The 144179-nt window shown below is 41.7% G+C and overlaps 1 protein-coding gene across 1 annotated transcript; it reads right to left on the minus strand.

Moving 5' to 3' along the window:
• Positions 1-3030: 3030 nt before the first annotated feature.
• On the minus strand, positions 3031-3813 carry LOC150092014 (uncharacterized). Its single transcript, XM_090371009.1, has one exon. It carries the CDS (start codon positions 3811-3813, stop codon positions 3031-3033), a length of 783 nt encoding a protein of 260 aa, XP_090227135.1.
• Positions 3814-144179: the final 140366 nt, after the last annotated feature.

The following is a 144179-nucleotide window of genomic DNA, read 5'->3' on the forward strand; positions in this document are numbered from 1 at the left end:
AGAAGGAGCACTTATCAGTGCAGGATTCTTGGTGGCCAGTTGGGGGGGATAGCAGTAGAGCTGGCTGACAGGGAAGAGCACAGTGGATCATCAGGGTCCTAGTCAGAAGCCATAGACAGTGGACGGCCCTCATCTTGGGAAGGGTATTTGGTGTGGGAGATGCCAGCCCTTAGTTCTTTGGGTTCCTTGATCTTTCTGGCATTTTTTTTCTTCAGTGTAAGGGAGCTACTCTTTAATGGAGTCTTATGTGGAATACTGTGTTGATGTGAGCTACCCAGGTTAGGCCCCTCTTTAGTAGCAAAACTGGAGCCATTACATGTATTCATGATAAAAAATTTCAATCCATAGTTCAGGATGAAAAGTATGCACGGAAGTTTTAGTTTAGAGATGCAGAGACCAGGCATCCTGCACACCTGTAATATTAGCTCTGACTGAAATTTTGCCCCATTATCCGTTAGCATGTGTTTACTGCACCCATATCTGCACACTGCCCCCTTCAGGTATGCCTCAGCTATTGCTTGTGCTGTTGGATCCTTTAAGGGAAAAGCCTCAGGGTATCTGGTGAACATGTCTATTATTGTTAGAATATACCTGTTCCCCTTTTGAGTTACTGGTAAGGTCCCTATAGTATCCAATGCAATCACTTCAAATGGTCTCCCTGGGTCCAAGTATTGTTGAATTGGAGCTTTGCCAAGGTGTCTGGCCCTCATTTGGAATTTGTGGCAGGTTTTTCAGAACTGCTCTATATCTTTATCCATCCCCCGCCAAGTGTACCGCTCCCTGATTCTCTGCAATGTCTTCCTTTAACCCATGTGCCCGGCCATTTTGTTAGAATGGAGTGCCTTTAGGATCTCGGGGAGCATTATTCTCGGTAGGACTTTTTTTTTTTTTCCTAGCCTTGCCCATACTATTAACCCCACTCTCCCACACTAATATTCCCTTGTCATCTAGGGCGTACCCCCTTCCTTCGGTCTGGCTGGCTCTGGTCACCTGCCTTAGATTTCTCCTGATGCCACAGGACTCGGTCTGTCTCCTGGGCCCCTTTTTAATTCTTCCTCCTCCCTTTCCAGCCCGTGCTCCTATCAGTTGCTACGCATGCCTCCAATACTGTATTGTCACCTCTCTTATCGCTCTCTCCCCCACTTGTTTCGTACTTGGCTCTACTAAAAATTCTACCACAGTGTTTTCCTTCCTATCGTACTTCTATATCAAACTCCTGCACATGCAAGCTCCACCTAATTAACCTGCTATTCCGATCCTTAATGCTCCTCAGTATCTGCAAAGTTTGATGGTCTGACAGTACCACTGTCTTCCTGCCATAAACTCGATACCTGATTTGATCTAAGGCGAAGACTATGGCTAATGCCTCACACTCTATAGTAGAGTAATTTTTTTCCTGAGGGTTCAGTGGTCTGCTGCAGTACCCAATGGTCCCTCTTTCTGCATCTTCCCCCTGCTCTAAAACCGCTGCTATAGTTTCCGCCGATGCATCACAAGTTAAAAGAAAAGGCTGCCCCCCATCCGGGTGTCTCAACAGGGGTTTGCCTGTCATTACTTGCTTCAGGGATTTGAAAGAGTTGTCTGCCTCCTCGGTCCACTGGAATTTTCTACCCTTCTTGGTTAAATCCGTCAGAGGCTTCATCAACTGGGCCCTATCCCTTTGACCTTTTTATAGTGCTTAGCCATCACTAGTAGACGGCGCACTTCCCTTACTTTAGCAGGGTGTTTGAGTTTGCCAATAGCTACTGTATTATTTTCGTTTGGCGTTATCCCCTTTTCGGATATTATGTGGCCCAAATAGTCCACTTCCGGTACAAGGAAACTGCATATTGGCCCTTTCAACTTCAGGTTTGCTTCGGTTAACCTTTGGAATATATCTTCTAATAGCTCCAAATGTTCCTCTAACGTCCGCGAATATACCAAAATGTCATCTAAGAAACACAACACCCCCTTTTCCAATAAGTCTGCCAGGATGGTGTTCATCAGGCACTGGAAAGAAGTGGCAGAGTTCCTCGCTGCTTCTGGCATCCTAGTCATATTATACTTGCCAAAGGGTGTTGAAAAAGCAAAATACTTCCTGTCCAACTTCCTCAAAGGTATGTGCAAGTCCAGCTTAGATAAATACCTGGCTCCCTTCAGACTGCAGAGTAGTTCAGTTATATTGGGCATGGGAAAGTCAATTGGATGAGTGATAGCATTTACCTCACAATGATAATTTTTACTATTATTCTGTGTGACCAGAAAAGCATGCTTACTGTCCAGAAACTTACCAATCTGATTGCTGTGCTATCCCTAGTTCCGGCGTGCTCTATCTTCATTTACATAAAATGACTTATTTCTAACCTGTCTATAATATATAGAGTTGACACGTAAGTGTTGTCTTTGATTTTCGGCCTCCTTCGTTCTCCTGTCCAACCGTATCTGGCACCCCCGAATTATTCGTGCAATGTGGTCTGAAATGCCTGGATAGTAGGGAATGTATGCAGTGCTCACAGGGGCGAACGGCTCAGTACGGGTGGACTCCGCTCCGCTAATAATTCTGTCCAACACCCTCTGGGGGTAGCCGCATTTCTTGAGGTCTGCTGTAACACGAATAATTTTGTTGTCTCTGTTCTCGGAGGTGCTACAGTGGGACCACACCCTATCTACTAAAGCCTTGCCAACACTATCCTTGTGTTGGCTGGCTTGTGCCGAGTTATAATGAGTATATTGACCTCAGCACATGGGCTTTCTAAACACCTTGGTCTTGAGCCTACACCCATCCCTAATAACCAACACATCAAGGAATGGTAGGGTTCCCTCTGCTTCCACCCCCAAAGTAAATTTAATAAAAGGGGAGAAGCTATTAAGTACATCAAGTATCTGATCCTCCCTCCACTTTGTATAATGGTGAATGTCATCAACAGATCTTTTCCCTTTATGCATGCGAAATTCCAAACCCTCCAAAATTCTAACTTCCAACTCTTCCATAGCTAAGTTAGCCACTATGGCACTAATGGGGGAACCCATGCCTGTGCCATGGACCTGCTTTTACATGACATCTTGGAAAACCATGGTGGTACTGAATAAACAGAACTCCACATCCTCACAAATATCATTAACACTGAGAGGAGACCTAGTACTTAACAAAACATCCTTTTCTAATGCCATTCTAACACACTGGACTCCCAATTTAATAGGGATACAAGTGAACAATGATGTAACATCGAAAGAAATCATAATCAAGTCTTCTCGTATAGTCTGTCCTTTTATAAAATCCACAAACTCTTTGCTGTTCTTGATAACCAAGTTGGAAAGTCGTACTATGGGTGCGATCAACTTGGCTAAGTACCTTGATAGAGCATACGTGGGACTATTTACAAATGATACAATTGGCCTGAGTGGTACACCCACTTCATGTATCTTGGGGAGCCCGTAGAATCTGGGTACGCAGGATCCAGCAGCATGTAATGACCAATATACCTCCTTGGATATCCATCTTGAATTGTGCCGACGCTGTATAAGGTTATTCACTTGTCGCTCCACACTAACCAACGGATTTCTACGGACGACTTTATATGTAGTGGTATCTTGCAATAATTCCAAAGATTTATTAAAATATTGCTCCTTGTCTAAAATAACTGTGGCTCTACCCTTGTCTGCTGGTAAGACTATGATTTCATCATCTTGTTTAAGTTCCCTCAAAGCCCTTTTTTGACTAGAACTAAGGTTGGTGGGGGCCGACTTGGCCTGGCTCAGGATAACCGCAGTTCTAATGCGTACTTGGTCAGCCTGGATCGCTGGTAACCTGTAAACGGCTCTCTCGATGCCCATGGCTATTTCCGCGATGGGAGGTTTGTGGGCATCAGAACAAACTTAGTACCCCAGGTAAAACCCCTTCCTGTTTCTTTGGTAGCCGCTTTCTACTGAGATTATAAATAAAATGAGTATTAACATGGCCATGTATTAACATGGATTATTAGAGGAGACAGTGATTACACATGACCATTAACATGGTAATGTGTAATCACTGTCTCCTCTAATAATCTATTAAATTTGCTGATTTGCCTCTGTTTATACACATCTGAAACCTTAGTTGTTTTCTCCAAGACTAATTTCATTACCAATGATCTATGTACAGGAGATATATTATGAACACATTCTAGAGCCAAACAATTTTGTCTTCTGGTAATCCTTAGATCATCATGTAGTTTGTGGATCCAGATACACAAAATCCTTTTTTGGAACCAATTGGTAGCCCTAACTAAACGATCATCATCAAAAGGCATCTTTATGCAGAACCCATATGGAATTAGGCCATGTGCTTTACATATGTATGCAAATCTTAAATGCTGTTTCTGTTTGGCCTCCGTCATGCTGTTTCTCTCAATATAAGTCGAGTGATTAGGACTCAAGACTTGAATGCAAATGGCATGCTGTGATGTTAAACAGGACAAGAGTAAAACGTCAACATTTTTATTAAATATTACGATGGCTACCTTAGGATCTGTATGAGTTGGCTGTAAAATCTGAGAAGAGCAAGGATATCTGACAATTCGTCCTTTACTATGATATGGTTCTTGAAGAATGAGAATGTCAATGAGTTCCTCCTCAGATACACAACGTAGCTCACCTGCCACGGTGCGTGAATGGTGAGTATTGGCTTGCTGAAATTTGAAGTTGACAGTCGAGATATTTGGCTGGGAAGCGCTTGAACTCGATAAGACTGTGATATTAGAAGGGAAATTGTTCGTTGCCTTACTGTGTCTTGAGCCTTTATGTATTCAGGACAGTTTATATCGCTGACCGAATGATTAGTATCATGTTTGTGCCTCCTGCCATTAATGCAGACAGACGGTTGATCCTTGCTGGGGTACTCAGAAAAGATATGGCCTAGTTTAAGGCAGCTCGTACATGAAAGCCTGCTGCAATGGAGCAGCTTATATCTGTTTGGTTCATCTCTAACCACGTTTCAGCGAGGCACAAGATGTCTAAGGAATTTGAGAGTAGAATCTCTTCCAGTGTATTAAGGTTTGTTTCTTAAGGACCTGATGTTCTGGATATTATGCGGATGGTAGGAGAGGTTGTTATACTTATACTCACGGGACGGAGCCTTGCTTCCCAGCTGCGAACAAGTAGAGGCTCTCGAAGCAGAGAGATCAAGACAGGGATGAGGCGAAGTTGGGTTCCCTCGCATTGGAGGACGGTATTAGCAACCTTGGGCGGAGTTTGTTCCAGTATGTTAGTGTGGGAAGGTTCTGGTACTGGCATATTTTCTGGCAAGCAATTATAATCGCCAAGTCAGCTGTGACTGCGGTGGGAATACATCTTTCGGGTCTGAGTAGTCTCTTTACGTTTCGAGGTTGATTGGTAGTGAACAAACGGCCTGATCCTCGTTCCGACAGGCCAAATGGCGACGCTTCCTATCAGGCCTACTTGGTGTTGGCTACAGTCAATTTTAAATGCAGCGTATTGTTGACTCCTAGCTTGTAGTTTTCTTACAGTTAGCTGTAGATTCAGCTCTTCATATGACCTGTTTGACTAGTTCAGGGGTTGTACATGGTTCCAGTTGAGATATGAAAAGCCTGGTTGTAATGTTTCTAAAGGGTCTTGAGTCCTGAAAGCTCGTAGCTTGGAGTTTATTGCTGTGCCGTACTTTACAGCTTTTCTCTGAGTGCGGGTTTCTTGTTTGGTATTGCCATTTAGTGAAGCTGCTACAGATTGAGTTTGAATTGTTTCGACTGAGCTCGCTTGGGCGTCGACGTGGTTGATGAGGTTTTCAATATATTTTCTTGACTGCGTTGGGAAGTGAACGATGGGTTTAGGTCACTTTCAGGGATTGAAGTTCGAAGGGAACTGTGCGATTTTGTCGCGGTGCGTATTAGAGCTTGACCTTTGATGGTTTTGCCACTATTTCTCACCTCGATGCCCAGGGATTTCCGCATATGACTTATCGCGGGCGATTCTGCAAATTGAGCATCATGTGTGTTTGTTGGGGCTGTGGAGCCATGTTGGGATGATGCTGTTGTATCAGCAGACTTGCACATCCTGCGTTTCAGTGTGTGAGTTGACTTGCAGGCTGGCATTGATTTGGTGACTTGTTAGGCAACCAGTTATTTTCTCTGAGATCTTCCACTATTTCGTTAATTTTGCTGTCAATGATTGGCTTTAGGTATTGAATGGTAATTTCTGCTCAGGTATGGTACCCTTCGGACCTCCGCGCAGGTGCGATTTGACTGTTTTCAGCTATTGGCATTATATAAGCTGTCTGAGGGGTTGCTGAAGATGCATCTATACTTGCATCTGATGCGGACTGGTTCAGTTGGTCTGTAGGAGGCGTCGGTATGAGGCATTATATCTGTAACGGTGGTATCAGTCTCGCAGGTATTATTGTTCATATTTTCTTACTGACCGGCATGACTTCCGTAAATTCTGCCTTGTTGGGCGTTATCTGCTTTGCGCTGTGCGTGGTGAGTTCTGTGAATTGCTGGAAAATTTCCGGTTGCCCTTGTGGCCTAATGAGCATAGCTTCTTGCAGCACGATCCCTTCAATTTCAGAATGGCTGCCATGGAAAGTTTCTTCCAGCTGGATGGGGATAGGCCCGAACATCCAGGACACCTGGGGTTATCACAGGATGACGTCGTAAGTCAAATGATAGCAGAGGGCACACTTGTGTCGAGTTCAGAGGGTTTCCGTTTCTACTCATATTTGGGAGGAAAGCAGTGGGGATATTCAATAGATGGGTGTTTGCGTAGTCTACGTGGATGTCTTGCTCTGAGTTGGGTATAGCTAGTGAACAAAGGCAGAATACAACGTGCTACAGCATTTCGTATTCATTTGCAGTGATAAGAATATGGGAAAACAATAAATGCTATTTACCTGATTCAGGTGGTAGGATGAAAGCTTCGTCAGTGGATCAGTCGCTCGATAAGAATAAAGATGATGTGTATTTCATCCACAGTTTAAACATTAAAACCACTGTAATTAGCATTAAGCTGCGGAGCACACAAACTAGTGATTGACTCACACAGGCCCACGCGCGCTTAAGTCCTGGTTTCTCAATCTGTACATTACACTGTGCTGCCACTTTATTAGATACACTTACCCAGAAGCGTGTTGAGCCTCCTTTAGCCTTCAAAACAGCCTGAATTCGTCTAGGTATGGATTGAACAAGATGCAGAAAACGTTGTGCAGGAATGGAGTACCATGCAGACATGAGTGTGTCACGCAGTTCCTTGAGATTCGAGGGAGGTGTAGGCCTGCAGCGAACAGCCCTTTCCAGCTCATCCCAAAGATGTTTAATAGGATTGAGATCTGTGGACTGAGCGGGCCACTGCAGCAAAGAAAAGTCACTGTCATGTTCCTGGAACCATTCCATAGTGATTCGGCCTTTGTGCGCCGGCGCATTATCCTGCTGGAAGCAACGTCTGACTGAGGATAAACTGTAAAAATGAACGGATGCACTTGGTCAGCAACGATGTTTAGGTATGATGTGGCATTCAGACATGAATCTATGGATATCAATGGACCCAACGTGTGCCAAGAAAACATTCCCCACACCATAACACTGCCTCCATCACTTTGCACAGTAGTCGTCAGACATGACGGGTCCATGGATTCATGTTGTTTTCGCAGCTTAAATAAATAACAAACTGCTGCAGATAAAAGAGCCAAAACTGTGGATATCTAGTATCAGGAAAAGCAGGCAACAAGAAGTAATTCTAGCAAGGCTCCGCATCGGTCATTCACATTCAACTGATTTGCATTTGCCAGTCGTAGCTAACAATAAATCGTATTCTCATTGAATGTCCCCAACTTTCAACTACCAGAAAATCGAGCTTTCTCTCCTTATCCCACTTGCAGGAACCGATAACCTTATTATAGATTCTTGGCAATGACGCAAATTTGGACATCCATTATTAGGTACATCCCTACTGTGCACGCAAATGAGTTATGAGACAACCCATTTGCGTGCACAGCAGGGATGTACCCAATAAAGTGGCAGTACAATGTATATCAATAAGACTGCTTCACAGGTCCAATATTTGAATTCTTTACTCAGTGCGTTTGTTCAAAATCATCATTGCTGGAATCCCATTGCTAAGAATTGGGTCAAGAAATAGCAATAGGTTTAAAGTATATAGATCTGCTAGAACTTAGAAAGGAAGGCTCTTAAATCGTGAGCTTAATTACTTGCCAAATTGACTCTTGTTGTGCACTCGAAGAGTACAGTCCTCTGCAGATTGGCATGTAGACATGTATAGTATCTTATGCAGGACGACACCTGAACGAAAGTTCAACTCCACCTTTTTACACTGTGATGAATACAGAGCCCTGTACATTAGCAATAGTAAGGGCACATGATGCATGAAAGCAAGTTTATATAGCATCAGCCAAAAAAAAAAAAAAAAAACACACCCCCTTCTCATTTCACTCATCCACCCGCTCCAAATATGGACATGTGTATATGTAAAGGCGGCACTCACTTGGAACATTCGTTCAACTCTGCCTCTTGTCTCTGTGAAGAACAGTCAGTATCACTAAAAATGGGCCAGCTTTTTGTGTCACGTAGGTTTGTGTGTGTTCTGTTCTGGCCTCTTGGCTACCCAGAAGCATCAGTCACCTGAGCAGATGATTCTGGGTACTCTTCCACACTATGGGAATGTGGGCCAGTCGCAGTATATCATGTAACGTCTCAAAAGAGACTCTGACCCACCTAGTGTTGTCAGCAGGTGTGCCAGGATCCTCTGGAGGGCCCTTTCCAGAGGGACTTCAACAAAAAAAAAAAAAAAAACCAAAATATTCACCCATAGTGCAGGTTTTGAGAGAAGAAAAAAAATAAATGAAATAAAAAAAGGGGAAAAAAAAAAAAAAGAAAAAGGAGTGGGGAAAAAAGGGGGAAAAACGAAGAAAAAGAGGCGAGGAAAGGAAAATTAAAAATAAAATAGAATAATAATACATTCCTGAAAAGGTCAATATGTTGATCTTTGATTGGTGCTTGAGGTTATGGGGCTACCGCATTAGTTGTAAGCATACCTTTTGCCTTCTGGCAAAGACAAGTTGGTCAATTTGATTTATGCTGAAGGATGGGACTTCCTTTCGCAGCTCATGTCTTCATATCAGGTACATTCGTGGAGAAGATGTTGCCAGTTTTCTTTTGCTCCACGGAAACAGAGGTCAGTGTTTAACAGGCCTAGGTGGAGTTGTTCGTTAAGGGACTCATGCCCAGTATTAAGATACGATGTTTCCAGACAAATTGTAAACCATGAGCTAACCTTCTTCGACATCCCAAAGGAGATATCCGGTAGGAAATTTCTGGTTACAGTGCCAACAGTTGAATTTCCCCACCTTGTTTGCCAGACATTTATTAGCTCTTTAAAGCATCAAACTTTTTCCCTTTTATTTTCCTCATTCAGCGATTGGTCTATATCCATGATGGAGGTAGGTATTCCTTTCTTGAGCCTGAAGCATAATCCTCTAAATATCACCTAAAGGTCTAATGGCAAAGTCCCAGCAATAATCTGGATTGCCGCAGTCGACACCGTTCGGCAGATGCGATGTGTTGCTAATAGCATAGCCCTCTGGATTGAGTTGAGTTTTAGCTGCATTTTGACGATTATCACTCTGCGGAACCAAGCTCCGCATTAGCAAGGGCGAATGAGACTATGGGAAGGAACACCACTTTATAGTAGAGAAGCAGGATCCTCCTGGAAAAATCCCGCTCATTTCTTGAAATTGTAACGATGGAGGCTGTAAACTTCCTGGTTTTTTCACGAAGGTGTTGTAGGTCATGTAAGAATGATAGCCTGTGGTCTATGATCACGCCCATGACCTGGCCTGCACAACCAGGGGTAACTGGATACCATTAATTTTGACTTGAGGGGGCCTTATGTCAAGTTTGGTTTTGAAAATCATCATCTTTGTTTTGGTGGGATTAACCTGAAGTTTGTTGGTTGCCACCCAGGAGGTGAGTCTATCAAGGACTTTCTGCGCTCTCAGTTCAAGGACCAATCTTGAATGACCTGAGATGATGACAGTCAAATCAATGGCAAATGCACTGACTTAGTATGTTCAAATCATTTGTGTAGCCAGTTTTGAAGCACCATAGTCCAAACCAGGAGTCCCAGAACCGACCCCTGTGGATACCCTAGGTAAATATGTTTGTCTAGTTCTGCCTTGAATCTGTTTAAGCTATCAACTTCTATAACAACAGATGGAAGTTTCTTCCAGCAATCAACAACACGCTGCCTAAAGGAAAACTTCCGCACATCTATCTTACAACTATCTTTCCTGTGGAAAGACACGTGTGTGTGTGTGTGTGTGTGTGTGTGTTTTACCTGTATCAAGGGTGGCTCCTAGGCCTTAGCCCATCTCCACCTTGCAGGTCTGTGTTGGTGCAGAAACTCTGCAAAGCTTTTTATCGCTTGTGTACGTCCACCTTGCCACCAGGGAGCAGCCAACACCTAAGCAGCCGCTGCCTGCCCCCAGCACAAGCAGCCTGCCTGGGTCTACTTTTACCTTTAGTGCCTTGGGCACAAATCCCGCACCCACCGGAGATAGTGCAATACCGGTGGGTGCCAGCAATCCCGTCTCCAGGTTGCCCAAACCTGGAAACCAGCAAAAAAAAAAAAAAAAATCCAAGCCTCAGCAGATACAAGCCAGTTTGGAAACTCCAATAAACTTAGCGAAGTAAATATTTACATTTGTACAAAAGATAATAGAATTTTAACTCTAAATCCTAGTAATACAATTCAATTTACATATCTTACAAGTCATCCTATTTATGTTTAATGGGATACGAACATTTATATTAACTTCTCAGCTGTCAGATTTATATTCGATTTTGGATTTGAGTTCTTAGTTGAAGTCTTTTCTTAAAGACCGATTCTGCAAAGGTCTGGAAAGTCTCAAAGTTTGTTTTGTTCTCAACTAGTATTTTCACATTTTCCTCAGCTAGACCTGGAACCTGATTAAGTAGCAATACTCGATGGTCTGTATATTGCGGACAAAACAGTAAGACATGGATCCAGTCTTCCATTTGACCACAGGTGCAAAAAGGATCCGGCTCCAAACCTCTGTCGAATAGTTTGGCCCTCAGAGATCCATGGCCTGTTAATAAGTACGTTGTAAACATGCTTGGTGCAAACCACGAAACAGAAGGTTAAGTAGAAGCAAACTCAACATTTTCAATATACTTCTTTGTGACTTCACCGTGCACAGACTCATTCCATCTACTTTGCCAAATACTAACCATTTCACTCCATAATCTTTTCCGTTCTGTCTTTAAGTTACTAACTGGGTCGGTTGTAATTCTCATAATAGATACCTGCAGTCCTTTCTTATGTTTATAAATCATGCCACGGTATAAGATAAATAAATCTAAAGGCAGTTCTCCAAGGATTTGGAGGGCATTGTTTGATACTGTACAAGGGGCATTGTTTAGTGCCAGAAGCATTGTTCTTTGAATAATTGTTACACAACTGTCCTGTGGAAAGACAATTGTGTGTGTTGTTTAGTTGTTTCTGGCCGTTCTGTCACCAGGCAGGTGATCACCTGGAAAGCTTGCCCAATGTTAGTCTACGCCACAGGGATGTAGGTCACGATTACGGATGCACCCTGGCAACCTCAACAGTCACGCCCTAAATGTCCAAAGTGAGTTTGAAACCATCCAAGAGAACCCCGTGCCAGCAAGCCGGCTACAGTGCACGCACTCACAATCATACCCAGGAGAGAGGACGGCAGAAGTGAAGAATTAAAGAACAAAATAGCATAAAAAAAAAAAAAAGTCTCTTTTTTTCCAGGTGAAACAAAATCAGCAAGGCAGGGACAAGTTCTTCTAGATATGAATAGGTTATGTTCCGTTAGATTACGTGTGGTATCTATTTGGCAAATAATTAAGTGGAGAGGTATCATTTGACACTTGCCAAATTGACACACCTAACATAACTTAAACTAATATTATGACATTTTCTCTTGATCTTACTGATTTTTCCTTCACCGAAGGTGCTTCACGGGCAACATCTGCATTTTGTCTCACAGCCTCTGCATGTGATCTCACAGGCAACCTGAAACTGTTCCCTCATACACTGCTCTATTTGTTTCAGCAGTTTGTTTAGCTGATGCCTGGTCCATTTTTTATGATCCATTTTTTTTCCCCTTGAATTCCCACATTTTACGGCAATGGTCACCTTACAATTGCAAAGTGGGAGCTCGACACCATGATCTGGCATCGAAATTCAGGTCATGCACTGGTTGATCCTCCAGCATGAGTGAGTCCCCTGCAGGGCCCGGACCCCAAGAATTTTGAGGTCCGCGTACGAGATGCCAATGCTACTCAAGAAGGTGGCTGACTGGGGGTTCCAAATCCCACGAAAGAACACTGTGATGGAGGAGACATGGGAGGAGTCCCATGTTCCTCTTGGACCTGGCGGATGAGATCTGGATTGTTCCTGTAATAAGCAGATTTGTTGCGATGTGCTTCATATAGCCTTAGCCATGCTCTACAACCCGATCATCCAGGATAAGTGTCTGCCCTTCCCTGTGGCAGACCAGGTCAGGCTTCTAGAGACACTGGGAAGTGCGGTAATGGGGCTTCTACTGCACTGACCTCCCTCGATGACCTAGGCGGTTTGCCACGAGGCATAGCAGGCCATCATGCGTTTTTACCCTTGCCCCATTGGTCCGGTGGCACCACTGAGTCACGTGGGCCAATGACTCAGTGACCTTACAGCCACCCCGGTAATCCCTATGGGAGGCGTGACAGCGGGCGGTACGGGCGCGTGTAGGAAGACTGTTTATTCTTGTCTGTACTAGATTCACGAACTCGTGGCCCAAGAGAAGGCGGGTACCGTCCCCGACCCAACGATGTTGTGACTGCACTTTCCTGGAGTCGGCGAAGACAGCCTTCGATGAAGGAGTGCAGTAGAGTACAGTGGACCACTACTCATTGATCTGGCGATTTGATGAGTAGGCTTGGTTGTTTTCCCCTAGAACTGTTTAGTTTTATGCAGTTCCTGGTTGATGGCTGGGACTTGATGGAGAAGCTGGATTTTGGGTGACATCGAGTTCTGGAGCCTTTGGATTCTTTGAAGTTTTAGGATGGGGATGAACCACCTCAATGAGGGGATACCAAGGCCACCGTTGATGATATCTGCGTGGTAGTAGGCTATCGGGACGTCGTGGGGTAGACTCAACCATGCTCGGATTGCGGAACGAACTTGCACATCGAGACGATTGAGGGCACCCTCTCTCACTCGCCCCAGTAAAAGTTTGTGATACAGCCAGGGGAGGATGAAGACTCAAAATGAACAGTCTCTGTTGGGGCTTCATAGGGGCCTGACGAAGACGAGCTAGAGCTTCGTGCAAGTCTCTGGCAGCAGTGCAACGGCCTCCGGAGGAGAAATCAATCCCCAGGTACTTCCACGCAGAGTCAATTCCTTTGGGTTGAAGAGGCAGTCATCAACATTGAAGCGGGAGTCGATGACGATCTTAAGTTTAGTGTGAGAGAGAGAGAGATTTATGAATAAACCACGGTGGCAGAAATGCAAGTTGGTGATTGTCAGGAGTTTTCTGAGACCTATGGAGGTGGATGCAACCATTCCATTTCAGCCTCCATAGGAACCACTTCCCGAGCCGTAGCTCATCCGTGGATGTATTCCTCATGGGTTTTTTGTACTTTTAATTTAGAATTCATTTTTAGTATAAACGCAATAAATAACACAAAAATTAAATAAACTCACACGATTTTAACGGCCACTTAGCCTCCCGCCAGAAGAATTGACTTTGCATTTTATCCGCCAATCCTAATGACGAGAGTTTCCATCCCTTCCTCGTGGAGGCAGGCCACTACTATCCAACAGTCTATATCTGCTTTTAAAGACCGCATTAACATATTTATTAAAATATGTGAACAATCGCTTATCTCCAAACAGGACCCATAGATCATCTCTCCGGAATACACCAACTGAATTTTCTAATTCATTTCTAAAGTCACTATAATTTGGACATTCAAACATAACATGTTCAGATGTCTCAAAGGTTCCACACACACATAAACCACTATCTCGAAGTCCCAACTGGTGCAATCTTAATGCCAATCCATGTCCAGTAATTAAATATGTGGCATTCAACCCAAATTGTAACCAATTCTTGTTATTCCTATGAATTGAATCCACTCTTGGAAAAAACATATAGGTTGGTCTACCTTTCACACTACTTTGCCATTGTTCTTGCCACTGAAGATAAATCATTTCTAAAATTCCCTTTTCATTTTTTATGTCAACTCTCTGATATATCCTTTCTTCAGGACATGACTGAATTTCGAACAACGTTCTCCTAATGTTTCTCTTCGTGTAGTAGACCAACCCATACAACAATACCATATAATGGACTGGGATCTTTCCAGAAAGCACCTGTAAGGCCTCAGAGGAGACCGTTCGACATGCTCTTGTTATACTTAACAATACAAATCTTTGTGCTTGTGTTAAGTACTTTATCATAACTTTATTTTGAACCTTATGTACCCAAGCTCCCGAGGCATAGGTAACTATAGGGACAAATACACAATCATACAATAAATTAATAGAGCGTCCTTTGATTCCCCAATCGTTCCTAATAACCCTCTTGAGCTTGGCATACAGAGTTATGATTTTTTGCTTTATATACTTTACATGTTCAACAAAACCTATTCCTTCTTGTATTCTTATACCCAAATTTTTGTTTGTCTTATATATCGAACAGTCCATCCCTGAAGCCTCACTGTGGGAGATCGATTCATGCTTAGTTTTCCCTTCAAGACCATCTGAACAGTTTTTTACTCTTAGAAATTTCTAGCTTATTTTTATTGGCCCAAATTGTTAATCGCTCCAAAGCGTCTTTAGCCCGATTTTCTAATACTGATCTGGCATTTCCCTGGACAACCAGGACAAGATCATCCGCATACGCTATCTTTTCTATTTTTTCTTCATTTAAGTCTAAATATTCATCCAATACCATATTCCACGCAAAGGGACCGATCAGTGGATGCAACCAGAAAGAGGTCATCCGCGAATGCCAATCCGTTCACGGATGCCCCATGGAGTGGGAAACCGATGTGATTAGGAAGAGATTGGAGAAAGCCATCTATGACGGCGTTGAAGAGAAGGGGGAAAGTGAGTCACCTTGCCTCACTCCTTGGGTGGGGTTGATGCAGGCACTGTACCCTTGGAACCGGAGATTGGTGAAGGCGTTTTGCTGAAGGAATAGAATATAATTTCTGAAACAGGGGGAAATCCCTTAGCGCGGAGACCAGCTAACATCGCGCTGAAGGACATCTGGTCAAAAACTCTACTAAGGTCCAAGGAGGTTAGGTACCGAGGCTTGAGGTTTCGCTATGATTCAGAAAGGTGATAGGAGGTATATATTCTCTGCGCACCCATCGGCCAGTTGGAAGCCCTTTTGACGAAAGTCGAAGGGCAGAACTGAGCAAATTCTTTTGGCTAGGATCTTATGAAATGCCCGGAAAACCACCGGGGCCATTGTGATGGGCCGGTAATCGCCAAGAGAAACTGGGCTATCTGTCTTGGGGATCAGGATGGAGTGAGCCTCCAGTAACACTTGTCGGCCCAGAGGAGGTCTGTCAGAATGGCAGCTGGAATGTTGCGGATCTGTCGTGCACTGAGCCCATCGGGACCAGTGCTGGTGTTAGGGTTGGGCAGCGAGGCTTGTAGCTCGGAGGTGGAGATGGGTGGTATAGGCTGGTGTAGAGCTTTTCTTTCCATCTGTCCAGGGTGCTGTGGCAGGATGGGAATATACTTTCTCGGACAGGAGCCGTAAAGGCGTCAGTCCAGAATTGTTGTATGTCGCTGAAGGAGGTCTAGGATTCGGAGGAGTGGTCCCCGTAAAGAACGGCGAGGGCACACCGTCTCCGGTTTTTGAAGTACAGTTCTTGGGTTCTTGCATATTGTTGTTTTCGTCGTAGGCGTCTGGATCTAGTTTTGGACAGGTTGGATGGAGGAGGTTGTGGCGGAGGGTTCCTTGGCTGGTCAGGATGCTGGTGTTCAGTGGCAGGTAGCAGGTATGTTCTGACATACCGGTCCAGAGCACAGGGGTTTAAGTGGTTCTGTAAGGCGGTGGTGATAAGCTGCTTCAGGTGGATGTGCCCATGACTGGGCAGAGGAAGTTCGGCCATTGATTGGTCCAGGGCGGCACGGAGAGCCCCTTAATATCTGCGGGAGTAGCACATTGCTGAGATGATGGGATTTCCTGGGCTGGCGATTCAGCTATCGGAGTATTGGATTGGGGAGTGGTCACTCGGAGCCTGACTAGGCAGAGGGGTTACAAGACCAGAAGATGGGGTATTAGGATGGATTGGGGAGTGGTTTCTCCCAGTGCCTGGTTCGGCAGGGCTACCACAGGACCTGAGGACGCAGTCAAGTGGAGCCAGTTCATCGCGGACGGGGAGTACTGGGTTCTTGTTTGGTAGTGGGCCGATAAATCCGGCGAATAGAGTATCCGGAAGCAAGGGCTACCTGGGTCGGAGGCAAGACTGCTGGATGTGTTGGAAGCTGAGTCAGGGCACATATCTGCTCAGATGGAGGTGTTGATTGGGTCCGGCTGGGCGGTGGACGGATCGTTGTTGATGTATGGAGGAAGAGACAGTTTGTGGAGGAGACTCGAGAGGGAGCAAGAGGTTTCCCTGAGACTGCTTGGTTGAGTAGGTTTTGACTGGAGGAAACCCCTAAGAGGAAAAGGGGAAGAATCAGGTGGGTAGAGTTGTGGAGCAACTGGATGAGTTTTGGGGGTCGATGCCAGGACTGGCTTCTTTTTCTTGTGGTTCTTTGTGTTTGACTGTTTAGGTGGAACTGTTGTTGCTGCTGGTCTGGATGAAGGGTCCTACTCCAGAAGAGATGCTATCAGGTCCGAGTATACCTTCTGCTTTCGTCGGCTGTTTATGGCCTCCAGCGTCCTGTGGGGGAACAGGCTCTGGAGCCTGATATTCAGGTTGCCTGGGTGTGACTCTCTGAGTTCCAGCTCGGTGTGCGCCAGGCAGTGGACTTCTTCCTCCGCCCACCTGCCCCTCGAGCGCGCAACGTCTACCCTGGCATTGGCTATTGATGGGTGGAACCTGCGCATGTATAGGCCCCTCCCGTCGGCGGTTGTGAAAGCTCGTCCATAAACCTCGCACACGTAGTGTCGGGCGGCACTGCTGGGACCACTCATGGAAGGACCATCATCCAGGACAGGAAGCCGAGGCCCTCTGTTGGGCTCAGGATTGTCCCTGTCATTCAGACGTGGAGCATCCTTTTTCCTTGTTTAATTTCATACCGTGATCCTGAAGACACTGCGGGGCTGGTAGCGCCGTTTGACGTGTACTCATTTGCCAGCTGGCGAGGGAAGTGTCCGATTAAGGTCCCACCTCTTCAGCGACACTTGATCGCCAGCATTTCCGAGACTAGTTCGTAGGGACAGCCGGACGCCTTACACCGATAGGCTTATTGGGCGACCAGCTGTGTCTTTGCGGCCCGATGTGTCGCCGTTCTCTCCGACTTTTTCCCTACTGAAAAAGTTTGTACAATCTTATCTAGTAAATTGGTCCGATTTCGATTTCTTTATTAATAGCGCTTAATCTCTCATTTTCAATTAAGAGAGCTATAATTGGTCTTAAGATTTGACCATTTTTCTGTAATTTTATCTCTAGCTTTTTTAGGAACTCTCTTGGTCTCCTCCATGTGGAAGTTAATTCCATCTTTTCTCGTGTTGGATATCTTTTCACACATGATAGAAGGATCCTGTGATTTATCTACATTTTCTGTCGTGTCATTTTCTCCAGGGCTTAAAGAAGTTCCAACTTCTTGAATTGAAATGAAACCTTCTCTATTAAGGTTTTCTTGAGTTAACTGTGATAAATGTCTCCCCAATCGGCTATGGAGAACTGTTAACTCTACCTTTTGAGCCAGTTGCAAGTTTCCTTACTGAATTAGTCTTCCATTCCATGTTAAATCTCATAATTCTCAATGAGAAATATTACTAATCATGTTATTCTTAAAAAACAGCAGTTAAAAAAAAAAACTGTTAAATGTAAGATGTGGTAGTGACACAGCTGTTTAGAGCAAATTGTAATTATTTAGAGTCCCGGGGGACTCTAAGATCAGGGGACCCCGCTTTCCCGTAGCCGAGGGCATTGAGTTCCGAGAAAACAGCGCACAGTCCAGTACTTCCTGAAGACAAGTTTATTCAATTAACGACCAATGGCAGCAAACGTCTTTAACTCCGAACAAAGACACTTTTGTCGCCATGATGTTCATATCAAAATTACAAAATTCTAAAATATCTATGCAGATGAATCCATCGAAGTCGCCAGCATAGGCAGGTAGAACATCACATTTGCAGCTTTAATTATCCAGAAAAGACAAAAATTCGGGAGAATGCAAAAAGACACCAGCACACAGTAAACGTCACTTAAGAGAGCAGCCAACACTCTGGCAACAGCTACCCAGCGCCAGACCCCAGGCACGCCGAGCGGGGACCCGGGTTCACTAATATCTGTGTGCTAGCCGCACAAAAATCCCACACCCTCTGGCAGAAGTGTTCGATCACAGGATGCCAGCAATCCCATGGGAGCCAGCAAAATAAAAAAAATAAAAGAACATCATTCAACTACTATCCATGTGGCAAATTTTAACCTTTTTATGGAAAACTAGCGTGGCAAAATCTTGCACTGCTGCATAAAAATGATAAGTATTTGGACAGAGTTTCATTAGCAGGATTTAAATCAGGTATCACCTCAATCAATTGTTGCCTGTAAGGCAAATATACAGGACAATTGTATAATATGTGACTCCAAATTTCCTTAGATCTACACACACAAAACGGATCGAACTGTAATATTTCTTTACTTCTTAAAGGGCCGTGCCCAGTTAGTAGATAAGATAGTTCTCTACTAGGATAGAACCATCTATTCTTCTCGTAACTAATTAAAAGCAAACCGAACAGCCGGAATAAATAATCTAGTAACAGAACCAGTTATACTCGCCTCCCACCTCTCCTGCCAAAGATCCAACATTTTCTCTAATGTTAGCTTCCTCTCCTTTTTGGGATCTCCTGTAGCGTTATTGCTAATACTCATAAATGTGAATTGCTCGCCTCTTCTTATGTAATAACTGAAAGCTCAGTATAGAATATACAAATGAAGAGGCATATGGTCAGAATAACCTGTAAGGCATGTGTTGACACTGATCTACACACTCTGTGCTTAGCGAGCAACATCACTCTCTGTAAGGAATAAAATTTTGCCCTAAATTTAATCTTATTGACACAGTTTACCCAAATTGATGCAGAATAAACCATAAGTTGCAGAAAAACTGTCTTGTAGTAAATATTTAACACTCTTCTTTGCTATCCCCACTCTGATCGAGACACCCTAATAATTGCCATACTAAAATTCCGAACCGTATTCATCAAATGATTTATGTGTGGCAAAAAAGTGATCCAATATAACTCCCAGATACCACTGGTCTGAGGAACCACTGGAATGTGGGTGGCCTATTATAATCAAGATTTCCCTTTAATAACATCACCGTTTTTTTTTTTTTTTTCTCAGAAATCTAACTTTTTACTTGTTATCCACTTACATAATTCCTGTATGATCTTCCCCACTTTGTCTTCTAACATTCTCTTTGACTACTCAGATATGCAAATGACCAAATCAGCAAAGCTATCTTAAAGCAACTCCGCACATAATCAAGTGATCGTGATAACCATTGGTTTATCACTAAATTCCAAAACAGAGGTCCTAAAGCGGACCCCTGTGGACATCACCTAGTAACCTTCTTATTAACTTATAATTGCTCCGATCTAACAGTAATTTGCAGGTTGGTCAAATAACTACTTATAATTTTATACGAATTAAAAGGACAGTTAACTTACTACTTTGATGCCAAACAGCATCAAATGTCCTCTCAAAATCTATAAATAGGGTTAATTCATAATTAAATCTTGAATTATGTACATGATTCAGCAATGCATTCATTACATCTTAAGTTGGCCCCGGGTGCCAAGCGATTGTGACTGAGCGAATTCTTTGTGCTTAAAGAGTGATTTTCAAAAAGTGATATTATAGTTCTTTTACGTTCCTGTCCTTAAAACAATTTATTTATTCAGTAACAGCTCTTGTTAAAAAAGTACTTTAGAGAGCAGGAAAGGAAAGTCACCTTTCTTTATTTCTTATATATTTATTACTAACACCTACTACTTCTCGCTTGGTCACACCAGGCACTGCTCCTGCCTCCCCGTGGCGGGGCCGGAAATCTTGGCAGAACAGTTAATCTGCCAAGGGCCAAAAGGAGAAATTATGGAACACAATATGTTTCCTCCACTAGAGCCGACAAGCTCTCGGCCAGACACAGAAAGTGAACATGATATGTGTCAACCGAAGAGGTTTAAGACCAACTCTTCAAACATATATTTTCCTGAATTTCTCATAATGCATTCACTTACGGATCACCCTCTCACCAAATTGTCTCCGTTTCTTATTCAGAAACACCTCGAAAGTCTTGCAGGATCTCCTAAAACAGTCAAGCGACTGCAATCAGGAGACCTACTAATAGAAACAATCAGCAGGAAACATTCGGAGCATCTACTAAAAATTACAAATTTTGTTGGAATTTCAGTAAAAGTTTCTCCCCACGGTACCCTAAACACTTCTAAGGGTGTTATATCCAGCTGGGACCTACTGAATGTGTCGGAGGAGGAGATATGTCAAGAACTTCAGGAGCAAAATGTAATTGCAGTTACATTGAGATGCTATAAGTGCCAAGAGATTATAAAGAGGAGGTGTAAGCTGAATGTCGTGTTTTCACATACGTTACTTCCACAGTTATCCCATGTTCACCCTCACACATGGCTTTAATATTTGTGGGCTGTGTTGTGGTCCCTGTGGCCTTAATACAAAAATTTGTTCTGTGGTTGCAGTAGAGGTAATGTTATAGGTTTTAGAAATCCGACTGTTTCAGGAATCTATGGAACTCTCAATGCCTTCACTGAACTGGCTTACATCTACGGCCATCATCGCCGAGAGCAAAAAATCCTGGGATGGGCAGGTTTTTTAACCTCAGAAGTGTTATTTCTTAGGTAGCTTGGCGATGTACGCATAGGTTAGTGGGTTTGCAAGGGGGAGCCTGATCTGAGATGAAAGACGTAACTCTGGAACTTATACAATCGGGACACATGCATGCTTCAATGATTGCGGTGGATTCCCGATGTAGTAATAATTCTGAGCCCTTCTTATTTTCCTTTCCAGATTTCCCAGTGGAATCTTGTGCTTTCTCTAAAGTTTCACTGGGTTTAGTGCTACTGCTTGTCGTGACTTGCTGCAAACTGCCAGTTCCCGGCTGGGCTTGTGGTTCACTTATTATTTGGCTGTCTTGTAGACTACTTATTCTTTGTTATATTTTTCCCTAGTTTCCATTCATTTCTTGTCTTCTGCTTGCGATTTTCATTACTCCCTACCTCATATGCAATTTATGCATCTCACTTCTACCTTTCCTAGAGTAGTTCTGTCTTGTATAGCACGATTCGTCGATTGATAGGGGTGGTGAAGCACATTGTACAGTGAGGACGGATTCAAAGTAACCCAAATTTTCCTCCAAATGTTTAAGGGTGTGAAGTGTTTTATTATTTTGTTACTTGAGAAGAAAATTCCTTTCCTGTAGTTCCTGTAGCATTTTTCGTACAGGGATGAAATTGCTTGCGTGATTTTCAACGTATTCTGGAGCCTGCATGGGAAGGGAATGATGCAATCTGCGAGGATGTCCTTTAATTCCACACGTGACACATTGTTTAAGGTTCTCTTTCTGCTTTTCATTAGCGCTATGATTGTTCCTTTGTCTAGCGGAACACTCTTCAGAGTGCTCGCAGTCTTTCAGGAAAATATCGCATCACAAGGTTTCAAGAATTGACCCTTCAAGACGGCCAAAGATGCCATTTTCTAGGTCGGTCTGCGAGAGGGTTACTCTTGTTTCTTGTTCAAAATCGTTGATCTGTTCTTCGTAAGAATCTTCACAAGTGCCAACATTCGGTAATACCTTATTATTTTTTTCTGTTTGTTGCATACGAGCGTCACATTCAAACTTCCGTTTTGTTCAATCTGTTAATATCGATGGAAGTACAATTAGGTTTATTGCAATAATTTTGGTGACAAGTAACGCATTTAATTATGATGTCACCATTCATAAGGCATATGCAGTAAGGAAGGTAATGCGCTAAATTCTGTCATTCTGACTCGAGTAAAGAGATTCTGTGATAATTTGGGTTGTCCTCCGTAGCCTAGTGGTCAGGAGCGGGAGTGGAATAGCACACGCTCTTTGAGTAGACCGTGGTTCAAGCCCCTGTCTGCTAAATATGGTCAATCTGCCAACCCACACTGGACCAGCGTGGCAGATTATGGTTCATTTCCCTCACCATGAATTGTTGAAGAGGCTTCCATCCTGTAGTGGGTTGATAATGGCTACCTTTATGATAATTTGATCAGTTGGTACAGTATACCATGAGGAATCGGTAGTGACAAAATCACTTAATAACAGATTGTCATAACATATCATTAAACGATATGGACATAACCGTTGAAGAAAGTAATCACACAGCGATTCATAGTACACAGTGTGATAAAACAGAGGATTACGGTACGTAAGGTAACGGACAAAATTTTTTTGGACTGCTTCAATTTTGTTAGAGGTTTCGTGTGATGATTCCAGATGGGTGAGATGAATTCCAGGATTGGGAGAACAATAGTTTTATAAAGGATGATAGCATATCTGTAGTTTTTGAACTTGTAGATGTTTCGTTTGATAAATCCCAGTGTTTTGAATGCTTTGCTGGTGAATTAGTAGTAGTAGTAGTAGTGGCACATGATGCAAGAAAGCAAGTGCAGGAGCTTATGCAGCATCAGCCAAAAAAAAAAAAAAAAAAAATCGCACCATTCCCTCCAAATGCCTGTCCAGTTCCTCCTTAAATTTATTTAACCTATCAACTTCTACAACGACAGATGGAAGTTTTGTTCCAGCAATTAACCACCCGCTGGCTAAAGGCAAATTTCCGCACATCTATTCTACATCTGTCCTTTCTTAATTTGAACTTATGTCCCCGTAGGTTGGTAATCTGAACAAGTGGAAGGATCCCATCAGAATTCAGCGTGCTCAACCCATTCAAGGCCTTATAGACCTCAATCAGATCACCGCGCAGGTGCCTAGTCTCCAGCCACTGCAATTTGCAGAACTTAAGCCTCTCTTGGTAAGAGAATCCCTTCATTCCCCTCACCAATCGTGTTGCTCTTCTCTGTACACGCTCAAGCAAATCTACATCCTTCCTAAAATGAGGCCTCCAGACCTGTACGCAGTACTCAAGGCGTGGCCTGACCATTGCCTTATACAGAGGGACAATCACCTCCTTTTCCCTGCTAGCAAAATTCCTATATATCATTGACAAAACCCCATGACCCGCCCTAGCAGCCTGTCTGCACTGCTCAGAAAACTTCATATCTGACTGCACAATTACTCCCAGGTCTTTTTCATTTTCTACCACCTTAAGTGTAGTACCACACAGTTGGTACATTTCTCTGGGGTTATTTCTACCCATATGCAGTACTTTGCATTTGTCAAGGTTGAACTTCAGTTGCCACTTCTTAGCCCATCTGCCCAAATTATCTAGATCCTGTTGCAGTAGCACACTGCCATTACTGTCATTAACAACCCTGCCAACCTTTGTGTCATCTGCAAACTTCGACATTAAGCCTGATATACCTTCATCAATATCATTGATAAATACACAAAACAACAGTGGACCCAACACCGAACCCTGTGGGACTCCAATAATAACATTAGTCCACGAAGAGCAGCACCCATTGATTACCACCCTCTGTCTTCTCCCACTTAACCATCCTTTTATCCATTGTAGCAACTTACCCTTAATACCATTCTGCTCCAATTTGTACAGTAGTCTTCCATGCGCAACAGTGTCAAAAGCTTTCCTGAAATCCAAGTATATGATATCAAAATTATTTTTTGCATCCAGTTCCTTTGTGACCACATCATAATAACCAATCAAATTTGTCAGACAAGACTTTCCCTTAACAAACCCATGCTGTGTTTGAGTTATCGCTGCAGTCTTGTCTAGATGATCCTGCAATGCATCTTTAACCAGCGACTCCATTATTTTACCCGGAACAGAAGTTAAACTAACTGGTCTGTAATTACTCGTGTCACCCTTCGATCCACCTTTGTGAATTGGGGACACATTTGCACATCTCCAGTCCGTGGGAACCTCCCCTGAGTCCAAGGATGCTCTCATAATTATGGCTAAGGGTTTGCTTAGTTGCTTTGCCGCCTCCTTTAAAATAACTGGATAGATCCCATCCACCCCAGGTGCCTTTCTTATGTTTAACTTCAACAATTTCTCCTCCACTTTGCTCTCAGTTATTACAAAATCATTAAGCACACTGCTACAATTTGATAACCTTCTTCCATTTTCAAATTGTAATAATTCCTCACGTGTGAATGTAGATGCAAAATACTCATTCAGTTTGTTTGCTATCTGAGCAGGATCATCAACAGTCGAACCATCGATGTCAAGTGGTCCAATCATATTCATCCCCTTCCTTTTAGAGTTTATATAAGTAAAGAAATCCTTGCTGTTTTTCTTAGCATCTTTTGCCAAAGATTTCTCGTAATCCGCCTTCGCCTGCCGAACCTCCTTTGTGACCTGATTACAGACTAGCTTATATCTGCCACAGGCTTCTGCGTCACCTGATAATTTATATGCATCCCATGCATTTTTCTTCTCTGTCACGAGTCTCATTAGTTCATTTGATAACCATTTAGGCCTAAACCTTGAACGATATTTCTTAATCGGTATATAAAGTCTAGTAGCTTCCACGATTAATTCTTTGAATGCTTCCCACTTAGAATTTACTGTTTGTAACATCGTCAGTTGATCCCACTGTACAGAATTTAAAAACTGTCTGAGACCACTGTACTCCCCTTTACGGAAGCAAAAACCCTTTCCTTTACCCCTGACGGTAGTTACCTCTTTGAGTAAATCCCACTTCAGCACACTGTGATCACTGCCACCTAGTGGTTCCTTTATCTGCAAATTCTTAATACACGAATGATCACTGCTGATAACCAGATCAAGAGTATTACTTTCTCTGGTTGCCTCTCGAACATTCTGCTGCAGAAAACAATCATCCAATAAATCCACAAAAGTCTGACTAGTGTGTGAGTGCCCAACCCACAAGTTCCAGTCAATATCTGGGAAGTTAAAATCCCCCATTATAAGACATTCTGATTTACTGGCCCACTCTATTTCTCTGTACAATTGTTCATTGTACTCATTCAAGTCATTAGGCCTATAACACACTCCTACTCTTATTTTTCCTTTCGCAGTGCTTATCTCACACCAAACTGACTCAACAGAGCACTGTTCATCTATATTAACTGGGTGCACTTCCTTTGATTTTATGTTTTTCTTAATTAACAGCATAACACCCCCTCCCTTTCTGTCCTGTCTATCCTTTCTGTATACATTGTACTCCCCAAATTCCAGTTCTGCATTCCTTATATCTTTGTGACACCACGTCTCTGCTATCCCAACAATATCCGCCTTTGATGTCTTGACCAACACTTCAAATTCATCAAATTTATTTACTATACTTCTAGCATTGGTATACATGCAAGCATACATGCTCCTATGCCTATTCCCTGTTACCCTAACACATCCCATATACCCAACTATTCCATGATGACTGCCATCCGTCCCTGAAACCCCCAACACCCCTCGCTCCAGGTCGCTTCTTATTCTAATAGAAGTTGTGCAAGAATCACCTTCACCTCTGCCTGCGGTTACTGTTAAACTATTAGTCTTTGTATCCCCCCAAACTAGCAGTTTTCCGACCCACCTAACACTGCCTCGATAGCATCAGCAAATATTCTTGCACCCTTTCTATTTAAGTGTATCCCATCTCTGTAGAAGCAATCTCTCCTGTTAACAAGTACAGTCCAGGCTGAAAAAAATTCTACCCCTTGAGCCTTGCACAATCTTTCCAGGGCCGAATTGATCGACAAGGCTCTCATCATGTACTCCCTCCTATCGTGTCTGGGCAGAATTGCAGACACTTTTAAATTCAACCCTATTTCACGGCTTTTTTTCAACAGTGACCTGTACTTGTTGAGTAATTCTTCCGGTCTCCTACTCTTAATATCATTAGTACCAACGTGTACAACTATATCACCCTTTGTGCCCTTGAAAGATGATATCCGCTCTACAACGTCATCAACCTTTGCCCCTGGCAGACATACCCTGGTCCTGTTCCACCTATCCTTTTTACAAAATATATTCCCCGTCTCCCTGACAATAGAGTCACCAACAATAACTAGTTCCTTTGGGACCAGCGCATTCTGCTTTGGAGATTGCCGCCGTGTTGCCCGATGCCCAGGAGTGAGCTCTGGCGTTGAGGTGGGCAGCTGAGAGCCTGATGGGCCGCTCAATTTAGGTCTTTCGAGGGCATCCACCCTGTCCTTCAAACTCTCATATAGGCCCATAACAACGCTGAGTTGTCGCCTGATTTCCTTACACTCCTTACATCGCGCACACACAAAGACATCCCCCATGGCAATATCATGTTCCGTTCCAGAGAGTTCGGCAAACATTTCACAAGTTGCACATTTTTTTAGGCTGTGATGCGTTGGAGAATTGCCCCCCTCAGTTCTCCCCCGATTCACAGCACTCCTGCCACTTTGTGCCCGTTGCTTTGCTGCTTTAGGCATGGTAGTTTAAATTAATAAAATCAATAAATTAAATATCAATAGTATTTGAATAGAAACTATTAAATAGAAACAGTGAAGCGTATTACTATATAATTATGCGTTAGAGCTACCTAGCTACCTCAATTAAAAAATTTGAATTCCCTACCACTATATCCAAAAACAATGGCTACAAAATGGAACGAAATAACGGTTTTACCTATCGTAAGTAAAATCCACAAAAACTCTTTATCTAAATTAAAAATAAAAAATAACCAGCGTAACTATCACTATATGACTACGTATTAAGTACAATATAAAATAACAATCATGTAAATAAAAGGCAAACACTTATCGTTTTTGCGGAGCCTGTAACTGTCAGCTGTAACTTTTAAAGAGATTCAGCGCCCTCGAATTTAAGGACATGGGCATCAAATTTAGTACTGCTGGTGAAGAGAATCCCCAAGTCGTTAACTTGGTCACACCTTTCGATGATCACAGAGTTAATATGTACTCCGTGTTTATTAGTTGTGGAGATCTGCAGGATGAGAAAGAGATTACTTTGCACTTCGAGGGGTTAGCAGACAATCCATTCAGAGATAGCCAAAGAGAGAATTTATTGAGGGCGCATTGAAGCTGTTGAGAATCTGTTATCTCCTTCACAGGCTCAGGTGGGAGGTATATGATGCATAACTGCATTTTCACGTGCTCTTTTGAAAAGGTAACGCAAATCGTTTCAAAATTATTTGAATTGGTTTTTCGTTCTCTTATAGGCTGGTATTTATTTTGATAGCAAATTATAACTCCCCCTCCTTGCCTATCTGTTCTTCCGGTTCCCACACATTTGTAGTTTGCTGCCGCAGTTAGCCGATCTAACTGTTGTTTCATTTCCAAACCAGGTTTCGATTAGGCAAATGAAATCCAGGTCCTCGTACATCATCATCGTTTGTAAGGCGTGGAGCTTATTTGAGATGCTCCTCACGTTTTGTGCAAACAAGTGGATATGATGTTCTGCATCCCCAGCTGGGGGTAGTTTTTTTTATTGCTATTGAGCCTGATTCTTTGCATCATTTTTAACCAGTGGTCTGGCCCATCTGTCTCTGTAGGGCTTGACTAAGTACCTACTGGCCAGGCGCTCGCCAGGTCTTGTAGGCGAGTTGCTTTATCTGGTGGACAAGAGATTATAATGATCACATCTGTGTTGTTCTTGGGGGGGGGGGGATGGAGAGTTATCCCACGCCGGTCCGGTTTAGTTCTTGGACTCTGAGTTCTGCAATCTTAGCTCGCCTGAGTGCAAATGTTTCCTGCGCGTAGGTGGTTAATGCCTTACAGTTATCTTCCTCGAGTAGCAGAGTGAATTCTTGATTGTGAGGGTCCTCTGTATTGTGGTGAGGAATTTAAGCCTAATGTTGTCGTAGCTGGGGCACTCATACGTGAGGTGCGCCTAGGGTTCCTCTTCGCCGCAGTGGCAACGTGGATCATTTTCGATTCCCATGGCGGTCAATTTTTGTTGGACTGATCCATGGCCGGTGTTGATAAAGGTCACATGGAGGCCAGGCAAAAACCAGGGTGGAGGTTCTGGGTGAGTTGAACTTACAGATGGAAGGAATCGTTTTGTGATAGCCCCTTTTGTTGTAGTGTCCCAGTCATGTTACCATATATTTTGTAGATGTTGGGTTATCCATTGTCTTTCCTGCCTGGTGTCAAGTTGAAAATGAAGCAGTTGGGTTGGAATTCCCTTCTTTAAGTAATTATTTATTATTATCTTTGGTGGCCCCTAGAAATTTGTCCAAATCCACCTAATATACTTGATTTTATTATCCTTATACAGGATACCTAGCAACCAGAGAGCAGTCATCACTTAGGATAACTGCTACCTGATGCTCGTCCTTGGAAACGTGCAGAAGGCAACTTCAAAAAGCGAACTGTACTATCTGTGCTGACCGCACAAAATTCCCGCACCCTCTAGTCGAAGTGCTAGACCAGAGGGTCTAGCACTTCGACTAGAGGGTGCGGGAAAAAAAACCCTACCCCACCCAAATCTCACCCTGGAAATTTATCCCGCACTATGTTAATTTCCACAGTGCCAGCGAACAAAAATAAAAAAATAATAAGCTAAACAGGATAATAGGATGCGGGAGAGAGCGGAAAAAATCTATACAGTAAACATCGATTAGCTTACAAATATACAGGCTAATAACTGTCTTCTGTTTTAGAAATACAGAAACCTCTGAAAAGCAAACTTTTTATAATCTGACAAGTAATTATTTTCATTTCCATATCTCAAATCACATTCTTCAATTGAGCTCTGAAATTCTCATACAACCTACAATCATACAATTCATTGCACGAAGTTTCTTCAACACCACATACACAGTAACGGTTTGATTTTAATCCAAAATAATATAATTTACTATTCAAAGAACCATGGCCTGTTAACAAAAAAGAAGTCTCCATACTAGAAAAACACCACTTGCTTAGTTTAAAACATGAAAAAGAAACATTTGGAATAAAATGTCTGGTGACCGCACCAGTAATACTGTCTGTCCATCTGGCTTGCCAGATTTCCATTAACTTCGCATATATTCTTTTCTTTTCATCCATAGCATCAGTGTTAAGGTCACACACAATGTTTAAACACGTCAAATTATTACGCTTCCTAATATGGTAACAGAAAGCTCTATACATTATAAAAAGATCTAACGGCATGTGGCCCGCTAATACCTGCAGGGCATTTGTTGACACAGTTCTGCAAACCCTCTGAATTGCCAACATCATTGTTCTTTGCACAGAATTTAACTTGGCTTTAAACTTAACCTTATTCACACAAGTTACCAACACTGATGATACCTAAGTCACTATTGGCAGAAAAACTGCCGTATAATAAAGATTTAAAACCGATCTACGTAACCCCCACTCTGATCTAGAAATCCGTATTACTGCTGCACTAAAACGCTTAATTTTGTTCATCAAATAATTCAGATGTGGAACTAAGGAACCTAGCATCTAATAAACCACCAATAATGGATACTTAGTTTGGGTAACAAATTTAATTTGCCTACAATTTAACAAAACTTTCGGTGGTCGATTGATATCAAGGTGCCCTTTAACTAACATCATGACTGTTTGTTCTTCTGAAACTGTTAATTTATTTACAGTAGCCCATGATGTTATATTCTGAAGAACCATTGCAGCCTTCTCTTCAATATCCCTTCTTGAGTTACCAGGCACACACATAAAGAGATCATCCGCAAATGCTATTTTATGAGGCGCCTCTGTAGCCAGGTGGGAAGGAGCAGCAGTGCGTAGCACACGCTTCTTGATTAGACCGGGGTTCGAGCCCGTCACCACGAAATACGGAGGATGCGGAAAGGTCAGGGAATGACCACCGCATATCCCGGAGCAATATGGCCTTAGTTACTAATGCTCCTAAAAACCAAAATAACAACAACAGCTATTTTATGGCAAGCTGTTTGTCTCAATTTAAGCCATCGGTTCAGAACCAAATTTTAAATTAGGGGACCCAACACACATCCTTGTGGGCATAGACACTAATTTCCTATAAGTTAAATGCTGTGCCCTTACAATTATCTGCCTTGAAGTTACCTGGACAATGGAGCTGTCTTAACGAGTAAAAAATACTTTCGTGCCAGACTGAATAAAAACCTCCTGCAAAGTCAATGAACACAGAAAGAACATATTTATTATCTGCATTTTTTAACGTAAAGCACTAAATCCTTAATCGCGTCCTCAGTAGATTTGGATTTTCTAAAACCATACTGAAATGGCAACTCAATGTGGTGTTAAATTCACGAATTCACTTAATCGCTGGAAAATTAATCTCTCAAACAACTTGTCTAGGTTAGGTAACAGCGATATTGGTCGAAAGCTCCTGGGGCTTGTTTTTATTTTACCTGGTTTGGCAACAATTTCAGAAGAGCACATTTCCAGAAAACAGGAAATGTGCCTTCCAATAGACATTTGTTATACATATTAAACAGAACTGGAGGGTGTATCGCTAATAACTTACTGATACTGTTGTTCTCAATTAAATCAATCCCCGGAGTCTTATCAACATTTATCTGTTTACTGATTACAAGTAACTCCTTTGCTGTAAAAAAAAAAAAAAAAAAAAAGAGAGATATTCTCATCGTTGACATAATCTCTATTACTGTGTGAAATACATCCTGCTCTATCTTTTTAGTGATGGTCAACTTATACAATAGTCCCCGAGGGTTGCTGTTTCCTGCAGTTCTTACCAAATTCTGCCATGATCTTAACTTATGCTGATAAATAGCCCTATGATATTCCCTCCTTTTATACCTATATATTTCTTTATAATAGTTAGCCTCTTCTATATCACGAGACCTATATCTTTGAAATTGCTTCCTGGCCGAAAAAACATCTCGCCTTAAAATTTTCAGTTGTTCAGACCACCCTGGTACTTGCTTATCTGTGGCTTTCCTATGCCTAGCTGCATATTTCAAAGCTTCGTAAAAGTACACTTTGAATATAAAATGCATATTCTGTGGCATTCATAGTGTTCAGAGCCAGATATTTATCATTACCAAAAATCAATTGCAAGGAATCATTAAATTTTTCTCTTTATATGCAAACCTCATCTGCTCATTGATTTTAATATAATAAGTACTATATACCCCCACATTTACATGAAATAATATAGCCCGATGGTCGCTGTTGCATTCTCATCAACAACGCAGTGACACACCCTCTTTACAAAATCTGGTGAAGCCAGTGTCAAATCAATGTTCGATTGTCCATGTACATTGCTGAAAGTATACGGTTGTTGTGATTCATTTAAGTGCAACTAAATTATTTGATATTATAAAATCCTCCAAACACATTCCCCTGTTATCAGTCATACCAATGAACCACGTACTGGATTTAGCATTTATGTCAAAAGCTAATAATACATTGCCATACCCTATTTGTGCCAATGTACCTTCCATACATGAAATGAAATATTCAATATTATCTTTTGGAGAACAATACAGTGACAATAAATAAAATGAAATGTCGGGCATAACAACATGAATGCAAACAATGTCTTGATTGCACAACCCTGACACTACAGTTATGTTTAAATTCCTATTAAAAATAACTATTGCTACTCTTGGCCTCACTCTAGTAACATAAACTGACTTAGCAGTTACAGGAAAATCTACCAATCTATAACTCTGCTCATGCTGTAATGCATATGGCTCCTGCAAACAAAGTACAGTCAGTCCTCGTATAGCACGATAGTTGTGTTCCTAGAAACCCTCGTGCAATATAAACAAGAGGCCCTATGGGAAAAATAGGGTTAGGTACCGACCACCCAAGATTCAACACACAAACCAAACACAATAAATAATCGTAATAAAATACTTACGTATTTTATTACGACTATTACGTAATAAAATATTGCTAATGCTTTTGCTTCTATCGTAAGCAAACTTGTTTTTTGTTTGATTTTCTATCCAAACAGTTGACAGCCGTTCTATCTCTTCCAATTCTTTGTGTGAGGCATATGTTTAAACAAAACATGGTTTAATGCAATATACTATAGAAGTGGTACATATATAATAACTACCGCCCTAGTGGCAGTGATAATCAAATCCTAAATCATTTGGTTACAATAATATAAATCGACTTTATGGAAGTATTTAAGAGTTCTTAGCATTATTGATATTTTGGTAATTCATGGGCTCTTCACATAGGTGTTCTTCGTGTGGATAACTCATCTCAGGCAAGAACTGGCATGTGACATAATACTTATACAAACATGATGGGTGGCAATACTAAACTATCGCGCATAAGCTGTGTTTGAACTTATTGTACGCTGTTTTATCTATCGTTAATTGTGATAGACGACCATCTAAGTGATGCGCTATTCAATATAGCAGCATTAGACTATTCTACACTTAATCATACAAATATAATTAATCATATTCTTGAGGAGTTAAGGTTCATGTCTAGTTGTAGGAAGATATTAGAACTTACCGAAGCGAAGACGCCTCCCTTTGCCGAGTACGGGGATCGAGGTTGATGCTTTCATGATTCTCCGACTCTCTTCGTTCTTCTTACTCTTATTCACTTTATTCAACCAAACTCGTTAGAACCGCAACTGTTCTCTGCTTCCACTGATTTTCTCTCTCCACAATGATCTCGATCCCTCTCGTTCTTCTCGTATATCCCCCCTTATTGCATGGACTTTCGCCTCCCCCAGAACTTGGTCGAGGGTGGGGCACTTTATTCTCGCGCCGTCACATCAGATGGACTGAACAGTATTTGCAAGAGAGAGCGAAAGCCCGTATTTTTCTGAACTAGTGAAGTTAGCTCGTACATAGCGACTCTTATCTAGAGTAAAGACACTAGTGGACAGGGGAGTTGATACTATATTCGGATGATATCCAAACATGTGAAATTTCGACCCTACCGAATTTTGGACTCTTATCGTTGTCACGGTAGTCAAGTTTGTCCTGTGAGTTTATTAGTTATGTTCTCACTGGGATAACCAAGAAAACAAAAACAACTCTCTTAGCACATGGGACACAGCAAAAAGAAAGGGGGGGGGTTTGCCAAAATGAAATGTAAAATAGATGCATTTTACACCCCTCCTTACTGCCACTAAGAATCTCAGTCGGAGTATACAACTAAGACTGAGATTCTCGAATTTCCTACGGGGTTTTGACCCTTTTGTCAGGGGGGGGGGGTAAACATGTACGTTTCTCTTCTTACAAGATATAAAAGAACTTAAACACTAACATATTCTATGTATATACTAATATGAAACACAAGACATACAGAACAAAGCGTACAACAGTTAGTTCACTGTGTGGATGTAATGTGTTTACATTTCTCACGTTATTCACTCTCCACTCGGAGGCCATTGTCTGCACTCATCCGTTGAGAAAATTTTTTTTTTTTTTTACACCACTAAAGTTTGTACTACTTCTGGTTGGCATTCCATAGTTAGAATACAAGTGAGCACTTTGAAGCACCACAGGAAACAGATCTGGACTCCCAGACTGAGGTTGTCAGGCGGTAAAAGAAGAAATGTCCTTTCGCAGTCCATAAATAACTCGGCGAAGTTATCCTTCGGCAGGCTAGGGAGACACAGGGAGCTTATCCTTCCAAGGGATGTTTTGGGCACTACCTCCGTTCATAGTCCTTACTTGGCTCGCAGGCACGACATAAAACATAAATAATCATTAAATTAGTAACTGTCCTGAAGACATGGATACAAAGCATCTGAAGTTAATCAGCAAGTATATTATAATCGTATACATGTAGCTAAATATCACAATAACATGAACTAACAACTAAAATGGATCATTGCAACACACGTAAAAGAAATACCATACATGTAAAGTTGACAAGAATACTTAAGTTAGGTCCTTTCATACTTTTTTTTTTTTACATATATATATTATTTTAAACATCCCACCATTCAGACTCGGATGGGCTACACCTGGTCTTCACAACTCCTTTTCTTTCCAGCCAGTGAGAGAATAGGGCGGCTGAGATCACAGCGCAGTGCTGTGCTGGGTGATCCCAGCGGCATCTGGGTCGGTTGTTCGCCTCAATTGCCATCAATGCCTCTCTGCTGGGGCACGAGAAGTCTTGTATATCTATGACGGGTTTCGCTGGAAAAATCTCCAGGAGGAAGTGCGCTAGCTCCTCCCCCTCGTTGAGAATGGTGTGGTACTTCCTCGCGAAGAGCCTGATCCACTGCCCGAAGAAAGCCGGAGGGAGCTCTCCCCGCCCGTATGGGAGGCCAAGCCATTGGTCGCACAACCATAAGTTGAGGAGTCTCAGGTGGTGTGAGAGCGCGGAAAACTTAACTGCTCCCTTTAAAACAGTGTCTCTGCATAACTGGTCGCACCCCACAACAGCGACCTCCTTTGGCGCAAGGACGCCCTCCTCATTTTTGCAGAATTGGAAATCCACGAAAGCCCAGCTGGTGATTGGTACAGGAGACTTCTTAAGGGGTTTTTCCTGTTGATGATAACTGCTTCAAGGAGGAACGGATGAGAGTGGGTCAGAAGGGGCGTTCGACGACTCCGATGCGAGCAGGGGCGACCCAAAACTCAAACCGCTCGTTGAGGAATTCCCTGGTGTTGTCGCGAGGCCCGTTACCTGGGACTGGTTGGATTCTGACGGACTGCTGTGTGGGGGTGTCCTGGGAAACAGCCCTGCGTTTACGTGACAGAGTAATGACGGGTACTGCGTCATCTGAGCACATTGTGGAAAAGCGGTCGGGCATCCTGGGAAGGTGTGCTGCCCCTGCGTCGTCGGCACCTTTGGCACAGATACTTGGGTTGCTTCCCTACTTGCTTGTTACTGTTCTGGGCGGGTAATGCTGAGAAGGAGGCTGATGGACGTAAGGGATCGTCTGCACACTTTGTTTCCAGCCCTGGCTCGGTCACCGCAGCATCTTTGGGGTTCTTTGTAAGGGCTTCTGGCCATACCTGCCCTAATGATTTTCTCGTCGATTTCCCCTCCATGCTGCAGTGTAGGAGAAAATAATATCCGAAGTAATCGCATATAATGTAGGCAAGAAGATCGATTCTATTAACTTATCAACTTTAGCAATAAACACTAACTACAAACCAGTCGTCAGTAACTTGATACTGTGTTATTGCTTTTTTTTTCACTGTAATTAGATTGCACTTTCATCAGGTTAAGGAAATAACTATTTGATTAGTAAATAACTCTGACTAAATATTAATATAACTTTGAAAACACAATTGAACACAAAATAAACGATGACGATGGGATTAAACTCACTAAATTAACACAGCAAACAACAGCCTGCAGAGCTAAGGCAAACACGTCCGACCAGCCTTCTTTAAGTAATAAAAAAGCCCTCTTTTAACCACTTCTAAGTATAGTGGCTGACATCCAGTTAATACCTGCAGAGCAGGGGTGCTGACGATGCGGCACGCCCTGTAGATTGAAAGGAGCGTGAACCTCTGGATTGAATCCAGCTTACGTTTATTTCTTGCTAGGATATGGCTTTTCAGTACCAGATGGAGGCACCATAACACACGATTGGCACGTATACCGCTTGGTATATGAGAGTAAGGAGCTTTGTGCTTCAGCCCCCAGTCTGCCCTGCTGACCCGCCTTATCGTAGCACTGTACCTTTGATTTTGTTGGCTAGATACTTTAGGTGGTGGTGGAAGGTAAGCCCCGAGTCTAAGAAGATACCTAGGAGGTTGACTTCATTGTGCTGCCGTATGGGTGTAAAGTTTAATTTTATTGTAGGTGGTCTTGTGATTTGTAGCCTGCCTTTAAAGAGTACGGATTTTGTTTTCTCTCCTGAAATAGTAAAGTTATGCAGGGCTGCCCAGTTCTGAAGTTTTACCAGTGCTCCATTTGCCATTTTCTCCAGGTTCGTCATAGTGTTAGCACATACCAAAAGGACAAGATCATCCGCGAAGGCCAAGGGCTCAACACTTCCTAGGTCCATGCCCAGGAACTCATCCAGGACAATAGACCAGAGGAAAAGGCCAAGCACAGAGCCATGCGGACAGCCTCGATCGGTGTACCTAGTCACTGTCTGGAATCTGTTGGTAACTCGGACTTTTCTACCAGTTAAATATGACCTTAAACTGTTGTATAGGTTGTTGGAAACATTTGATTGCCGAAGCCTCCGAAGAACACTGGGCCACCATACTCGATCAAAGGCCCCAGCGAATGGTCCGACCATATAGTGTGTGCATAGTGTTAGGGTCGGGCGCCACCTGTGGTTTCCCACATCTGCGCCATATGTACACTGAAGAAATACAGAACACTGTAAATGCCAGAAAAAGTGTAGTGTGTTGAGTACTGTATACAGGTCTGGAGGCCTCATTTCAAGAAGGATGTAGAGCTGCTGGAACGAGTACAGAGAAGGGCAACAAGATTAGTGAATGGAACAAAGGGGTGCTCTTACGAAGAAAGGCTTAAGTTTTGCAAATTACAGAGCCTGGACTCTAGGCATCAGCGAGGTGATCTGATAGAGGTGTATAAAGCATTGAATGGTTTGAGCATGCTCAATGCCGATGGGATTCTTCCTCTTGCTCAGAATAATCACCTGAGAGGGCATAAATTCAAATTGAGGAAGGATGGATGTCGGATAGATGTGCGGAAATTTGCCTTTAGCCAGCGGGTGGTTGGTTGGTGGAACAGACTTCCATCCCTTGTTGTGGAAGCTGATAGCCTAAACAAATTTAACGCTCAGCTGGACAGGTATTTCGAACGAACGGAGGGGTGAAATGGGAGTAGTGGTTGTTTTTTTTTTTTTTTTTGGCTGATGCTGAATAAGCTTGCTTTCTGGCATCAAATGCCTCTACTAATGCTAATGTGTAGTTTTGTGTTGGGTTCTGTTGTGTGTCCTGGCATTTGGCCGCAGGGCCCCTGGTGGAACCCAACGTTGCCCGCACACACCACTAGGCGGTAACCAGGCTGCCCATAGTTCTCTGGCTAGTCTCCATCAGGGTCGCCTCAGCTTCCTGAGCGGAGACCAAGTTAAAATAAATAAATAAAATTAAAATAAATAAATAAAATAAAATAAATAAAATAATAAAAATAAAATAATAAAAAAATAATAATAAAATTAATTAATTAAAAAAAAGCAGCGATTAGATAGAGTGAGGTAGTACAGGATGTACAGAAGAAGAGGGGGAATGAAAGTAAGAGTAAGGGGATATAGGCGAAGGCATCCCCAACCAGTCAATGTACACTCAGTCAATCAGGGGAAGGAATGGGGTCGAAAGTGACTGTACAATTGAGCACAGATTGAATCGCCATTTGGCGCCTCTGACATCGGCTGGTGTCCAATCCAAGGATTTAATTCGATTCAATGGTAGCTTTCAAACTCCAAGTGTCGGATAGTTGTCCGTTTGATGGTGTGGTGGTCAAGTTCATGACTGTCTAGTTTGTATGAAAGTCCATCATGGTCTCAGACCCTCTGTTGTCTTCCTTGGGACCGTTGTGGCGCAGGTACAGGAACTGTAGATAAGGTTTTCCTTCGGCTGAAGAGCTCTTGTGCGAAACGCGTGAAAGCTATATATTCCTCCCTACTATCAAGCAGGTGTGTTTCTTGGTCTTTGGGTATGTAGGTCAAGGAAGTGATAAAGGTGCAGCGAAGATCCTCATATAGGGGGCAGTCATACATAAGGTGTGACCAACTCTCAGTCCCAATTGGGATCATCGATGATTCCCAGGGCCGTCAGTTTGCCTTTTAATGATCCATGGCCAGTTAACAGGTATGTAGCATAAAGACCAGGTGAAAACCAGGGGGGAAGCCTGGGGAATACCATGTTAATGTAAGGGAAGAACTTTCTAGTGATTTCGCCTTTGTTGGAAGTAGTCCATCTCGCTTGCCACGCCTGCTGCAGATGCGTGAGGAGACGCTTCTTTTCTGCTGTTCTGTCGTTTGCGGGGTCTGTTGTGAATTCGAGGATGGTCTTGGAATTTGCTTTGGAGAGGTGGAAGAGTAGTCCACAGTGGACCACCTCCAGGTCCAGTGGCATGGCGCCTGCCAGGATTTGCAGAGCATGGGTGCTGACAGTGCAGCAGGCACGGGTAGTAGCGAGCAGGATGTTTCTTTGCAGGGAGTCTAGGATTCTTCTACCACTAACAGTGATTGCTTTCGGGTACCAGATGCCTGCTGCGTACGTTATAATCGGGGTAAATATCACTTTATAGAATAAGGACAGAGTGTGCCATCAATGAGAGGTGTTGCTGATGGTCACGTGGCCAAAACAACGGAAACAATGCCCTTTGATTTTAGTGGTTGGGGAAAAAGTTATGGCCGCCGCCGATGTACATATTTATTTCAACGAAATCTTCATGAGTACCTATTTCATTAATGACAAATTCAATCGTTCTAAAAATAAAATATAACTAAATCGTAATGAAGCAGCTTCAATCCTGCATAATGTGAAACATCTAAATAAAGTTACAAACTCCTTAATAAAAAAAAAAAAAAAATCTACGTTGAATAACGGCCGGACCTATATAGCGTCACCATGCTGTGTGCCGTTGTACATAGTAATCACACGCTACAAGTCAAAATGTTGAAATAGTCATAACTTCTCATTACCTTTGCTGATCTTGACCCTGAAGCCATCTACTGATAGATCTTGATGAATAGTATTTTTTGAACACAAAATAAGTCCACTTTATCACTTTGAATAACTAATTAACACGGTAATCCGAGGAGCATAAAAACTATGCGTTTTGGCAATTGTGTGCATGAAACGCCACCCAGACTTTTTGGCAAAGGTAGTCCAGGTTTCTCTCTTCCCCTGGCAATAGCTGTTGTATAGGTATTCTTTTTGTGGATGCGGTCATTGTAGAATTGGGTCACATCTTCAGTAGGCCAATATATGTGTGTTTGATAGTGTCTTCTAGCCAAATGCACTTGTCTTCTAAAATTGGCAAATCCCTTTTTCAACAAGAGCATGGTTTGTTGTGCAGTTGTTTTTTTTTTTTTTTTTTTTCTTTACTAGTTGAGTGATAGGCTGCTTTCTCAGGGAGTTCTGTAAGTTCAGTGAGTTGAGTTGCCGTTAGACATTCCAGTTTTCGAGGTTCGGTTCTGGAAGTCTAGCTGGATGGTCTCGTCAAAGGCTTTACAATCAATGGATTCGATAGAGAATTTTACAAACTCCCTCGATCCAGTAGGAAAATGGTTAGTCGTCATGTTAGGTGGAAGAGTGTGACTGTATGGTCACTCATGGTCCAGTCTTGGATGGTGACCCAGGTCTAGAGAATTTCTTCGTTTTGTTGTGGACATGCTGGAGGAAGAGTCGATGGTCCAATATTACACAGAGAACTCTGGTTTGCTCGAAGAGGGGAATTTGCATTCCGTTAATTTTGATCTGAAGGGGCCTTCTCAGATCTAAACACCATCATGCTGGATTTTTTGGGCTGATCTTGAGTTTATTCAGTGTGTTCCATGATATTAGACTAGTGAGGACCGTTTGGGCTGCTTGTTCTATTGCCGTGCGCGATTTTCAGAGACAACGAGGGTCAGATCGTCGGCGAAGGTACTATCCAGATAACCTTTGAATTTCCCCAAACTGTCAGCCTCTACCACCCATGTAGGCAACTTATTCCAGTAATTTATAACTCTCTGGCTAAAATAAAACTTCCTGCAGTCCAATCTAAACATTTCTCCCCTTAACTTGAATTTATGTCCCCTGGTTCTAGCATCATTTATAATCTTGAAAATTTCGTCCTCATTCATTTTACTGATACCTCTCAGAGCCTTAAACACCTAAATCAAATCTCCTCTAAGGTAGCACGATGTCTTTCTTCAGGTGCGGTCTCCATACTTGAACACAGTATTCCAAGTGTGGTCTAACATAAGCCTTTATATAATGGGATTATCATTCCTATCTCTACTTGCAAAAGTTCGATAGATCATCGATAGGACACCATGGGCCTTCCTTGCAACCTGTTTACAATGCTCAGAGAATTTCATGTCTGACCGTATCGTAACACCCAAGTCCCTTTCCTCCAGTACTGGGTTTAGTTGAACTCCACCAAGTGAATAAGTTATTTTGGGATTACTGTTCCCCAGGTGTAATACACCTTCGTTGGATTAAAGCAGGCCTGGGCAAACTTTTTGGCTGAAGGGCTACATTAGGAATTCAAAAAGAAGGCGGGCCGCACGGAAAATACTATTTTTAGATATATATTATTTGTTATGAAGAAGAAAGGCATAGTGTTGGGGGAAAGGCGCCTCCGGTGGTTTCCCACATCTGCGCCATATATACTCTGTGGAGACAAACAGTATCACTGTAAAAGCCAGAAAAAATTTTTGTGTTGTAAATGAAGTATTGTGCTGGGTTCTGTTGGGTGTCCTGGCTTTTGGCCGCAGGGCCCCTGATGAGACCCCACGTTTCCCGCCCACACCAATAGGAGGTAGCCAGGCTGCCCATAATTCTCTGGCTAGTCTCCTCCAGGTCACCTGAGCTTCCTGGAAAGAGACCAAGTAAAAAAAAAAAAAAAAAAAAAAAATATATATATATATATATATATATATATATATATAATAGGGTTCAGGGAGTACAGAATGTACTGGAGAGGGTAAAGGAAAGGAGGTACAGAAAGAGCGAATGAGGATATAAGGGAAGGCATCCTCCACAGGTTGGGTGGGAATTCTCTCACCTAAGTGGAAGAAGAGGCCCCTCGAGAGGGTGAGAAGACAATCACGTATCAAGAGAGACACGGATGAAACAATTGAAGCGACATGTGTCAAGTCCAGTAGCTACAACTGGTCACAATCTAGGTGAAGATGTTCAGTATATGAGAAAATGGTGTTGATCAGGATGTTGTACCAGTGATCTTCTGGTGAAGAGATCATGGGCGAAGGCAGAGAAAGCGTGGTACTGGTCTTCCTCATTGATCAGAAAATGTTCATTTCCTCGAGGCAAGGCATGTATTTTTGATATGAGCAACGTTCGCAGGTCCTCGTAGAGCGGTCACATAGAATAGGCGATCCCAGTCTTCGTTTTCACCACAAAGACAGCGAGGGTCATCCACGATGTTCATAGAGGCAAGTTTGTGATTTATGGATCCATGGCCTGTAATCAGGAAAGTGGTATATAACCCTGGGCTGTACCATGCTGGAGCTTTCGGGTAGATCTGGGCTATTTCAGGTAAATATTTTTTAGTGATGGAACCTTTGGGAGAGTGGTATTCCCTCTGTTTTGCCAAGCGTTAAGAAGGTAGACTGCAAGGCGCTTTTTTTCTTCTTTGATGGTGTTTGCTGGGTTTGTAGTGAAATCCAGGATGGTGGTAGGAGTCCCTTTGCGAGCCGGTAAGAAGAAATACTGTGCAACATATATAAAAAAATTATTCTCTAACAACCAAGAATTTAATGAGATGAATGGAACTGTTTTACATCTCTTAACATTTTTTTTTTAACTTTCGGATGTTTATTTTGTAGTTGAGATTCTTAAAATTGCTTGTAAATGTTCATCGGTGATGTTTGATCGTAAAGAATTTTTATTTAGATTCATGATGGAAAATGTTGGTTCACGTATATAGGTTGATCCAAAAATAACCAACATTTTTCCGGCAAAATCTTTTTAAGTTCGTCGAATTTGTCCGAATTAAGAGTATTGTAAAATTTACCGATTTCCTCACGACGGTGCAATTCCCTTTTAATCGGTATTACACTGCAGATCTATAGTCTGAAGTTGTGGTTCACTCGGTGCACTATCAATTTCTATTGAAAATGGGTCGCGCACTATTGCCAAACTTGTCTCAATTTTTCGGAAGTCGCCAAATCTTCGTGAAAAGTCTTCATTCAGAGCTTTGATAATTTCACAATATTTTTCAAATTTATTTTCTGGAATCTTCAGCAACTTCACGGTTGTAAAGGGGTCTACCTTGTTAATCAATAAATGTCGAAGGAACAACTGGAGTTTTGGCGCCTCCGTAGCCAGGTGGGCAGGAGCAGCAATGCGTAGCACACGCTTCTTGAATCGACCGGAGTTCGAGCCCGTGACCACCAAATACGGAGGTTGCGGAAATGTCAGGGAATGACCACCGCATATCCCCGGAGCAATATGGCCTTAGTTGCAAAACCAAATGACAAACAAACAACTGGAGTTTTAATTGAAATCCATTCAAACTTTTCACCATATCATGGGCGTATAAATTTTTCCCTTGTTGAAAGTGTGTCCAGGGTAAACGCAAAATGACAAATCTAGTTATCAGTTAATTTCGGAAAGTCCATAATATTTTTCAGTTTTAAAAATAGAATGATGTCATCTTTAAGATCCCAAGTTAAGCCATCGAATATGGCCATGATAAGGAATATCTGTGTACTCAGATTCAATATCTTGAAGAAAATTAACGAATTGTCTGTGTTTCAGGCCCCTCGATCGTATTAAATTTACTAGTTTAATAATACAAGGTGTGACATGTTCAACTTTTACACATTTTTACATAATACTTGTTGATGTATAATACAATGAATTGAAATTAAATTATAATCGGGATAATTTTCACAAATTTTATCCCGAATTTTCTTTAACGCTCCAACATTTTTACTTCTCAAACTTGTTGCTCCATCAGTCGTTACGCTTACCATTTTTTTCCATTGTAAATTATATTTTAAGCATTTTTCAACTTTTTCAAATATATCAGCTCGTCGAGAGCTATCGAGTACCATGTTATGGATTTTACAGATAATAATTGCTCATTCAAATTTGTATCAATACATTCAATTCTTCTTACTACGGTTCGCCGAGATAAACTTATATTCTCAAATTTGTGTTTAATGTCAGGACATATAATTCCACAAGCTTCAGTCATACATTCTTTAATATAGACTCCATCAAAAAAAGGATTGTTGCTTTTTGCAATTATATAAGAAATAACAGAACTTGCTTCTAGAGTAGCTTCTTTTTCCTTAGTTAGCCGCCTAAACACATTTTGTTGTCTAGATAAATTTTGAATCAATCCAAAGTCCACAAATTCTATAATGTATTACATATAGAAATTTATTTTTCGAAAAGGCGTCGCAAAAGGCATAAAATAAGTACACTTTTTTTCGAAAATACAATTAAAGCTCGCGAGTCGCATGCGGCCCGCGGGGCATAGTTTGCCCGGGCCTGGATTAAAGCATAGCTGCCATTTTCCTGAAGTCTATCTAGGTCTCTCTGAAGTTCTTGCAGTGAGAAGGGATCGGCTTGAGAGTCTGCCGTCTATTCTGTTTGCTTTCATATGGTTTGGTGCTCCGGGAGGACAACTTGGGGGTCGTCCTCTGGGAATAATTTACCAATTATTGCACTAACTGAGTCTGTCCAGCTGGTCAATTCTGCACTGCCTGTTTGTACCGTGCCGTATATATCCGTTGTCTCTGGCTATCTTATAGAAGAGTCCCCATGGGTTGGCATTTCCTGGTTATTTTACAAATTCTGTCCAGGTTTGATTTTTCCATGTGGCAATAGTATAAATATTCTTGTTTCGGTATTGTCTGTGGGGCTGGGCAACATCTGGGGCTGGCCATCCTCGATGGTTTTGATATCTCTTCCGTACCTGGTTGATCTCTCTGTGGAGTTTGAGTCCTGCTGCCCACCATGCACAGGGCGTATGCCTTTGAACCTTTTCCTTGTTGACCGGTAATGCTGCTCTGTGGATTGATTCTTGGATTATGTTGCAGTACTCTTCAGGGTACTTTGTTTGTATTTGGTTGGTGTCTGGTCGTTAAAATCGGCCTTAATGGAGTCTTCAAATGTTGTCCAATCTGTCGTTCTAAGTGAGAACCTAGTAAACTCTGGAAGTCTTGTGCTTTTGTTTGTCACTTATTTCTTCTGTACAATGGAGAAGGAGATGACTCGGTGATCGCTGAGGTCCGGTCCGGAACTATCTTCCAATCCATGACCTGATCATTAGTGGTTATTGTGAGGTCGATGTTTGATTGCTCCGTAGAGCTGCAGTAGGTAATAAATGGTTTGGTTGGTTTTGTATCTGTAGATTTCTGCTTTGAATGAACTCCTCCACCCGAAGTCCTTGGATATCTGGAGTTCTGCTGTGCCATATACGGAATTTTGCATTTACGTCTTCGGAGATTAGCATATTGCAGTAAACTGTGCATTCGACCAAGGAGGTCGAATGCACAGACTAGATATGCGAGAGAATCCTCAAAATTCCCTGCTGCCTATTCCAGAGGGAAGGGAGGATTGAAAAAAGTAAATAAAATAATAATAATAAAAAAGAAACAATAATATAATAAAAAGTAAAAAAAAAAGCTGGTGCAGGTGAAAATAAAGTAATATATTTATATATTGTAAAATAAAAATAAATAAAATGAAAATTGATAAGTATAGCAAATTTAGCAAAAAAAAACACGAACTAAAATAAATACATAATAAAAAAAAAAAAAAAGAATTTAGCCTTCCCCTTCACAAGTGTGAAATGTAGGCTGTAGAATTGTTTGTCTGGTTTTGGTTGGCATTGGCATACAAGGTCTTTCACCTGGTAAAAATGCAAAGGCCTGCAGGGAAGAAAGATTGTCTGGAGTCTGGATTAGTTGATCCCCATTGGTTGGGGAGAAGTTCAGAATGTCTCTCCGAAGTTGATCTCTGAGATCCTCGTACAAGTCACAGTCAAAAAGAAGGTGGTACCAGTTTTCCTTGCCTCCACAAAAGCATAGGTCGGTAGCGGGAAGCCCTAGTTGGTACAGCTTTTCATTCAGGGAGCCGTGGCCGGTCTCCAAGAAGGACGATTGAAGGCTGAGAGAGAACCAGGATCTTGCAGTTTTGGTCATCGCAAACTTTACCTCGGGGAGGAATCTTTTGGTTACTGTACCTTCACCTCCGCAGGTCAAGTTTGTTCTTGAAGATCATTTTGGATTTAGCTGGATTTATGTGGAGCTTTTTTAAGCTGGTCCAGATGGAGAGATTGGACCAAACATGCTGAGCATTAGCTTCCAGAGCAGAGCCTGAGTTTCCAGACACTATGATGGTGAGATCGTCCGCAAATGTTACCATTTTTGTGTTGTCAAAGGAGTTACCAAGCCAATTTTGGAGAACCATTTCCAGACCAGGGACCCAGGACAACCTCGGACAGGCCTTAGGACAACCTCGTTAGACAGGCCTTGTGATCTGAAGAAATTTTGATTTTACTACTACGGAGCGCTCTGAAAAGTAGTTCTGGAACAGCTTGTACAAATTGGAAGGGCATCTGGTGGCATAGAGAAGTTCAAGGGCATTTTCCCACCATACAGTGTGGAAGGCTCCTTCAAAGTCGATAAAAATAGGTCTTCAATCAGCTCGTTTATTAGCCTGATTCGGGATATCGTACTCAAGAAATCATAGGTTGTTGAGCCTGGGGGAGGGGGTTACTGGCCACCCTCGCCGCAATAAGCTCAGTTGGCAAGGCAATACTGTCCATGTTATTCTTAGTGGTGGTTTCCAATAGGGCTCCTCCATTGGGGATTGGTCTAAGGGATTTAACTCTAACAGTTTTTTGAAATCTTTCCTCAGGATGGTTTGCACTAATTTTTTAATCTCCGCACTGGTTTTAAATTCTGAGTTTTGTGTTGCTCACAGCAAAAGAATATGCTGAGGCTTTTGTCGTCCCAAATTCTCCTTTTGGATGTTGGTACCTGGGACGACATTGGCAAAGCTTTGGCCATTGCCCAGGACACTGGCGTACGACCGTACAGGCCACTGCAGCTTGTAGACACATGTATATTTAAAGGGCGGTACCTGGATCATCCGTTCAGCTCCGCCTCGTGTCTCTGTGAAGAACAGAATCAACTGTAAAGGGCCAGAAATGTGTGTTCTGTTGTTCTATTCTGACCTCTTAGCTACCCAGAAGCATCAGTCACCTGGACAGATGATAGCACGTACCCGTCTGAAAGGAGACTATTGCCCACCAGGTGTGCCAGGATCCTTTGGGGGCCCATTCCAGAGAAACAACAAAAAAAAAAAAAAAAAAACACCCACGTGGTGCAGGTTTTGAGAGAGAAAAAGAAAAGAAAAGAAAAAAGGGGGGGAAAGGAAAACAGAAAAAGAAGGAAAAGAAACGAAAAAAAAAAGGGGATAGAAAGAGGGGAGAAGAGACAAGGAAAAGGGAAAAAATAATAATAATAATATAACTGAAAACGTCGATAGGTTGATCTTGGAATGGTGCTTGAGGTTATGGGCTGCCGCATTAGTTGTAACCATGTCTTTCCTTCTGGCAAAGACAGCAGCTGCAAAAGCTTGGAGTACAGAACAAGTTGGTCAACTTGATTTATGCTGAAGAATGGGACTTCATTTCGCAACTCATTCCTAATGTCTTCAAAGTTCGTAGAGAACATGTCGCCAGTTTTCTTTTGCTTCACAGAAACACAAGTCAGTATTTAACAGGCCTAGCTGGTGGAGTTTTTCGTTAAGGGACTCATGTAATATGATATGTTTCCAGACTAATCGTAAACAATGAGCTAACCTTCTTCGACATCACAAAAAAGACATCCGATAGAAAATTTCTGGTTACAGTGCCAACAGTTGAATTGTCCCATCTTGTTTGCCAAACATTTGTCAGCTCGTTAAAGCATCGAGCTTTTTACCTTTTATTATTATCATTCAGCGATAGGTTTATTTCCATGATGGAGGTAGGTTTTTTTTTTTTTTTTTGAGCATGAAGCATAATCCTTGCAATAACATGGAATGCCGCAGCGGAAACCGTTCGGCAGATGCGATGTGTTACTAGCAGCATTGCCCTCTGGATCAAGTTGAGTTTTTCCTTCATTTTGACGGTTACCCCCCTGTGGAACCAAGTTCCGGTCGCGAATGAGACTATGGGAAGGAATGCCGCTTTATACTAGAAGACCAGGGTTCGCTTGGACAGGCCCCACTCATTTCTTGAAATTCTAATGAAAGAGGCTGTAAACTTAGTTTTTTCACAAAGGCATTGTAGATGAGGTAGGAATGGTAACCTGTGGTCTATGATCACGCCTAAGACCCCTGGCCTGCACACGGGGGAGCTGGATACCATTAATTTTGACCTGGGTGGGGCCCTTACGTCAAGTTCGGTTTTAAAAATCATTCTTTGTTTTGGTGGGATTAATCTGAAGTTTGTTGGTTGCCACCCAGGAGGTGAGACATCGAGGAATTTCTGGGCTCTGTTTAAGGACAGATCTAGAATGACCTAAGATGATGACAGTCAAATCATCGGCAAATGCCATAACTTTAGAATGTTCAAATGATTTGTGTAGCCAGTTTTTAAGCACCATATTCCAGACCAGGGGTACTAGAACCGACCCCTATGGATTCTCCCAGTAAATAGGCTTGGGAATCTGTTGGTATTTAGATTTTACGATACTCGATCGTTCTGAAAATTATTAGCTTCGGTTAACCAATAGAGGTTATGAAGTCATTCTGCCGATCTGAGGCGCTCAAGGGCGCTTCCCCACCACACGTTGCCGAAGGCCCCCCTCAAACTCAATGAACAGGACCATTTCATACTTGTAATTGGTCATCTCCAGCTGCAGGACCAGGCTCGAGAGGTTCTCCTCACAAGACCTACCTGGGGTAAATCCATTATTGTGCAGGCGAGATCAGATTCTGAGAAAGAAACCGATTTGTAATGCGTAGAGCTATTACACATTCTAGGATTTTTTACAAGTTGGCCAGAAGCGCTATGGGTCTGAAGGATCTCTTTTCAATTTGATAGTCGTACAGAGAGCGATTATCGAGATTCTTTTACCGAGATATCAACTACACTGCCCTGCCTTTAGACAAAAAGACAGCTTTTATTGTGTCATTTAATATTCTGCGCTGAAATGTTTTGCTTTTACGACGGCCTTCAATCTTCGCGGCAACTCTCAACCAGCTTTTCACAAATGTCACATGATATGTTCCTCCACTCGACCTTTAACGCAGCCACCAGTTCCGCCTCGTTCTTTGGGCGATCTCGACGTGCACGTACCCGATGATCCAATACCTCCCTAAGATGCTCGATCCGGTTCAGATCAGTAGTCTGGGCTGGCCAGAGTACTGATCTGAACTCCGACTGATGTTAGCACAATACCACACGTTACACCAACAGGTAATGTGTGGTGTAGTGCTAACATCGTAGAGGAAAACCACATATGGAAATGATCACTTCCTTGTGATAATCTGCTCAGAGAGGAAGACAGTTTCCTCCTTTTAGATAATTGTGATGAAAGATTAATCACTCTAACTGGAATGCCCTTCAACATTTGGCAAACTTCTGCATCACTACGGTCAATCAGGAGCTTATCAATGAGTCCATGCAGCTCAATTACAAAAACGTGTACCTGTTTCCACCATCTATCAACCACGGTGCAACTCAAAAAAAACACAAAACAAAGCCTGGAGATTTTGATTCCGACGATATCTCACCGCAGCTTACGTCATAGCGTTTAAACGCGCCCTCTCTAAAACACCGTCTATCTGATTTCAAAACCAAAGGAATCCTGGATCTGTTTACTTCTATCACCCAGGCGACCAGCTGTAAGGTGGACTGGGAAAACTTCCGTAAATTGAAGGGAAATGACAAGGAACACCTCCTCCTCGGCCCTGGAACATAATCGGTGCATTATTGCAGAGTCAACTGCAATAGCTGTTTTACGCGCATCAGGAAATTTGGCAATATTGCGGTGTATATTAATATACCTGTAAATTGCGTGTGTTCTGTGGTCTATTTGGTGTTTGCTAAACGAAAACCCTGAGTAGCCATCTTGGGTACTCATTTTAATTTGGGTACTTATTTTAATTGAATATTTTGTTCAACTAAAATAAGTGATAGATTTTAATAATATTTCTTATTCCTATTTTTAAATATTATTAATAAATAAATAGAAAATGAGACAATCTGAAAGTCTGCAGCTACGTATTGTTCTATTCCCTTCGAAATATCTAATTCAATAAAACCACTTTTCTAAAATTCGAGATTACACTTGGTCTTTCAGCCAAACTTTCCGGTCCAAATCGATACAGAAAACTGTAGACGTCGGCCCGATTCTCCACCTCCAACAAAGGAAAATTCTTTCCATCTCCTGAGTCAGTTCCTCCCATAAAAGAGTTTTGAAATTACTCTGAAAGCTCATGTTTGTACAAACTGCTCAATTATCAGCTGCCTTCAGACATATCCGGACTCCCCATCAGAGAAAGTGCATTTTGTTTGGTGACGTTTCACCCACCATCGCCTCGGACTGAGCATCGGCAATAAAACAGAAAAATCTTAAAACATGGGCAGCCTACAATCGCCGTTTACAAGTTAGATGTTCTAATACTGCAGCCAGCCAGTGTACACATGCGCACCCTCCCTATTTGTTTTGCTGCAGGCTGCGAATTTCCAAGAAAACTAAATTCGTTGGAAGTGAAGGAGCACTTGAACGCTGCTACCTGAAATATGGACTGCAAACATGATTTTTTTCTGCTTTTTCTTCGGAATTGGATTTAACGTTTGCGGCCCGCCTTCCGTAAATATTTGAGAAGGAAACGCTGCCAAAACGGGGTCGCTGATGGTTCGAGTAAATCACATTGAGCTCCATCTCCTCAACTTTCTCTGCTCGCGGCTCTCTTTGGCGTCAAGGAAGACAGCGAACGAACGCAGATATAAAAGACGGATATCCCGTACACAAACGCGAGAGCCAGGTAGGCCCCGAGGCCACACTTCTTGTCGATTTCCATTACTGCACCTGTCAGAGTGGCTGCCACGTTCAGAGAAGTCTCGTGCTGTTTGGCTGCACTATTTCCGATGGAACGGGAGGGATTTATATCGATAGTTTCTCGGGGGTGAATGAGGGGTAGGGAGAAGAGAACTCAGTGCATTCGAAGGCTCCCCATTACATCTTGAGCTTCTTCCGGGCAAAGCCAGAACACAAACAATCATCGAGATAGAAAGTTACCGCGTTTTGTTTTATGGGGGGGAGTGGAAGGAGACAGCGATACGCCCGTATCACGGGGGCTCATATGCTGGATAAAATTCAATCAATCAGTCAGTGATCCCCGGTGAATCGTCCAGGGGGATTATCATTCACTGACCTGCCATTACATTGTCTCCGAATGTCCGCAAATGACCATTTCACAATCATCGCACGAGCGAGACTAACGTACTTCTCAGTAATCCCCTAATTGATCACTGTCTCCCCAAATAAACTCGGTTGCCTTACAAATGATCACGAGCGTGGAGGAGGAAGTTTTGTGTGGTGCATTGTGGGAATCGTAGTACAAGAAACACTGCGTCCATCCGACGAGCACTGGGAAAAAATTTTAGGTTTTTTCATACCATGACTATTACATTGGATCTTAGTAGAGTTCCAAGGTTTTATTTTCCTTGACACTCGGGTTTTCCATCCGACAGAACTACTGACGAAGAAATAAAACAAAGCAACCAGTCATCATCCATCCAGTTTACAAAAGGTCAAACTCAAAAATTTTTGTTTCTAATTTATCATTGGCAAAATAATATAATTTCTCGCATAATATTTGCAGTGACAATGACAGCATTCTATTTGGGCAAGAGGTAGATGTCTCGTTAGCTGAAGTAAGTATTGTGAGAGTTCGTTATGTTTGGTCCAAGAGTTTATCCTAAAATAGCCTCATAATGTGGTAAACGCATTGATTTTCTCTATTTTATTTATCCTAGCGATAGACTAGTGTTTGTTTCCATTACGGTCAGATTTCTGTATGTTTTCCGGTGGCAGAGTTTTATTTCGATCAATGGCCAGATTATTGATCGGATCTACCGAGTTTCCAAGAAGCATGCATCTCAGGCTTTTTGGGGTTGTTAACCTGTTTCGAAATGGAAGCCCAGGGTCGAATGAACAGATATATAGCAACAGGGACTCCAAGGCGTCTTCTGATGAGTCTGGCCAATGCTGGTAAAATAGCTGTGACAGACTTTTGCATTCACTCGTCGACTTCAATGTTGTACGTTTGAACGCTAGAAATATGGCACTTTTTGGCAATTAGCTGGTCCACTAAATTTCATGAGTCTGTATTCAAGACCCAAGAATTATTTTTTGAAATATGAACAGGAAGGAGAGAAGCGCATGTTCAAAGGCATGTGTCAGAGACATCGGAGGATATTTAGGTAAAATATGATAAATGCGATTAATTGTAGCTAAATTTGGGGGTAAAAACATAAAGACAATGCCCAAGAATATTTAGATAAACAATTTGATTAAAAAGTGCATATGTAATTAAAGGAAAATTGCAAAGAGAACATTTATATCGTTGGATATTACGACTGCAAACAGATGGCAGGGAAGGTGAATCAAAATCTCTTTTTTGGATTTTGATCGGACAGACTCCAGATGAAATAAAGTTGGTGCTGCAGTTCTGGAATTACCGTGCCGTTAGAACAGGGATGTTGATCGTTGATTTCATCATTAGATAATCTTTCTTAGTTTATGCCACAAAATTTAGCAAGAGTTATTCCAGTTGAACTAATTACAGTTCACAATTGCTACATGATGGGTACATTTAGCTGCTCAACCATATCAATAGTTTAGGAGGTTGGCGATGCTTATGAGTGGCTCATTGTAAGATCCAGTATTCACATGCGTACACCGATTTCTGATTATGCAATTACAAGGTTTGTGTTTTGTAAATATCGACTAGTAGTTGCAGCATCATTGATGTGGACAAAATGCTGTTTAGCTCTTGTAAGGTGTTAAATCGCTTACGCAGGTATTCTGTATAAGCATCGAATCTCGGCTTCTGATCAAAATGGATGCCGACGCCCTTATGGCTGGTAACAACCTGGATGAAAGTGCCAACAAAATGATGGTTGAATCACGCTTGTTCGCTGTTTCAGTGAATAAATAACTATTTCAGATTCGTTTTCGTTAAAATTTAATCCTACCTCTCATTGTACATGATGGGCATTAGCCTGCTAGCAGACATTGGTCTTAACGAAAATAAATATTATTTTTCATAGAATAATGTACAATTAGAAAAAGTAACTTAAAAAAACAATTAAAAAGTAACATATATAAATAAAATGATACAAAAATAACGATCACTAGTGTGATCGTTATTTTTGTATCAGATAGAGTTATATCTGATGCATATAAGGCTATGATCAGGCTCAACTTCGTATGATTTAACCAGTATCCTCATTTCAAGAGAAAGACAGTTCCCTACGACTCCCGACTAGAAAGGAAGTCGATGTAGCTCGTGCAGAGCATTACTCTTAGTTATTGATGTCCTAGATGCACGGTAATCAAGTAAGGTGAAGCACTTGGGATTAGCGTTGAAGGAGGAGGACGGGAATCCAGTCGAAAAGCGAGTTAAATACCCTGAACTTCCCTTCCAGATAATTTTTCAAAGTTAACCCCCATGTCTCGAAGTAGCAGGATGTTTCCAATAATCCTGGTACGAGTATTTCAGGACATGGGGTTGAAATATCCTGGAAGTCCAGGGTATCTTTAGTCAATACTTGATGAGGTGAAACTTTAATCTGTGCTGATAGCAGAGAGTGGAGTGTGCTATTAGCATATATGAGCCAGAAAAAATTATTGAGGTTTTTGCAGTGTGGGGCTGGCAGAGGCCTAGCGTTCGGCAGCATATAGGATTTAATGTATTTAGCTGTAATCTTTGGATTTTAACTAGGCAGGAGGTGTTATTTAGCTTTTCAAAATGGAACACTGAAGAGTTTGGGGAGGTTCTCTCATGAGCGCTAAACCTTAATTTTTGGTCGAAGTTAATAGCAAGGTCATTGTGGGCTGTGACTCAAGATATCATTGTTCCTGAGAGGATGGGTTGGACGACCAATGGAGATGGTTTCAATGAGGTCCATGGATGCAGAGAGGTTATAGTCTACTTCAAAGAATTTCCGGTATTCTGCCAGGGATTTGATGATTAACTCGGATATTGTGATGAAATTTTGATGTTTTCATGAGGTGCTGTTAAGATTCGTATGGACAGCTGATCCTGATTTAGTGAAAGGCATTACCATATTCTGTTCATCCAGAGGAGACAGCACACCATTTCAAGGAAAATAATTTTCATGCGCTACAACAAGACTTGCGATGCATAGACCACATTTGGCAAGAGATACACACGGATGTACTGAAATACAAGACTAGAACACAGTGCCGCAGTCAGTTTATGCTTCACCTTGCCGCATATATTTTTGTCTGGGTGTTTTGAAAATGGATGTCGGAAAGCACGAACCATTTCCCAAATGCGGTATCAACTTTAACTTCTCCTACACGTAATTCCACTTTATTGCTGGTTTTCATTTTGGCAAGTATTCGTCGGGCCGATTTGTTTTTACTATTAAATCAGTTTATTTCTTTACAAAACAATTTCACCCAAAAAACAGCCTTTGACCAGAAGGGGATCCATACTAGGATAAGACAGTTTGTAGACCCTCCATATATCATTGATTAAAGCTTATAACAAATATTCCCATTTTTAATAATTAGATAAACTTTGCAGGACAATTCGATATTAATATTAAGCAGTTTTGGTTTAAACACCATGACTTCGTAAAAGGAGTCAGATATTATCCTTTTCCATTCGTGTTGAATGGTACAATTTTCTGCAGTGTGATATTTTGGCATTTACTCAGGGGAAAACACGGTTGTCACCGTATTTGTGTATTTTCTTAAAGGAAATAATTTAAAGTAAGCTGTTTAGGCATTGAATGAAGAAGGGGGAACCAAGAAAATAAATGGAGAGGGAATTGGCTGGTCCACTCTTTACAACGGAACCGGAAAAATTCGCATCCATCTGCCACGCTACCAGCGATCAGAAAGACATTTTAATCACGAACCAGCAGGTTACTGATACGGCCGATTCATGACGGCTTGCTGCTTTCTTGTACGCGAAAGAATCTACGAGTATGGCTTTTTATGGGCCATTTAACACGACGCAGTGATCTGCTGTTTGTGCACTCCATTTTGGAAAGAGAAATGCACTTTTCACTTCGGCTAACAAAGATTGCTAGAAAAAAATCTCGAAATATTGCAGTGGCGCTTCGCGCTGTCATGTTCGAAGTTAATTATCGCATCAATAAAGGCCCGTCATTTATCCGTTCGGTAATTATGTGGTGTAAAAGGTTGTTGAATCTCGCAAATTTCTCGTGTCTTGGTTTTTTCGAGGACCGCTGCAAACAATGGATTGCCCAGCAACACTGTACATCGATAAAGACTTTCTGATATCATTAAACAATATAAAAATGCCTTGAAGTTTTAATTAGTTTTATCAATTTGCATATGGGAAGCAATAAATAGATAAACCGACAAGAGGGACTTCTTTTTCTAGCCTTCATGATTTCGTAAAATGGATATGTTTGCATCTGCGCCGTTTGTAATTGGGAAGTTGTCTTTAATAGGTGGACTGCTTGACCACAGAACACTTACCACTCGCAAAGAAAAGAAATTTCTCAAATGAAACGAACGAAATGTCCTGCATCCGCATCACCTCACCTTCATCACCCAGCCATCTCCCATCCTCGAAATTCCGTCGCCATGGAAACCGCGTGACCAATGACAGCTGTTCATAGTTACCGAGACAACCAGAGCGGCGAATGAAGAACTTCTGCGCCCATTTGGATTTTTTCCAAAGATATTTCTTTTAAGGCAAACATTAAATTTAATTAGCCCTTTGTAATGGAAACGATCGCTATTTGGCCATTGGTTCTCCACGCGTCATTTCGCGTAAGATGGGGTTAAAGGCCACCCTAGTTCTCATAACTACACTGTCAGAGCTCTTTAAGGACGAATAAGATATTCAAGACAGCGGAAGGCCGCGAACTCCCCGGAACACAGCGTTCACGAAATTAGAAACTTGTAGGCGATTTGGTATCGGAATCCAATACTCGTGCCCGCTTTTATCTTGCTCTAGTGGCGTTTGATAGCATCGTTACCGGCAATAGTTTAATCAATAGCGGAGTTGTGCAGTCTGGGGAAAGATAACCCCCCCCCCCCTCTGTCGCGATGGAAGATAAGTTCGAATGAAGGCTTTGTGTACAAGATAAAGATGGTTGTCACCTAACAGATGTCGCTAGCCCGACCTGCGTGCACGAATGCCATCTGTTTGGTTGCACTGCGCCGAACACGCCTTGGGACTGTCCGGATCGTTTAAGCGATTTAGGTGACAGCGAAGTCTCTGGTGGAACCTCGTGTTAGATGAAGATCCCATCCAGTCTACTAAGATGTCTCTTTTATTCTTCAAAGACTACAAACTCCGCTTATTGACAAGATTTCTCTGGAATTACGAGGAAGATCTGCTAAATTCACAACGTCCTTAGCAGTTCCTATTTGAAGTACTTAAACAAATCAATAGTCCAGTCAGGATCAGTCAGTCAGAACCAGTTGTCCAATCAGATGATTAAACCAAGTTGTCCAAAAACATCTACTAGTTTAAACTAGTTTTTATTACTCTTGGGTCGGCAAGTTTTATTCAAGAGTCTTGCATAAAACTAAAACTATTCAAGAGTCTTAAATAGTCTCTCTATTTTAATTTAATGTAACTTCTACATTACAGAACATACTCTCCAGTACAATGTATATTTACCAAAGATTAATATTTACAAATTAAAGTACTATATGAAATGTGTTTATGAATACGAAAATGTTTATTTAAAGTCAAGCAAAATTAAAATTTTTTTTGCAGTTAAACTGAGTGCACAGTTCCAAGATTTTGTGTAAAGATTCCAGAGAAAATGTCTGTGATTTACTTAAAAAGATTACATTTGTTGGGAGGCAAAATCAGAATTATTTATTTTAGAATTAACCAATTTGAGAAAGGTGTTTATATCTACAAGCGGATCCAGATTTCATTTTAAATCTGAATTGTGAATGTGCGTATGCATCCTAATTATCTCAAATAGTGCATTATTTTGATTGTTACAAGGCATCCCAATCTAATGATTTAACATTTTGAAATGTTAAATTACAAATTTGTTTTCCACCATTTGCTAATTAAGAGAGAGCATTCAAATCTTCAAGATTCAAGAGCTTAATATCATCTGCGTTGGAAGCGAACTCAACCTTAAATTTAAACGAATTTATAAAATGGCAATTAGAACGGTGGGTATATAAATAGGGACAGTAAAATGTGCCTTCCTTAATATCATGAAAGATAGAGGTAGAGGAGGATATTGTTTTAATGCTAATTCCAGAGCGAGAAGCATTCAAAGACATTGCGAGATTTGGCCCCGGGTGCCAAGGGAATCTTGAGGCCAAGAGATCTTCCCTGCGACTTCTACTGCGATTATATTAGAGAGATAAGCTTTTCCCTTTGAGTTGACACGTTTTTTCTTCCGTTATTCAAATATATAATAAGAGTTCTCTTTCTTAAAGCATAAGGAAGAAGTTTCAGAAAGCAAAGTAACCTTTCTTAATTTTTCTGTGTACTACTAACCTTCTAATTTACTCACTTGGTGGCACTACTCCTGCCTCCCCGTGGCGGGGCTGGACCTGGGTGAAAAGACATCACCCAGGACTAAAAGGAGTTTAAAATAGACCAGAAAACTAACACAAGATTGGAGAAAGTTAACTCCAATAAATGTGATGACTTACAGCTGAACATGTCTCAGGCTAAGAGAATGAAAATAAACAGCTCTCAGCCTACTGTTCCTTTCTTTTTGGTGATACATTCGTTATCAAGACAACCCGTTGGGAAATTATGCCCTTTCTGAGTTCAGAAGACTATAGAGTCCATGGTTGGATCACCAAAAATGATAAAACGATTATAATCATGTGATCTCTTAGTAGAAACCTCACTAAGTCATTAATCTGAGAAATCGCTAAAAATGAAAACTTTTACAGGACTGCCAAAGGAGGAGTGGCAATTTTGGTGAATACTCATATGCCAGCTAAGCAAACAACATTAAAAACCAACTTAGTAGCAGTGAGAATAGCCATCGGAATTTCTATCACAATCTCGTCCGTTTATCTTCCACAAAATATTCCTCCCTCCAGATCGGAATTAAACGATCTTACTATGTAACTTCAACCTCCCTATTGCCTTATGGGAGATATGAATGCCCGTCATCATCTGTGGGGATCTTCTCACACAGACAGTAGAGGTAACTTAATCGAAACTTTCCTAGATGATCAACAACTGAATTTGCTGAATACCGGATCTCACATTTATATCAGTTTGGCTACAGGTATCACTTCTGCAATAGACTTAACAATATGTTCTCCATCGATTTATCCTAGTATAGAATGGCTCGTATTACATGATCCTTACAACAGTGATCATTTTCCGATAGTATGTTTCATACAGACACAATCGACTCTTACAGAAGGAACGAACTGTATGGAATTTTAAAAAAGCTAATTGGAGTAAATATATGCAATTAATCAAACTGGATAAGCAATTAATAGAAACCCTGCCAATAGATGATGCTGTCTTATCAACCATCAACTGCTAGAAGCTTCCAAAGCTGCAATACCTCAAATAAGTAAGGCAGGCACAGTACGACTCTTGGTGGAATGCAGAATGTGCAACAGCAAAAACAACACAAAATCGTGCATGGAATAGATTCCGGAAATATTCAACTACCCTCAATTTAATTGCGTATAAAAAAGCCAAAGCTGAAACGAGGACAATTCAGAAAAAAGCAAAGAAAAACTCTTGGATCATGTTTGCTTCCACACTTACTAGGAACTCGAGTCCTGGTTTGGTGTGGAAAAATAATGATTTTAAGTGGAAGATATCCAAGCACTCGATCTTCCATTGGAAAGGGCAGGACGTTTTTGCAACAGAGCAGATATCAGAAATTCTGGCTGCCTCTTTCGCTTCCATATCAGCAGTTACAAGCTACAACAATGACTTTCAAAAATATAAAGAGCAAACTGAACGGAGTAAGTTGAATTTCTCTACCAAGATATCTCATTCCTATAATCTACCATTTCTAAAAGAGGAATTACTTACAACCATTACAAAATTGCCTAATAGCGCACCAGGTCTCGATGGCATTTATTATACTATGATATAACACCTAATCTCTGACATTCTGGAAATCCTACTAGCTCTATATAATACAATTTTTCTGAACAACCTGTATCCATCCATATGGCGACATGCAATTGTCCTTGCATTTCCCAAACCCGGAAAAAATCCTTCCTATACATATAATTATCCCCCGATTTCACTGACCAGCTGCTTAGGGAAAATCCTTGAACGAATGGTGCATTATAGATTTACGTGGTTGCTGGAAAAAGAGAATGTTTTATCACCCCACCAATTTGGATTTAGGAAAATAGATCAACACTTGACCTACATGTCAAAGTTGAAACAAATATTAGAAACGCATTTATAAGAAAGCAGCATATGGTGATGGTAAATCTAGATCTTGAAAAAGCTTTTGACACAACATGGAGATTCGGAATTATACGAGATCTATTTCAGTTAGGATACAGAGGACAGCTTCCACAATTTATAGAAATTCCTTGCTGACAGAACATTTCAGGTACGATATAAAGGCTGTCTATCTACAATATATATACAACACGAAGGGGTTACCCAGGTCTCAGTATTAAGTGTAACCCTGTTTGCACTGCGGGTGAACAATATCACAAAGGTTATACCGCCATCATATGTGTGCAGATGATCTTTCCATTTCATTTCAATCACACAGCATGAACACAATTGAACGACAGCTCCAATTATCCATAAACAAAATAGAAGTGTGGACCAAAAATAACGGATATAGAATATCTGAGAAAAAATCAGCTGTTATACACTTCTCTAAAATGCGTGGTTTTCATCCTGAACCGGTCTTATACTTAAATAAAATTGCTCTACCTCTTGTTCAAAATTTCTCCTTCTTGGGCTTAATATTAGATAGAAAACTAAACTTTCATGAACATATACTAAGACTTCGAACAAGTTGCCTCTTAAAACTTAACATCTTGCACATATTATCTTAAATGGCCTGAGGAGCCGACAGGTACACATTACTACTATTATATAAAACATTCAGAGAACAAAAAGAGCGCGCATAGCCAAGAGACGGAGGTCAGCCAGTTGAGAAAGTTTTGACAAAGTTAAGATGAAGTCCTGTCCTGTCAGCCAATTGAGAAAGTTCTGACAAAGCTAAGATGGAGTAGTGTCGGATTAGATAAGTTTAAGTGCAGTCAGTGGGTTAAGAAGGGTTAGATGAGTTTCGTGATAAAAGAGAAAAGTCGAGTAATTGGTCATATGGTTGGTGATGGAAGAAATATAGTAAGGAGAAATAAGTCTAGTCCGTCATCGGAAGGCAAGAGTAGTGGCCCGTATGCAAATGAGTGAAGTGAATGGAGAAAAAGCCTAGTCCGTAATCGGAAGGCAGTGAAAGCGGCCAGGGTGCAAATAAGTGTTGTGTAAGGAGAGAAATAACCCTAGTTCGTCATCTGAAGGCAATGATAAAGGCCACTGTGCAGATAGTGAGCTGAGAAGGTAAAGTTGTAATCCCGGGCCCGCCAGAATAGCAGAACCGAAGGCTAAGTAGCAGTATCGAAGACCAGCCCATAAATTCCTAAGAGACTCAGTGATGCCCTATCCAGACATAGACTACAGCCCATTGAGAAACAAAAATCCCAACCAAGAGATAATGTTCAGTTATCAGAAGTAAGTGTCTAATTCACAGGAGTATTCACTTGTAAATTATAGGACTCTAAAGAAGGGTTGGGAATTATAATAGGGACATTATAACTTATACAATAAGAGATATGTACTTTAAAAAAAATGTGTAATTAAGATAAGGTTCCCTAGATAAGGTAGAGGGAGATTCATAGATGTAGAAAATTTTCTTGAGTAATGTAAAGTAAGGTAACAGTTTCGGAAGTGGGATAATTCAGAGAGATTTTAGAAAGTGTTTTTTATATACAGGGTGTTTCAGTTAAACGTTTCAGAACTTCTAAGAGGGGTAGGGTACATCCTGACAACTCGAAATCATATAGCAATGTGGGGTCGGAAATGCTTTCCTGAAGCGGTGTTGTACACGGAAGCACCAAAGAAAGAAAAGAGACCGTAAGTGAGAAATCGTTTTAATAATACATGAAAAGAAGCAAAAGGTACATGGATTAAAGTAAGTGTTCGAAGTTTCTTCCACGGGCTACAATGCACGCCTCACATCTCCGACGCATGGACATCCGAACATTCTGGAATACTCCAGGCGAATTTCGAATTTCTTCGGCAGCTACTGCGATTCTTGCAACCAGCTCCTCAGCATTGTCAACAGGGGTGTCATAAACTATTTCATATGACCCCAGAAATAAAAATCAAGACATAATAGGTCGGGTGACTGAGCAGGCCAACGCACGGGACCACCACGTCCTATCCACTGTTGACCAAATGTGACATCCAGGTAGTTACGAACATCTCCGCTATAATGGGCAGGGGCTCCATCGTGTTGGAACCACATTGTCTGTTGCGTCGATGTAGAAATCTGTTCATCTCTCAAAAGTTGTGGCAATACTTGCCCCAGAAAGATCAAGTAGATAGGTCCGGTTAGACGACACGGTAACAGGTAAGGTCCGATGAGGTGATCTCCCATAATACCGGCCCATTGACCGAAAATCGAATCTGTGCTGCACGACGTCGTATTGCATGCGGGTTCTCGACCGCCCAGATATGGTCGTTATGCGTGTTGAAAATTCCTTCCCTTGTGAAGGAATTTTCACGGTCATATGAAATCGCTAGTTTATGACACCCCTGTTGACAATGCTGAGGAGCCGGTTGCAAGAATCGCAGTAGCTGCCGAAGAAATTCGAAATTCGCCTGAAGTATTCCAGAATGTTCGGATGTCCATGCGTCGGAGATGTGAGGCGTGCATTGTAGCCCGTGGAAGAAACTTCGAACACTTACTTTAATCCATGTACCTTTTGCTTCTTTTCATGTATTATTAAAACGATTTCTCACTTACGGTCTCTTTTCTTTATGGTGCTTCTGTGTACAACACCGCTTCAGGAAAGCATTTCCGACCCCACATTGCTATATGATTTCGAGTTGTCAGGATGCACCCTACCCCTCTTAGAAGTTCTGAAACGTTTAACTGAAACACCCTGTATATGGGATGCACTGAACTGTCATAAGCTGACAAGTCAGAAGGTTAGCATAACTTAGGGATTCCATTTGAAACTCCTTGAGCCTACCACTACCGGTGCCGAGGCACATCCATGGCTAGGTTCATCTTAACTAATTCGGTCAAAATCTTTATGAGGTTCTGTTATTAAAAACATTTTAAAATCATTTAAAATAATCATTTCATTCTTTTAGCTACTTCGCTCTTAGCCTGCTCTGAGAAGCAAAAGTCTTTAGCAATTTTTCATATCTTGACTTTCCTAATCAGAACAGTTACCGCCCCTGCCTCGGGGAGGCAAGCTTCTACTATCTAGTAGCTTACGCCTTCTGAAAACTTCATTTACGTAATCATTAAAATATTTAAAATTCACACTATTATCAAACATTGTAATGAGTGTCTCTTTCCTTAAAAATCCTATATTCCTTTCCAAGAAAGCTCTGGTGTCTGTATATTGGACACAATCCAGCATTATGTGCTCAGCTGTTTCAGGGTTCCTGCAAGTGCACAATCCAGATTCATGTAGACCCAGCTCAGATAATTTAAATTTTAGTCCATGACCTGTTATTAGGAATGTTGCATTGAGCCCAAACTGTAACCAAGGTTTTCTCTTTGTATCTACTGCCTCTACACTCGGTAGAAACAAGTAGGTCTGTCTACCTTTTTCTGAGTCTTGCCAGGACTCTTGCCATTGGTTATTGATATCCCCTAGAATTCTTGCTCTTTCGGTTCGTACGTCATTTCTTGTATACACATAGTCATTTTCTGGACATGTTCTTATATTCATAATGACTTTTCTTATATTATTTTTCGTGTAATACAATAACCCTTTTAATAGAACCTCATAGTAAGCTGGCATCCTCCCTGCAACCACCTGCAAGGCCTCGGAAGAAACAGTCCGACATGCTCTTGATATGCCCAGCAGTGCAAATCTTTGAGCTTGGACAAGGTGTTTCTGGACCATCACAGTTTCTACTCTATGTACCAAAGCTCCAGCTGCATATGTTACTATTGGGACAAATAGACATTTATACAGTAGATTTAAAGATCTACCTTTTATGCCCCAATCAGCTCTTACTACTCTTCGAAGCTTGGCATACAAGAGTCTTATTTTATTTTTCAAATATTTCACATGTTCTGTGAAAAATAATCGTTCTTCTAACTGGAGGCCCAGATACTTCACCACTTTCGCATATCGAACTGATCCCTCGTTCAGCCGCAAGGTAGGAGGTCGATTCATGCTCAGCCTACCTTTTTAAGAGCATCTGCATAGTCTTTCCAAGAGATATCTCAAGTTTGTTCTCAATACTCCACTCACTCAGAGAGCATAGAGCCGCCTGAGCTCTTGCTTCAATCTGCGAACGTGTATCACCATGGACCAAAATTGCTAGGTCATCTGCATATGCAACATACTGAACACCTTCCAGCTCATTTTCAAGTAAGGTATCAAATACTATACTCCAAGCAAAGGGGCCCATCACCGAGCCCTGAGGGCAGCTGCGATGCATACCTTGTTTTATTTGTTCATATCTTGTTTTAACAAGGATGCATCTATTGTTAAAGTAGCTTTGCATCACTTTATACATGGTCCTTGTACACCCCATTCTTCTTATTCTAGACAGTATACTCTCCCACCAAAGTCTGTCAAATGCACCACGAAAGTCTACAAAGATCCCTAGAACATATCTCGCGTCACTCCGCTCCACAATTCTGGTCAATCTGAAGACTGCATCCTCAGTACCTTTCCCTTGTTTAAAACCAAACTGGTTTTCTGAGGACATAGACTTTTCTTCATATAGTTTATTCAGTCTATTCACACACAGTCTTTCATAGACCTTCCCCAGAACCGAGAGCAAGGCAATCGGTCGATATGCTCCTGTTTCATTTAAAAGTTGATCTGTACTTTTTATTAGCAGTCTTACGTGTGCAGTCTTCCAGACCTCAGGGAAGACACCCTCCTTTACACATCTATTGTACAAGTCCACGTAAATTTGTGGAGTCAGCATAAATGCTTTCTTCAACACAGCTACTTCTACCCTGTCCAAGCCCGGCGACTTACCATCCTTAGCCCGGAATACAGCAGACTCCACTTCCTGATACGTAAAGTTACATTCTTCGCTTTCCATTACATATTCTTCATTCTCTTTAACCTTATTGGACATATTTATATCTACTTCTAAACTTGGAAAGAGCTCACTTAATATTTTACCTATGGTATCTTGCCAGTTAAGAGTTTGATTGCCTTCATCTCCTACTGTAGTGCATATGTTTAAAACTTTAGGTTTTAAAATTTTGTAAATCGTTCCCCATGGGTCTCGGGATCCTTGCTCTTCTACATATTTCTTCCAATGGAAGTTTTTAGATCTATTTATTTCATTTACATATTCCCTTCTTTTTTTCTTGGTATACCAAAACATAATCTCCCAAGATATCAAAATTTCCGCGTCTTCTATGCGTTTGGCATAAACGCCTTAATTTATTTACTTCTTTTCTTAGTTTGGACAAATCTGAATTCCACCAGAAAACTGGCCTACTTGGTATACATTTTAGTCGCATACTATATTTACAAGCTTCTATTATTATATTTGTTATTACATCAACATATTGGTCTGCGGACAAATCCTCCCAGCACACATTTGACACCATATCTAAATACTTCAATTTAAATCTTGGCCATGCAGCAGTCTTTACTGAAAACCTTTCTAGGTCATTCCAAATTCTTACTTGATTTTCTCTTTCTACAGCAAAAGAGATAGCATTGTGATCACTTGTGGTATAGTTTTCTACAACCTTCCAATCATGTACACAATTTCTTACCGCACCTGTTGCAAGCGTAAGATCGATATAAGAGCAGCCATGAACTGTGGAATAAGTCGGACCATGCCCTTGAGTATTTAGCAGCTCCATTCCTGAAGCCGCTATAAACTCTTCTAATAACGCTCCTCGATCATCCGAATTTTGTCCTCCCCACAACGGGGAGTTGGAGTTTGAATCCATCGCTACTATTACTTTTTGAGTTCCTATTAGCCGATCTACTTTTTCTAGATATTCAATGTCAGGCTCAATGCTACCAGAATGTTGACAATAGAGAGTCACTAGGTAAATTCTCCGAATTCACCCTGTAGTTCACAGCACACAGCGTTCTTGTTACATAGCATTAAGATCTTAGTTATGACTTTGTCTGGTGCTCTCACTACAATTGCTGCATTTGGTAACTCCCCTTCAGACAACACTCTATAATTTTGTGGATAACATCTTACCTGACGTTGAACAGCATACGGCTCCTGTAATAGAGCAACAGCTATATTGTCTTTCTCCATAAGAAAATTCATCTGAGAGGCCACGCTTTTCGCTCTCTGGGCATTCAATTGTATAATTTTTAATTTTTTACCCATAATTAATCTTTCTTTTATATATTTCGAGAGCTTTATTGTATTCAGGACATGTCTTACTCACAGCTTCATGACCTGCTTCCACTCGATTTCTTGTACAGTTACAACAACTTGGCTGCTTACTTTTATTTGTGCAGTCTTTGAAGGTGTGTCCAACTCCTCCACAATGACCACAACACTTTTCCTTTTTGCAGTATTTCGCTACATGGCCATACATCAGACATTTATAGCACTGTGTAACTGGGAAAATTTCTTTAAATCGGCCCGCAGACCAACCCACTAGCAACCTTTTCATATTACATATCTTCTTCCAAACACTTATGGAAAGCTGTAATATCCAATTCTCTGTACTGGTATCTTTAGACTTTTGAACAATCAACACTTCAATCCCCTCTTCACAATTCTTTTCACTCACACCTAGGTCTTTCAGATTTCTTGTCCATATTTCTTTTAACAACTCTTCTTTCTTTACTCCTTTTTCCACATCAAATAGCACTATCTTGGGCATAATTGACTTTGGTACACTACACTTCAATCCTAAGGATCCTAGACCAGAACAACCTTTAATTTTGGCAATATCGTCGTCAGTCATGGTCTCCACAAGAACACCACGGTCTCTAATAGGACGTATATTCTTTACTTTCATATCTTTTAGCATAGGACGAATTTCTTTTAAAATTCCATCTTTAACTTCTTCACTCGTTTTAAATCTAGACGTTGTTGCCTTCAATATTATTACTTTTGATGGATCTCTTGACTTTCTATTTCTTTCCTGGTCACATTAGCATAAGTAATCTCTAACTCCTTTTCTCCTTTATTTAATCTTTCTTTTAGCAAAGTGTTCTCTAATGATACATCATATGCTTTTGTAGCCAGCTGATCCCATATTTCAAGAATTGTTCTTATGCTAGCTGTTGGAACCTTGCTCACAGGATCCCACAAAAAGGAATGTAACCGTTCTCTTAACTTCCGAACATTTTCGAAATCTTTATTTTCTGATCTTATTTGGACATTTTCATCTTTCTTTACTTTCTTCCTACCCTGAGAGTGTGACCTTTTTCCTACACTTGCATCAGAGTCACCACCTTGTGATCTTTTCTTTTTCTTTTTATTAGAGACCTGTGACTGTCCTGCGATTTGTGTCTGTTGTGAAGCTCCAGAGAGCGACGACGATTTGCTTTTAACTGGCGTTCTGGCCAGGGTATTTCCTAGGAAAATTTGATCTGCAACTTCTTCAATTTCACTCACAAGTTCTTTATTTAGCAATTGTCTTTCTTTAACCGTCAATTGAGAGGCTGCAGTCGCTACCTCTTCTTCCATCGGATCAAGCTCACTGCTTGATGACGACATTTAAATTATATAAATAAAACTCACTATATATACACTTAAAAGCCCAAAAGTCAACAGTGACTATGGACAACTATATACAATATTTACATTAAGAACAAGGATCCGTTGACCTCGATTTAGCTTCAAATGGATTTTAAAATCGATTAAAACCATCCACCTCCCAAGTTAACGGGAGGTGGTCCCAGGGAAGAAATCCTGAGGGCACGGAAATGCCGAAACAAAATTCCATCTTAACCCAAATCAACTCAAAAGCCCGTTTAGCCGAGCAGGGATTCACCCCGCTCGCCCACCCCAGACTACGAGGAAGTAGGGCAGTCAAACTTTGGAAACACTAATTTAAAGGAACTATAAACAAAAAATTGTAATCAACAATTAACTGTTTTGCTCAGTAGCTTACGCTTTAGAACCTTAGAATCAATGTTACCCCAAGAATAACCCCTGGGGCATAACTTAGGGATTGAGATAAATATTTGATTTAAGCAATGATTGCTAATATATTAGCAAAGATAAATAATCTAATTAGAAGGAGATTACCTTTAATGTTGCCAACAGAGAAATCTTATTGTTAAGAAGGGAAGATTGGGATGTGAGAGACAAGCCTGATCTATTAGAATAAAAAATGATTTATTCAGAGAATGTTTTACTAAGTAATGTATAAAAAGAGTGGCATAAGAAAGATGTTGTTAGCCTTGTTATATAATGGAAGAAGTTGTACAAGAATATAACTAAACTTAAGCAAACATTTTATGCTTGTACAGTAATAGAACAATGCCAATTATAATATGCACTGGATCATTGAACTATTTCATTTATGTAAATATATGTAATAAAATTTTGTTATATTTTAAACGAAGTCTTTGTTTAGTCATTTTGAAAATACAGCCAAACCCAATGGAGGAAGATAATAATATAGAAACCCCTTAGAACCTGAAAGCTCCTGATAAACATAAGAGTCAGATTGCAAAGTGGGGAATTGTAAAGTACCTTTATTAGGTAAGGATAAATATAATGGAGGATATAAAATAAAAGGGGTTAAAATAAATATTATAAAGTAAAGACCCCCAGAAAAAAGAAACATAACATAAAATAAACCAAACAGGGAGGGGGAAAGTAAAGGTAATAAGACATGAACAGTAGCCGATAGTCCCCTATATAATTTAGCATTTTAAATCCAATTAATAAAACCGATATAAAATTTAAAATAATGCCAATTATAATATGATTTAGCGGTACCCCCCTCGAAGGTACCATTTCCGAAAAACGTGAAAATATCACCAAAAAGGGGGTTAAAAGAACTACTAAAAGAAAAACAGAAAGTATCATCCTGCCTGTTAACAACTAAATTACTTCCTGACTATTTATCTACTTAACCACTGAACTTTTAATATTACATATTTGACCATATTTGACCATGATATTCAGGCAGATGACAACAGAAACAGATAGCTCTGTTAATTATGAGTGGGATATATTGAGAGGGTTAGCCCTCGATAAAGTCCCTTTCAATGTATGCTACAACCCCAGGGACTCACATCTGGTGAGCATGGGCTTGGCACACCCAGGGTCCTGAGCTGGATATCATCATTCTTCTCTTTCTTGGTGATTCCCTTCTACTTCTGACTCTTGTGTTTTCTCTCTCTCTCTCAGGGTAATTCATAATTTTTTTTTTCGGCTGGTGCAGCATAAGCCTCAGGCTTCCTTGCACCTTATGGCTAATAAGTTTGCTAATAATAATAATAATTAACATTTGGTATTATATTATTATCACTTTGTTTTACTAATGATTATTCTTTGCTAGGTTTTGCCACGGGGGCCGGTATCGGCTGTTAATGGAGTTACTTGATGTTTTGATCTACTGGTATATTTTGGGCAGCTTGTTAAAATACATATGTTCTTCCATTTATATGGAATCGGTTTTATATTTTCGGCTACCACCATCATATCTAACATAATGTACTGTTAAACAGCACGTAACTATTTTACTTAAGCTATAATAAAAAATATATATATGTATATAATCTTTATTGTATACAAACGTGGTATATACAATAGACCCTTCACAGCAGCAATGCCAGGGGTTTTACATTGGCTGGTGGACAATAGCCTTGGGGGCCCACAATCGAAGTTCGGGCTCATTCCCCAGAGCCAACAATGAAATAGAATGTGCCAGATTATTTACAGGATATATGCTTCTGACAGTATTTACAATGAAATAATAAAGATATTCATATTTACATTATGTTATTCATAAAGATATTTCTTCACTTTATTTGCAACACATTCATAAAGACATTGTGCTTTGAACATAATTATTGGGCATTATTATGCTGCCCTTATCACTTTGATCTGTATGTTTGTGAAGGATCTCTCTTCGGTACCTCCGATCCTTCACAAACCTACAGAGGTCACTGTCAATTGAAAGGATTGTGGGGAGCATCTCCCTGGGGAGAAAACGGTCACTGAGCGCTAGTCTGTTATAGTCAGCTGTGAGCTGACCTCAGTCCGGGTAGAGAGATCCTCCAGCCACACAGTTCCCAGATGCTTGGCTCCATTCCGGTTGTCATCTTGACAGTGAGAACAAGGCGTTTTTCAAATACAAGATCTGGAAGTCGGGCAAAATGAAGTGATGTTGTCCTTTGCTGGGGTGGACGACGATGGTTTTGCGTGATCCAACGAAGGAGCCAGTATTCGGCGGAGTACACGCACTTGATGTTGGTAGGAGCCGCGGACCCCCAAATTTCCGAGGCATATAATACGACGGAGTATACTGAGGTGTATATGTACCGACGAGTCACATCCAGATCCCTGACGTGGAGCAGTTGTTTTGTGGTCCAGCGCATTTGACAGAATTTTGCTATGAGCTTGTCAATGTGGGGGTTGAAGCTCAGTTTATAGTCGAAGAGGACTCAAGTCTGTATGCATCTTGACCACTGGGAAGGGAATGCCGTCTAGAGAGGCTTGGATTTCAGTGGGTTGGCGCTTCAGAGAAAAGACAATTTGTGCTGATTTGGCAGGGTTAATGAGGAGGCCAAATTGACGGAGATAGGATCCTAAGTCGTGTAACTTTTCACAGATCTCTTATTGATGTTTGAGAGATGTTCGCCGAGGTTATATATCTTAAATCTTAGTATATATCTTAATATCATCGGCATAGCAGAGTATGTCTTCTCTCTGTTGCACAAACGGAAGAGTAACTGCAGTGAATAAGGCTCCGGAGAGAACTCCGCCTTGGGGAATTCCCGCAGTGATCTTGCTCCAGATTGTGTGTTGATCCGCTTTAAGAAGAATGGTTCTGTCAGAGAGCAGGGCTGTGATAAACCACAACATGTCACCTTTTATGTAGAAGTAGTTTCCTACTTGAACAAGTGAAGGGAATACTGATGGAGTCGAAGGCAGCTTCCAGGTCGATGTAAGTGACAGAAAGCTCTGCTTTAGCTTCTAGTGCACTGAGAATGGTGTTGGTTATCGATGTTAAATTGGTGACTGCGGATCTACCTGGAATGCCATAGTGAATCTGTGGGGGTTTGTGAGGCATGATTTGATTGGTGATGGTGGGAAGTAATGTCTTCTCCATGAGCTTCAAGAGGTTGGAAGAATGAGAGATTGGCCTGAACTGTTTAATGAGGGTTGCAAATGGGCATATAGGGTGCGGCCTCACAGCATATCTGTTCCAGAGAGGGGGGAACTAGTGCTGCGTTAAGACACGGTTAAAAATTGTTAGTAGCAATTTTTATATATTGTAATTAAGCTATACTGGAAAATGTCGGATCAGATATTCGCGTTTTAATCTTAAAATAAGATTTACCTGCTTACTTTAGTCTTCTCCTGGTATTTGCTTCAGTAGTTGAAGAGAGCTATCCGCTGATACCAAATGTTCTTAGTTTAAGAGCCATTATCCTTACTAAATTAACTAAAAAGCGGAGTAGCAAAATTCAGTTCTTTACAGACTTCCGCCACCTAGCGGAATCCACGCTAGGTCTTCATATATATATCTTCATATATTTCGCACTCGTACATTAGGTGGTCCCAACTTTCGAGGGAACCACAGAGGCATTGTGGGCTTTCGGTAATCCCGAGGCCAGTTAGCTCTCCTCTGATAGATCCATGGACAGTTAACAAAAAATGACGTATAGGCCAGGGGAGAACCATGTGGGAGATTTTGGGTATACTGTTGCTATTGTAGGAATGAATTTTCTGGTGACTTCTTCTTTTGTAGACTGTGTCCACCTAGACTGCCAGACGTGCTGCAAGTATGCAGTGAGGCGCTCCTTCTCGGCCTTGATATTGTTTCAAGGGTCGGTGGTAAAATTCAGACAGGAAATGGCTTTACCTTTGCAAAGCGTATAAAGCAAACCACATTTGATTATTTCTAGATCTACAGGTAGCACGTTGGCCAGCACTTGCACGACATGTGTGCTGACCATGCAGCAGGCCTGGGGGATGGTGAGCAGGATGACGCGCTGAATCGAGTCAAGCTTCCTCTTGTTAACTGCTGTGGTGTCCTTTGAAAACCAGATACCAGATGCATAAGTGATTATGGGGGTGAACATACTCTTATAGAAGAGGGTGAGCGCGCGTCGCTTCAATCCGCAGTCCCGACATGCGATTCTTTCCACTAGCGCAGTATATTTTCAAATCTTGGTATGTAGATATTTCAGGTGTGGTGTGAAAGATAGGTTCCTATCCAAGATCACTCCAAGATATCTCATCTCAGTTGTTAATCGGATAGTTCTCCCTTGGATTTTTATTTGCGGTGACCTCGCTATGCTCAGAGAGCCTTTATGGATGGAGTGTGTCTTTACTGCTAAGATTAGGAATATATCATAAAATATAGTTATTCTTTCATGTTCACCATTAGAAAGACACAATATGGCCCGAGCAGCCTATGTGTCGTTAAACTCAACAACAATACTGGTGAGATTTCCAGGTGGTTGTGCGAGGCCCAGTCCTGTAAAGTTCAGATTGATCTATTTGCTGCGGCTTCCAGTTGGGATCTAATATCAGCGGCAAGGGTAAGGACTAAGTCGTCTGCATATGCTTGAGATTGGACATTCTGCAGATCTGTGTTCAGGAACTCATCAACTACGATGTTCCATAGTAGGGGACCCAGGACAGAGCCCTGGGGACATCCTCTGTAGATTTAGAGTGCAACTTTGCTATACGGTGTCCTGACGGTTATGCTCCATTGTGATAGATTATTTTTAATGCATTGGTACAGGTTTCTTATTACTGACAAGAGAGCGATGGGTTTATAGGAATCTGGTTAGTCATGGGGTTTGCTGGAATTTTTCAAAATTAGCCTAATGTTTGCCATTTTCCAGTCTGTTGGGAACCATCCACGCTGGAGTCAATGGTTAAATAGATTAAGGAGACGCGCTGGATTGTACTCCGCCACCTTTTTTACAATTTCCGGTTCTAGCAAGTCTAGTCCCGATGATTTTCTGTCTCTCAGTTTTGATGCTGCGATAATGAGTTCTTCGGCTCTGAACGGAGGCTCCTGCTGTTGCGTGGTGTAACTTTTGTTGTCTTCACACAGTTGTATTTGCTGCGGAGTGGATGGAGCAGTTGGCTGTTTGAATATTACATCAAGTATGTTATTTATCAATGCGGGCCAACTCGTTGTTATAGTTCCAAGAGGGGTCTTTGTGGATGGAATCACTTCACCTCTGTGGAGCTTGTTGGTAGTTACCTTGAAGACTACCCCCCAGGGATCCGAGTTGCCAAAAGTAAAAACAAGGTCTTCTCACGATTTTCGTTTGCGCTTCCTAATTAATGCGGTGTAGCTATTTCGAACTTCCCTGTACTGCTGCCTGAGGGCTTCTACCTCAGCCTCTGGCAATGATCTGCGAGCGCGCTGGAAAGTTTTTCGTCTGTGATTTACTTCGCGTCTTGTGGCTTCTAGCTCAGGGCCCCACCGAGGGACTACACCCGGTTTGGGGTTCTTCCTTTTGATGGAGATGTTGCAGCCCAATGTGATCATGTCTGTGACAGCACGTTCGTGTTGGTCTGGATTTAGTGCTTGGAAATCGCTTATTTGATGCCTGTGAAAGGAGTCGGCCAGCACCTGCTTGAAGAGGTTCCAGTCTGCCTTGGCGAGGGCATATCTATGCATTATCTGTGTGATTATTGGTGAGCAAGCAATGGACTGTTCCAGCTGGAACGTAATGGCCCGATGGTCGGATGTTGTCCATGAGTCATGTACAGTCCAGTTCGAGAGATATCGTGCCAGTGATCTGGTTGCAAGGGTCACATCGATTGTGGCCTCCCATAGAGTACTGGAAAAGGTTGCTGGGTTGTTTGGTTGATTTATTACGGTGAGAGTGGAATTTGCAAGGAATTCCTCCAGTCGCTGGCCATTCCCACGTCGGTCTACAGTCTCACTGTGCCACAGGTGGGAGCGGCAATTAACCTCAGCGCCGATGACGATTTTTGCGTTGGGAAGTTCTGCAAGGACTGTCTGCATATATCTGATTGCAGGTAGGATGTCTTCCCCTGGCCATACAATATAGCGAGACGACATATAATTCTCCTAGAGGTGTGATAAGGTGCACACATGCAGCCCAGGCTGAGCAAAAGTGTACGTACGATTTTCGTGACCGTAATATTAGGATTACGGACCGCTACAGTGGCCAATGGGGTATCTCCATCCACTTGTGCGAGCTTGTAAGTTAGGGAGTACCCCCTGACTTTCTTATTATGCGTGTAGGGCTCTTGTATTAGAATAACGTCGTTCTCTTCTTCAGCTCTTAAGTTCATCCGGGGTCAGGTCTTTGTTGACATCAAAAATTATTATTGCCGGGCTTTTTTTCTTGGAGTTTCAGCCACTAGTCCCAGCGACTGAATTTTTGGTGTACTGAGGATTTTGGCTAACACTTCCTGTGTCTCCGGTTTTTTTTTTTTTTTTTATTATTATTATCATCATCAGTTTATTCAAGAAACACCCCTGTACAGAAATTTTCTAGGAGAGTGGCGCATACGTACATCCAAATACACTTATTAGAGTGTAACATAGGATTAAATATCAGCAAATACATAAGATATATAAACATAAAGGAAGAATTACTTACATACAGAAATCATGCATTCACAGAAAAATTACAAAACTTTATATGTACATAGAAAAATTACAAAACAATGTACATACATAGAAAACTGACATCGTCATTTACACTATGAATCGGTCCTCATTTTTATTCTGTGAACAAAAGGAATACCCTCAGTCCTATAAGAATCTTTTGGAATAATATATATCGTTCATTTAAGACTTTTATGAGTTCAAGGGCACTTGAAGTCTTTCTTCAATTACAGATTTCTATCTGTAGTTTCGTATACAGATCCGCTGCAATGAGTTTCCTGTCAGTTTTCTCGTGGCAGTACCTGTCCGGGTCTATTTTGAGGTCTCTAACCAGCTCCAGAGTATTGGCAGGAAACAACCGCTTTAATCCGTCCGTGTGGTGGAGAGCGCTTCGGAGACTATGAGGGTTATGGAGGCGGGCTCCAGGGCGGGGCCTAACTACAAGATTTTCAATTTGAGGGGCATCTAAACTCCCAGTGAGAAGTTGTGCTAGAGTGCAGATGTTACGTATTGTGATCATCTGAATCCACGGAGCTGTGTTCAAGTTTGCGTACAGTATGGATTTCGAAATTGTGAAGGGCTTCCCGGCGATCCTATTTAACCACCAGAGCAACCAGTATTCCAGGCTGAGAAATTTCCTGATATAAGTATTTGGAGCAGAGGACCAAATTGTCGAAGCATATAAGGATACAGGAACGATACATCTTTGGATATATTGGGTCAGTAGCTGCTGGTTTCGAATCCCAGTTATTTCCTGTCTTACCGCCCATATGGCAGCGACAGTTTTTGTTCTCGTGTTCTGAAAGTGCCTTTGGAAGGTAAGGCCCTCGTCCCACGTCACTCCTAGGTCGGTGTATGAGTTGACTTTCTTAATCTGTGCTCCATTAATAGATAATTTGATTTCATTTTTTATCTTCTTATTAGTTATTGTCAGTTGTGCTGACTTGTCTGAGTTTAGCCACAAACCGATTTTGCGTAAGTATGTCTCCAGTTCATACAGCTTAGCGTTGGCATGGAAATTGACGTCGGACACCTGAGATCCTTCGTTAGAAACAACAAAATACTTAATATCATCGGCGTAGGAAATAAAATTCTGATTTCGCGCCAGAAAAGGCTCTAGGGCGGCAGCAAACAGCAAAGCTGATAAAACTCCTCCCTGAGGGATGCCCCAAGTGAGGGTGTATTCTGCACGGAATTCTTGGTGTTGTACAATGAGGTGCCTTGGCTTCAAAATGCTCTCGATGATCTGCAATAGTTTGCCCTCAATGCGGAAATAAACTTTCAATATGTTTTCAAGTGCAGGTAGCGACACATTATCGAAAGCTGCCTTTATGTCAAGGAATATGATGTCAATTTGGGCTTTTTCATTTAATGCGTGCTGCATTCTGAAGAGAGTCTCCAACAGATTAGTAGTAGTGGATCGTCTCGGTACTACGGTGTGGAGGTGGGGTGGCCTGTGCGCGAAACACTGGGTTAAAGCAGGAAGGATGGCTTTCTCAAAAAGCTTTAAAAGAGAACAACTGATGGATATAGGCCGAAGGTCTGAAGAGGCCTTAGGATTCTTCTTTTTTGGCACCGGTCGCACAAAGTAGTGATTCCATCTCTCAAGATGTTTTGGAAAATGTGCAACAGCACATCAACAATATAGGCACTGCATATTTTTAAAATAAAGATAGGAAACCCGTTGGGGCCAATCGTAGATTTGGTAGGCAAGGAATTGATGGCATTGATGAGATCTTCTCTAGAAATCGTGACTGCGGATAAAGCATTCTCACAAACGCCTCCTCTCACTAAAATTTGTTGTGCCATATTCTCCAGTTGATATCCTTGGGCATCATTTTTTGCTTTACCTTCAACTGGCAGCCTTTCAAAGCACTCCTTAGCCCAGTGTCCGAATGTGGTTTCTTCCATTTCAAATTTAGCGGCCTTTTTGCTTACGATTCTTTTCGAATGTCGAAGCTTTCTTATAATCTCTTCGTAGCGTGAATGTCGTTTCATTTTTCAAGAAAATGGCTCTTTTTTTTCTTGTAGTCGGTGAAGTCTTCATTCAATCCTGATTTTTTTTTCCCTCTCTTATAAGACTTTTTTGCTTGGCCACAAACGCCTGTTTTAAATATTCGTTGAAACGCCTGTTTTAAATATTCGTTCATGGACAAAACGGTTTAGTTTTGTCCGTGACCCTTACCACTTTTGAGGCACCCAGGTCAGCAATAAATAGGAGCTTTTTCTCTATCAAGTTGGCAGCTTCTTCCACCGGTTTATTGTATAGAGCATTAAAGTTGTAGGTCTTGAGATGTTTTAAAATAATCTCAGGTCTAATGAACTTAAGAGAGTAAATCTTCTTGGTCTCTATAACTACTCCGGTGTTTCTGGTCTTGCGGATTGATTTAATTTTTGTGGTTTTCAGATCATCGTTTAAATTGGTGATTAATTTGTTTTTATTCCTTCACTTGGCTTGGAGGCGTCATCTGTAGCAGGCTTATGACAAGATTTGGTTGCTGGAGTAAAACGGTTTCTTTCCTCGTTGTCATTTGTTTACTAGTGGTTGCCGATTTATCGGCAGGTTTCCTCAGCGTGTCTGCGTAGGTTGGGGCACGCTGTCGCATTTGGTTTGCCCTATCCATGAGAAAAGCTTCCAGTTTAGCGTTGGCCTTTTCTTGTTCCACGTGGGTGTTCATTAATAGTCTCCATCTTTGTCCATATATTGACAATCTCACTACGGAGCCCTGTTGTGATCTTGTTATTTGATTTGGCCATCAGGCTCTCCAGCTGCATATGCAACGTACGAATCTGGTTTAGGATTTTTCCTTCAGGAAGAGAAGGATCTAGATTGGGGGTTCACTCTTGCTGTTTGTTTCCTTCTTTTGTGTTATCAGTTAGTGTGCCCGTTGCCGCCTGCATGTCAGCATGGCTTTCTTTACCAAGCTGGCTGAGATATACCTGTTCATCAAACTGGGTGGAATACATCTCGCTGTCACTGACGTGCCGCCTTCTATTCCGCTGCAGTGGGGAAGTGGGAGTCGCTCGATAACTTTTTTAGGATTAATCGGGAAAAGGCTGAGCAGCTCTGGCAGATTTGGAATTTGCATTTCGAAAATTTAATATATATACTTTTGTTTAATTTATTGATTTCCTTTTTGCGTAATTTGCAGATACAAATTTGTATCTGCATTTTTAGTACGAGGCTCTCCTTCCATAATTAAGGAAATAAATGAAAACTACGTATTCGGGTTCACACACAATTTAACCCCGTTAGTCACTGCTGCAAACAAACTTTCTCCAAATGATTACAGGACCTCCTGCTGTAGAGAGATTTCCACAGACGGGAGGTGACACGAAACGTTGCTGGTCAGCGAAGCACTTAGCTAGTGTCCACTAACTGCCATTATGCTGTATAAGATATAACTACCGTACAATATAGCGTCCATCTTGGAGAAGTGTATTGTAACAAAGCCAAAAAGAGAAATTAGTAAAATACTTATCTTTTGCTGGAGCAACGCTGCTGAAACTTCATGTACAAGTAGACAGGCATTCACTGAGTGTTACTTTATCACTTGAAAGTTCAGGCAATTAATAATTCATCTAAATTACTTAAGATTAGGAGCACACCTCAGAGGAACAACAAAGCAACGTTATTTACGACAAGACTAAAGGACAGAGACCAGAATTAAGCCCGCCGTGCCATGGAAGCTGAAACTCGATCACGAAATGTGACTACGCAGTTTCAGACACCTGTCTTTAGACAAAAAGGAGCTTTAATTGGCATTTAATATTTTGTGCTGAAATCTTTTTCTTTTATGACGGCCTTCAATCTTCGCGGCATACACTCAACCAACATTTTAATAAATGTCGCGAGATATGTTTCGCCACTCGGAACGCAGCCGCCACTTCGGCCTTGAACGTTCGCCTTTAACGCAGCCGCCAGTTCGGCCTTGTTATTTGGGCGATCTCGACGTGCACGTACCTGACGATCCAATACATTCCAAAGATGCTCGATAGGGTTCAGATCAGCACTCGGGGCTGGGCAATACAAAATTTCCACACCCATATCCTCAAACCACTCTGTTATGACCAGGAGCAGAGCAGTATGGCATGTGCGTTGTTTTGCAGATACTGGTGTGGGCCTTCCCCGAAGTACTTCCATGATGTTGGAAGTGCATCATTGCCTAGGCTGTCCTGGTATTGCACAGCATTCATGGTTTTGTCAATAAACGACTAATGGGCCCGAGCCAAACCATAAAAGGCGCCCCATACCATGACAATACATTCACCAAACCTCATTGTTGGAAGGATACAATCAGGAAGGAACTGTTCCCCTGGCATTCGCCACAGCCAGGAACGGCTATCAGACTGGTAGCGGGCGAACCTCGACTCGTCTATCCATACGACTGTTTTCCACTGATCTACAGTCCAGGATTCATGCTTCTTACAACGTGTTAACTAGCGTCTAGCATTTGTTGAAGTAATGAATGGCTTGTGAACAGCTCCACGACCATTGTAACCCAAAACATGGCGTGTCTTTTGTATTGTACTAGTGCTGACTAAGTGCCAATACTCTCACAGAGGGCTTGTGTGACTTGAGACAATGGCAAATTATGATTTGCGCGCGCAGTTCTTTCTAGAATTCTCTTGTCCCGTTCTGTTAGTTTTCGGGTAACAAATGGTAGGGATTTATTAGTCCGGTTTTTTTGGCAGATTCAGTCTCATTCCTCTGGCATTTGCATATGACGTCATTAATCGTTGATCTAAGGATCTCCGGAGTAACTGCAATGTATCATACAGAACACTTGCTTATGTAGCATCCTTCTATCATTCCACGTTTGAAGTCCGTTAATTCTGTTGAACGTGTCATCTTGCATGCCCACTTTTCAATTGTCTGTTCGATATGCATATTTAGCAGGTTCTGTGACATGTTGCATGCATAGAACCCGTTTCCTCATCCATGGAGGGGTGTTCAGGTATTAATGATAGGGCAGTGTAAATTGTGTACCAACAAGTTCAAAATCCACAGGATATGTGGTGTGTTCCATTGTTGACAAGTGGTGCCCTGTAAGCACAGGGCCGTGCCGTAACAAATGATAGGCAAGAAAACTGCTTTAGAACAGTGGGTGAAGGAATGCCCATGGACGCCCCAGTTATCAAGTGTGATCCTTTTCACTGAGGCAGTGTATTTTCTAAACTTTGTTCCAAGATATTGGAGGTATGGAGTAAAAGTGAGGTTGCCGTCAATAATAATTCCAAGATATTTTAACTCAGTGACTAAATGCATGGTGGTGCCGCCAATCTTAATACCACGGAAAGGCTAATGTCAAGTTTCACCTTTAACAAAATGGCCTTGATTCTGTCTGTTGCTATGGAGAGCTTGCATTCCTCAATTCAGTTGGAGAGGAGGCCAATAGCAGTGTCAGCTCGATTTTCAAGGAGATGTTTACTGCCTGCACGAATGGTGAAGATAAGATCGTCAGCAAACGCTAAGCACCCTACCTGCCCCAGGTCAAAGGCGAGGAAATCATCCAGAACAACTGACAAAGGAACGGTCCAATGACCAAACACTGTGGACAACCTTTATAGACATTTCATTCATTTATTAATTACACACAATATAGTCTCCAGATTATGTACATCAAAGTATATACAAGATATATTTACATATAATTATATGTTCTGACATATTACTAAACACTCGTAGCCGACCGGGCTAGCCAAAGGTCGCGGGTTCGATTCCCGCCTCGGGCTTGGATCAAAGTACTGCAAGAAAGCAAGCTTATTCAGCATCAGCCAAAAAAAAAAAAAAAACCCACTCCCATTTCACCCCTCCGTTCGTTCGAAATACCTGTCCAGTTGAGCTTTAAATTTGTTTAGGCTATCAACTTCAACAACAAGTGATGGAAGTCGGTTCCACCAACCAACCACCCGCTGGCCAAAGGCAAATTTCCGCACATCTATCCGACATCCGTCCTTCCTCAATTTGAATTTATGCCCTCTCAGGTGATTATTCTGAGCAAGATGAAGAATCCCATTGGCATTGAGCATGCTCAAACCATTCAAAGCCTTATTCACCTTTATCAGATCACCTCGCCGGTGCCTAGTCTCCAGACTCTGCAATTTGCAAAACTTAAGCCTTTCTTCGTAAGAGCAACCCTTTGTTCCATTTACTAATCTTGTTGCCCTTCTCTGTACCCGTTCCAGCAGCTCTACATCCTTCTTGAAATGAGGCCTCCAGACCTGTATACAGTACTCAAGATGTGGCCTAACCATTGCCTTATACAAGGGAATAATCACCTCCTTATCCCTGCTAGAAAAATTCCTGTATATCATTGACAAGACACCATGAGCTACTCTTGCAGCTCGTCTGCACTGCTCAGAGAACTTCATATCTGCCTGCACAATTACCCCAGGTCCTTTTCATTCTCCACCACTGTCAGTGTAGTACCGCAGAGTTGATACGTTGCTCTGGGGTTACTGTTTCCCATATGTAGTACTTTACATTTGTCAATGTTAAACTTCATTTGCCACCTCTCAGCCCATCTGTTCAACCTTTCCAGATCCTGTTGCAGCAGCATAGCGTCAGTAGTGTCCTTAACGACCCTGCCAACCTTTGTATCATCTGCAAACTTGGACATTAAACTTGTTATCCCATCATCAATATCATTCATAAACACCGAAAACAACAACGGACCCAACACTGAACCTTGAGGAACTCCACTAATAACATTAGTCCACGTTGAGCAGTGTCCATTGATTACCACTCTCTGTCTTCTGCCACTCAACCATCCCCTTATCCATAGCAGCAATTTGCCTCCAATGCCACACTGCTCCAATTTGTGCAGCAGTCTTCCATGTGCAACAGTATCGAAAGCCTTTCTAAGATCCAAATATATAATATCAAAGTTATTCCCTGTATCCAGTTCTTTTGTGACTACATCATAGTATCCAATCAAATTGGTCAGGCAAGACCTGCCCTTAACAAAACCATGCTGCGTCTGAGCTATAACGGAATTGTTGTCTAGATGATCCTGCAGTGCTTCTTTGACCAGTGCCTCCATTAATTTACCTGGAACAGAAGTTAAACTAACAGGTCTATAATTACCTGTGTCAGCCTTTGATCCTCCTTTGTGAATTGGGGTCACATTTGCACATCTCCAGTCTGTGGGTACCTCCCCTGAGTCCAAAGAAGCTCTCATAATTATGGCTAGGGGTTTGCATACTTCCTTTGCTGCCTCCTTTAATATAACTGGATAGATCCCATCCACCCCAGGTGCCTTTTTTATGTTTATCCTCAACAATCTCTCCTCCACTTTCCTCTCAGTTATTACAAAATCATCCAGCTCATTGCCAATGTTTACTTTACCTACATCATTCTCCTTCCTGAATAACTCCTCATGCGTGAATGTAGATGCAAAATACTCGTTTAGATTGTATCTACATTCACGCATGAGGAGTGCGTGAATGTAGATACAATGCTTTTGGGGATTCCCCTGACTTCTAATCTCTCTTGGCACAAGCACATTTCAAATATTGCTTCCTCTGCATCTAAAAAACTTAGTTTTCTCTTTCGCTCTCGGCGTTACTTTTCTCCCAAACAGCTGCTCACTCTGTATAAATCGCAAATCCGCCCTGCCATGGAATATTGTTCCCACATTTGGGGTGGTGCCCCCAAAACCTCTCTCCGGCTTCTTGATTCCATTCAGAAGAGGGCAGTTAGGTTAATTAATGATTCACCTCTAACAGAGTCTCTCCACTCGCTGTCTCATAGATGCACTGTTTCTGTTGCATGCCTCTTCTACAGATACTTCCATGGGCACTGTTCTTCCGAGTTGGCTTCTATAATTCCCGCTCTCCCTTTGAAAACAGTCCAAACACGTGCCGCCACCAGCCAACATCCATTTACTGTCCAACTTGAAGTTGGACAGTAAATGGATGGTTGACAGTAAATGGATGGTTGAAGTTGGACAGTAAATGGACAGTTGGTTCTGTGGGTTTGAAACCCACAGAACCAACTTTTCATCTTGCTCATTTATTCATCCAACTGCCGTTTTCTGGAACAACCTTCCTTCATACGTATTTCCTGAAAATTACAATCTACAGAAGTTCAAGTCCAATATCAACAAATATCTTCTTTCGTCTTCTCAACCTCCAACCCAAGCACGGTACTAAGTACTATAGGTTATAATACCTCTCGTGTTTGGGGTTCTCATAAAAAAAAAAAAAAAAAAAAAAAAGTTCCCACAATTTATTCTTATTTGTTGTGCACTTCTTGCTTTTAGGTATACCTGGCATTTGCTCTCTCGAACAGAGTGCGTGTGAGGAAGTTTCTGCCACTTGCAGTTAGCGCAGGCTGGTTCTTTTCCTTTGTTCGGGCGGTTAGCATAGTTGTGCCCCTTCGTGTCCGCAGGTTGGTTCCTGTTGGGCGCACGTGTGGGTGGTGTGGCCGAATCGGCAACACCGAAAGCATTTTGGTACGGCAATGTACTCCCAGAAGCGATGTGAGCTCCAATTTATGTATATTCTCTCTTGTTTTGTTATGAGTTTCCATGCATCGGGGGCCAATCCGACCACCCAGTTTGTCAAGTTCTCATTCCTACTCTTGGTTTGGGTGCTTGGGCATTAGTAGGGTAGTATGGTCTCTATCGGGTAAGTCTTGCTGGCGGTTGCGTATATATATCTCCTCACATATGTAGGAGTCAGGTCTTTATTGATATCAAATATGATAATGGAGGGGCCTTTTTCTCTGGGAAGCTCAGCAGAGAGTCCAAGCGTCGGAATCTTGGAGTTATTGATGATGAGATATGCATCACTTTTGTTTTCGGTGTCAATTATGACTCCTGTGTTTCGTGTTTTCCTAATGGCTCTGATTTTAGCCGTTCTAAACTCTTGAATGAGGGAATCAATGATCTTTTTTGACCTCTTCACTAGTTTTAAGAGTGTCAGTGGTTGTAGTTTGAAAACCACGAAGTGTGGAGTAGGGAGCAGTGTCTTCCTGGGTGCCAGATTGGAGGTGGTAGTAGTGGTAGGTTTGGTCCTCAGCGCTTCACAATATGTCGGGGCGCGCTGTGGCATTTGTCTTGCCCGGCATTCCATGTAGGCGTGTAGCTGTGGGATGACTTTCTCATTTTCTACATGTGTGTCATGCAGAATTGTCTCCATCTTGTTAAAGATGGTGACAATCTGCGATCTCAGGCCAGACTATATCCTACTGGGATTCTCCTTAAAATTGGTTTCTAGGGCCGTTTTCAGAAAGAGTTTTCTCATATATGGAGCCCTCTGGTATGGTATGGTCCAGAGATGGTTCTTGTTGTTTTTCATATATTTTTTTCTTTTTGCGATGCAGTGGCTTCTGGCTGTTCCTTTATTTCAGCCCGAGATCGTGTTTCCCGTTCCGATTCAGAATCGCTCGCTTGCGGGTTTTCCGTTTGATTGAGGGGTCCCAGGTCGGGTGTCCTCTAAATCCTCCAGTTGATCAGTAATGACGGGGTCATCATTTTGTGTCTCAGTCAGCGGATCTTTGTGCTTGTCTAATTTCTTCTCCATATCTGTGGATTCCGGATTACCGGAAATGTTCGGTTAATCGGGTTCATAGATAGTTTGTTAAAAATGATGGCGATTGATGCCAACCACAAGTTTGTGGGTGTATATGGAGGCACACAGTGGACTATGGAAATTTTCGGGTTATCCCCACAGCACTTTGAGAGGGGGTGGGAACGCCAGATATTATTATTATTATTATTATTATTAACATCAGTTTATTTCTTTTAGGAGAACACCCAGTTACAGCCGCTGGCTAGGTGGTGATCATACATATACATCTGTGTTACAAAATGTAATACAATTATAAAATACATGGAATACATAATATCTGATTTATATGTACATTTTATCTGTAATATAAAATATTTGAGTTATTAATTACTCGCAAAGACTTTTATTACTGAACTACTGTAAACTGGTAAGAACATAATACCGTGACAATTGAAGCATACCTTCTGCTTAAACACACACAAGTGGGAGTTTCACCATATTTACATAAACACAAATATTTACAGCCAAACAAATTACAGCATATGAAACAACATGACAACAGGAATGACCGCGATATAGCAAAATAAAAATTTGAAAGTTCAATTTTCCAGCAGTCGTCTTCTTCTGTGGTGATTAGAGTGGGGTAGCTTGGTACCTACTTCTTGATGAGGGGTCGGGTTTCCTAAAGCCCAGTGGCTCGTGCCTGGCCGAACAAGGTGCTGAAACTGTATCCTTACATCTGTATTTGCGTAAAAGTTTCTGAGAACTTCCTTTCTGTAGGATTTGCAATTGCAGAGCTTTTCAGGATTGATATTGAGGTTGTTGAATAGCTGGATGGTGTTTGCTGGAAAGAATCTTCCGAGGCTATCCATCAATGCCGCTTTGAGTTGTGGTTCCTTATCTGCAACTCGTCTTGGTTTTTCGCCGGGTATTATTATCCACTCTCGGGCTTGCGGTGCATCCAGTAGTTCCGTAAAAAGCTGAGCGAGGGTCATTATCTTTCTTGACGTGATTATTTGTCTCCAGGGTGTGACCTCTAAATTGGAGTATAGTATAGCTCCTGAGATGGTAAAAGGCTTAGCTGAAATTCTGTTCAGCCATCTCAAGAGCCAGTATTCGAGTCCTATAGGGGAATAGGAGTAACACATCTGTTGATGTATTGCTTCATCAGACCGGGGTCTCTAATACCGGTGAGCTCCTGCCTGGTTGCCCACAGCGCCGCATATGTTTTGTTACTGATGTATGAGAAGTGCGGGCGGAAGGTCAGGGCTCGTCCCACTTGAACCCAAGATCAACGTGTGACTGCGCCTTTTGGACGAGGATGCCGTTCACAAATATTTCCATTTTGTTTGGCTTTATTTTATTTGTGAAAATCATTTGTGCCGTCTTTTTTTTTTCATTCAATATAGAAATGTCCCTAGAAGAACAGGACTACTTTCCTAGCGGGATGTGGTAAAGTGTATCTAGGGTCAAACGGCACCAGGGGTTTCCCCCATCTCGGCGTAGTTTACTTTGTGTGGTGATACAGTTCACTGTAAAGGCCAGAGATTTAAAAGTGTATGGATCTTGAAATGCGTGGTGTCATGTACCGTTGTTCTTTTGGCCATTTAGCCGCTAGGCCCCTGCTGAGGCCCGACGTTGCCCCACTTTCGTCCTGTGGAGGCAGACCAGGTACCTAGTAATTTGCATTTACTCTGGCAGGTCCTGCCACCTATTTTCCTGAGATAAAAAAAAAAAATTTTTTCGCACGTTGTATTTTGATCACATACAGGTTTCCCGGTTTGAAGGAGTTGCGTTTGAAAATTTAATGGCCGAGGAGAGGGCGAAATAATTTAAAAAAGCTAGAATTTTGGTGTGGGCCTTGCGCTAGCATAGAGACAGAGAGGGGAGGAGAATGAAGGCTATGGGGGGAAAGCTAGGAAAGACTGGGGTCAATAGAGTAGACGACCCCAGCATGTGCCAGTGGGGCATGCCCATGCCCCACCAGAGAGAAAGATGTGGGTTGGCAGGGGGGAGGCAGCGAGAAGGCTGTCGCCTCCCCCTCTGCCAGGGGAGGGAGGAAAGTGTGCCCGGCAAGGGAGTCGGCACAGGTCGCCATATGGCCTGGCAGCTGCATGTCTGCTTGAGTCAGGTCTTTGGTTGGGTCCTAGTTGTCCAATCCGGGTGTAGGTTCCTGTCTGTGGTTGTCACTTGGCAGCAGGACAGGTGCCTTAGTCAGGTCCGTAGTTGTGGGTATTTAGTCCAGTTTGTGGTTACTTATGTCTCTGTCTGGAGTCATGGTCATTTGTTGTTTCTTCCTGGGATGGTGACTGCCCGTGCACCTTATATGGTTGTTTGCAAAGTCATATATTGTGGGCCTGGGAATCACTATTGTGGCTGTGGGGGGCGGAAGAGTATGTCTTCTGCCAAAAAGATCTTGTGCGAAGTTTGCCAGTGCTTTGTAGCTGTGCTCCTCCTCCAGTAAGCATTCCTCTTGATTCTCGGGTACATAATGTAATTCTGTAATTAGTCGGCATCGGAGGTCTTCATAAAGCTTGCAGTGGTACATTAAATGCTCCCACGTTTCCACTAAGCCACAATGACAGAGGGCATAAAAAATAATAATAATGACAGAGGGCATTGTTGCTCAGTCCAAAGGTCATCAGTTTGAATCTGATGGCGCCGTGGCCAGTTAGGAGGTACGTGGCCAGCAATCCTGGGGAGAGCCAGCTTGGGTATTTTGGGTATACGGCCGAGACAGTTGGGAGGAATTTTCGCGTTAGTTGCCCTTTTCTTGAGTTTTGCCACCATGTTTGCCAGGTTTGCTGAAGGTGTACAGTTAGTCTTTTCTCTATTTTCGGTTCGCTGGCTACATTTAATGTGAAATTTAGGCAAGTATCCGGTATGCCTCTGGAAAGGCGGTAGAGGAGTCCACTGCGTATCACTTCCAAGTCCAAGGGGAGGGCACCCGAAGCGCGTGTGTACTCACTGTGTTACAAGCTCGTCAGATAGTCAGCAAGATGTACCTCTGTATGGGTTCTAGTTTTCTTTTATTAGTTGCAGTGGTTGCTTTCTTGTACCAGACACCCTAGGCATAGAGGATGACTGGCAGGAATACAGTTTTGTGAAAAAGAGCAAGAGTTTTCTTCTTTATGCCTCGGTCCTTGCGATTTGCAATTCTTGCTTTTACATATACCGAATGGGTGGTGTGGCCGAATCGGCAACATCGGAAGCATTTTGGCACTGCGATGTGTTCCGTAAAGCGGTGGGAGCTCCAGCATATGTAGATCCTTTCTTGTTTTGTGATAACTCTCCACGCTTCAGGGGTCAATCCGACCACCCAGTTGGTCGAGCTGCCATCCCTGGTCCTGGTTTGATGTTTGGGCACTACTAAACTTTTGTATTTTCCGTCGGGGAAGTCTTGTTGCAGATTTCGCATGAAGATTTCTTTACAGATTGTCTCCGGAGTGAGATTCGGGTCTACACGAAATATGATGACTGAGGGACCTTTTTCTTTAGGAGTTTCCTCCATGTAGTGATCTTGGTGTTGTTGATAATCAATTTAGCGTTTTCTTTATTTTCCGTTTCGATTATCACACCAGTGTTTCTAGTTTTCCGTATGGAGCGGATTCTGGCTGTTTTAAATTCCTGCGTTAGCGAGTCAACCTTTTTTTTTTTTTTTTACTTCTTCACTTGTTTTTAGCGTATCTGAGTTGGTCGGTTTGAGTAGCACGAGATGTGGGGTGGGGTGCAGCGTCTTCCTAGTTGTTGATTTTGTAGTTGTAGTGGTCATGGTATCGGCAGCAGTGGCGCCTTTATGCCTCAGCGCTTCAGAATATGTCGGGGCGCGCTGTGGCATTTGACTTTCCCCGCATTCTATGTAAGCATGAAGTCGAGAGGTGGCTCGCTCACTCTCAAGGTACTGGTCATGTAGTATTGTTTCCATCTTGTGCAAAATTGTTACAATTTGAGATCTAAGTCCGGAGGACACTCTGTTTGAATTCTCCTTAAATATATTTTCTAATGCTGTTTTAAGGAAGAGGGTCTTCTCTGAAACAGCCCCTGTGGTAGGGCAGAGGCAAGGGGTGAGTCTTGCTGCTTTTCCTCATTGGTGTTCTTTTGCAGCGAAGTAGCTTCTGGCTGTTCTCCGTCTTGGAGCGCATTTCCCGTTGGGACATTTTCTTTGCGGTTTTTCCGCTTCATTGGGGGTGCCCCGATGGGATGTCCTCCCCCTCCTCCTGCAGGTAAACGATGACAGGATCAACCTTCTTCCTCTGCAACTGGTTATCGCCATTTTTACCTTGTTTTCCCTCCATTTTTAGTGTAATCCGGTCAATCGAGAACAATTCGGATTATCGGGGTTACACCTCTATGCCTGGATTGGGCTTTGGGAAAGTTGACGAAAGGTGTTTTCCCCAAGTCTGTGGTGTAATTTGGGGGTTTCTATAACGAACTTTTGAAGTTTCGGGCTAACGCCCACTGACAGTTTGGGGGGGGGGGGGGTAGAACAGCCAAGTGCAAAAATATCCCTACAAGGTCGGGATTTTTTTCTTTAGGGTGTTCCCCTTATTTGCAAAGACAATGGTGGCATCATATTTGCTGTAATGTGTTTCAGAGCATTGATGGGTCCTCACCATGGAAAGTCTATGGTCGAGGGGGGGGGGAGAAACACAGAAATCATTTCTATGGTTAAAATTGCACAGTTTGGTAAGAAAGGTTGAGACACGTTCCCTGTCCAAAGTTACGATTGCAGCACGTTGAAGCACTTCGCTAGTCAAGCGCCAGATCCTAGCGCGGCGGCCGCGTTATACCGGAGCACTTCTCTGTTCTCCCTCCTCGAGCCGCATGATGACCATGCAGGTCTCGCAAACAAAGGAAAACCGAGAATAACGTTAGAATCTGGCTAATTTCCTTAAAGGAACCAAACATTTCTTACCTAGGCACTCCTCGGAAGACTATCTTCAGGTGGAGACACAATTTGGATTTTTAGCTGCAATTTAAACACATATTTACGGAACGTAGTTACGTGCGTCCGAATGTAAAGGCGGCCATATTGGCTCTCGGTTAAACGAGGCAGGCAGCGATTCCTGAGTTAGGCCTAACAATATTACTACGGTAATAAACTAATATTAACAGTTTACAAAATCTATTAAAATTTATAGCCAGTTAGGGAATAACTTACTGACAATTTCTGGACAACAACTGAATTAAATAAAGCACAATGAATACATTAGGATATTAAATGAAGTGCAGCCTATTAAAACGTCAACCGTACTAATAACGACACTAGTGACTCCTATGTGGTAGAGTGTAGAGTGTGTTTAGAGTCAAACGGCACCAGGGGTTTCCCCCATCTCCGCGTGCTATACATTGTGGGTGTGAAACAGAACACTGTCAATGCCAGAGGTTTAAAAGTGTATGGATTTTGTACATGTGTAGTGTCGTGTACCCTTGTTCCTCTGGTCATTTAGCCGCTGGGCCCCTAATGGGACCCAACGTTGTCCACACTCTCCCTCGTAGAGGCAGACCTGGTACACCAGTATTATAGTTATTTACTCTGGCAGGTCCTGCCATCTAATTTCCTGAGATTTCAGTGGCAAGGACCTTAAAAAAAAAATAAACTAAAAAAAAAATAAAATAAATAAATAATAATAATAAATAAATAATAAAAAAAAACACGTTATAGTTATGGGTCAGCAAAAAAGAAGTACTATTTATGCAAATAAATGTTAGGTTTTTGGGTGTAGGGCTCATGCAATTTAACAATGGTTCAGACACTAGTAATTATAATTAAAAGAGAGAGAGAGAGAGGGGTGGGGAGACTGAAGGCTGGGGGAAAAGATAGAAATAAGGGGCCCATAGAGAAGATGACCCCCAAATCAGTGGAGCAGGCCCATGCCCCACCAGAGGGAAGAGAGGGGACGGCGAGGGGAGGAGGAGACCAGAAGTCACCTCCCCCCTCCCGCCCGGGGAGTGGAGGCAAAGGGCCACTCAAGGGAGCGTGGCTTAAAAAAAAAAAAAAAAAAAAATTCTATAGAGTCCCAAAGGAAGGTCTTGTATCTGGGTGAGAGCCAGTTTCGTTGAGTCCAAGGATGGTTAGTTTAGTCGTGGTGCCTGTTCTTGATAACTGTAGATAGCAATAAGTGTCCTCCTTCGGTTGAACAGTCCCTGGACGAATTTTGTCAACTCCTTATACTCCTCTTGCGAGTCCAACAGGTTTGATTCCCTGTCGCGAGGGAAGTAAGTCAGCTTTGTCATCAGGAGGCAGCGGAGATCCTCATAATTTTCACAGTTGTACATTATGTGAGACCATGTCTCCACTTCCCCACAGACACAGCGGGGATCGTTTACTAATTTAAAACTGTTTAGTTTGGCATTCAGGGCTCCATGACCTGTTAAAAGATACGTAGTGTACAGTCCAGGGTGAAACCGTGATGGTGCTTTTGGGTATAATCTTCCGACATAAAGCAGAAATTTCCTCGTTATTTCCCCTTTTGTGGATTCTGACCACCTATCCTGCCAGACCTGCTGCAGGTGGGTGGCGAGTTTTGTTTTCTCTCTTTTCAGGTTTCCTGTAGGGTCAATGGAGTGGCCCAGGAAGGTGCAGGGAAGCCCTTTTGCGAGATGCTGCACCATGACACAACGCACCACCTCGAGGTCAAGGGGGGTACTCCCGCCAGAACCTGCAGAGCATGTGTACTCACAATGCAGCAGGCCCGTGTAATAGAGAGGAGTATTGTCCGTTGGATGGAATCGAGTGTCCGTCTGTTAACTGCAGTAGTTGCTTTCTGGAACCAGATTGGTGATGCGTAAGTTATGGCTGGTATAAATGTCGTTTTGTAATACAGTCCTAAGGTGTGCCTCTTGAGTCCCCAATCCCTTTTAGCTATTCTTGAGACGAGGGTAGAATATCTCCTGATTTTCTCTCGGATATGTTTCAAGTGTGGGTTGAAAGATTGGTTCTTGTCCAGTATAATTCCTAGATATTTCATCTCACTGAGTAGTTTGATAGTTGTATTTTCTACTTTAATTTGCGGTGGTCTACAGAGATTTAATGTTCCTTTCAGTAGCATTGAGTAGGTTTTCCCCGGTGAGATCTTAAGAAAATGGACCTTCATCCAGTCTTGTAGAATTTGAATTGCTCGATTTGCCTGGGTTTCGAATTGAAGTCGATTGTCTGCGGCAACAGTCAGTATCAGGTCATCTGCAAATGCCTGTGAGTGGACTTCCCCCAAGTCGAAGGATAGAAACTCATCCAATACCATACTCCAGAGGTGTGGTCCCAGTACCGATCCCTGGGGGCAGCCCCTGTAAACAAGCCAGGTCAGTTTGTTGTACGGAGTCACTACTTGTATTGTTCTCTTGGATAAATGACTTCATTATTTTGTAAAGGTAGATGGGTGTTTTTGCCTTCCGCAGTCTGGCCAGGACGCTCGGCCACCAGATGGTGTCGAATGCCCCAGCAAAATCGACCGAAATAACCAAGAAGTACTTCCTATCACAGGCAGCAGCCAAACTTAGGAGGCTGTTGAGAGCATCCACTGTTGAGGTTCCGGGTTTGAACCAAAACTGTGTGGGCATCACGAGATTTGCAGCTTCATAGTGGTGCAGGAGTCGCTTGTGAAGCATCTTTTCAAGGAGTTTATTAGCAACTGGGAGCAGGGAAATTGGCCGGTATGATTCGGGTTGTTCTGGTGGCTTCATTGGATTTTTTAGAATTAATTTGACGTTGGCCATTCTCCAGTCGGCTGGAAAGACTCCTGTCTTCAGGCATGTGTTAAAGAGGTTTAGTAAAGTCTGCAGAGAGATGTCTACTACTTTTTTAATAATCTCCGGCTCCAGAAGATCTGGGCCTGGGCATTTTTTATTCCTTATTTGTTGCGCTGCCTGTTGTAATTCTTCTAGGGCAAAAGGTGGTTCCATTTGGTCTATGTGATATGTTTCATTTCCATCGCAGATCTGCAGTTGTTCTGGTAGTTGCGGGAGTGCTGGTTTTTGGAAAATCACATTGAGGATGTTGGTGATAGACTGTTCCCAGGTGGTGGGCAATGTTCCCTGCGGGGTGCGGGTGGAGGTTATGACCTGACCCCTGGGGAGTTTATTCGTAGTGACTTTGTACACCCCCCCAGGGGTCGGCATTTCCAGTCGTGCTGACTAATTGCTCCCAGGCCTTCTGCTTACTTTTTCGTATTAACTCAGTGTATCTGTTTTTCACTGCTGCGGATCTTTGTCTGAGTGCTGTTATTTCCACTTCCGGCCAGGTACGTCTTGCCCTTTGGAATTGTTTTCTTGCCTTTATGACGTCTCCTCTGAGGTTCTGGACGTCCCGAGTCCACCAAGGGACTGCACCAGATGTGGGCAATTTTCGCTTCATCGCAGCCTCACTAGCCGCTATTATGGTCTTGGTAATTTTTCTCTGGATGTCGTCTGGGTCTTCTTGTCCATCCGCTTCAATGCGGTGTTGGCATAAGGTTCAAGTCAGGAGTTCCCCAAAGAGTCTCCAGTCAGCTTTGTTTACTGCAAAGCGGTTAAGCATCTGTTTGGCTATTGGTGTTCTATATAGAGATCGGTTGATTTGGAAGGTAATCACTCTGTGGTCAGACGTGGTCCAGGAGTCTTGGACTGTCCAGCCAGTGATGTGTCCTGTAAGATTTCCGGTGGCAAGAGTGACGTCAATTGTTGCCTCCCACAGAGTGTTACAAAACGTAGGAAGGTGGTGAGGCCTGTTTAGAACTGTCAAGGGAGAATTCGCCAGGAACTCCTCAAGACGCTGTGATTCACTAATATCAGCGGATTCAATAACTGGTGTTAATGAGCATTTGCTATGAGAGGTTAAGCAGTAGCAAGTAGCCAACGCTAAACCTAATCTCTGTGTTTACGATGTAACAACCCGTGACATAACGTATTAGCAAACGGTCAGCAGAATGCTAAGCCTAATGAGACAAACTTTATAATATGTAAAGGAAAAACCTGATAAAATAGACAAAACTTGCACAGGAAGTTAGATAGCGTCCACCTAGCTATAGGAAAAGCCTTCTTTCAGTTTATAATGCAAACGTTACCTTAAAATAACAACTAGAGTATAAACTTCAAAATTTCTAAAGCATCAATCAGCAGCGCCACCTCCGAAGATCGGTTTGTTGGAGTCTCTTATTCTCGTGATGAGCATTCCTCTTAGGTCTCCATATAATTCGCACTCATGGATAACGTGCATTCAGGTTTCTATCTCGCCACAGGGGCGGTGACGTTCCTCAATAATACCCATACTGTGGAGCTTATCTTTAAAAGGTCCATGTCCTGTGAGGAGGAGGGGTGTGGTGTTCACTCCTGGGCAAAGTCATTCTGGAGCCTTTGGATATAGTTTTGTGACATTGTATATGAATTTACGGGTGATCTCGCCTTTACCTGTCTCGTTCCACCTAATCTGCCACTGTTGCATCAGATGTTCCGATATTCTTGCTTTTTCTTTTTTATACTCCTTAGTCATATCCTTTGTGTAGCCATTCGTTGTTATGGGAATTTTCCGTGAAAGGTAGTAAATCAGTTCACATCGGAGCCCCTCAAGGTCCAGCGGGAGAGCCCTCGTCGCGACTTGAAGAGCCGCAGTGCTTGTTGTGTGCTTGCCCTGGAGATCGTGAGGAGGACGTTTCTTTGGGTTGTCTCTAGTAGTTGTCTGTTGACCACGGTTCCTGCCTTCAAGAACCAGGCAGGGGCTCCGTAGGTTAGGACTGGTGTAAAATGCGTTTGGTAATAGAGGGATAAGGTTCTCCTGTTTAGCCCCCGGTCCCTGCGTATTACTCTTGCAATTAGGGTCGTATATCTTCTTATTTTCTGTTTTAAATTGGTTATATGGGGAGTGAAAGATCAGCTGCTGTCCAGTATTATACCCAAGTATTAGAGTTGTTTGGACAGTTTGACTGTTGTTCCCGCAACTTTGATCTGTGGAGGCCTCCTCAGGTCCAGGGTACCTGGAAGTAAGATAGAATTAGTTTTCTCGGGCGCAATTCTAAAAGTATGCATGTTTGCCCAATCTTGAAGTGTCTGAATTGCCCGATTAGCTTGGGTCTCCAGACAGGCTCTCGAGTCCGCTACAGTCGTCAGGATTAAATCGTCTGCGAAGGCTTAGGCATCGACATCACCGAGATCCTTGGAGAGGAAATCGTCGAAAACAATGAGGAAGTGGCAGAAACGCATTCTGTACGCTGATGAGCTCTCCATAATACAAAATGATGGCATAGTTTGCATTCAGCAGGCGCGCCAGTCTTCATTTTTTACATTTTTCCAGTCGCTTAGTCGAGCCAGTGGACTAATTACTGCGGAATGTCTTAATTTTTTGCACCCTCTTGTATGTCCCCGCCTTCGGGACAGACAATGATAGGAGAAGGAGAATCTTGTGTCCTTTTGCCTCCCCGACATCATTAGGCTCCCGTTACGAAGTCCCACCTGAACAGCGTGCTCGTGTCCCCATTCAGCCGTGTGTGTCTGTTGAACTGGAGAGGAATTCGTAGCGGGGGTCGTTGTAATTTGCTTCATTAGCGGATATATACTTTGAAGTGACTTAATTAATGCCGGATCCCCCTCTGGCACGTGCGGTTATTAGCTTTAATCCGCTCGCTGCCGCACTTCACTCCCGCACGAATAAAACAATGAGGGACACGCGAATTAGCATAATTAGGGAAGCCCATCGACTGCACACTCCGAGGATCCCATTGTTCCGTTCCCTTTGAACGGAGAGCGATCCTCCAGGCCTGCCTCGCGGACACACACTCGGAATGTATCCTTCTGTCATCCTGGAACTCCTACACCGTGCTCTGAGGTGCTGCGGGGGACTTGCAGACGCCACCATCAAACGGGTTAACAAAACTGGCAAGACGGAACACAATGCCGGCCTTTGTTTCGTGACATCGAAGATGGACGGCTTCCCTCCATCTCCCATTGTAAGTGTTTTCGCTCGTAAACAGATCCAAACTTCGCAGAAAACATCCCGCACGTCACGTAGGAAACAAGTCACGGGAACTTCCTCAAAATCGCACGGCGTTGATGGCAGTATCCGAAGCACACACGCCGCCACCGGGGATCTCTTCCTCTACTAATTAAAGAATCTGACATAAATTAATCATTCAGTTGCTCTGTGGAATTTCATTAATCACTGAGGTGGGTCTTACATTCTGCTTGGGTGGCTTCCTCTTTTTTGGGGACACTTTTGCAATTGGAATACTTCGATATAATTTGATGTTCAAATATTCGGGATTTCAATAGTCGAATAGAATTATTAATGCGCGTGTGTGTATGTGTTTTAAAAAAATTCCAAATTTTATCGCGTCAGTTTACTGCGAAGTCTCATTAATTTCCCAATTCTTTACGAAAATTCTGAGAGCCAATGAGACCCACTTCAAGAGGGTAGCAAGTTTTGATTTCTTAGCTGTAATCTTGTTTTTAAAGATTTCAATACCATTGGTATAATTGAGATTTTTGTGAAGGAAAGAGAATTTTGAATTTTAATAGTACATTCTTTCTTTTTCTCAGGTTATGATAGATATGTTTGCCAAGTATAACTTGAATTAAAAATTATTCTAACGCATGTAAATGAATATTAACTCGAGATAGTCCAAATATTGATTGCATACTTTATTACGCAATCCATCAACGCGAAATATATCAATCTTAAGGAACTTTAATCAACATTTCGTTCTGTAGTCTGTTTATTACTAGGTAGTTGTTGTGGAGTCCACTTCTATACCTTCAACAGGTCCTCCAATAAATCATGGATCATTTGTTTCCTAGACTTTCATGTGTGTAGTACAATATATTACCATTTTAATAACTTTTAGGCGTACCTTTTAAAATTACATTATCAATATCATTAGAAATATATTAAAAGAGACAGTCCCAGATAAACTGCTAATCCCATAATTTTAGTCCAGAAGGATAAATGCCATTCGCTTAGCGTGTCCTAGAAATTAACTCAAAAATAAACAGCGCAAAATGTTCCACATTGAGTTACAAGGTATCACATGTACATGTAGAGTACATGAGGGCTCGACCCAGTATACTAACGCAGAATTTTAGTTATATACAAAAGGGCGAAGTAATCTACAAAGTTTGCAAATTATACGTATAGTCTCAGGTTATACAAAATTATTTGTAGAAACGCATTCATTCATCGGGTAAAAGGGCCCATCACAGATTTATCAGCTGACAACAGTTCTCTAGGGGATTTTCTTTATGTAGAGCTTATCTTTGCAGGATTTATGCGAAAATGCCTAATTTGTTAAAAATCTCGAAGTTATATGGCAGGAAATATATCCCTCAGAGAATTAAGGTTTGTCAAAATTATCAGCAGCGGGAGGCAAGAGTCAGGGTGATCTCTTCTTTTGTCTTGAATTTAAAGATGATACAGTTGGAGCGTCTATTGGCACGTTTATATACCCTGCCAAAGTGTGGGCATTTCTTGTAACCATCAGATGTCCCGATTTACTTGGAGATGGTTCGGGAAATAGTAAGATGGTTGCCCATCACCCTGTTTATCAATCTTCGCAACCAATATTCCAATCAGAGGTATTTGTTTAGTTAGGAGCCAGGAGCAGAGGACCAAATTTCAGAAGCATAGAGTGGTACAGCTGTAATGCACTTTACTATGTACAGGGAAATCGGCTGGATTACGCACATCGAAGAGTTCCTGTCACACGGCCATGTTGCGCATCTTGCTGCGTGTCTTCTTTCTCATCCTGTGAAGGTGGGGTTGGAAAGTTAGCACTTAATCGTAAATGAGGCCTAGGTCTGTGTGGGACGTCATCCTTTGTACCCTTTCACTGAATACAAAGATTTTGTTACATTTTTTAACTCTTTTTCTTTTTTTTGTAGTAATCGGTATTTGAATTGATTTTGGAGGTTCAGTCGCAGCCCATTTATTTCAAGATATTTTTCTAATCTCAGTATCTGCTTAGAAGCATGGAGGTTTTTATCATGGTTTTGACAAGGATTATTTGAACTTAAGTAGAGCTTCAAGCATAGGTTATGAGAATATCCTTCGTTCTGTTCACTAAATTATTCTATAGTTTCCATTTACCCTTTTGAGACATATTCCTCTCTGTTGAGTTTATTAAATAACTATCATAAAACGTTTATAATAGTTTTTTTTTTTTAATTTCCTAAGGTATTCTTTTCATTTTTCCATTTAACTTTTTTTGCATTTGTTTATATTTAGAAATATTTATATATTAATATTATTATAATTGGTTTATTTAAAAGCTCAGCACAACTGAAAAGCAAGGGTGTCAAAATTAAGATAGGACATTTGAACAAACATAGCATCGTGTAATGTTAGCTCAAAACATTATGACAACCTACCTAATAGTGGATAAGTCCTCCACTTGCCATCATTGATACTGAGTTCTGCAGATATGGACTCTACAAGCCCTTGTAGAGAGATATGGACTCCATTAGGCCTTTTTTTTTTTCCGCTCTCATTCAAAGATTTATTATAATTATTTTTATTGCACTACGACGTCTCAGCCAGCTTTCCTGCAACCCCGCCACCTATTTATAATTCTGTACCACTAAACAATGTGTTATGGGTTGGATGGCTGGATTCTATCCATCATCAGGCTATCGGTATCGCTACTGGGTCATATCGAACATCTCCTGTCCAGAGCCTATACCTTGAAGCAAATGAACCACCATTATCGCTTCGACATAAGCAGTTGTCTCTTCAACATGCTTTAAAACTGGAATCACTTCCAGACCATCCATGTGGCCATCCATTTTTAAGCCCGGATGGGAAAGTTTGTACAATGCCCATCAGACTGCCAATCGTCTTTTTGGTATTCGTCTCCAAGAGCTACTCAAAGAATTTAAAATCAAGATAGACAAGGTTGCCCGAAACCAAATCAGCCCCTTCCACCCTGGCATGCTCATGTTCCAACATGCGACTTTTTCCCTTAAAATCTGGGAAAAGTCGAACACTCCATCGTCTGTCTACCTGCAGATTTTTCCAGCACACAGAGCTGAACATTCCGAGTTCGTGCCAATCTTGGCGCATTATAGCCTTAGTAGCTAATGCGCCAATAAAATCAAAACCAAACAACCAACCAACAATCTTGGGTCAGTTAAACTGACCTTGTAGCGATTGATATACCTTCGAAGTTAACAGAGACTGTTCCAGAAAGGCATGGTGAAAGTAGCCAGTGCATCGCAAGCAAAGCATCCAATTGGCTTGGTAATGTCGTCGATAAATTTCGGACATACTGTATGGGTTTCTAGATAGAAGTTAAACTCACGAAATGATAGATCTAATGTCAGAGGTGCTGACTGTAACATTCTCGAAGTAAGCATACCAGACGGCTCTATTTCTAACTAGTGTGATATTTGAGTCTTTGGGAGTTTATTAATTTTATTAGCCACCATCTGTTCCAAATACGATCCGCTTTTCTGGCATCAAACCTTCTCTTCATAGGATTGGCACTGGATCATTCGGTTATCGAAAATAAACTGCTTCGAAACACCATAATTTGGACGAGTATCTCCGACTTCACCATATTTTGGTCGAGATATCAAAGCTGCCTGGTCCAGATAGGCTTCGCTATTATCGCCTACTCTCAAAATCAGATGATGTTAGTAGAGGAGGTTGGGGTTCTAACCGAGTACGGCTCTATGAATTTTGGCGTCAATTTTCGTGCATGCTGCCGCCTCGGTCGTTTGTTTTGCCGTTTCGGTTTTGAGCGTGCTCCGGTGAGGCGAGCCGAAGTTTAGGTTTAGTTGTTGCGCCGAGGCTTAGTTGCCGATTCGGAGGAAAAATATATTTTAGTTCTTATTTCGCCCGCTAGGTGGCGCCACTTATTTCCGACATTAAATTAAAATTATTTTTTTACTTTACCCAGGCTCGAACCCAAGTCATTGCTACTGATGGTCCGGTGCTTATCCCCACGGCTACCCTTTCAGTTATAAGAATATGTGTAAATGTAGCTGTTATAGTTAAGAGTGGTGTGAGTGTGACGTAGGAAGTTGTATTTCGCCTTGTTCTGATTGGAGGGGGATACGAACCGATGTTCTGATTGGTCTGGGGGGTATAAACCGACTACGTCTGTGACTTTGCCTGTGATTTCTGGCCGGTTGATGCCGTCTGTTTTTACCGCGTTGGTTTTCAAGCTACCGTGTTCGCAATGAATTGTGGGTTCGCGCACGCACACGCACACACACACACACACACACGCACGGAGATTGCCACGACATCGTAACTACCAGGAAACTGTGTCGCCATCTAGCGTGTCATTCTGAAAGCTGAAATTAATGATTTTATTTAAGATGTTTAAATAAATATATATATTTTTTTCCCCACATACTTGGGGACCACAACAGTTTGTGCACTGAGATTACCACGACAAAGTAAGACCTAGAAAACTGTGTCGCCATCTAGCGTGTCATTCTGAAAGCTGAAATTAATGATTTTTATTTAAGATGTTTAAATATATATATTTTTTTCTCACATACTTCTTGAACGGAGATTGCCACGACATCGTAACTACCAAGAAACGGTGTCGCCATCTCTGGAAGCATTCTGAAAGCCGAAATTAAAGATTTTATTTAAGATGTTTAAATATATATATTTTTTTTCCCACATACTTGGGGACCACATGCACGGAGATTGCCATGACAATGGAAGACCTAGAAAACTGTGGCTCCATCTAGTGAATAATTCTGAAAGCTGAAAAATCTGAAATTAAGGAATTTATTTCATTTTATATCCTTTTTATGGTTAAATTTATATGTATATATTTTTACCCATAATTATTTATGATGTTTCCATTTTTTTCTCTGCAAGTTGAATTTGTATTCTGATGTGTAGAGTCTTTCTAAACAGGAAAAAAAAAACCTGAAAAGTAAAATGTGTTTATATTTATTTACCGTCTTCGTGAAGCACTGGCGCCATCTTCTGTTTCTGTCTGCAAGTTCGGTTTTTTTTTTTTTTTTTTTAATATATATATATATATATTTGAAATCATTTTCTTTCCTAAAAAAGGTTATTGATTAATGGAAAATTAAAACTTATTTTCTTCTTTCTTTTTTTTTAATATATATTTGAAATCATTTTCTTTTCTAAAAGTAACTTCTCAATTTTAAAAAGGTTATTGATTAATGGAAACTTATTTTCTACTTTCTAAGAAAAAAGACAGACAATATCTTTTTCAAATAGACTTACTTTATTTGTAAGTTTTACAGATGTAGTTACTAATCACAAAATCAACACTTACATATATACATTGCTTTGATCAGAACGGATACTTCGTATATTTCGTCGTGTAAGCAGTTTGAAGTTCTTCGATCATCGAAACTACAGCATTGTACAAAGCATAAGCGTTGAACTCAGTAACTACCCCTTCTTTCGAACACTTAGCAATAAAAATTTTAACACTTTTAGATGGTTCAGCGTTTCTTATGTAATATGCATAGACGTCGTTAAAGGAAACATCGATAGAACCAGTAAACACGTCGTTCTTTATACGTTCTCTAACACAATCAAGATGTTCCAATATAACCGACTGCATTAACATGAATGCGGGTTTTTCGTCTTCTAGACGTTGAAGAAAAGAATCTGTCTATGATTCTATTAGATATAGCTTCAAGTTCAGAAAGGTGGAGAGTCATTCGTCGTTCTCCTGATAGCGAGAATTGTTTCCAATAGAAATCACAAACACCACCATCTGTATTGATTCGGATCCCCGGTAGATGGATTTCATCTTTAGATCTGGCTCTTACGGAAAGCAAGATATCAGTCATTTTGCTTTTGAATTCTTCCCACTGGTTTCTCGACAACATCATGTGCGTATTAGATGTCTCGATCGTAATATGTGGCTCGAATTCGTGACAATAAGCACGAACTGTGCTGCTGTGGCTTAGACGTCTGTAGAAAGTTACGTTTGGTCATCTTATTTCATCAAACATTTCGTGCCGTGACATTTTTGTGGGAAAACAGCAGTGGAAAAAAAAAATTACAACCGCACTGAGAAAGTTCCAAACTGCAAATGTGGTCTATTGGATTATAACATCAGATGCTTAGAATCTACTAGTCTTGTTATTGGTTCATAACATTTGATGCTTAGAATCTGCTAGCCTTGTTATTGGCTCATAAACTCGTAACGTACCAGGAGCAAGTAGGTACATGTTGTGAAGGAGGCGTCTGTCCCAAGATAACTCATCTTCAAATGTTGTTTGTGACATGTCGTACAAAGGACATATAATCCCCCATAACTAGCGTTGGTATCGTTCCCAAAGACTTTGTTCAGTATGAAAAAAAAAAATAATAACTTATCTTCAAATGTGGGAGACATTGAGTCCGCTAGTTCACGAAAGCATTCCACAGGTATTTCCTTCAATGCAAGCTGCACAGATGTTCACAATTCTATAACATTCCTGAGTGGATGGGAAAAAAAAAAGATAACTTGCCTTCAAATGTTGTTGTTGTTGTTTGTGACATGTCGTACAAAGGACATATAATCCCCCATAACTAACGTTGGTATCGTTCCCAAAGACTTTGTTCAGTATGAAAAAAAAAGCAAAAAAAGATAACTTATCTTCAAATGTGGGAGACATTGAGTCCGCTAGTTCACGAAAGCATTCCACAGGTATTTCCTTCAATGCAAGCTGCACAGATGTTCACAATTCTATAGCATTTCCTGAGTGGATGGGAAAAAAAAAAAAAAGATAGCTTACTGTCAAATGTGTCTGTTTGTGACATGTCATACAACAAAAAGATAACTTGCCTTCAAATGTTGCTGATGTTGTTGTTTGTGACATGTCGTACAAAGGACATATAATCCCACCATAACTAACGTTGGTATCAGCAAAGCTTTTCTTCAAATTTGGTATTAAAAAAAAAAAAAAGATAACTTATCTTCAAATGTGGTTGTTTGGGAGACATTGAGTCCGCTAGTTCACGAAAACATTCCCACAGGTATTTCCTTCAATGTCTTTTGCATTTCACCCTCATACCCTAGTGATTTCCTATAGGCTGTGACTTTAACTCTCATACTGTAGTAATTTCCTATTGGCTGTGACTCTTGAATCTAAGCACTGATTGGTTGTCGTCAAATGTCGCTTCAATCCACGAGTTTGCTTTAAAAGGGGGTCAATACGACCACATATCACACCTGCTTACAAGCTATCATTATGAACATGGAAGAAGTTTTTCTAGCAACGGATGACGATTCATCATTCCTAAATGATGTTATGAATATTGAAAAAGAATACGAGGAAACTGAAATGATGAAGGCGGAAATTGACTACTGTCAAAGCTTAGTGTACACTAGTGTGAGTATTTCTTTTTTCATTACTGAAAAATTTTTATTTGATTTTTTAAAAAAAAAAAATGTTTATAGAATTATTGTTTAGTAACTGTATTTTCTTTACGCTACTCTTTCAGAATGCCGAGTTCTTTAATAATACTACTACTACTACTACTGATAAGCCCGGATGTTCTAGTTTAGAAGGTGCTGGTAAAGATGAAACTGAGCTCGATAGTTCATCTTTACTGTCTGCTACTACTACTACTACTACTGATAATATTGAGGCTCGACCCGGATGCTCTAGTTTAGAAGGTGCTGGTAAAGATGAAACTGATAATATTGAGGCTCGACCCGGACGCTCTAGTTTAGAAGGTGCTGGTAAAGATGAAACTGAGCTCGATAGTTCATCTTTACTGTGTTTTAACGCCGAGGATGATGATGTAAGTATGTCTATAGATTTTTTTTTTTTTTTCACGAAAACAAATCCCTAAATCTTATGCGACACTTTTTTTTAAAATTTTAGATGGAAGAAAGAGAAGCACACTTCCAGAACAACAACTACCAGATACAGGATGGGGTAGTTCATTTTTCACAAAAATATCGGACCTTGTTTAAATCTTACGAGGTCCGATTTAGAAACTTGGCAGATTTAGCAGACGGGGATCTGTTTTTTTCGAACTTTCGACGGATGCTAGAGGAAATAATTGCCAATTTAAACAGTCAAGGCGATTATTCCCACGTTAGATTGTGTTTAGACGCACCTAGCCTAAAAAACCCCATAAATTTACCTTTTATGCCCCTAACGGATCTAACGTTTGACCATGTGATGGCAGCTTTTATAGCAGTCGATCAATCAAATAGTGAATTTATGATAACGGACGACTTGAGTCTGGACGTAATTCTTATTAATATCACGAACGGGGGGGGAGGGTGGTAATCGTTCTGAGAATATAAAAAAAAGGGCAATGTTGAATTTGAATGATTTTTTTTAAAAAAAAAAAAGCTGTCATTCAAATCAACAATACCGATAGTTTATGCCTCGCCCGAGCTATTGCAGTCGGTATTTCTGCCCATCAGGACGATGCTAAAACATACAGACAGGTGCGAGAGGATAAATGTAGCATGCAAACTATCAGGGCTACAAATTTACACGGAATTGCAGGGGTTGATTTAGAAAGTTGTGGCTTGAATGAAGTTGAACTGTTTCAGCGTGCGATTCCCGATTACCAACTTGTTGTAATTTCCGCTGAGTGTGGTTTTGAAGTTGCGTATCGGGGCCCCGCTGCTGATAAACAGATATTTCTACTCAGTCACGACAGACATTATGATCTTGTGCGATCTTTGAAAGCTCTGTTTGGCAGTGATTATTATTGTCCCCTCTGCCTTAAAGTCTTACCTACTCGCGAGAGACTAAACACACACAATTGCCCTTTCAAGTGCAATAGATGCAGAGCTGTCAACGTTCATAATGAAGACAACCTTCTCCTGTGTAATTTGTGTAATCGATTTTTCCAAGGCGAAGCATGCATTAATGCTCACAGGGCAAACAAAACCTGCTCTGAAGTGCATCGCTGTAGCATTTGTATGTGCACTTTTCTTACCAATACAGCACACAAATGCATCCACCCCGACTTTTGCAGCCATTGTAAAACTGTGCACAAAACACAACATTGTGTTGTTAAAAAACCTGAGGACCCAAAGCACGATGCTTCTGTTGTCTACTTTGACACAGAAACAGTCTTGCTGGATGGTGAACATGTGGCTGTGCTCTGCGTTGCTTCTTTTGGCAACCAAGAACGTGTTTACTGGGGCCGAAATTGCATGGCTGAGTTTTTGGATGAATTGTTAGGAGTCCGAGAGACCTTGAAACGAGGTAGTGATGGCCGAAAACTTCGACGCACAGAGCCAAAATATAGGAATGTGCGAGTAATCGCCCACAACCTTCGCGGTTTTGACGGCTACTTTGTGCTTTCTTATATTTTTGCGAAACACATAGTTCCTCGCACTATCTATGATGGGTCAAAGATTTTGGGCATCTTTCTGTCATCGCTAAACATAGTCTTCTTGGACTCTTATTCCTATCTAGCAGTTCCACTCCGAAAACTGCCAGCTATGTTCGAGCTGCCAGAGGTGCGTAAGGGCTTCTTCCCTCACGAATTCCACAAGATAGATACATTAGATTATGTGGGAGCTTTGCCCGACCAAAAATATTTTAAACCGGAATTCATGAGCGAAGAAACCCGTACGGAATTCGTGTTATGGTACCAAGAGAAGTCGCGAGATACCTACAACCTGAAATGTGAACTTTTGGCCTATGCCTTAGACGACGTGAGGGTATTGCGAGATTCCTGCAATAAGTTCCGTTCTCTCTTCATAGCAGTCTCGCAAGTTGATCCTTTCTGTCAGGATGTTACTATAGCCGGTGCTTGTAGCAGGATCTTTGCCAGAAACTATTTAGAACCAAAAACAATGGCTATCCTGCCACCTGGCGGTTACATAGGGAGTAACACACAGAGTAGGAAGGCGTTGGCTTGGCTTTCGTGGCTGGAACAACAGAACAACATTAAAATTCAACACGCTCGGTCGCAGGGCGGGGAAGTTAGAGTAGGTCCTTTTTTTTTAGATGGGGTATGTGATAGAACCGCTTACGAATTCTATGGTTGTTACTATCACGGGTGCAAGAAGTGTTTTCGGTCTAGCACTATACAGACACAGAGATACAAACCTATGGGCGCCCTATACGCTGAAACCATGGACCGTGAGGCCTTCATTAGGGCTCAGGGATATGATGTGGTTTCCGTATGGGAATGCCAGTTTGACAACCAACAGAAAAACGAACCTGCCATGAAAGAATTTGTTGCAGCATTCATAACGCACGAATCGATTACCCCTCGTAGCGCTCTCAGAGGTGGTAGAGTTGACTGTTTTAAACTTTACCACAAGGTGGCGGATAACGAGGAGATTCACTATGTGGATTTCTGTTCGTTGTATCTGTGGGTTTGCAAATACGGCGTATTTCCTCGCGGTCACCCTGAAGTCATTCTTAGCGACTTTGACTATAGTCACAATGCATACTTTGGTATAATCCATGCTAGGGTGACAGCGCCCGAAAAGGAGTTCTTACCCGTCCTCCCAATAAGCTCCAATGGCAAGCTAGTGTTCCCACTATGCGGTGCTTGTGCCGAGCAGATGTCGCCCACTTGTAATCACGAGGATCGGAGCTTTTCGGGAATCTGGTGCACGCCTGAGTTTTACCTGGCTGTTGAGAGCGGTTATAAAATTGATAACATCTACGAAGTTTGGCATTTCAAAGAGAGCCATAAGTCGTTATATGGTGGCTACATAGACACCTTCTTGAAAATCAAACAGGAGGCGTCGGGCTGGCCCGAAGGGGTTGAACCCGATGCATACATTTCCGATTTTAAAAGTAGGGAAGGTATTTCTATGGACAGGCACGAAATAAAGGCGAACCCCGCTAAGCGTGCACTTGCAAAATTATGTTTGAATAGTCTCTGGGGACGGCTCGCAATGAGAACTAATAGGGTGAGCACTGCAGTATGTAACACTTACGAAAGCGTTGTAAAGCTTTTCATGGATGACACAAAAATCATCCACGACGCCATGTTAGTGTCGGAAGAAATAATGCAAGTTGCATTTGCCCCGATTGACGGAACGGAAGAACCACACCGTCGGGGCAATGCAGTCATTGGCTCTTTCGTCGCTTCCTATGGCCGAATAAAGCTCTACAAAGCTATGGCCCCCCCTACGCCAATCTCTTTTATACTGCGATACCGACTCGATGGTGTTCGTCCAAAAACCGGGCGACGAACGTCCACCCATCGGTCACTCGCTGGGTCAGCTCACAGACGAATTGTCTGGGGACCACATTGTTGAGTTTGCCTCGACCGGTCCCAAATCTTACTCCTTCCGCACCCAAGGGGGTAAAACAGTGACCAAATGCAAGGGTGTGACTCTTAATGCCAAAAACGCGAAGCTGATCAACATGGACGTTATGACTGCTGCTGCAAAAGGCCAACATGTTGACGTTTCTGTCGAGGTACCGTTTTCTGTCCGGAGAGACAAACGTACTTCTCGTCTCTTTGAGTCCTCAGTAACAAAAAGGTTTGGATTTACTTTCGCTAAACGTGTGGTAGGAGACGACACACGCACTTACCCTTATGGATATTTCCAAGACACATAGCGAAAGCTAACCACCTAATCATCATACTTTCAACATTAGAAAAAAAACCCAGTGAAAGCCCCATGTTTTTGACACTAAGCAGTTTTTCAATGGCTACCTCTGGTGATGTCTCCTTTTTTTTTCAGGATGTCGGCGAAGTCGATCGGGCACGTTTTCCCCATCCTATTCCCACCGACGTCACATTCGTGACGGCACTCGGATGGGAATCGCAGGGCGCCGGAGCGTGGGGGGATCGCGGCACCCCTCCCACCCATCACGTTGTGATGGGCGCGCGCACGGGGGGATCGCGGCACCCCTCCCACCCGTCACGAAGTGACGGGCGCGCTTAGATGAAGGGGGAACACCTTTTTTCATAACGCACAGTTTTTTTTTTTTTTAAAAAAAAAGGGGACAATGTTTCGTTTTTTTTTCTGGAGACGTCACCTTCTGTCTTTTACCATTACTAGTCCTGCCTCTCGCATCGGCGCGCGAACACACATAAATACATGGTCCAGACTTGCGCGCGATCATTTACATAATGTTTCATCATCCCTTCACAGCGATAGTCTCGGGAGCGACACAGAGCGGCAAGACAACATTTGTGTTGTCTCTATTAGAAAATAGTGAACATTTAATTTCGCCACCACCTCAAAGAATCGTCTATTGCTATTCAGAACTTCAAGATAAGTTTCAGTGTTACCCGCAAATCGAGTTCGTGGATGGTTTAAACATCCCCGAATTCGATCCAAAAGTAAACAATTTACTTGTTTTAGATGATCTTATCAGCCAAGTAAAAGATAGTATTGTTGTGTCAGAGATATTTATTAAAGGATCGCATCACAGAAATCTGAGTGTAATATTATTAACGCAAAATTTGTTCTCCCAAGGTACACAGTTCCGTACAGTTAGCTTGAATTCACACTACTTGATTGTTTTTAAAAACCCTCGCGACTCGCGACAAATCTCACATCTAGCTAGCCAAGTGTTTCCCGGAAGGACACGAATTTTAGTCGACATATATAAAGATGCCACACGCGATCCGCATTCATATTTGCTGTTTGATTTTCGTCAGGAAACTGCAGATATACTAAGGCTGCGCTCACACGTATTGCCAAGCGAAGGATCTACTATAATCTATGTGCCCTCATGGCTAAGCGTATAAAAAAACAACGCTAATTTCATAAAGTATCTGGCGGAAGCTCGACCAAAACAAGCATCCACTCTGCTAAAGAGCTCAGACCCCACACTAATAAATTCGCTCTGTGAAATCTGCAAAAATATAATCAAAGGCTGTATTCCTTTGCCTGACAGAGTGAAAAACAAGTTACAGCGCAAAAAACGTCTGCTCAGAACACTAGCAGATAAAAAAGTGGCATTTAAAACCAGACGGAAGTTAATAATTCAACAAGGAGGTGCTCTGTTCCCATTATTGGCCAGCATCGTAGCCCCACTAATTGCAAGTTTGATTCGAAGATGAACGAGTCTTTCCGCAAATTCTTGCTTATAGCTGCACCGCCAGAACAAAAACAGATGCTTTCTTTAGACGAGCAAATGTCTCAAATCTTAAAAAGGCAGGATTTGCCGCCAGAGTCAAAAGTTAAAATGTACCTTCAGATACTGCAAACATATTTAGGTCTGAAAAATAATGCCGCAAAACAGCCGTCTCCGACGGCATCGAATGACATCGAGGGTACCGTATCAGCAGCCACCGCCGCCGCCGCCGTCTCGCTACCCAGAATTCCCGATTCTGAAGCGCAGCAACAACAGCCCGAGGGCGGAGTGAAAAAAAAATCCCGTAAGCATGTCAAAAGCCGATATACTGCTCTGATATCACCGCGTCGTTTGAGAAGAAAACACACTTGGATATCGTTGTGGTAAGTTTTTTTTTCAATAAAACAGACACTTTTAAAATAAAATAAAATTTTATTTTGCAAGTAAATGTTGAACTACATGTAATGTGGCTCTAACATCATTTGCCCACAAATCTTTACAATAATATTTGTTTACAATCTTTGACATAGAAATATTTCTACACCTATGTATTAGGAAAAAAATACAGTGTAGTCCACAAGCTATAGATTCTGGATGTTGAATCACCACTTTGTTATAAGTCCATTTCTTGCTGTTTTGGTTAAGGAACTCTGCAATGTCCTGTGTCGGCGGTCTTGCAAAGCTGTCGAAATATTGACTGCTGTTTTTTCCCAGGAAGATGCAAATCCAGTGAGTGCCTGGCATATACGAAAAGTCCGTATTGATGACTAACAATGCTGGTTTTCTCTGTATTCTTGACGGTAACTCGTCCCTGGCACAGACACCTATCAGATGTTTTCTCGATTCACTGTCTGCTTCTAAAACCTTTAATATATCTCTAGTGTTCATAAATTACGATTATCGAACGGTCTTTAGTCACAGAAAGAATGTTTTCGAATTCGGCATACAAGATCACTGTAACGTTTTCGGGTAGAGGTTCTGCGAATTTCAGTTCGAGCCGAACTCCACCTCGTCGTAAAGAACTAATATGTGCGCCCACCGCATTACTGTCTGGAGTTAGATCAAAAGCATAAAGCACGTTCCCTTCTGTATAATCCAAGATTGATATGTCGTTACCACAGTCGGAATTCCATTTATTTAGCGATGTAAACAGTGATAGGTAGGACCGCGTATAATGTCCATTCTTATAATCGGGTGTTAGCAGAATGGAAGGGTACTGCACACCATCAGCAGTCAGAAGTAAATAACACAGGTTGTAGTGACCAAAATTGAATGGGTTGGTTTTGAGGGAGCCGTTGAAACTATCACTGGACACAATACCGACTATTAAACGAGTGGGGATCTGGCCTAGATATATATTGTCTCGGGTACAGTCTGACATGCCTTTTGGAATTGAATAGTAACTTACATCAACTCTGTTAATGGGATATACAAGGGGATGTTTTTCAAGAACACTCATGTGCGCTAACTGTATGCTGGGGTTAAGTTTAACTTTACGCACAAAAAGACACGCCTCGCGTATATGAATTTTAGCAGTATTGTCGAGAGACAGCAGACAGAACTCGGGCGAACTGCGAACCATTCTAAGACGGATCGATACGCTGTTAATAATATATTTGGCCTGATGACACAAATCTAGTCTGAGACGACCCAAAAGTTCCACAGTTTTGGTTTTCGAAAAAAACTTCATACGTTGATTCATGCCGCTGTCGGCCTGAGAAAACATTTGCGGAACATCGGGAACATTGTCTTTTACGAACAGTTCTGTAGTGAGCTGGGATTTTTTTGCTCCTCTGTCAAAATTCAAAAGCGTTTCTAAATAAGCTCTATACGGATATGTGTCGCTGCTTGGATTAATTAATTTGTCTTGAACGAAAAGTTCCACATGTTTAAACATGGAGTGAAAAAAGTTATTGACAACGCCGACACTCGATGTTAGTTCTTTTCCATCGCTTTGAGTTAACTGTACTTTGAGTCCAGATATTCTTCAGATGTTCCGGGTATGGAAAATTCTATTGGTCCCGGCGTATCCACGGATGCTAAAGGCAAGAATGTAACGTATGAAGATCGTTCAATGCATAGATTCTTAGCAGGCTGTGCAAACAGGTCTAATTCTGACATCATAACCTCGCCCATCATTGAAAGATGTCCTGATATTTTTTTTTTTTTCGAAGCTTGCCTCCACTCTGACTACGGACTTTTTGCTTAATGGCCTGTCCTACTTCAGAAGCTCGATTTATAAATGATCGTTTCACGGGTGCCCCCGAAATGACATCATCGATCATATTACGACCTGCCGACAACACTTGGCGACCTATGAACTTGGCAGCGGGTTTCAAAAGTGGAGAAAGAAATGTAAATGCTGATCGGAATATACTGCCTAAACCCTGGCCCCTCTGGATCGCTGCTCCTGCAAAGTAGGGATTTCCCCCAGCCTGCACTTTGTAATATTCGACGTACGCGTTCATTGAGGACAAAAATGCAACTTAATTAGAGTTTTACCACCTCTGAAAGGAAATAACTGGCCGGTGTCTGTGCGAATTTGAATAGAAACGGACTGAATGCTTGAGAGAAGCACAGGGTAATAATCCAAATGTAAGAATTCACCACTGCTTCCGAACGGTACTACTCGCAACAGAGGCGCTCTAGTATCGCCTACAAACTGGTCCTCAATCAAGGCACTATAAACGAAATAAGACCCGACCCCTCTATTTATATCACCCGGAAATTTCGATCTCACCGTTCCTTCGAAACCATTGGGCATACGTTCAAAACCGAGTAAATCGCCGAGTCCAGTCTCAGGGAAGCGAAGACGCACACTACTTTCTATTTCGAAAGAAACAAAACCATGTGCATTAACAGAACCTTTAATTTCGGGGGCTATAAAAGTCATAACCTTTAGAATTTCAGAGACGCTATTGTAACGACCATAAGGAATTTTATGCTCGCGAACATCACGAGTCGGCGGTTGTACGAACACAAGCTTCCTGTCAACAGACTCACTGTCAGTTTTTATTGATGGTATCACTATTTTACCTTTAGCTATCCACTTTCCGATGTGCTCTCCTTTGAAATTTCTATATTTGTCAACAATATCACCCCTCACTGCTACCTTGTGGGCTAGTCCTAGAATTCGAGCTGTTCGTAAAGGCATACGCAACTCACAACCATTTTTAACACGAATTGTGAATCTCTCTTTGAATTCTGTCTCTTCTACTTTAAACTCTAAATTGGCATTAAGACCATACATATGCTCAATCAATTTAGTCGAATTTTCGTACTCGTGCAACATGTAAACCTCGGGGTTCCTAATTGTCGGTTCTTCCTGTAGAATTGCAAACTCGGCCCAACCTTCGGAAATATTGTCCCAGGACTTAGGTACGTGTATTTCGGCAAGTGCTACCTGCCACTTGCCTTTCAGCAATATAGTGTCGGGTAAGACGATGGTAAAATTAGATTGCGTATTCTGGGGATGGAAAGCCATACAGGCATTACTAGGTAGGGTTAGGAAGAACATCTTTAGCCGAAACCCAACTGTTGTAGGAAGCTGGATATCCTAGCCACTTAACACGCAATTGACGCTCTCCTCCCACACGTCGCTCCTTAAGTACTTTTTCAATAAGATACACGTCGATTGGTAACGAGTCGTGAATATTAACAAGCTGAAGCTGTTGTTCGTAAAAGGTACCTTCGATCGTTTCGCCTGTTTTGTCTTGTACTCTGTACACAACTGGTTTTCTTCGTTTCAATACTTGAGATATAGTAAAAATCTCACGCGTCCAATTGCCCCAGAATCCTTTGCGGAATAGATGTGAACCTGTACTTAGAACGACACGATCCCCCAGTTTAAATTTAGGAATCTGTTCTTTGTTTTTTTTCAAGTACAATTTCCTGTAGACGTCTTCTTCATTATGCAAAGTGACATCGGCAGGTGGCATTCCTATGGCTCGATGTGGGGTTCGATTATAAATAGCTACAATGTCGGGAAGAACATGCACATATTTCTTACTTTCAGAATAAGTTATCCATTTAAATATTTTTTCTTTCAGAGTTCGAATAAAACGTTCAGCGATTGCAGCCTTTTTCTCCGATCTAGTAGTATAAAAATTAATGTTGAGAGATTTAAATAGAGCCCTCACATCTTTGTTGATAAACTCTCTGCCTCTGTCAAGACTGAATGGCGTTTCTTGCTTGAAAATTGATTTGAATGCTTTTACCATCTGCTTCGATGTTTTATTTCTAAGTGTTCTCACCCAGGCGTATCTAGAAAAAGCGTCTATACAGACGAGTAAATAATGAACTCCGCCATTAGCATCAGACAGATTGGAAACCTCTGCTAAGTCACACTGAAACGTATGGTGTAGTCCAGGAACTATTATTTGGTTTCTAGGAAAATTAACTCTTTGAGGTTTGTCTCTGACATAAGCAGGCTGAGATGACAAATACTCTTTCACGATATGCCGGGATAATTTTGTATGCTTTTGTAATGCATTAATACCACTAAAACTCCCAACGACGCGCGGATCGTTGTAATCTTCTAACATTTCTTTTTTTTTTTCCAGAGGGAGTTCTACGAAAACCAGGAACACTTATGGAACGACCCATGTTTCTTGGCATCTTATATGGATGCTTTGGATGCTAATGACCCCACTAAGTTGTAAACCCCACTAAGTTGTAATTTTTATTTTTTATTATGTATATATGTAAGTGTTGATTTTGTGATTAGTAACTACATCTGTAAAACTTACAAATAAAAGTATGTCTATTTGAAAAAGATATTGTCTGTCTTTTTTCTTAGAAAGTAGAAAATAAGTTTCCATTAATCAATAACCTTTTTAAAATTGAGAAGTTACTTTTAGAAAAGAAAATGATTTCAAATATATATTAAAAAAGAAAGAAGAAAATAAGTTTTAATTTTCCATTAATCAATAACCTTTTTTAGGAAAGAAAATGATTTCAAATATATATACAGTAATACCCCGAAGTTACGCGATAGGTGGGTCCGACGAAAATCGCGTAAGTCGAATTCGCGTAAGTCGGGGTACAACTTTGCATATAAATACATATAAATTTTGCTTAATTGGGACCAAGGACTAACAAAAACACTAGTTTAGAAGAAAAATATTAATAAAATTGCAGTTCTTTATACATATTAATACAAAATATGTATTAAAAAAACAAATGACTTACGTTAAAAAGTTATTTCGATGTCGATGGCTTCATAAAATCTAACAAATTCGTCTGACGACACAGCGCGTTCTTTTTTTCACGCAGAATTTCTTCGTAGCAAGCTAATAATTTTTTTTTATTCCTTGCTTTGTAGCTATAACGCGTTCTTCATTGGAGTCTATGTTTTCTAAAATTTTTAAGCCCTTTACAATTGAGCCCTTTTCAATTTTCAACCTGTCAAGTTTGCAATTGTCATGTGCTTTTCGCCGTTGCTTCATTTAGGCCTGTAGTACGTGCAATATCACATGGTCTTTCATTTCGCTCAAAGCGTTTCACAATTTCATATTTTTTTCTCTATCGACAGAGGCGGACTGGCAATAAGCCTTACCGGGGAAACCCCGGTGGGCCAGTGTGATTTTGGCCATAAACCATAGTATGAGGCCACTATAAATTTTCCCGGGTAAGAATTTTTGACCCAGTCCGCCTCTGTTTATCGATAATTGCTTTTCTTTTTCTCTCTGAATCTGCAGTGTCTTCACCAGGACGCTTCCTTTTTATTTTTAGGGAATAAAGCACAATTACAAAACGAGGAGGCACGCTTGATACGCATAAACAAAGCTGCGCGCATGTAGCAACTGAATAAACAACACCATAAAGCAGAGATACACTATTAACACCTCATATTTCTAGGGGTTACTACCATAAAACAATAAAAATCCAGTTGCGTTTCTGCTAGTGGAATCTGTTATAAACTGGTAGTAAACTCGATCTAATTGCATTTGCGATTATACCGATAGCTGGAATTGTGTTGGTTTTTACGTTATTATGGTGAAAGTGTGTTTCCCCTTCACTGATATAAAAAACATAAAAGCAGCAAAGTTGAATTTTGTTCATCTTTCGCTCTCATTCTCCACCGTCGCACCGTATATCGATAACATATGAAAAACGACCTTGAAGATAGTGGGCGGCAGCGTTGCCAAACGAAAAAATCAGGAACCGCGTAACTCCGAGTTCGCGTAAGTCGTGGTAGCGTAAGTCGGGGTATTACTGTATATTAAAAAAAAAAAAAAAAAAATCGAACTTGCAGACAGAAACAGAAGATGGCGCCAGTGCTTCACGAAGGTGGTAAATAAATATAAACACATTTTACTTTACAGGTTTTTTTTTTTTTTTTCCCTGTTTAGAAAGACTCTACACATCAGAATACAAATTCAACTTGCAGAGAAAAAATGGAAACATCATAAATAATTATGGGTAAAAATATATACTTATAAATTTAACCATAAAAAGGATATAAAATGAAATAAATTCCTTAATTTCAGATTTTTCAGCTTTCAGAATTATTCACTAGATGGAGCCAAAGTTTCTTTTTTGGTAAATATCAAAAGCAACTTAAGTTTTTTTTTCCCATAGATGGTAAACAGTAGAATACAAATTCCAGAGGAACCATCACAAATAGTTATGGGTAAAAATATATATACATATAAATTTAACCATAAAAAAGGACATAAAATGAAATAAATTCCTTAATTTCAGATTTTTCAGCTTTCAGAATTATTCACTAGATGGAGCCACAGTTTTCTAGGTCTTCCATTGTCATGGCAATCTCCGTGCATGTGGTCCCCAAGTATGTGGGAAAAAAAATATATATATTTAAACATCTTAAATAAAATCTTTAATTTCAGCTTTCAGAATGCTTCCAGAGATGGCGACACCGTTTCTTGGTAGTTACGATGTCGTGGCAATCTCCGTTCAAGAAGTATGTGAGAAAAAAATATATATATTTAAACATCTTAAAGAAAAATCATTAATTTCAGCTTTCAGAATGACACGCTAGATGGCGACACAGTTTTCTAGGTCTTACTTTGTCGTGGTAATCTCAGTGCACAAACTGTTGTGGTCCCCAAGTATGTGGGGAAAAAAAAATATATATTTATTTAAACATCTTAAATAAAATCATTAATTTCAGCTTTCAGAATGACACGCTAGATGGCGACACAGTTTCCTGGTAGTTACGATGTCGTGGCAATCTCCGTGCGTGTGTGTGTGTGCGTGCGCGAACCCACAATTCATTGCGAACACGGTAGCTTGAAAACCAACGCGGTAAAAACAGACGGCATCAACCGGCCAGAAATCACAGGCAAAGTCACAGACGTAGTCGGTTTATACCCCCCAGACCAATCAGAACATCGGTTCGTATCCCCCTCCAATCAGAACAAGGCGAAATACAACTTCCTACGTCACACTCACACCACTCTTAACTATAACAGCTACATTTACACATATTCTTATAACTGAAAGGGTAGCCATGGGGATAAGCACTGGATCATCAGTAGCAATGACTTGGGTTCGAGCCTGGGTAAAGTAAAAAAATAATTTTAATTTAATGTCGGAAATAAGTGGCGCCATCTAGCGGGCGAAATAAGAACTAAAATATATTTTTCCTCCGAATCGGCAACTAAGCCTCGGCGCAACAGCTAAACCTAAACTTTGGCTCGCCTCACTGGAGCACCACGCTAATAGGCAGCACGCTCAAAACCGAAACGGCAAAACAAACGACCGAGGCGGCAGCATGCACGAAAATTGACGCCAAAATTCATAGAGCCGTACTCGGTTAGAACCCCAACCTCCTCTACTGATGTTCAAGAATATCAGTAGGCTGGTCGAAAGTTCCCAGAACCTGTAGTTCAATCCCATTTCGTGTGATGGCAAAATTTTTTAGGAATAACGATTCAACAGTTTCGTTAGCATGAGTTTGCACTTCAACTATATATCTGCATGAAACTCCAACTTTTCGAACCCTGTACACGCGCGTGAAGTCTGGGACCAACCAAACTGGATAATGTAAACAGGGCTGATTCGATAATATGGCAACTTGAGCTACTATCACCTGTGATACAATTTGTGATTCCTGGCAAGCTTAGGGATTCTTTTGTTAACGCCGGAAAACGGTAGCCAGAGGCACAATGCCGGCCACAACCGCAATAGGCATTCTGCAGGCAAGCCATCTGACTGATAAGATGTAACTCTGTAGGGAAAGTATAATACATCCGTTTGGTCTGCCAATGACATTGCACCTGTTGGAAAGTTAATTGCAATCGAGAGTTTGTTCAGAGTCGGAAACGAACCATAGGCATTGGGTGTAATCTAAGTTCAACAATGTCACGCGGGCTTTAGTGGAAATTTTACATGGTTTGGATAAGTCTTCTTGGCATTCCTTTATTTTGGCATGTAGAATCTGTTGGTTGATACGAGCTGTGTCCGCTGGGAGGGTGAGTGCGCAGAGGTATAAAATGATCTGAATGGGCGTGACACGTAAAAGCGGTCTCGGCTCCAAAGGAATGTGTTCCTCCAAATACTCCTGTACTCTACCCGTGGTTGTTTTAACCGCTTCTCCAGCCGAAACTCCTGCGAGGCTCGTGAAGTGCAAAGCGGTACGAAATAGCTTCCACATGACACTAGCAATCATGCAGAAACTCTTGATTGTCTGTGCCACCGATTTGACAACAAAGTTTGAGTACCACACAACGATTACTGCCAGGATACCCAAGACTAGGTATATTGTATAGTACACAAAGGGTGGAAAACAATGTCGATTGTTTATCAATTCCCAACAAAAAACACAAATCATCCTCTTACATTCATCTCTACCTGCCAGATGTATAGTGCCTTGGACAACTTTTCCTTGTTGAGATACGAAAAGAAACTTTAATGGTCCGGGGTTTAGTAAGAGTTACCGTGGTACTTCGACTTGTAACGGCTCTCTATCTATCACATAGGTTCTTTCGATTCCAAATTTTCTTATAATTAAGGGACCCTTTTCTAAAGTAGTGAAAACTGGGTCTGTGAACATGACCTGTAGTCCTTGATCTTGAAATTAGGCTTGTTCATCCGACAACACATGTCTCAGACTTGATTTATGCCTTCCGTAGGTGGGGTCAGACATTTTGTATGAAACAATTGGCGGAGGCATAAAAGGGAATGAAGTGGCTGATATATCTGCCCTAAGTCCAAGTTCAGACCTAACTTCTGTCCCTATTCCAGCGCCCGATTATTATATCTTAATTCAAGCAGCATGCCATGCACAATGGACAGAATTATGGCATAACCAAACGAATAACAAACTTTTCCAGCTGAAACAAAACCCGAAGTTCTGGCACTCCAGCAAGCAGACAGTGCGGCAGGAAGAAGTGGTACTCACACGAATGAGAATAGGACACACCCATCTGACTCACCTCCATCTACTAATGGGCGATGATCCTCCTCAGTATCCACACTGCTTAGAATATCTAACAGTCAAACACATTCTGATTGACTGTCCACAGTATCAACAACATTGAGCTGTAACACTTCAAAATCTGGCTAATCGTCGAGAACCATTGACTTTACATCATATCATTGGAGAGGACGCAAATGTTAACGAGCTTTTCTGCTTTTTAAAACAAATTGGAGTGTATCATCTTTTATAAATAGGCTTCAGAACTGAAACTAATTTAAACTGGATTATTTTTTAATATTCCTACGAATAGGCGCACTATAGCCAAAGCAGCTAATGCGCCAATAAACACCCATCCACACACACACAATTGGCGGGTTCCTCACAGTCCGCAGTCCGTATTCTGCTAACCAGTACGTTTCGGCTGCATGTCTCTGACATGCACATGAAGCTTTGTGTCTTTGCCTTTCTGACCTCTGACCTTTGTCCTAGTTGAGAACAAAAACTTTGAGACTCTCCAGATCTTTGCAGAATCGGTCTTTAAGAAAAGAATTGAACAAAGAACTCAAATCCAAAATCGAATATAAATCTGACAGCTGAGAAGTTAATATATATGTTTGTATCCCATTATATATAAATAGAATGACTTGTTGTAAGGTATGTAAATTTAATTGTATTGCTAGGATTTAGAGTTAAAATTCTATTATCTTGTACAAATGTAAATAAGTTTATTCGCTAAGTTTATTGGAGTTTTCCAAATTGGCTTGTACCTGCTGCTGCTGAGGCTTGGATATTCTTCTTCTTTTTTCTTTTTTTTTTTTTTTTGTTGCTGGTTTCCAGGTTTGGGTAACCTGGGGATGGGATTGCTGGCACCCACCGGTATTGCACTATCTCCGGTGGGTGAGGGATTTGTGCACAAGCCACTAAAGGTGACAGTAGACCCAGGCTTGGCTGCTTGTGCCTGGGGGCGGGCATCAGTTGCCTAGGTGTTGGCTGCTTCCGTGGCAAGGTGGATGTACCCAAGCGATAAAAAGCTTTGCAGAGTCTCTGCACCAACACAGACGTCCAAGGTGGAGATGGGCTTACCCTAGGAGCCACCCTTGATACAGGTAAAACATGCACACGTGTTCATATATAATATAGTATTTTATATATGTATAATGAGAATGCTAATGCATATAAAACTATATATATATGTCTTCTTTGTAAATTTTTGTATATAATTTGTAAATAACTGTGTGTACAAATAAATGGAAAAAAAATAGAATGACCATTGTCCTTTTCTACGGGCAAGCCAACATAAGAGGACCTTCATGGAAGGTCCTCTCTGACCTTCCATGAAGATATATGTCCAGCTATGGAACGGGTGGCAAAGCTTACATCTATTGTTTCCCATGTGCTTGATAAGGTGGGCGGATTGTTCAGCTGGTTTAGTACTGCCGGGCTATTATTGGTGAGGAATTCTTCGAGGCGCTGGCCGTTAGCAGTACCACATCGGTCAAGGATTGCACTGTGCCAAGCTAGCGACCTGCAGTTAATATCTGCAGAGACTATTAGTTTAGCGTTGGGCAGATGATTTGTGCACAGGCGGCTCATTCATTGCAGAGATGTGTTATCTTTGTTACCGTGAGGTCAGGATTGCGATTATAAAGTCTGCCCGGGGAATATCTCTGTCATACTGAACTATACGTGAGAGGATAGCCTCTTTCATGTGCGTGTAGGGCTCCTGGAGGAGGAGGACATCAAGATTGTCTTTATTAGCCTTCTTCTTTAGTTGCGCGGCAACAGCTTTAGTCCATTGTGTGTTATGTTGAGCAAGTTTCATTCGGTTTACATTATTTCTTTTATGAAGAGTTCCCATAGTCGGTTCTTGATTGTTGAGCGCTTTTTAGCTTTTATGTAGACGGGGCAATTTCTGTCTCTAATGGAGTGATCTGCTTGTAGTTTTAAGGCTTTTCAGTTTGCGCACACTGGTCGGGCGGTTTTATTAGGGCAGGAGTAGAGTATAATTGTGACCTATGGGGAGGTTAATGGTTGCGCAGACGTATGTGTGTGTGGTGTTGCCAAATCGGCAACACCGGAAGCATTTGTGCACAGCCACGTGCTCTCTAAAGCGGTGGCTGCCCTAATTGATGTAAATCCGTGTCTGTTGGCTGATTATTTTCCAGACTCTTGGGGCTAACTCAATCACCCAGTATGTGGCGTTACTGCTTCTGGGCTTTGTCTAGTATTTAGGTGTGATTCGCTCTGACTGGTCAGTATCTGCAATATCTTGCTGCAGGGTTCTTCTGTAGGTTTCGTCCTGTAGTTGAGTCGAGGCGAGATCACTTCCAGTGTCATAAACTACAACGCTCGGTCCCTTTCTCTTGGGAATCTCTGTATGGAGCCCCAGGGAAGGCACTTTCGGTTTTTCAATGATTTTATTCGCCTCCTCCTGTTCTCAGTTTCAATAATGACACCGACGTTGCGAGTCTTCCTTATCGATTTTATTCTGTTGGGTTTAAAATCTTCATCAAGGTTGGTAATTACCGAGTTTTTCACCTCTTCACTATTGTGGTGAGTCTCTTGTCTGCCTGGCTTTAAGATGACCAGATGTGGGCATTGCAGTAGGGGGCGCTTCTTCCTGTTGGGGGCAGCAGGAGTGGGCTGTTGCTCTATTGTTGTTCTGATCCTCAGTGCTTGGGCATATGTGGGGACGCGCTGGAGCTTTGCTGTTCCTCTTTCACTATCTAGGAAAGGTTCTATCAGGAGTGTGTCCAACTTATTCTGCAAGTTGACGATTTGAGCTCTAATACCTGTATTCGTCCTGTTGGTTTGCTCATTGAATAGGGTTTCCAGGGCAGCCTTGAAGAACATTGATTTCTCATGTACGGTACCCTCCTGAAGGATGGGATACAGAGGCAGTACGGTTTTTTCTCCTCGCTGCCGTGTTTTTGACTTTAGTGGTTGTTGTGTGTTTCTTTTGGCTCCTTAGGGTTAGTGTGTGAACGTGTCTCGGGCTGTGAATTTGGCACTTTTGCCTTCCTATTCTTTCTCTTGCTTGTCTGGGGGGGGAACCCCCAGAGCGGGGGTTCACCGCTTCATCCTGGTGTTCGATGATAATGGGATCAACATTTGGGTTTTGCTGCATGGGGTCCTAGTTATAATCAGGTTTTCCCTCCATATTTTATTAATTGAAATTTAATAGAAATTCCAAGCGTCTGAGTGGGAATTTGACGTTTCAAGCGATAATATAAGCCTCTGAAAATTACGTAGGGATCGAGTGATAACGTCCCAGCAAAAACCTGCAAAGCAGGTGTTGAAACTGTTCGACAAATCTTCAAAGTGCAAAGTAACATTGTACGCTGGATTGACATTGTACAGTCTATGGCACCAAGAAAAGTGGTCCCAAAATGAAGCCTTGAGGATACCCTCGAAAGACCTGATGCAAAATTTGTCTACTTTGATCTGACGGTGATAAATCAGTTAGAAAAATATAATGGGACATTCGGCATGAAGGAGCTGGGAACATTCGGCATGACGTAAACGTTCGAGGGCACTTTCCCACCAAAGGTAATCAAAAGCACCTTCGAAATCAATAAAGGTAGCTAAAATATACTTGAAACTGGAGTGTTCAACAGAAGAAATGAATTCAAGAAGGGCGCCCTCGAAGGACTTTCCAGAAGTTAATCCGTATTGGTTATGTGCAATTAGTCCCCGCTCCAATAACAATTTTTTTAATTTCAGGGCAATTAAACATTCTAAAAGCTTACCAAGGTTGGCCAATAAGGTTGTAGGCCGATAAGACCTCGTTTCTTGAGGGGGGGGGGGTGCTTGTCTGGTTTCCTAATCAGCTTGATAAGGGCAGTCTTCCACAGATCCGGGAAAGTTCTAGCATCTAAACATTTATTGGAAAGTTGTAAAAGTATACTGGGCTTAATCTTGGCGAGCCGTACAATAAAGGTACTCTCCAGCATGTCCATTCCTGGACATTTCTTAACTTTCACTGGTTTGACTGCTGTGTCCAAGTCGATGGCGCTCAAAGGCTCAGTCTTAATTGAAGAAACATACAGAGAATTGGCAATGAATATTAGTGTGAGAATAAGAGCACACATTGTCCTGTAGAAAAAGATTGTCTAGAATAATGTTTACAGAATCCATTCAGTTAGTAGTCTCCAGACTATTGTATACAATTGATCCATACACTTCTTGTGTAAATAATTTACTTCTTACAATTTTATAATGTAGCCCACAGTGGTCTGCATTACCAGAGTTGTACATAAATTCTGTCCAAGTTCCCTTCTTCCTGGTAGCAATTGCCTTCGCATAACGTTTCTTGAGACCAACGTAACAATTATAAAAGGTGCGAACATCAGCCTGGTACAAATGACAATTTCGCTGATACATGCGTCGAACGTGGTGGACCTGTTTCCGAAGCGAATATAATTCTGACGACCACCAAGAAGTAGTTGTGGAATTGACACGTTTTTTCCCTGATGATTTATATGATGCATTCCCCAGAAAGTTTTGAATCTATGTTGCAGCTTCAGTCACAGACATGGCCTCAAAATCAAAGTTAGTCAGTTTGAAGAAATCAGCATTTACTGAGTATTCAAATATGTCCCAATTAATATTATTAATTGAGAAGCGAACGAAATCAGGCACACAGGTACTTGAAACTGATGGACGAGAAGGTATGGAGACCGAGAAAGAAAGAAATTGCCCGATGGTCACTTGTTGTCCAGTTAGGCTGTACAGTCCAATCGTTGATAGCTAGATTACAGAAGGCATTTGAGAAAGTGATATCAATGTTTGATTCGCCGGAGGAGGTGGAGGATGTAGTGAACTGTTGAGATCTGTTAAAAATCTTCATATTATTATTAATAATAAATTCTTCCAGTAACTGTCCTCGTGCATTAGTGCGTGCACTAAACCAAAACTTAGACTTGGTGTTTACATCCGCTGAAATAAGGACATTATGAGGACCCAGAAAATTCAATGTTGATTCTGGATAATTTAACGAATTATTTAAGTCTTCAGATGGAGTGCAGTATATTGAGATGATATAAAAGGTCATGGCAGAATATGTGACAAGGATACAAGTTGCAGTTTGGTGAAATAGACCATTAGTGACAGTTACATGAATTTTGTCGTTTAATACAACAATACATGTCTTCTTCGGTTGCTGGTGAACAGGTGAATTATTTGAGTGGAACGAGATCTTTGGAAAGAGAACCTGTGATCTTTGAACAATCTCCCATTTGCCCTCTAGCAAAATATGGCTCTTGAATAGTAACGATGTTGATTGAGTTTTGTTCTGCTGTTAATCGAATCTCGTCTGAAACAATTCTAGAATGATGCCCTTTGATCTGCATAAGTTTCAGATTAATAGACTGAACACTACGCAAGTTCGTACTATTAACATCACCAGCAGGGGAACTATATATACTAGAATTTTCTCAACCAACTGTGTTGGTTGAGGTGAAAGTGTGTTTAGGGTCAAACGGCACCAGGGGTTCCCCCATCTCCACATAGTTTACATTGTGGGTTAACCAATTGACTGGAAAAGCCAGAGATTTAAAAGTGTGTGGGAATTGTATTTGTGTGGTGTTGTGTACCGTTGTTCATCTGGTCATTTAGCCGCTGGACCCCTGCTGAGGCCCAACGTTGCCCCACTTTCACCCCGTGGAGGCAGACCAGGAACTCACTTGACTTAATTTACTCTGGCAGGTTCTGCCGCTTAATTTCGTGAGATTTCAGCAGCTAGGACCTAAAAAAAAAAAATAATTTATGATAGATATATATATATATATATATATATATATATATATATATATATATATATAAATTTCTCCACATGTATAGTAGGGATTATTAATGATTTCCAAGGTAGTCAACTTATGATTTCAGGTAGTCAGCTTCTGTGTTAGTGTGTAGTGTAGATGATGTCAGTGACAAGCTTTTGATGCTGCTCGGGATTCAGGGAGAGGATATCAGAAGGGTGATCCATGATTGTTGACTGGAGAGAGGTGGTAAACAGTTTCCAAATTGGCTTTGCTGATGGCCTAGCGGTTGATATCGTAGTGCGGAGTAGGAGTTGATTCTATATTTCTTGTGAGTCTGTATGTAATTGCTCTATGGTCGGAGGTATTCCGGGCTTCATTGACCTGTCACCCCGACACCTTACTTGAGATTGATCTGGTAGCAATTGTTATGTCTATTGCAGACTCCCACATAGGACTGGAGAATGTTGGGGGGTTATTGGGCCTGTTTATTATATTAAATGGTGAGGTGGCTATAAAGTCTTCCAAAAGCCGCCCATTATGGCAATCAGGTCAGTCAGCTGTGAGGATGTGCCAAGCGGGAGAACGGCAGTTAACATCCGCCCTAGGATGATTTTAGTGTTAGGTAGAGTAGTGGTAACAGTTCTTAGGTAGTCAATAGCTGGGCCGATGTCTTGACCAGGTCTACAATAGAGTGATATTAAATAGAAGGCAACAAAGGGGCCAATTACATGGGCACACACTGCCCAAACTGTGCAGAGAAAAGAGATTTTGGTGACCATTATGTTCGGGTTCCGGATGACTGCGGCAGCCCAGGGAGTATCTTCATCTGCTTGAATTATTTTATATGTGTGAGGATAGCCTCTAACTTTCTTGGACTGAGTGTATGGTTCTAGCAGTAGTAATATATCAATGTTTTCTTCATCTGCCTTTTTCCTTATTTCCGCCGCTACTGCACGTGTTCGATGAGCATGAAGTTGTATAAATTTAATAACTGTTGTTGAATGGTTTGTTTGTTATTTGGTGTTTAGGAGCATTAGCAACTAAGGCCGTATTGCTCCGAGATATGCGGTGGCCATTCCCTGACCTTTCCGCATCCTCCGTATTTGGTGGTGACGGGCTCGAACCCCAGTCTAATCAAGAAGCGTGTGTGCTACGCACTGCGGCTCCTTCCCACCTGGCTACGGAGGCGCCTGTTGAATGGTTTAGGCCTCACTACCATAGTCGGTCTTCAGTTGTTGGTTTCGCTTTGCCTTGATGTGAATAGGACATTTGCTGTCCCTGATTGAATGGGATGCATCCACTTTTACTGCTTTGCAGTTTGCGCACAGATGATTTGTTTGGACAACTGCTCTAATGATGCCCTTTTTGGGAAAAAGTAGGTTCCGTCTGTATGAACGTGTGGGTGGTGTGCCCAAAACGACATCATCTGAAGCATTTAGGAACAGCCACATGTTCCTTGAAGCGGTGGTTGCTCCAACCAATAAAGATCCTGTTTTGAAGATTTAGTTGGTTCCACGCTTGTGGAGAGAGATCCACTACCCAATTGCAAAGGTTGGGAGACTTTGACTTGGTGCAGTATTTTGGTTTTATATGCTTCCGGTCTCTTTTTTTTCTTCGGTCGAGTCTCGAATGTTCCTGTGTAAAATTTCTACAGCGATGCTGTCTGGAGTAATTTCCCTGTCCAAGTCAAAATTAAAAATTGATGAGCCTTTCTTCTTGGGGTATTCTGCTGTTAGACCGAGGGAACTAATTCTAGGATTAGAAATGATTGCCTGGGCTTCTTGTTTTGTTGCAGTCTCAATTATGACACCAGTGTTTCAAGTTTTCCTGATGGATTTTATTTTAGTTGTTTTTAAGTCGTGAGCAAGCTGCTGAACCACAAGAGTTTTAACATATTCGCTCGAGTCTAGCGATGAGTTGTTTGTAGCTTTCAATAGGTCAAGGTGAGGTTCTTTGAGAAGCGTTTTCTTCTGATGATGATCTGTTAGTTTGTTGGTGGGAGTTGTATCCGGTGGAATCGCCCACAGCGCTTGGGCATATGTAAGGGGTGCTATAGTATTTTCATTCACCCTTTATCTAGAAAGGCGTCAAGTTTCACTTTAGTTCTCTCGTGTTCCGCATTCAAATTTGATAGCGCATGCTCCATTTTCGACCACACATGGATAATTTCTCCTCTAATTGCAGTAGTGATTCATTATCCTTTTGGAGCATGATATCCTCTAGGACCAGGTGCAATGAGAGTACCTGGTCCGTGATTGTTCCGTTTGGTAGTTGGGTAGTAGTTTGGTAGTTATTGTTGGTTGTAATTATCTCGTCATTTTGGCCCATTCCTGAGTTTATTTTTTGTTCCTCTTTGGTAGTCAGTTTTCTTGGAGGCTTTTTATCAGCTGGTATGGTTGCTGTCCTTCAGCATCTTGCTGGTCTTCCGTGGAATGCGGCTCATTTCGGGATCGCGTGAGCGCTACAGAGACCTCAACGAATTGTTCCTCAAAGTCAGACATAGTTGGGTGTGAATATAACTTGGTAATTATGGCTTCCGATTTGCGAGGGTTCGAATTAGCGGGGTTATTCCTACACTGGTGGTAAATATAGTTCGCAAGGGGTAAAGTGGTAGTTCAATTGTCTCTGCCAATGTTTAGAAGTGAAGATATGAGGCAGTATGAGAGTCAGCAAATAGTAGAAAAATTAAAAAGGACAATGTTTTTCTGCAATGACAGACTGGCATATTTTAACGCGTTCAAAAGTTATACGTAGGTTAGGGGAATAAGTCGGATGCAAGTAAACTTCAGTTAAAGCAGCTTGCCGGTCTGCGGTAATTAGCAGTCTTTGCTCCCGTTCATTGGAAGTGTCGCAGCGGTAACTCACTCCCCTCAGTAGTGAGACATGTGTGGGGGTTGTACTTGTTTATTGTGGGGGGTGTGGGTATTATTGTTTTTCTTGGTTGCCCTAATTTTCTTTATATTTTAATTATTGTAATTTATCCCCTTTTTTTTTTATGTATATCCCCGTAGTCCAATCCTCCCACTTAGCATCTGACTTGTTTGTTCTCAGAAGATTACCAGACCCAAAGGGGACCCCAATTATTTTAGGTATTTTTCCACCGGATTGGCTGAGTTTCGGAATGACAGACTCCAACACATGAATGTAAAATAAAACAATGTTTATTAACATATCATACAGAAACTAGCAACAGTATTTAGTCAAACTATATCTGGCTGGTGAGTTGTTATTTCATTAACCTTTATATGTGTAAATATCTTGTTCCAACTCAATTGTTTCATCATCAGATATCCTATTCTAATACACATTATTATTCATTATGACATGGTGTCTCTTCATGTTCTTTACAGGGACTCCAATAGGTCGTGTCATACACTTTACATAGATTCTTCCCACTCTTCTTCTGAACAGTCTGTATAATAAACCAACTACCAGCCAATGAACTGGCTCACAAAAACCTTCAGAGTTCCGTGTCTCAATTTGTAAGAAAATTGCATTTATTCAATTAGACACCCTTTCTGCAATCCGGTCAACAGGAAATATTAATCAATTCAATTTAACATTACCCTTCTGAACAGTTAATCCTCTATACCTTGGCGCCTCCGTAGCCAGGTGGGAAGGAGCAGCAGTGCGTAGCACACGCTTCTTGATTAGACCGGGGTTCGAGCCCGTCACCACCAAATACGGAGGATGCGGAAAGGTCAAGAAATGACCACCGCATATCCCGGAGCAATATAGCCTTAGTTGCTAATGCTCCTAAAAACCAAAATAACAACAACAACTCTATACCTTTATATATCACTTATTAATTAGCCCCTACTCAAATCAGAAATACTCTCCACAAATCACCTCATAATAAATTGAAATTTCAACCTTCAATTTCATACATATTATAAAAACCTTTCCCAACATTAAACAATTCTCAGTTATCTATTATACCCTCTCCTTCCAGCAAGCATTTATATGAGGAGCTTCACTTCAAATTATAGGCTACGTCCGTCTTAAATACCTTACACTTTTTTTTCTTATATTCATTACTTAAACCTCCCTCCTTATCTATATATATCTATTTATCCTAAAGTCCTCTCCTTAATAAATTAAGTACACCTATGTCGGTAAACTCTCTAGCACTTACGTGTTTGGCCTGGAACTTTCCTCCCTGCTCGGCTTCCTTTCATACCGGTCATTCAGGTACTGGAATGCGGGGGCGCTCATTTGGGGATCTCGGTGATTACGGTGTTTCCCTGCCGGATACTGTATGGCTGGAATCAATCAGTGTCGCATACTCTTTACCGGTCAGCATTTCTTCTTCCGTGGATAGAGGGGTTTTCGAGTAGGTCAATGGTTCGACCACTCATTCGACTGGCCGTGCCAATATAATTCTCAGGGTGTGATTCTTCCTTCTTCCTCACTACGGCTTCCATGTTTACAGGTGAAAATTCCTACTGGCTGTCGGGATATGCAGAATTTCTATCGCTGCTTCCATCTACCTCAGGTCTGCAGCTATCACCCAAACTAGACTACTGCTCTGCTTTGTTCGTCCTCCAACTCCTTCAAATCATCCTCCAGACCGCTCCGAGAACTTCTTCCGACTCCTCCGAAAACTTCTTCCGAATCTCACGAAAACTTTTCCAGAATGCCACGAAAACCTTTTCAGAATCTCCCTCTCAAAATTCCCTCTATTTTCTTCCTGCCCAATAGGAGATCTGCACATCCTTTTTCCTGTGTTCTCATTTGTCTCCTCTCCTCTTCCGTGGGCGGGTCTTCTTTACTCTTTGTGTCCCAACTTCCGTGGGCCTCGAACATACGAGAACAATCCAGAAAGAGAGGTGGAAGTTCCGGTCAACTGAGAAGCGTCACAGCTCCTCCCGTGACCACACGCGCGCACACCTGGTGACGTCGCCCACCTCTAATAGCGTTTCACCGTGAAATTTATAAGAGGGTCAGCTTAAGCACTCTTGGCCCTTACTATGGTGCATCTGCCTCTGTCTTAATGGGGATTTGTCATGGTATATTACTTTCACTGACTCGTCAAAGAACTTCCATACAAACAAGCTACAACTAAACAAGGAGTGACTGGAAGGTATTTTTGAATTCCAGTGCTTCTTAACCCATGTTGTTTTTACCAGAAAACCACTATTCGTATTACAGTTAAATTCTCATAATATTTAACAAATTTTATTAATTAATGTAAGGACGGGTCCTTACACATGGGAAGCTATCCAGCTGTGCTTTGACCTCTTTTAGCTGGGGTTGTGATCACAATACGTTTGTTAGTCTGACCTTGTACTGCGAAGCATTCCGTGTACTGATTTAAACAATGAATAGCTGGCTGGGAATTCAATATTCAAAATTGCTAATAAAAATTTCCCTGGTCATTCCATAGTGATGCTTTCATCAGATTTAGATACTCAGGACACTTGGGAATCACTGGATATCAAATACTTGACTTGGATAGAAAAATAGAATTGAAACAAAATACATTAAGCAGGAGCACAAGGCAATGCTGCCATCTCGCCTGGGCACGTCTACTCTCTAAAAGGAGGGTCAAAGTATCAAAGTGTATGTATATGAAAGTTACTGGCGGCAACCAGGGTTTCCCCTATATCCACCGTGTGTTAGGCATAGCACCAAGTTATCGGCTAAATAAAAAAAAAAAAAAAGTAAATTCAACTAAAGAGAGAGAAAGAATTGAACTTAATGTGTGTAATATGTGGTTTGCATTGTATGTAAGCCGGCACCTGGCTTTTAGCAGCAAGGAGTTGAGGACAAATTAGTCCCAACCCCTCGGTCCTGTCCCTTGCCACAAGGAGGCAGCCAGGATCTACTAAATGGCTTAGGAGGATGCAGCGAACTGGGTCCTCAAGAAAATATAGAGGAGAAGATTACTAGTAGATATGAAGTGGGCTCTGGTTAAAAGAGATTAGCCAGAGAAAAATATTACTAACTATATACAATAGATTATTAATTTAAAAATTTTTTGTGACCCAAGGAAAAACAAGGCTTTAGGTCACAACTAAATCAATTAAACGAGTAAGCAACAGGTTAACAATTTGAGGTTAGTTTAAATTACAATAAAACCAGTACTGTCATAACAACCAGAACAAACAAAGTTCAAGCATAATTGAGAAGAGATTCTCAATTCAAAATGTTTAACAAAAAATTTTTTTTTACATTTATACACACAACCAATGAATTGACTATGCAAAATTTTCCAGTAAAGAAATGTGCTGGAAACCAAGAATTTAAATTAGAAACTAGAAATTATTGAATCAAGACTCGGTGCTGCCACCCGTCAGCACCAAGAGAAGAAATTAAACTGGAATACCCAAGACATGCCTACGTCTTTTAAAAATAGCATTTGCAAAATTAGTTAATTCATTAAACATATCTGAGAATTCCACCACTTTGGGAAGGTCCTCAACATTATAAACATTTGTTTGTATTTGGAAACGAAGTCTTATATCAACATAATATATACATTCAAAGATAACATGTTGGACAGTCTCCAAAAGGCCACATTTACAGTTTGGAGACGCAGCCAAACTCAGAGCAAAAAGCTTTGAATTCAGACTGCCGTGTCCGGAGAGAAGAAATGTACAAAAAAGTCCTGGATGCAGCCAGGGTTTAGTTTTCTTATCGAAAATTTGTACCAAAGGAAAGAACTGAATTGTTTTTCTATATTTGGTTTCTGTCATCCAATCATTTTGCCAACAAGATAAATATGACTGTATTAGTGTTTTACTATCTTCCTTTGCCGAAATATTTAGGTCTGTAGTAAATCCGTTAAGCGTAGCATTAAGGCCCAGTCTCCTATGATAACTAAGGAAGGTATGTATTAGCTCAAATTTAATTGGTAATTTGCCACAGATAACAAGTAAAGCTGAGGTAGAAATTGTTCTACACGCTCTAGTTGAGGCAAGCAGAAAAGTTCTTTGTGTTTGAAGTAGTATTTTATTTATGGTATTATTGCGAATACAAAGAGCCCAGGCACCAGCAGCAAAACAAACAACGATAATAAATTAAGAGTAGAGGGCTTTATTTTCCAGTTATTTCTTGTTATTTTTATTAGTTTTCAAGACAAAACCTTTATTTTATTTTTTAGATATCTTACATGTTGCAGCAGAAAGGTAAGTTTCTCATCCAAGAAAACACCCAGATACTTATAACTCGTTGCTAAATTAACAGTTGTATTATTTATTTTAATTAATGCAGGTCTGTTTCTGTCAAGATTACCTTTAAATAAAACCTGTTTGGTCTTATCATCTGAAATGTCCGGTTTATGTAAAGTACACCATAAATTACGATCCTCCAAGACCTCACCAGCATAGGTTTCAAGAGCAAGTCTAGAGGTACCTTGAATAATCAGTACCATATCATCTGCATAAGCAACTTTATTAACATTTGGGAATTCGCGACAGAGCCGTCCATCAAGGACCACGTTCCAACAAACTGGGCCAAGAACGAATCCCTGAGGACAGCCTCGGGTTACCTGTCTTGTACAAGGTATTCGTGTAATGATTGTGGCCTGCAGGGTTTCCCCTATATACCGCTGTATTTTCTGTAGTTTATTTATAGCCAGCAAGTGTGTATAAATGTATGTGTGTATGTTTTAGTGTAGGTTCTGATGGGTGTTGTTTGCCGGCCCTGGAGACTTTGCAGCCTGGAGGCAGGGGGGGAAGCCATCTGCATCCAGACTCCCATACCTTGCCACGAGGAGGTGCTCCAGGGGTTAGTAACCGCAAAGAGGGTTTCCAACCAGTGGTAGAGCCGTGAAAGTTATGGGAAGGAGAAGTAGGACAAAGAAAGAAGAGAGATATTCTCTTAAGAAAGGAGCAGAAAACGGTAGGATGAATTAACAACTAAGAACAGAGAGGAAAGTTAGGTTTCCTCCGACTGGAAGAGGAGCCCAACCTCAGCCAGCCAGAGAAAGGAAAACTCAAGAAACAAATCTAATTGTGTCTGAGACACCAAGAAAATAACTTAATTTAACTTAGCATCTAATTACAAAATTTTCCAAAAATTTACAGTGAGAAGACAAGACTTCTGAGAAGCCCAGAAGAACTTGTCTGAACAATAGTTGGTAAGAGTTTTAAACAGTTACACTAAATAACAAACAATCTAATAACCTTCAGTGATTTTGTTAGAACTGCATTTCTAGTATCTTAACGCACAATGAGGAAAACTTGAGATTTAAAAAGGCTATTAACTCCGAGAGTCATAATAAAATTAAGATCACAGTTACATAAAAACAGGAAGTTGTAATTCTAAACAATTTTTTTTTTTTTTTAATCCAAAATTTTGAGTTAAACAGGATGAGCTGTGTTTAGCATCTTTCGTCTTCTAAACACGGAGTTAGCATAGTTACAAAAAGCTGAGAAGGATTCTGATGTTTCCAAAAATTTTGGGAAATCATCTAGGGTGTAAACATTAGTGTCTAACATGAGCTGGTAACGTAAATCTAAATATATGTTGCAATTTAGGACTAAATGTTCCACCGTCCCCTCAGCTCCACAATGACAAAGAGGAGACGGGACCAGTCCAAACCTAAAAAGGCCGGAGTTAAGCTGTGACCCGTAAGAAGAAAAGAGGAAAAAAGTCCAGGTTGAAGCCAGGAAAGATTCTTAGATTTTACAAAGACTTTAGGAAGGAAGGAGAAAGTAATTCTGCCAAAGGAAGAGTCATCCCAAGAGAGCTGCCACTCATCAAGGGCTAAACTGAGCAGTCGAGAAACTTCAAGGTCGGTAGAGTTATTATAATTATTTTCAAAAACACCAATGGAAGCAGGGGTAAGACGCCTCCTGTGAAATTTAAGAAATGCAAGGATAATTTCTAAATGAATGGGAAGGCACCCATTCAGAACTAGCAGGGCATCAGTAGAAACAGTTCTACATGCCCTGCTCGTGGCCAAAAGGGAGGATCTTTGCGTCTGTAGAAGAATTTTAAGGATGAGAGAGTTTTGGACATGGGAACCCCACGCAGCCGCGCCATATGTAACAATTGGGAGGAATATAGATTTGTAGTATAAACCCAATGTTCTAGATTTGAGGTTCCAAAGAGATCTGGCAATATGAATTAACCAGCCAGTAGTTGATTTAATTTTTTCCTTTAGGAATTTGCAGTGTGGAATGAAAGAAAGGCGATCATCAATCACCACCCCATGGTATTTAAATTCACGTACAAGCTTGATTGTCTGGTTGAGAAGCCTCACCACAGGAGGACGATTACGATTTAACAGACCTTTTAAGAGAAGCTGCTTCGTCTTAGATACAGAAATCGAAAGTTTATGAAGTGAGCGCCATATGTGTAGATCATCCAAGATGTGGTTAGCCTTTGTTTCAAGCTCAAGGCGAGAATTCGCAGGGATCAGCAGGGCAAGATCATCAGCATAGGCAATATTAACAATATCGCCATGAGTGGCATTTCGCCATCCATCAAGGACCACGTTCCAGCAGACAGGTCCAAGAATGGATCCCTGAGGACAAACGCTAGAAACCGGTCTCGAAACCGAGCAGAAGCCCGATGAGACCACAAGGTTCCTATCTTGAAAGTAGCTGGAAATAAGGCTATAGATAGGACAGGAAACCTCGGCCCTTCGGAACCTCTCCAGGATGCTCTGCCACCACAAGGTGTCAAAGGCCCCTTTGAAGTCCACGAAGAGACCGAGAACATATTTTGAAGGAGATGTTCTAACAGTATTTAAAAGAAGATTTATAGCATCTGTAGTTGATCTGCCCTTCGTGAAGCCAAACTGGGAAGAAGAGGAGAGATTCCTAGAAACATAGTGGTCTTTAAATCTTGCAACAAGAAGTTTTTCCTGAATTTTCCCAAGAAAAGGAAGAAGAGAGATTGGCCTATAGGAGGAAAGTGAATCAACGGGTTTAGCCGGACTCTTAATTGGCAGTTTAAGATTGGCAGTCTTCCAACGATCTGGGAAGACACCGTAAAGCAAACAAGTATTCATTAAGGTAGCAATGAGACGGTATAGTTTTCCAAGTGCGTTTTACGATAGAGACCTCAAGATTGTCAAGCCCAGGACTTTTGCCACAAGAGAAAGAGTTGACCACTGTATCGATTTCCTCAACGGTAAAAGGAGGTTCATTTGAGGGGCCTTCAAAGGAAAGATGTAGAAGACGAAACAGAGTCTGGTCATTACTTTCAGGAACCGAAGTATCCTGTGGAAGAAGTTCATCTAAAATCGCTTCAATAGATGCAGACCAAGTGAGAGTTTCAGAGGAATTGGGGAGTGAGATTGAATTCTGTGGGGTATGCAGATATAATTTTGACGCAAGAACTTTGTGAGGTAGGCCCCAGGGATCGTTTTTAATAGTTTTTTCAACGATTCTATCCCATGCAAGAGATTTCTCCTTCTAGATAGTGTTAAAGTAGTTGCTTCTAGCAGCTCTGTAAATTTCAGAGCCTATTCAGTTCTGCAGGAGGCCTATCAGACTTTTGGCCCTATTTATATCACGTCGAGCAGCCCTGAGAAGACGCCGAAGAGCAGTAAGACTGGCAGTCCAGAGTTTATGATTCTTTTCCTCTTTACAAAGCTAAGATCAGAGGTCTTGGAAATAAGTTCAGTAATTTTCATTTCCAGAGAATTAGGATCTAAGGTAGTAGTATTTGAAATGAATTCTTCTGTAGCCAGACTGAGGAGATTAGCATCAAAAAGAGACCAATCCGCGTCCTTTGTCCTATAACGAGGGGTATCATGATTAAAACGGGAAGGAGAAGGTCTGAGTGTGGTGACCAGATCAAACGTAATGGGGTGGTGATCGCTACCAGACCAGGAAGGACGAACCAACCAGTTATTAATACCTAAATTAAATGGACGATTAGATATGGTTATGTCAATAAACGATTGTCCCAAGGCATTTGAGAAGGTGGGGGGTTGACCTCTGGTGTTATGGACTATAAGGTTTTTAGAGATGATAAAATCTTCGAGTAACTCACCTTTGGGACAGTATGTGTTACCACTCCACATTGGAGAGAGAGCGTTTGAGTCAGAGGAGATTAAAAGTGGTAAACCCGAAAGCCTAAATAAAAGGTCCTCAAGATAATTAAGGAAAGCTTCAATAGGTTGGGAACACCTCATATAAAGAGAAACAAAAAAGAATAAGCCGAAAGATCCTTCAAGACAAGCACAAGCTGCGAATTTAGAGCATAGGCTTTAAATCTTTGTAACCGTAATCGACGGATCAGCAATGACCAGGGCCGCCCAAACCCTGGTCACCGCAGCACGACCAGCACCAGAAGATTCTGGAATAGACTGCACGATCCGAGACTGAAGTGGGAGACCTTTAACTACGCCCTTAAAGGAGTATGGCTCTTGTAAGGCCAAAACAGAAAACTTATGTAATGAAATCATTCTATATACATCATTAACAACTGCCAGACTATGCTGGCAGTTTAATTGCAATATCTTAACACTAAAATTTACATTATTATTTTGTGTTCTATTCGTAGTCAGTTCTTAATTTGGTCTATTCTTGCGCCCTGAAAAATTCGGGGAAAGTAGTATCTTTGTAGGAATGATTTGCAGGTTTCTTTCTGAGTTTTCAATTGGGACAGTCGGGGAGGATTTATCAGGGCACTCAGCAATTTGATGTCCCTGTCTTGCGCAGTGGCCACAAGTGTTCTCTTTAGATCTACAGTTCTTGGACGAATGTCCATATCCGAGGCACTTGAAGCATCTGGAGGAGACGACGAAGTCTTTCACGCCATGCACCACCCATCCGATATAGACTTTGGAGTTTCCACGTAGGAGATGACGTCTAATAATACCTGAGACCTCCACGACCCAATGCTGGGAGCCCAACAGGCGTGCATTCATCTTGAATTTCAGTTTGATGCTGTTCTTGAAGACTTCCCAAGGAATGTCTGAGTCGCTAAAGTTTTTCTTGAAAAGATCTTGAAGAAACTCCTCCTCGCTAACGTCTTTGTTGATATTAAATTATTACCGTTGGGTTGAGTTTCCTAAGAGTGTCCACTGAGAACTTTAGCTCCTCAAGCTTCTTACAAGACTTGAGAAAGTCTAGATCTGCTTTAGATGCGGTCTCGATGATAATGCCGCGTTCGCGAACCTTGCGAACTACTTTAATTTTAACAGTGCTGAATTCCTCTTTAAATTAGGAAGTGATTTCCTTTTTACCTGTCTTGTAACAGAACAAGTCCAGCCAGAGACAAAAAGGTACCTATTAGAAAAGTAGTCTGAAATCAGACGATAGAGCGGAATAGAAACCTCAGCCTCTCGAAACCTCGCCAGGACACTTTGCCACCAGACAGTGTCAAAGGCCCCTTTGAAGTCTACGAAGAGACCGAGGGCATAAGTGAATTCCGACGATGGTGTAATATTTAGAACTTGTTGAATGGCGCCCACAGCACAGGTAAAGCCAAATTGAAAATTTGAGGAAAGATTTTTAAGATTATAATAGTAGAAGAACTCTTGAAACAATTAGTTTTTCCAAAACATTACCAAACAGGTGGGGGGATATGATGTTGCCAGATTAGGTTTGTCTGGGTTTTAATTAATATTTTTAGGTTTGCTATTTTCCATTGAGAAGGGAAGACACCTCCATGGACGCATGAGTTAAATAATGTTATAAGAATTTGATGACATTTTGCCCAAAGTCTTTTGACTATTGCCACCTGAATCAGATCAATTCCAGAACATTTTCCATCATTGAGGGAAATAATAGCTATATTAATCTCATAAAAAGAAAAATCGGTTTCAGAATCAGACGCAACATAAGTTAAATGCTCCAAACGAAGAGTAATCTGGGAGGTACTCTCAGGAAAAGAAAGATCTTGTTTAATAATTTCATCTAAAATCATATTGATGGATTGAATCCAAGAGAGATTCAGTTTTAGTGAAGTATATAATTGATCAATAAATTTCATCTGGATGAACTTTTTTCAAAGACAAGTTTATATACAATGCTCCAAGGATCAGGTGTTTGTCTTTGTATATTTATTGAAGTATCTTTTTCGATTTGCTCTATAAATTTCTAAAAGCCTATTTATTTCAGCCTGGGGTCTACTCGCTCGTCTAGCGTGTTTTAGTTCATTTCTGGCAGATTTGACAGAATTTCTGAGTTATAAGTTCATTTGTCCACCAGGGAACATGTTTGGCAGTTCTTTGTTTCTTACGTAGAGTGGAATTACAAATATGCAAAAGAATGATCATGAAATGATTAACAAGTTGATTTGTGGTCAAGAAGGAAGTTGAATTTATGTATTCAATTGAGGAGTCCTTGACAAGGTTATCAAATTTAGTCCAATTAGCAAAATTGGTCGTAAACCTTGGAAAGTCAGAAGAGGAAGAAATAGAAGGTTTAAATTCAAAAGTGATAACGGAGTGATCACTTGTAGACCAAGAGGGGTGTAAAGCCCAATTAATAATGGATCTGTTAAGAGGAACTAAAAAGTGTAACATCAATATAAGAATCTCCTGAAGAAGAGGAGAAAGATGTTGCATGCCCCGGAGAATTATGCACAACCAGGTTTTGAGACAAAATTAATTCCTCCAAAAGCTTCCCTTTGGAGTCTAAGTTAGGACTATTCCAAAGGGGAGATGAGGCATTTGCGTCTGCAATAATAATAACATGTTTACCAGAAAGTTTTTAAGATCAATTCTAAAAAAATTAAATAAGGGGTTATATCCTGATTGACTCCAGAGCAGCGCATGTAAATTGAGATTACATAAATTTGACCGAAAGAGCCTTCAAGGCAAGCAATAAAATCATATTCAGAACAGAGACTATTTAACCTAGTGACAGTAATCAAAGGAGAAACAATAGCCAGGGCAGCCCAAACCCTAGCCGCCGCTCCAACACCATTAGTAGAAGGATTTGATTGAACAATTCGAGTATTAAAAGGCAAACCTTTAACTTTATTTTTATAATTGTAGAGTTCTTGAAGTCCAAGAACATCTAAACCCTTGTCAAGGACTAACTTTGAAAGATCGGAAAGAACCGAAGCAGAATGCTGGCAGTTCAATTGACAAAATGAGAGACCAACCTTACGTGAAGCACTAGCGTTGGAGTTGAAGGTAATTCGTGCGTTGTTTTGTTACTTCCTGAGCCCTGACAAATTCAGGGCAAGAAGGGTCCCAAAAAGAATGAACATGGTCCCGCTTTCGCAGTTTACAATGCGCACAAGAGACTGGACCATCAGAGGAAGAACAAGAAGTAGATTGGTGTCCGACCAAACCACAATGTCCGCAAGTGTATTCTTTTTGCCTACAGAACTTAGAATGTCCGTAAGCCAGACATTTAAAGCATCTAGATGCTATCAAAAAGTCTTTAATCGGATGGACTGACCATCCAATGTAAACTTTACAATCTTGATTGATCAAAAAGGTCCGAATACGGGGAGAAACTTCAAAGACAATATATTTATTATTTTTATTTCTCGAATTCATTTTGAATCTCACTTTAACTTCTTTAGTGAAATCATCATGAAATATCTTTGAACTTTCAAAGTTTTTGTCGTAAAGGTCCTCAAGGAACTCATTATCAGGTAGGGCTTTATTAACATCATACAAAACCATTGTTGGATTCAATTTATGGGGAGTATCAACTTTACAATTTAGTTTTTTAAACTTACTACAAAGTTTCAACTTAGCAATATCCTTCGGAGAGGCAGTCTCTATTGCTACTCCTCTATCTCTCAACTTTCTTATAGACTTTATTCTAACATTTTTAAAGTCCGTTTTGAAGTTACTAGTAATAGCACGACTAATTTTCTCACTAGTTTTTAAGTCCCAATTATCATTGGGTTTGACTAAAATAACATGTTTGTTTTGGGAGCCACAAGGAACCAAGTCAATATCAGTTTTTGTGCTCGCATAGGCCGCAGCAACATTTGCATAAGATGCTATGGAGGTGGATGAGGGCAAATTTATTGGAGGTTAGGTTTCATGCCTTCGCTTGAAGCGTCTAAAGCGATTAATTCTAGTTCATGCCATAATTTAGTGGCTTCAATTACCATTGGAACTGTAACTACATTCCCAGCATTTTCAGCTTTAAAGATAAGGTAAAGGTAAAGTGCAGCCATTATCAACCCACTGCAGGATAGAAGCCTCCTCAACAATTCATGCTGAGGGAAATGGACCATAATCCGCCATGCTGGTCCAGTGCGGATTGACAGATCGACCGTATTCAGCAGTCAGGGGCTTGAACCCCGGTCTACTCAAGGAGCGTGTGGTATGCACTCCCGCTCCTGACCACTCGGCTACGGAGGACTTTAAGGATATCTTTGATATCCTTAAAGTCCTCCGTTTAAGGATATCAAAGATATCCTTTTTGATATCCTTAAAGGGTTAAAGGGACATAGTGGCATAGTGTTTTGTGGAAGGCGCCACCGGTGGTTTCCCACACATGCACCATGGTACTCTGTGAAGAATTTACAGAATCTCTGTAAAAGCCAGAAAAAGTGTGGTGTCTGGTTTGTGACAGAGTTATGCTGTGGTCTGTTGTTCTGTCTCTGGCTGCTTAGCCGCAAGGCCCCTAAGGGAACCCCACGTTGCCCGCCACCACCACTAGTCAGGTGAGCCAGGTTGCCCATTATACTCTGGCTGGCCTCCGCCAGGGTTGCCTGAGCTTCCTGGCGGAGATCAAAAAAAAAAAAAAAAAAAAAAAAATATATATATATATATATATATATATATATATAATAAAAAAAATTATATAAAATAAAAATAAATTAATAAAAAAAAAAAGGGAGAGAGAGAGAGAGGGGGGGCATAGAAGAATAGAGGATTTGAGGGGGAATGAATTTGGGTGGGTTGACAGTGGAGAATAAATCCACCCTAATTGGGCGAAGTATAGGAAAGAGTGTGTGTTTAAAAAGTCACAGGGGACAGGTGCCCCATGTGTAATTGTCAATGGCATAGTGCCTGTAGATCCCGCACTGAGGTCAGTGCCAGCAATCCCGCACCTAGATCGGTGCCAGCAGTATATCCTACCCATTTCGGGTTTGCGATGACTTAAATCCCGCACTCCAAGGAGCGCCAGCATCCCGCACCTTGGATGGTGCCTTCTATAGATCTTACCCTATTAGGGTTTGCATGATTATGTCTGCGTTTTCCGGGGGAATAGAGAGTTATCCCACGCCGGTCCGGTTTAGTTCTTGGGCTCTGAATTCTGCAATCTTAGCTCGCCTAAGAGCAAATGTTTCCTGCGCGTAGGTGGTTAATGCCTTATAGGTATGTTCCTCGAGTAGCAGAGTGGATTCTTGATTACGAGGGTTTCTCTGTATTGTGGTGAGGAATTTAAGCCTAATGTTGTCGTAGCTGGGGTACTCATACATAAAGTGCCCCCAGGACTCCTCTTCGCCGCAGTGGCAACGTGGATCATTCTCGATTCCCATGGCGGTCAGTTTTTGTTGGAAGGATCCATGGCCGGTGATGATAAAGGTCACATGGAGGCCAGGCGAAAACCAGGGTGGAGGTTCTGGGTGAGTTGAGCTTATGGATGGAAGGAATCGTTTTGTGATGGCCCCTTTTGTTGTAGTGTCCCAGTCATATTGCCATATCTCTTGTAGATGTTGGGTTATCCGTTGTCTTTCCTGCCTGGTGCCGTTTGTGGTGTCAAATTGAAAATTTAGCAGTTGGGTTGGAACTCCCTTCCTTAAGTGATAAAAAAAAAAAAAAAAAAAAGCCCTCTTTTAACCACTTCTAAGTATAGTGGCTGACATCCAGTTAATACCTGCAGAGCAGGGGTGCTGACGGTGCGGCATGCCCTGCAAATTGAAAGGAGCATGAATCTCTCGATTGAATCCAGCTTACGTTTATTTCTTACTAGGATGGCTTTTCGGTACCAGATAGAGGCACCATAACACACAATTGGCACGTATGCCGCTTGGTATATCAGAGTAAGAGCTTTGTGCTTCAGCCCCCAGTCTGCCCTGCTGACTCGCCTTATCATAGCACGGTACCTTTTGAATTTTGTTGGCTACATACTTCAGGTGGTGGTGGAAGGTAAGCCCCGAGTCTAAGAAGACACCTAGGAGCTTGACTTCAGTGTGCAGCCGTATGGGCATAAAGTTTAATTTTATTGTAGGTGGTCTTGTGATTTGTAGCCTGCCTTTAAGGAGTATGGACCTTGTTTTCTCTCCTGAAATTGTAAGGTTGTGCAGGGCTGCCCAGTTCTGAAGTTTTACCAGTGCTCCATTTGCCATTTTCTCCAGGTTCGTCCTGGTGTTAGCACATACCAAAAGGACAAGATCATCCGCAAAGGCCAAGGACTCAACACCTCCCAGGTCCATGCCCAGGAACTCATCCAGGACAATAGACCAGAGGAAAGGGCCAAGCACAGAGCCCTGCGGACAGCTTCGATCGATGTACCTAGTCACTGTCTGGAATCTGTTGGTAACTTGGACTTTTCTACCAGTTAAATATGACCTTAAACTGTTGTATAGATTGTTGGAAACATTTGTTTGCCGAAGCCTCCGAAGAACACTGGGCCACCATAGTCGATCAAAGGTCCCAGCGAAGTCTACCATGATTGCAAGGGAGTATTTAAAGGCTGTGTGAGTTGCTTGAGTGATTAAACTGTTATTGGCATCTTCTGTGCTACTACCTACTTTGAATCCAAATTGCTTGTCACTTGGAAGTTTTTGTTCTTCATATCTGGCGGTTAAGCGAAATAGGAGTAGGCGTTCTTGTAGCTTGGCCATTACAGAGAGCAAGGCAATCGGGCGGTAGGAGGTTGGAATTTGTGGTGGCTTGTCGGGATTTTTCAATATAAATTTCAGGGTTGCCGTTTTCCAGGATGTTGGAAAGGTGCCTTCTGTCAGGCACCTATTTAGAAGGCTTAGGAGAGTAACAGGATAGCATTCTGCAAATTTTTTAACCACATCCACTTGCAGGGTTAAAGGGACAGGGTGTTTCCCCTCTTCCCGCCTGGGTTTTGGTTTATAGTAATCGAGTCAGGTGCTCGATTTTGTTCACCAATATGGCTTGGTGGCAGCGAACTGCATGGTCCAGGTCAGTTTATTTTTTTGACAAGTCCACAGTTGTGATCATTCAAATGGTTGCAAGCTGTGTCCTTTATTCTTAGTAGAGTCGGTTTCCTTGTAGGTTCCACGATGCGGCAGTCATGACACCTAGTCGTTATCAGTTCTCAGCTTGAATTTATTTTATTGCTGTTGGTCATCTTCAATCATTTCGGCTGCTCTTTCAGCTCAGTATAGCAGCTTCTCAGCAGAACTCCATGCAATAAAATTAGCCGTAGAAAATCTGAATCATTACCCATCTGTAAAATACATAGTATACATAGACTCGCTCAGCTCAATTACAGCAATGCAACATTCCTCCTACAAGGTTCACCCTGTGTTAGATCAAATCAGAAGTCTCTTATTGCAAATAGAAGAACGTCATCAATCAGTGACCTTTTTCTGGATCCCAGCACATTCGGGGATAAAGGGGAACAAACTCGCAGAACAAAACTGCTAAAAATCCATCAACTTTTGATTTAACCTCTGCCCGTGTTCCAGCCTCTGATTACAATCACATCATAGAAACAGCATGTCTCTCGCAGTGGAAAGATCTATGGCACGTCCAAACCAATAATAAACTCTATCAGTTGAAACAGCACCCAAAACTTTGGCACACTAGCACCAAAACAGTGCGAAGAGAAGAAGTGATACTTGCAAGGGCACGAATAGGACACACGTATCTCACTCACCTTCATCTACTCACAGGAGAGGATCCTCCTCAGTGTCTACACTGTTTAACACAGTTATCAGTGAAACATATTCTAATTGACTGCCCACAGTATCAACAAGACAGAACATCAATCCTGTCTTCCCTGAGAAATCTTCGAGAATCGATGACATTAAAGCATATCACTGGCGAGGAAGCAAATATCAAAGAATTTTTCTATTTCCTGAAAAAAATTGGAATTTATCATAAATTCTGAAAGATCACTGTAACAAAAATCAAGTCATTACAACTAAATTTTGTTTTTAGCAGTTCACTATGGATAGGCGCACTATAGTCCCAGCAGCTTATGCGCCATTAATCCTCCATAACACACACACACACACACACACACACACACACACACACACACACACACACACACACACGCTGTTGGTCATGGTTTGGTTGTTGTACGATGAGGGTGCGTCTCATCTTGTAGAGATCTTCTGCCAATTTGGAGAATGCAATGTATTGTTCTTTACTGTCGAGTAGGTGCTTTTCCCTGTCTCTTGGCAAGAAGGTGATCCTGGAAATGAGCTTGCAGCGAAGATCATCGTAGAGCCAGCAATCGTACGTGAGGTGTTGCCAGCACTCAGAGTCACCACAGCAGCAGGCAGGGTCCCATGTGATGCCGAGGGCTGTGAGTTTTGCCTTGAAAGCTCCGTATCCGGTAATTAAAAAGGTTATGTAGAGCCCCGGTGAGAACCACACCGGGGCCTTCGGCTGTAATTTCTCCACGTTGGGGAGAAATGTCGATCTCTCCCTTGGAAGAGTTGTCCTATCTAGATTGCCATATTTGCGTGAGGTGGGCAGTGAGTCTTTTATTTTCGGTCGCTCGGTTAGCAGTGGGATCTGCATTGAAGCCCATGAAGGTGCAAGTGTTCCCCTTAGAAAATTCATAGAGGATTCCTATTCTGGCCACTTCCAGGTCGAGTGGAAGGGTTCCAGCCAGCACCTGCAGCGCATGTGTGCTCACTGTGCGGCAGGCCCGTGTGATGGCTAATAGCAGAGCTCTCTGGATGGAGTCGAGTAACCTGTGGTTAACTGCCATGGTGACTTTAGAATACCATGCTCCCGATGCATAGGTTGCTATCGGTATATGAGCTTGGAGTTTGCTGTTTAGCGCCCAGTCCCTTTTTGCGACCCTGGTGACGAGCGCCGTGTAGCCCCTAATTTTCTTCCTGGTGTAGTTGAGATGCGCTTTAAAGGAGAGGGTTGCGCCAAGTATTACACCCAGGTACTTGTGCTCTTTTGATAGTCTCAGTGTGGTGGTACCAATCTTGATCTGAGGGGTCTCCTCAGATCAAGGGAGCCCCTTAGGAAGATGGAATTAATTTTTTTCTTTGGAGATCCTGAGTTTGTGCTTTTCGGTCCATTTCAGAAGAATTTGTAGGGCATGGTGTGCTTTTGTTTCAAGTTGTAGTCTGCTGTTTCCGGCGATCATAAGGATGAGGTCATCTGCTAAGGCTTGCAAGGATGCTTCACTGATGTCTGTATTTAGGAATTCATCCATGGTAATGTTCCACAGTATTGGTCCCAGTACAGAGCCTTGTGGGCAGCCTCTGTCTATTTGTCTTGTAAGCGTTCTATACGGGGTGTTTATCGTGATATGTCTGTCAGACATGTAGCTTTTTATTACATTATATAAATTTTCTGGCATGGTGGTCTCCCGGAGCCGGGCCAAGTCGCTTGGCCACAAGAGGGTGTCAGACTCCCCAGCAAAGTCAACAGAGATAGCTAGGAAGTACTTTTGATCAGTGGCTGCTACTTGCACTAATAGATTTCTCAGGACATCCACCGTTGATAACTCCTGTCGGAAGCCATACTGTTTTGGCGATGCCAGGTTTGCTTGCAGTTAGTGGGTTTGGATCCTAGTCAGCAGGAATCTCTCTTGAGGAGTCTGCTACAAACAGAGAGCAAGGCTATTGGTCTGTTGGGGTTTAGTAGTTCCGGCGGCTTGTTAGCATTTTCGATAATTAATTTTAGGTTGGCTCTCTTCCACTCTGGGGAAAGTTCCAGTCCTGAGGCATAGATTATAGAGGTTTAGGAGTATGTATGGGGTTATCTCAACAACCTTCAATACTATATCCCGCTCCAGGAGATCCGGACCCGGGCATTTTTTTATCTTTGATACGGTATGCGGCTGCTTGGAGTTCTTCCAGAGCAAAAGCCGTTCCTTTTCATCCGTTTGGTATTTATTGGTCGTTCTCCTGGCACATCCAGAATTGTTTTGGCATTTGCGGGTCAGCATTTGGGTGAAAGGTTACGTCTAAGATGTTGTTAACTGACGCCTCCCATGAGTTTGTGACTCTGCCTTGTGGAGTCGTGGTAGCTGCCAACACCTCCCCTCTGGGGAGTTTGTTTATTGTCACCTTGTAGACCACCCCCCCAGGGGTCAGAGTTCCCTGTAGTTGTGACTAGATTCTCCCAAGATTGCTGTTTACTACGGCAGATAAGTGAGGTGTATAGGTTCCTTGCCTCTTTGTAACTTTCGCGTAGCGCATTTACCTCTGGGGCAAGCCACGAGCGTCTGGCCCTCTTGAAGGCTTTCCTTTTATTTGGGATATCCTTTCGAAGGCTCTGGAGCTGAGAATTCCTCCATGGCACTGTACCTGGTGTGGTGTTTTTTTTTTTTTTTCTTTGAATGCAGCATTTGCCGCTGTGGTAATAACTGCGGTGACGGTTTTTTGCAATAGGTCCGGGTTTAGTTGCGAGTCCATTTCAGATTTTTTGGCATTTTTTTCCATAGCTAGAGTGTCTCTGAATACATTCCAACCAGCAGTGTGGAGTGCATATCTGTGGAGCATTCTTGTTGGCAGGTGGGGTCTCTGGTGGTCTCTGTTTAGTTGGAAGGTCAGGGGCCCTGTGATCGGAGGTTGTCCAGGCGTACTGCACCTGCCAATCGGTTATGTTGCCTGCGATGTTTCTAGTTGCTAGCGAGGCGTCTATGGTGGCTTCCCACCTGAGGTTACAGTAGGTTGGTAGGTGGGTTGGCTTGTTTATTACGGTGATGGTTGATGTTGCAAGGAATTCTTCCAAGCGCTTCCCATTTCTCGTTCCCTGTCTAACTGGAGTATGGCTGTACCAAGCCTGCGATCGACAGTTCACTTCGGCTCCTATTATTATTTTTTGATCACGGAGGATGCTGGTTACATTTTCCAGGTATCTAGTGGCAAAAGAGTGCAATCACATAGAATGCACCCAATGCTGAAGTAACATGGACACAAGCTGCCCAGGCTGCACAGGGATGTATAATTCTGGTGGCTGTGAGATCTGGGTTCCTAATCACTATTGCGGCCCAAGGGGTTTCAACTTCGGCTTATATGACTTTGTAGTGCAGGGGATAACCCCTTACTTGCTTCACGACCGCGTTCGGTTCTTGGAGTATAAGGATATCAGTATTTTTGTCTTCTGCTTTTAGCCTAATCTGGTCAGCCACTGCCCTAGCCCTCTGTGCATTGATTTGGAAAAAGTTCACTATGCTGGTGTTAAATTTTTTTATGGTGTGCTGCCATAATCGGTTCTTGCTTGCTTTAGGCTCTTGTATTTTTGATAAACAGGACAGTTGACATCTCTAAGAGAGTGGGAGGCATCTAGCTTTAGGTTTCTACATTCCAAAGTCATATAGCCTCTTTCTAAATGAGCCATGTCCATTCAATAGGTAGGTGGTTTGGAGTCCAGGCGAAAACTAGGCTGGGGAGAGTGGATAAACTTGTCCGACATCCGGTATAAACGTCTTAGTAATGGAGCCTTTGTTAGTGAGGTTCCAGCGATTTTGCCATTGTGATTTCACGTGTTGCAA

This window comes from Mastigoproctus giganteus, chromosome 1 (assembly GCF_048544385.1).
Source record: "Mastigoproctus giganteus isolate SK-2022 chromosome 1, ASM4854438v1, whole genome shotgun sequence".
Taxonomy (NCBI): domain Eukaryota; kingdom Metazoa; phylum Arthropoda; class Arachnida; order Uropygi; family Thelyphonidae; genus Mastigoproctus; species Mastigoproctus giganteus.

What these genes read in the sequence shown, in the direction of transcription:
- LOC150092014 (XM_090371009.1), bottom strand. Translation starts at nt 3,813, where the DNA reads ATGGGCATCGAGAGAGCCGTTTACAGGTTACCAGCGATCCAGGCTGAC.